This window comes from Erythrolamprus reginae, chromosome 1, assembly GCF_031021105.1.
Source record: "Erythrolamprus reginae isolate rEryReg1 chromosome 1, rEryReg1.hap1, whole genome shotgun sequence".
Classification (NCBI taxonomy): Eukaryota; Metazoa; Chordata; class Lepidosauria; order Squamata; family Dipsadidae; genus Erythrolamprus; species Erythrolamprus reginae.
This window is the reverse complement of record NC_091950.1, coordinates 42,719,707-42,863,885: the sequence shown is the minus strand read 5'-3', so window position 1 is coordinate 42,863,885 and position 144,179 is coordinate 42,719,707. Positions and strand designations below refer to the sequence as shown.

The 144,179-nt window shown below is 40.3% G+C and overlaps 2 protein-coding genes across 2 annotated transcripts; one reads left to right on the top strand and one right to left on the bottom strand.

Moving 5' to 3' along the window:
• Nucleotides 1–30,847: 30,847 nt before the first annotated feature.
• Nucleotides 30,848–37,871, top strand: GPHB5 (glycoprotein hormone subunit beta 5). Its single transcript, XM_070733268.1, has 3 exons — nucleotides 30,848–30,856; nucleotides 32,993–33,199; nucleotides 36,051–37,871. Exons 2-3 carry the CDS (start codon nucleotides 32,996–32,998, stop codon nucleotides 36,237–36,239), a joined length of 393 nt encoding a protein of 130 aa, XP_070589369.1. The 5' UTR covers nucleotides 30,848–30,856; nucleotides 32,993–32,995; the 3' UTR covers nucleotides 36,240–37,871.
• A 10,100-nt stretch (nucleotides 37,872–47,971) lies between these two features.
• Nucleotides 47,972–124,320, bottom strand: RHOJ (ras homolog family member J). Its single transcript, XM_070750765.1, has 5 exons — nucleotides 123,615–124,320; nucleotides 52,577–52,635; nucleotides 51,776–51,940; nucleotides 50,723–50,818; nucleotides 47,972–50,129 (listed from the first exon to the last, which is right to left on the bottom strand). Exons 1-5 carry the CDS (start codon nucleotides 123,784–123,786, stop codon nucleotides 49,983–49,985), a joined length of 639 nt encoding a protein of 212 aa, XP_070606866.1. The 5' UTR covers nucleotides 123,787–124,320; the 3' UTR covers nucleotides 47,972–49,982.
• Between the last annotated feature and the right edge of the window lie 19,859 nt (nucleotides 124,321–144,179).

The following is a 144,179-nucleotide window of genomic DNA, read 5'->3' as shown; positions in this document are numbered from 1 at the left end:
CAATGCTGATCTGGGATCGTAATAAAGATGGTAAGTCTTGATTCCTGGGAATCCCATGGGCAGGTGAGGGGCCTAGGTGCTCTCTCAACTTGCTTCTTTTCTTGCAGATGTGTCATTACCAAACTAAGTAATATCATCAGTGCTGGTTCTGAAACGTTTGACACCCCTATGTGATATCAATAAAGGGGAATACAGTGATCCCCCGCTCGTTGCGAGGGTTCCGTTCCAGGACCCCCCGCAACGAGCGGGTTTTCGCGAAGTAGCGCTGCGGAAGTAAAAACACCATCTGCGCATGTGCAGATGGTGTTTTAAACTTCCGCAGCGCTAGCGAGGAGCCGAAGATTGGGGGGCGGGGCGGCTGTTTTAAAACGTCGCCGCCGACATGGGGGGCTCGCTAGCACCCCCCCGAACCCCCAACCCGGGTTTGGGGGGGTGCTAGCAAGCCCCCCATGTCGGCGGGGATGTTTTAAAACACCCGCGCGGCTTTCCAATGAGTCCCAAAGACAAACGCGGAAGTTTGCCGTTTGTCTTCGGGACTCATTGGAAAGCTCCGATCGTTTTAAAACAGTTGCGCCGTTCTCCGCTGACTCCTGGCGAACTTCCCCGCTTTAGGAGTCAGCGGAGAACGGCGCGCCTGCTTGGCTTCGCTCGCCGCTGCAGCCAACGCGCGCTACGATCTTCCGGGCCAGCCAGGCTCAGTCACGGAAGGCAGCCGCTTGGCCCGGGATGCTGGGCCGAGAGGAGCCGGGCTTGATCCGCTGAGCCTGGCTGGCCCGGAAGATCGTAGCGCGCGTTGGGTGCAGCGGCGAGCGAAGCCAAGCCGGCAGCAATGTCGCCGCCGCTGCAGCCAACGCGCGCTACGATCTTCCCGGCCAGCCAGGCTCAGCGGATCAAGCCCGGCTCCTCTCGGCCCAGCATCCCGGGCCAAGCGGCTGCCTTCCGTGACTGAGCCTGGCTGGCCCGGAAGATCGTAGCGCGCGTTGGCTGCAGCGGCGGCGACATTGCTGCCGGCTTGGCTTCGCTCGCCGCTGTACCCAACGCGCGCTACGATCTTCCGGGCCAGCCAGGCTCAGTGACGGAAGGCAGCCGCTTGGCCCGGGATGCTGGGCCGAAAGGAGCCGGGCTTGAAGATCGCAGCGCGCGTTGGCTGCGGTGGCGAGGGCTTGCGATGGAGGGTGGAGGAAGCGGCCATGGGAGGGCGAGCTGCCTCAGGGAGGAGGATCGGGCGGGACCAGGTGGGGGCTGGAATTTCTCCGCTGGGAAGAAGCGGCCAGGGCGAAGGGCGTCGCGGGTGCTGGGGAGGGCTTCTCGCCCTCCTGCCAGCAAGAGGGAGCGAACGGCGTGGGCAGGCGAAGGGCGGGCGAGCGGTAGCGAGGAGTTTGCGTGGGCGGTGGGGAAACTCCTCGCTGATGCCAGCAAGAGGGGGAAGACCCAGGGAAGCCGCCCAGCAGCTGATCTCCCGGTTGCCATCTACGCATGCGTGCCCATAGGAAAAAAAGGGCACGCATGCGTAGATGGTATTTTGACTTCCGGGTTGAAAAATCGCGAATTACCCTGTTCGCAATGGTCGGGGACGCAATAACCGGGGGATCACTGTATCTCTTATTTGTTTGTTTGTTTGTTTGTTTGATTGATTTTTAAGCCGCCCAACTCTTTCCAGACTCTGGGCGGCGTACAACCCCTAAACTGCAAATTGTGCAGAATGCAGCCGTGCAAGCAGTCATGGGCTTGCCCAGATATGTACATATCTCTCCAACACTCCGCAGACTGCATTGGCTGTCAATTGGTTTTCGGATGCAATTCAAAGTGTTGGTTATGACCTCTAAAGCCCTACATGGCCTCGGGCCAGAATACCTATGGGATTGCCTCCCGCTGCACGAATCCCAGCGACCAGTCAGGTACCACAGAGTTGGCCTTCTCCAGGTCCTGTCAACTAGACAATGTCGGTTGGCGGGTCCTAGGGGAAGAGCCTCCTCTGTGGAGGCCATGGTTCTCTGGAATCAGCTCCTCCCAGAAATTCGTACTGCCCCCACCCTCCTTGCCTTCCGCCAGGCTTGGGGCTGTTAGATTCTTGCCCCCTGGTCGATGAATGTGGTGAGAGAAAGTTGATTGAATGGGAATGACTGCTTTTTATGGCTTGGGTTTTTTATATTTTATATTTTATTAAAATGTTAAAATGTTATACAGTGGTACATCTACTAAAGAACTTAATTCGTTCCGTGACCAGGTTCTTAAGTAGAAGCAATTTTTCCAACAGGAATCAATGTAAAAGCAAATAATGCATGCAAACCTATTAGGAAAAAAATAAAAGCTCAGAATTTGGGTGAGGAGGAGGAAGAAGAGGAGAAGGACTGTCGCTGTCGAAGGAAGAAGATGAGGTGAGGGAAATAAAAATAATCCAAAACTTTAAGGCTTAAAAAAAAGAGGGATTCTGAGGCAGTGAGGAGGAGCACGCACCTTCCATACACCCGATGCGAGGCTGCCTCCCATACACTGCTTCCCATACACTGGCTGCTGCTACCTGCTGCTACCTGCTGCCTCTTCCTTCCCATGATGAAGGGCTACCCTCTCCACTCGCTCGCTCGCTTTGTAGCCGGCACCTTTCCTTCGCTGTGGTGACTCCTCGGCTGCCCAGAGTGAAGGGAGCGATTTTTTTCTCTAGGCGCTGGCAGAGGTTTATTCCCTCTTCAAGCACCCAGAGAAAGGAAAATGCTTTGTTCGCTCTGGACTGCTAAAGCCTCCTTAAGCGCCACTGAAAGGCTCCTCTGGCAGCCCAGATGGCCAGGATTAAAGGGGGAATGGCAGGAAACTGGCCGGGCCTTCGTGCTGCTCTCAAATTTCCTGGGAAATTTTTCCGGGCTTGAGTTCTTAAGTAGAAAATGGTTCTTAAGTAGAGAAAAAAAATCTTGGAACACCTGGTTCTTATCTAGAAAAGTTCTTAAGTAGAGCCGTTCTTAAGTAGAGGTACCACTGTACATTGTTTTATGATATGCTGTAAGCTGTCCCAAATCCTCGGAGAGGGGCAGCATAAACATCCAATGAATGAACGAACGAACGAATGAATGAATAAATGAATAAATGAATGAATGAACGTAAAACCATTCTTCTTGGCCAGAGCTGGATTACGCTGCTCAGTGGCCCCAGGCCTGCCAGTGAAGGCAGATCTTCATGGCTTTTCTGAAGGCTTGGAGGATGGGAACACTCTGGTCCTCCGAGGACAGTTGGTTCCAGAGAGCAGGAGCTGCCACAGAGAAGGCCCTCCCACGTGGTCCCACCAACCAACGTTGTCTAGTTCAGTGTTTCCCAACCTTGGCAACTTGAAGATATCTGGACTTCAACTCCCAGAATTCCCCAGCCAGCATTTGCTGGCTGGGGAATTCTGGGAGCTGAAGTCCAAATATCTTCAAGTTGCCAAGGTTGGGAAACACTGGTCTAGTTGACAGGACCCAAGTAGGCTGACCCCGTGGGCCTTAATCTGCCACTGGGAGGTATGTGGCAGAAGACGGTCCCATAAATAGTCAAGCCCTAAGCCATGTAGGCTTCATAGGTGATAATCTTAAATTGTGTCCGGAGACCGATTGGAAGCCAGCACAGCTCGCGGAGTGTTGGTGTGATGTGGGCTTACCGAGGCACACCCCCAACAGCTTGCGCAGCTGCATTCTGGATTAATTGTAGTCTCCGAACGCTTTTAAAGGGTAGACTCATGTAGAGTGTGTTGCAGTAATTGAGTCGGGAGGTGATAAGAGCAATGATGATATCACCTAGTTTTGGTAATGAAACATCTGCAAGAAAACAAATAAGCTCAGAAAGAGCACCAAGGACCACTCATTTCAACCCTATTCTCTTTTATTGGTACATGGATACGTTCAGGCGATTTTCAGAAGTGATTTGCTGTAGCTATCTTCTTAACGTGGAGGGGAAACTCATTGGGGCAATTAGCTTTGGTGCCTAAATAGATAAAGCAAGAATTCAAGATTCCCATTCTGGGTCCAATTCCTTAATCCCCAGATCGGATCTTTAATTTTAGTGACATTAACTTTTTGGAATTGTATTGTGTTGGTTGATGGCATCGGCACAAGAGGGCAGCAAAAGCTTAATTGTTACTTTGTAAAACTCTTGAGGTCCATTGCACTTTTTAAAAAATAGAAATCTATGAAAATATATGGAAGGCAGTGGAAGTAATGCATATGTATGAATGAATGGATGAAAGAATGAATGATTATCATTATTTAAATAAAAGAAAAGTTACCTGGAATTATGTGAGGTTGAGAGTATTTCTGCAAGAGGGCTGGTAATATTTGCTAGTTATGAACTAATGAAGTTGTAATCTAAATTATAAGCTTCTTTCTTAAATGTTGGCCCCCATTTGCTGGACTTCTGGGGAGGAAATAGTGAAGATTGCTGCATTGAATGCAGATCTAACTACTATGGCAGAATGATGAGCCAATAGGTAGAGCAATTCTGTAATTTTCCAGAAAAGGAGAAGACTTGAGATCACTCACATTTGCTCAAGCTGCTGCAGAAGAGACGAGAGAATGTCATCTTCACTCAAACCACAGTTGGGGCATTTATGGGCACAGGATTTTCATAATTCTTTTTTCTAATCAGTTTTATGAATTGTCAAAGTTTTTCCTTGACTTTAGAATACGTCTTTTATTTATTTATTTATTTATTTATTAGATTTGTATGCCGCCCCTCTCCACAGACTTGGGGTGGCTCACAACAATAATAACAGTATACAATAAACAAATCTAATATTTAAAAAGTATCTAAAAACCCATTAATTTAAAACCATTCAACGCAAGCATACCATACATAAAACTACGCCTGGGGAAAATGTCTCAATTCCCCCATGCCTGATGGCAGAGGTGAATTTTAAGAAGTTTGCGAAAGGCAAGGAGGGTGGGGGCAATCCTAATCTCCGGGGGGGAGCTGCTTCCAGAGGGTTGGGGCCGCCACAGAGAAGGCTCTTCCCCTGGGTCCCGCCAAATGACATTTAGTGACCATTCAAAGTTACAACAGCACTGAAAAATTGACTTATGACTGTTTTTCATACTTCTGACCATTGCTACATTTCCATGGTCATGTAATCAAAATTCAGAAGTTTGGCAAATGACTCATTTATGACCATTACAGTGTCTTGGGATCATGTAATCACTATATGTGTTGTATGGTTTTAATTGCTGGGGTTTTATATATCTTTTTCTTTTAATATTAGATTTATTCACTGTTATATTGTTTTTTATTATTGTTGTGAGCCGCCCCGAGTCTTCGGAGAGGGGCGGCATACAAATCTAATAAATAATAATAATAATAATAATAATAATTATTATTATTATTATTATTATTATTATTATTATTATTATTATTATTGTCAGTACAACACAGCAAAGGAGATCACTATGCTGGATTTCGTATTTCATCACCAGTCAGGCTCTTCCCAAGCACCTAGGACTGCGTGATGTAGCGGCGAATTATGTTTGCCGATCCCTGTAAAGCGACCTTTTGCAATTGACAGATGGAGATTTTGTCAATTCCAATGGTTTTCAAATGTCCCCTGAGATCCTTTGGCACTGCACCCAGCGTGCCAAGTACCAGTGGGACCACTTTCACGGGCTTATGCCAGAGTTGTTGCAGCTCGATTTTTGATCTTCGTATTTCACTAATTTCTCTAGCTGCTTCTCCTCAATTCTGCTGTCTCTTGGGATTGCGATGTCGATGATCCATACTTTCTTTTTCTCCACGATCACAATGTCTGGTGTGTTATGCTTCAGAATTCGGTCATTCTGAAGTCTGAAGTCCCACAGTAGTTTTGCTTGCTCATTTTCGACCACTTTTTCGGGCTTATGATCCCACCAGTTCTTTGCCACTGGTAAATGGTAGTTCCGGCACAAGTTCCAGTGGATCATCTGTGCCACAGCATCATGTCTATGCTTGTAGTCAGTCTGTGCAATCTTTTTGCAGCAGCTGAGTATGTGACCGATTGTTTCATTTGTTTCTTTACAGAGTCTGCACTATTATTATGTCAGTACAACACAGCAAACGAGATCACTATGCTGGATTTCGTATTTCATCACCAGTCGGGCGCTTCCCAAGCACCTAGGACTGCGTGATGTAGTGGCGAATTATGTTTGCTGATCCCAGTAAAGCGGCCTTTTGCAATTGACAGATGGAGATTTTGTCAATTCCGATGGTTTTCAAATGTCCGCTGAGATCTTTTGGCACTGCGCCCAGCGTGCCAAGTACCACTGGGACCACTTTCACTGGCTTATGCCAGAGTCGTTGCAGCTCGATTTTTAGATCTTCGTATTTCACTAAATTCTCTCGTTGCTTCTCCTCAATTCTGCTGTCTCCTGGGATTGCGATGTCGATGATCCATACTATTACTTCAGCCAGGGTGGGGCAGCAGGTGGAGTGCTGTACTGTGGTCCACTGAAGCTGACAGTAGATCTGTAGGTCAGCGGATCAAATCTCATCACCGGCTCAAGGTTGACTCAGCCTTCCATCCTTCCGAGGTGGGTAACATGAGGACCCGGATGGGGGGGTGGGGTAATATGCTGGCTCTGTTAAAAAGTGCTATTGCTAACATGTTGTAAGCTGCCCTGAGTCTAAGGAGAAGAGCGGCATAAAAATTAAATGAATGAATGAATGAATGGTTATCCAGTATCATCTTAAAAACTTCCAATGTTGAATCATTCACAGTTTCTGGAGGCAAGTTATTCCACTGATCAATTGTTCTGTCAGGAAAGTTCTAAGGAGAACTTTCTTCCTCTCTTTTTCTCTTTCTCTTTGTCTCTCTCTTCATCCCTCCCTCTCTTTCTCTTTTCTCTCTCTCTCCCCCTACTTCCCTGCCTCTTGCTCTCTCTCTCTCTCTCTTCCTCCCACTCTCCCTTTCTCTCTCTCTCTCCCCCCTCCATCTTTCTTTTTTTCCTTCCTTCCTTCCTTTCTCTTCCTTCCTCTTTTCTCTCTCTTTTTCCCTCTCTCCCTCTCTCTTTCTCTTTCCCTCTTTCCCTCCCCTTCTCTCTCTCTCTCTTTCTTTCTCTCTTCTTCTCTCTCTCTTTTTTTTCTCTCTGTGGAGCTGGTCAGAATGCAACAGCTGGCCAAGCACCTGGATCAGCTCCCTCCAGAGATTAGAACTGCCCCTACCCTCCTTGCCTTTCGTAAACTCCTCAAAACCCACCTCTGTCATCAAGCGTGGGGGAACTGAGACATCTCCCCCTGCCTATGTAGTTTTAGTGCATGATATGACTATGTATGTTTTTTATATTGGGGTTTCTTGTTTTTAGATTTTTTAAATGTACAATTGCTATTTTAGATTTTAAATTATTAGATTTGTCAATACATATTGTTTTTTATCATTGCTGTGAGCCGCCCCGAGTCTGCGGAGAGGGGCGGCATACAAATCTAATTAATAATAATAATAATAATAATAATAATAATAATAATAATAATAATAATAATAATGGATTTCCTCCCAATGGGAGCTGCAGGGACGGGGGCTCTCTGCACCTCAAAAACTGGGATTTTTGAGATGTTATATTTCAATCTTCATATTGCCTCTTCTTCAGAGTAAAGATTAAGTCTGATCTTTAAAAAGTGTACCTATCAGTAGTCCACATGAGAGTTGCAGCTCCAGAGGCTTTGGTGCCCCCGCCAAGGAGAGAGAGCAGCTGCAGGGGGAGCTTCTCCCGGCACCTCCCCACCACAGACTCTGCAAGGCGGGCGGCAGATCAGGCATCGCCGGTTGCAGCTGTCGGGCAGAGAGAAAAGGCGCTCAGCTCTACTCCTGGGGTAGGAGAGGCGAGGAACAGTTACAAAGTTGGAGACTGTTGGAAGGGGGCGGGAGGGAAGAGCACCTTTTGTGGCTGTGAGTGTATGTGTGTCTGAGAGAGAGAGAGAGAGAAAGAGAATCGGGACATTTTGGAAATGCTGTGGGATGCGGGACAAATTATTAAAAAGTGGGACAGTCCTGCCAAAAGCGGGACATCTGGTCACCTTATGCTAGTGCACAGTCAGGAGAACATATTAGGAGGGTTTGAATGGAAAGAGAGAAAATAGTAGGTTTTGTCATGTTTATTTCATTTATTGTATCTATATAGCAACCCATCCCACAACTCCCGTTAAGATTGAGTTGGAGTTTGATGTGGCCTAAATTTTGAATGACCTTGTCATGGAAAATCAAATTGATATATTCAATAAAGAATATCCAATATTTAAATATTTTCCCTACTTCTTCCCAATTGCTGAGGGCATTTAGTCTCTCACTAAAATTGACTTTGCTCAGAACAGATGGCTTAGAGATGGAGCTTTGCCTGCAGGTCAGGGCCGCCATCAGGAATTTTGGGGCCCCATACAGCCTAAGTGTCTGGGGGGCCCCCTCCCCGCCATTTTAAAACTACTTTATTTTGCGACATACCAATTATATATTAAATTTACCTTTCACCAAAAAAAAAATTAAACCCTGCCACTACAAAAAGGTACACTTGATTGACAGGTTAATAATATGAGTCATTTTGTTAAATCTTTTGGTCAAGTATGTTTATTACTATAGTGCAAATATGACATCATAAAGGAAAGCACCGTGAACTGTAAACATATACAAATATTCACTAGACAACACAACATATAACAAATGACACTCTTGCAAAGTAAAAGGTAGTAATGGCAGGTGCTTTTTGTTCTCCATACATATTTAAGCATGATGCCAGCAAATTCATGAGAGTTTAGGGATAACCCACTGTATTTTAATTCATTAATTAATTATTATTTAGCATATAGCAATAGCTTTGGGGATGGTGTGATTATCCACTGACTGAGCTACTTTGTTAGGCAGGTATATGTATACACATTTATCACATGAATACAAATGCAAAACTTGACTACTTCCCAATTAGATCATTTTCGTTGAACAAATAAAGTCATCAGCTTTTAATTAAAATCAATATGCCTCTGTCTTCTATTTTACACAAAGATTTCCACAAGCAAATTGCAAAAAAACAGTAACAAGGCAACAAAACACCCAATCAGTAAGAGGAACATTCTTGGAAGTATTTAAAACTGGGTCACATATTCCAGCTATATATGATACATTAAAAAAAAATCCTTTTATAAAATACGGCAACCACATTATCAGAGTTGCCAGCCAGAGGGTATGGAATCTACGGAGAGGGGCGGCATACAAATCTAATAAATAAATAAATACATTTCCTTTAAATAGCTTGTTCCTTTCATCAGTTACACCTTGCTACAATATTTCAACAACGAACAGTCTAGCATCATAATTTACTAGCAATACTTTACATTGCCATATTACATGACATAATGCACTACGCACCAGAACCAACTACGTCTAGTATTTTACATTGATTATTTATACCACTTTCAGTACTATTAAATAACAGCATAAACCCTATGTTGACGACTCGGCTACCTGACCAAATTCATTGTAATTACACACCAAGAGAACATTGGCATGCAAAAAAAGAGGAGAGAAAACCCCTCAAGTTTAATCACCCATGTCTAGGCAAGACTTGAAAGCCTGAAACACCGGTGCTCCCGGTCTAATGCGGCACAGCAGTGACACTGAGTAAGGCTCTTGAAGCTATTTATCTGCCTGTACTCAAGAAGTACTCGTGAAAGCTACAACCGGGCAGGCATCATGGAGCAGCCTTTTGACACCCGCTAGTTGATGCTCTCCCCCTATAATATGGCATTGCAAAGGGCGCCCGCTCCAACTTTTAAGGAGCTCAAGGAAGGAAAGAAGGGAAGGAGGGAGGGAGGGAGAGAGGGAAAGAAGGAAGGAAGGGAAGGAGGGGGAGAGAAGGAAGAAAGGAAGAAGGGAGGGAGGGAAAGAAGGGAGGGAGGAGGGAGGGAAGGAGGGAGGGAGAGGGGAAAAAAGGAAGGGAGGGAGAGAAGTAAGGAGGGAGGGAGGGAAAGAAGGAAGGAGGGAGGGAGGGAGAGGGAAAAAAGGAAGGAGGGAGGGAGAGAGAAGTAAGGAGGGAAGGAGGGAAAGAAGGGAGGGAGGGAGAGGAAAAGAAAGAAGGAAGGAAGGAAAGGAGGGAGAGGGAAGGAAGGAAGAAGGGAGGGAGGGAAAGAAGGGAGGGAGGAGGGAGGGAGAAGGAAGGAAGGAAGGAAGAAGGGAGGGAGAGAGGGAAAGAAGGGTGGGGGGAGGGAGGGAGGGAGAGGGGAAAAAGGAAGGAGGGAGGGAGAGAGAAGTAAGGAGGGAGGGAGGGAAAGAAGGAAGGGATGGAGGGAGGGAGGGAAGGAGGGAGGGAGAGAGAAGGAAGGAAGGAGGGAAGGAAGGAGCCTCCCTTTCTTTCTTTCTCTCTCCCTTCCTTCCTCTCTTTTTTTCTCTCTCTGCAACTTTTCCACTCCTTCCCCTTCTAGCTACTGCGAGGTTGGCAGCCCTGAAACTGCTACCTTTCGGCTTCGGCCTCCTTGCAAAAGAAACGTCCCGTGCCGCCTGCCCATCCCCGCACATGTTTTCAGCCTCAGAAAATTGGTGGCCGTCACCCTCGTCCTCCCACTGCCCCTCCCCCCCATTTCCTTCCCTCACTGAAAATGAAATCTGGGGGAAGGGGGGGGGAGAGGCAAGCTACGAGAGACCGACCATTGTAGAAAGTTCCCTCGAGCCACCCAAACGGAGCAACAGAGCGCAAGCACAGGGCAGGCGGGGGCGGGGGAAGAGAGCTCGAGGCAATGAAGGGGGACAGCTTCAAGACTTTTGAGAACAGCCGAGGCTGAGGTGGGAGGGGGGCGAGGTTGAGCAAAGGCCAAAGAGGAGCCAGGTTTCCTCAGACTGGCCATCCATCCCCTTCCCTCCCCCGCCTTGAGAGGGTGGGAGGAAACGCAGGCAGACCAAAAGCCAAAGGAGAAAAACAATTGCCCTTTCCTGGTTACCTCAGGAAAACATACCGGTACCGGTCTTCTTCAATCGCTGGGCCCCTCTCATGGCCGGGCCCCTGACGCCACTACCGGTAGTACTGCCCTATCGGTGGCCCTGCTGCAGGTAGAATGCCAAACATCCCCTATTAAATTAACCTTAAATAGTGGACAATGTGGAAGATCCTGTAATACTGCTATTGGTCAGAATATTGGACATTCCCATATAAAGGGTGGTATTAATTTATTTATTAGATTTGTATGCCGCCCCTCTACGAAGACATAAAGCAGTCATGCTTTATGTAAGTAGTGTTAATAAATGGGAAATATGCATGAATCATTTCCCCCTTCCTATTAGACTGCACCATCAATAGATTACATTGATTGATTGATTGATTCATTTGTTTGTTGATTGATTGATTGATTGATTGTTAGAGTTGAAAGGGACCATGAAGGCCATAAAGTTCAACCCCCTGCCCAAGCAGGAACCCTATAGTACACCAGTCAAGTGGCAGTTCAATCTTCTCTTAAAAATGTCCAGAGTGTTAGAGTTCACAACATCCGCTGGTAGGTTGTTCCATTGGTTGATCACTCTGACCGTCAGGAAGTTCCTCCTTATCTCCATGTTGAATCTCTTCTTGGTCAGCTTCCAGCTGTTGTTCCTCGTCCGACCCTCTGGTGCCCTGAAGAATAAAGTGATACCCTCCTCTCTGTGACATCCCCTCGTATACTTGTAGACTGCTATCATGTCCGCTCTGGCCCTCCTTTTCTCTAAGCTATTCATGCCCAGTTCCCTCAGTCTCTCTTCGTAAGTCTTGGTTTCCAATCCCTTAATCATTTTGGTTGCTCTTTTTTGCACCTTCTCCAGAGTTTCAATGTCTCTTTTGAAGTGTGGTGACCAGAACTGAATACAGTACTCCAGGTGTGATCGGACCAGGGCGTAGTAGAGTGGTATTAAGACTTCCCTGGTCTATATATCTCCCTGTTGCCATTTCCATACCTGAATTTCTGTGGCCTAGAGGTGGTCGCTCTAAAATAGTCTCTGAAATCTGGTCTTAACATTTGGTTTTCAAGAACCATCCATACAAATAATGTTGACTGCAGAATGACCTCATAAAGACATCATTGTCCTCAGCACAGCCTTTGGAGAAAACTGCCAAATATCTGATTTCTTGCCTTTGGCTATTGGGATTGCATGTGCACATGTATTACTGAATTGTTTTGTCTCCATGCTGAAACCTAATGAAATCAGATGGATGTGATGAAGCTGAATGCAGTTTAATTGTGCATTATTAAAACAGAGCCTATATGGCTGAATTACAGGGGGGAAATGTCATGAGAAGTGCAGTCAGTTCACTGATACCATGAATTTGCTACTTGGTTAAACACAAAGACATGGGTGAGTTGTGCAAGTCAGTTATGGTTTAAGGACAGATAGTCCCTTTCCTCAAGATTATTATACGCAATACGTTCTTTGTGTTTCTGTGCTAATCTGTGAACTAATAATTGATTTGGGCATCTGAGTTCCATATTTCTTCGCTCAAACAAACTTGGATGTTTATTTGGAATTCTCAGAAATCAGGATTAAGCCCTTCACCTCAGCTCACCAAGCAGCCAACTTAATAAGATTTGAACACTTCGGCATGAGATTGCAAAAGGAAATTTTCTGCAGAATGAAGAAAAGAGAGAACTACTTTACCCCAGTTCTTGGAGAAAATGGCATGTGATTGAATACTGTGTCTATATTTCTGCTTTTTAATTCTTTGTTTGAAATAGTGTTTACTAAATTTAATAAATGTATTGCTGGAGAAACAGGGTCTTTATAAAAATGTATGTATTAATTGGGTTACTTCCAAAGTTCCCCTGCTATTTCATAGGCTTACAAAAGTACAGGCTACATGTAGACCAGTTAGCTTCCTCACTTCCATACGGTCTGTTGCACTGGTCACCTTTTATCTTTATATTTTACCTCTTACTGATTTTATAGTAACTTCTTTTATGATTGTGAACCACCCCCACCACCACACACAAAGAGTCACTGAGAATCAGGTGGTATACAAGTTTAATAATAATAATAATAATAATAATAATAATAATAATAATAATAATAATAATAAATAATAATAATAAGAAAAGAGAAGAGAAAAGTGGATAAAGAAAAGACCTGGTCATGGCTTACAAGTGGAACAGTCAAAAAGGAGACAGAAGGACTAATACTGGCGGCACAAGAACAGGCCATTAGAACAAATGCTGCCAAAGCCAGAATTGAAAAATCAACAGACGATCCAAAGTGCAGACTCTGTAAAGAAACAGATGAAACAATCGATCACATACTCAGCTGCTGCAAAAAGATCGCACAGACTGACTACAAGCATAGACATGATGCTGTGGCACAGATGATCCACTGGAACTTGTGCCGGAACTACCATTTACCAGTGGCAAAGAACTGGTGGGATCATAAGCCCGAAAAAGTGGTCGAAAATGAGCAAGCAAAACTACTGTGGGACTTCCGACTTCAGACTGACCGAATTCTGAAACACAATACACCAGACATCCTGATTGTGGAGAAAAAGAAAGAATGGATCATCAACATCGCAATCCCAGGAGACAGCAGAATTGAGGAGAAGCAGCTAGAGAAATTAGTGAAATACGAAGATCTAAAAATCGAGCTGCAATGACTCTGGCATAAGCACGTGAAAGTGGTCCCAGTGGTACTTGGCACGCTGGGCGCAGTACCAAAGGATCTCAGTGGACATTTGAAAACCATCGGAATTGACAAAATCTCCATGTGTCAATTGCAAAAGGCTGCTTTACTGGGATCGGCAAACATAATTCGCCGTTACATCATGCAGTCCTAGGTGCTTGGGAAGCGCCCGACTGGTGATGAAATACGAAATCCAGCATAGTGATCTCGTTTGCTGTGTTGTACTGACATAATAATAATAATAATAATAATAATAATAATAATAATAATAACAACAACAACAACAATAACAATAACAACAACCAGGCCCTTGGGAAGAACTTCATAGGTAAATAAAAATGTCAAATGAAGTCTAACCATTTTGGCCTACTATGATAAACAATAGCAATAGCACTTAGACTTATATATTGCTTCATAATATTTTACAGCCCTCTCTAAGCAGTTTACAGAATTAGCATATTGCTGGGATGCTGGCTTCAGAAGAATGGAAGGCTAAGTAAACCTTGAGCTGGTCAAGATTAAACACCTGACAGTAGCCAGAGTTATCCTGCAATGCTGCAGTCTGCATTCTAACTACTGTGCCACTACTTTTAATAATAATAATTAATTCCATGGTACACTAGACTAGAAGAAAATCACAAAGTATCAAGATCTGAAAATCAAAATTGAAACATTATAGCATAAACTGGCTATAGTGGTTCCAGTGGATACATTGGGTGCCATACAAAAAATCTTGGACATAGTTTAGGAAATCTGCATGTTGTCAAAATTTCTATCTATCAATTATAAAAGGCCAGACTGCTTGAATGTACACTTTTACACACTATACACTTTGTGATATCTTAGGTTTTTAGGAAGAACTCGATGTGAATGAAGGCCAAAATCAGCTAAATTGGCATTGGTGACTTCTTATTGCTGTAATCAGATTATAATAATAGTTCTGGTCTGGAGTATTGTAGGAAATTAAAATACAGTGATGCCTCGTCTTACAAATGCCTCATCATATAAACTTTTCGAGATACAAACCTGGGATTTAAGATTTTTTTGCCTCTTCTTACAAACCATTTTTACCTTACAAACCCAGCGCCGCCGCTGGGATTCCTCGCTTCTGGACTTCCGTTGCCCGCATGTTTTTGCGCTGCTGGGATTCCCCTTAGGCTCCCCTCCATGGGAAACCCCACCTCTGGACTTCCGTGTTTTTGTGATGCTGCAGGGGTATCCCAGCAGGGGAATCCCAGCAGTGCAAAAACGGGCATTTTGCTGGCAACAGAAATAAGGAGGTGGGGTTTCCCAGGGAGGGGAACCTCAGTGAAATCGCAGCATCGCAAAAACACAGAGGTCCGGAGGTGGGGTTTCAAGGACTTTGGTGTTTTTGCGATGCTGCGATTTCACTGATACTCTCTTCACTGGGAAACCCCACCTCTGGACTTCTGTTGCCAGTGAAGCACTCGTTTTTGCGATGCTGGGATTCTCCTGCTGGGATTTCCCTGCAGCATCGCAAAAACACAGAGGTCCGGAGGTGGGGTTTCGAGGACTTTGGTGTTTTTGCGATGCTGCAATTTCACTGATGCTCTCTTCACTGAGAAACCCCACCTCTGGACTTCCGTTGCCAGTGAAGCACTCGTTTTTGCGATGCTGGGATTCTCCTGCTAGGATTTCCCTGAAGCATTGCAAAAACACAGAAGTTCGGAAGTGGGGTTTCCCATGGAGGGGAGCCTCAGGGGAATACCAGCAGCACAAAAATGGGCGCTTTGGCTGGCAAAAGGGGTGAATTTTGGGCTTGCACACATTAATCGCTTTTCCATTGATTTCTATGGGAAACATTGTTTCATCTTACAAACTTTTCACCTTAAGAACCTCGTCCCGGAACCAATTAAGTTTGTAAGACAAGGTATCACTGGTAGTTGTTTTTGCTCAGCGTCTTACAGAGTTTGCTATTTTGACTACACCCAGGGTTGCTGAATTGTTTTTAAAGAAAAATGACATATATAAATTTAAGATGAATTTAACCAATTCTTGTCATTATATATTCTTACATTAATAAGATTTTTCATCACATATTAGACTTACCCAATACAATTTTTCCACAGATGGAGGTATTCAACATGGAAGATTGAAAAATTTGCATTCCCTCTTAAACATATTTTTTCTCTCTCTCTGTCTTTCCATACATACATGCACATACAAATCTTTATAATCCAAATTTTCATAGTTTTAAATAAATGGAAATTTATGGATAATTTTAAAAAAATCAATTTGGAACCAGAGAAACTGATATACGGGTAAGTTCTTTATGTATGTGTGTTTACACAGAAGAAATGGGTGAACAATACAAAAAGGTTTGTTGCCAATTCAGTATTTCATAGTGCCACATAGTGGTTTGAACAGAACTTTCTAGTTCTGTAATCGAAAATGCCCCCGCGGAGCTCCATTTTTACTAGCGGAGGACTGCAGAAGTCCATTGCTACTGAAAACAGAGCAAAATTCTGCACGCAGCCCTCCCAAGCTTCATTTTTGCTGGCAGAGGACCGGGATGGGCTGTTAGCCGGAATGCTTGTGAGTGCTTGCGAGGCCAGCTCGATTTTGCTTCTGCACCTGTGGAGATAGCAAAATGGAAATAGCAAAATCGTGCATGGAGCTGCAGGTGTGTCTGTGTTTCGGTGGGGTTTTTTGCTTCCGTGCATGCCAAAATACGGGTGCACCTGCGGCTCTGTGTGCGATGTTGCTATCTCCACAGGTGCAGAAGCAAAATCCCGCTGGCCCCGCAAGCACTCATTGGCAAGCCCAATTTAGCGTTACAGCTGGAGCCCACCTCTGCAGAGGACCATAGTCTGGTGCTTTGCTGTTTCTATGGCGGCCTCGTGGGCCAGATCTAAGAATCCCGTGGGCTGAATCTAGTACACCGGCCTTGAGTCTGACATTCCTGATTTAGATTGTGTGACAATGGGATTCTATGATGGAAATGCAAAGGCTCAGATCATGATCAACTATGAGGATGCTGTGATGGCCACAATGATGAGGTCCTGTCATAAATACTATTTGTTTAGTGCTATTTGTACTTTTGAAAAGTCACTGGATGGTATTAAGCAAGGACCATCTGTAGTCCTATTAAAAAAAATACCCTCATTTTTTTTAAAAAAACATTCTTATTCAAGTGAATGAGCTGGGGTAGCACAGCAGGTAGACTGCTGTACTGCAGGCCACTGAAGCTGACTGTAGATCTACAGGTCAGAGGTTCAAATCTCATCATTGGCTCAAGGTTGACTCAGCCTTCCATTCTTCCGAGGTAGGTAAAATGAGGACCCAGATTGTGGGGGCAATAGCCTAGCTCTGTTAAAAAGTGCTATTGCTAACATGTTGTAAGCCGCCCTGAGTCTAAGGAGAAGGGCGGCATAAAAATTGAATAAATAAATAAATAAATAAATAAATAAATTTTGCCCTAAATGAGAATTTTGGTGGAGAATATAAGGTAGCTGGAAGGTAATTATGCCACTATCTCTGTAATAGGCCACCTACTAGTTTTTCTCATCATTCCTATTTTTATTAATATTGTTCTTCATTGCTTATTTGACCCCTATGACAATCATTAAGTGTTGTACCACATGGTTCTTGACAAATGTATATTTTATTTTATGTACGCTGAGAGCATATGCACCAAGACAAATTCCTTGTGTGTCCAATCACACTTGGCCAATAAAAATTCAATTCAATTCTATTCTATTTTATTCTATTCTATTCTACAGAAGATTTGATGCATTCAAAAAAGTCAGCAATGAACCAGAGGTATTCATCGCAGCACTTGATGGAACACTATTCAAATTGCTATTGTGAATGGAAAGCAAAATATATATGTTTGGCTTAATTGCCAGGGAAAACAGAAATTCCTAGGTAAGCCATTAAAAGGGTTCTCTTGTGATGGGAGCTAAATTTGTTACTAGGGCAAGAAATCCAACCTCATTTGTATCATGCCTGGAAAACTTAGGCAGGGTGTGGGTGAGTTGCTGCAAGAGGTGGTTATTTTCATGTAAAGATAAGCTGTATTTTAAAGCCGACCCTTGCCCCTCCCATGATTTCAAGTGAAAATTCTTTTTAACCATTTCCTGAAAAGAGTTGAAATAGTTTTACAGCAAGTATAGAGCTGGTTTTGCTGAGGGGTGCATCCCTACCATTGGCACTACTGCAGGGGTAGGTTCCACTTAACTTCCCTACTGGTTCGCATTGTGACACGCTCTCCTGTCACATCACACAGAACAACCAGAAATGACCTTCTGCATATACGCAGAGTGGTTCAGGAGTGTGGTCCGCCTGTCATTGTGGCCAGTTTGGCAAGTGGTGGTAAATTGTCCACTACCAGTTCTAAACAACTGGTCTCAACCAACAGCCATCCACCACTGGATTAACCTTTAAAAGCCTTTGAAAATAGATAGGTAGGTAGGTAGGTAGGTAGATAGATACATAGATAGATACAGTAGATAGATAGATAGATAGATACAGTAGATAGATAGATAGATAGATAGATAGATAGATAGATACAGTAGATAGATACAGTAGATAGATAGATAGATAGATAGATAGATAGATAGATAGATAGATAGATAGATACAGTAGATAGATAGATAGATAGATAGATAGATAGATAGATAGATAGATAGATAGATAGATACAGTAGATGGATAGATACAGTAGATAGATAGATAGATAGATAGATAGATAGATAGATAGATAGATAGATAGATAGAGTAGATAGATACGATAGATAGATAGATAGATAGATAGATACAGTAGATGGATAGATACAGTAGATAGATAGATAGATAGATAGATAGATAGACAGATAGATAGATACAGTAGATGGATAGATACAGTAGATAGATAAGATAGATAGATAGATAGATAGATAGATAGATAGATAGACAGATAGATAGATACAGTAGATGGATAGATACAGTAGATAGATAAGATAGATAGACAGATAGATAGATAGATAGATAGATACAGTAGATGGATAGATACAGTAGATAGATAGATAGATAGATAGATAGATAGATAGATAGACAGACAGACAGATAGATACAGTAGATGGATAGATACAGTAGATAGATAGGATAGATAGATCGATCGATAGATAGATAGATAGATAGATAGATAGATAGATAGATAGATAGATACAGTAGATGGATAGATACAGTAGATAGATAGATAGATAGATAGATAGATAGATAGATAGATAGATAGATAGATAGATAGACAGACAGATAGATAGATAGATAGATAGATAGATAGATAGAATTAATTAATTACTGGTAACATGCTGCAAAGTATCAATGTCCAGGAACATTTATTTTTTATCAGAACAGAAGAGAAGAGTTGGAAGGGACCTTGGAGGTTTTCTAGTTCAACCTCTGCAGAAGCAGGAGGCCTTATACCACTCTGGACAATTGGCAGTCCAATCTCTTATTAAAAACCTCCATTGATAGAGCACCCACAACTTCTGAAGGCAAGCTAGTTCCACTAATTAATTGTTCTCCCTGTCAGGAAATTTCTCCTTAGTTATTTTGGTTGCTTGCTTCTCTCTTTGTTCGGTTTCCATCAGTAAAGGGCTACCAAAATTTTTACTACCACACTGTGGGCATGGCTTGTACAGGATGCCCTGCATTTTCTTTCAACATCTTTCAGTGCTCTGGGTGGAGCTCCATTTTCGCTACCCCACTTTGTTCCACCACCCCCATCCGGGCAGCAGCCCAAACCTGGTTTCCATCCATTGCTTCTTGCCTTGCCTTCTGGTGCTTTGGAAAATAACTTGACCCCCTCTTCTTTGTCATAGCCCCTCAACTATTGGAACACTGCTATCATGTCACCTGTAGTCCTTTTCATTTGACTAGACATACCCAATTCCTCCAACTGTTCTTCGTATGTTTCATATTAGCCCTCTGATCATCTTTGTTGCTGTTCTCTGATGTCTTTCTGGAGCCTCAAGTGTCATTATTTTATTTATTTATCAGATTAAAGAGACTGGCTGCCTTACTCACAGAGTGAAAACAAAAACCATATTAAAATATTGTATCTCACTAAAGGAGGCATTTAAAACAAGGATAGAATAAAGAGTTAAAATTAAATGGGTGGGGAGTTGTTAACCAACTCCAAGGTTGCAAACCCCATGTAAGTTGGAAGAGTCAGCTCTTGAAACACTTCTGAAAGATCATTACTTGCATCAACTGACTCATTCCTTTGGCTTTCTCAAAGCAGATGCCATCCAGGACCTCTCATGTGAAAACGTTCTCACCTAACCACCAGCCCAGAAAAAGAGTAATGGAAAAATGATTATATATTTCTTATACATAAATGACTGCTGAGTGTCTTAATTGATTGCTAGCAAAATAAAAAATCCACAGTTGGATGCTGCTGGGAAACATAATGTGATGTTAAGTCACATTACGTGAAACCCAGCGTCGAAGTCACAAGACTCCATTGTATTCCATTGTATTCTTGAATTAGTTAGGCTCACCTTTTAAGCACCATTTACAGATTGGGTATCACAGTTTAAGAATGTTTTGAGCCACTGGTGCATTTGCGGAAAAGAAGAACCACAGAGTTGAAGATTCTAGAAATTAAGTCCTAGAAGGAATTATTCAAACCACTTCTTCATTTATTCTGGAATAGACAAGATTATGGGGAGATAATGGCAACAATCATATTTGAAAAACTGCTGAATAGAACAGTGTTTCCCAACCTTGGCCACTTGGAGATATCTGGACTTCAACTCCCAGAATTCCCCAGCCAGCATTCGCTGGCTGGGGAATTCTGGGAGTTGAAGTCCAAATATCTTCAAGTTGCCAAGGTTGAGAAACACTGGAATAGAAGATAGAATTAAAGTGTTCTCATTTGATCCAGAGGACAGGATTAAGGCCCATGCCTGGACATTTCATAGAATCAAGAATCAACTTTTGGAAGAAAGGACCTAAAGTAAGTATTGTTCGACAGAAAAATAATTTACTTTCATATGGATTGGCCTCAGTTTTTCCTTAAGTTAAGGCAGTGTTTCTCAATTATTTTCTATTACGCCCCCGCCCCCAGGAAGAAATAAACATTTTGTGCCCCCCTCCAACTCTCTGCCGGGACAATTGTTTGCAATATTCAGCATATTTTCTCTGAAAACCTCAAGTGGCTTATCAACATGATTGGGGTATAATGTGACGCCTTAATTTATTTGGCTTCATGCAACATTTTTAGACACAGTAAACATACCAATCTTTCCTCATCTCCCACAGTAGTCACAGTGAAGCCAAGCACTTCATACGCTTTGTCATGTTTCATTATCTTAGCTTTCGGGAGACTTACTTTTTCTCATTATCTTCGTCTCTCCTCCTTTCTTTTCATCCCTGTTAAATACTTATCCATGGTGTCTCTTAAGGGTTTGTGATATGCACTTCATATCTCCTACTCTGTGCTGTGTGCTATTGTCCGGTGCAAAAAAACCCAAAAACCCTTAGTCCCTGTGGCAAAAAAAGCATGCTCCCTAGAGTCACATGCCTCCCCTGGCATCGCTCTGTGCCTCCCCAGGGAGGCCCACCCCATTATTTAAGAAACACTGCCTTAAGGAAAGGGGAGAAACATTTTGGGGAGTCAAGAACCTATCCTCTATAAACTACTCAAGGTCAGGGCAAATATGGGCATGGTGTTAGAACAAAAATTAAACCTGATGTACCCTAATTTGATTTACCATAAACATAAACCAAATCAAAATTAATTTGCAGACATCTTTAAAGCATGAAATGCTCCCTGTAGTCAGTTACAGCCCCCTCCCTTAAATTACCCTTTTGAAAACTCTTGAATTGTGCCAGAACTGTTCTTATCAGATCTTGATCTGCAATTAATTCAAACATAAACAGTTCACTGAGAAAATAGAAAATGCACAATGGATCCATTGTGTAATTGAACTTGTTTTCCCCTTTTCAATCAATCAGTTCTGAATTGAATAAGGCTTGTGTCTCTTTACAGAAAGTGTAATGGTATTATCCAAAGCTATATTTTTGACTTATCTTTATTGGCATAAAAAGTTATCATGTGCCATCTTTTGATATAATTGCACAGCAGAAAAGAATTTGTTTCTCCTCGTTTGGAAAGGGAGCAGTAAAGTGAAATTCGTTAAAAGGTCTACTCCAAAGAGGCTAGTCCAGCTCCTGTAAGATAACGTTAAAACATTCCCTCCTGGCTAAATTGTTTTATCTATGACCCAGGAACCTTTACAAAAGGAACATATAATAATGAACATCAGAGTTGGAAGGGATCTTGGAGGTCTTCTAGTCCAACCCCTTTCTCAAGCAGAAGACCCTATATTATTTCAGACAAATGGCTGTCCAGTCTCTTCTTAAAAGCCTCCAGTGATGCAGCACTGTTAGCATATAACATGGAAAAGGGGGATGGAATGTTGAGAGAGAGCCAATTTGCATATAGGTATGTAAATCAGTTTTTGGCAGTTGGAAGATAGAATTCTGAGATTCGTATGCTGACTGTTGGTGAATCTGCATCATAGAGAGCAGATGATGAGAGAGGGAGGGGCGGGGTCTGATGGTCACGGCAGCAGGAGCCTTTTCTCTTCCTTGGAATGGCTCTGAATCCCCACCGACTGGGGGTTCTGGACCTTTTGGACCAGACCGGATCCTTCCTAAAGGGATGGTGATACATGGGATGCTTCCAGTTGTCTGGTAGGGGCTGGCATGCCCCACTAGGTGAACTGACCTGGTCTCGCACCGGCTGTGGTGTGAAGCCGGCCAGGCAGCCATGCCTGAGCTGACACAGCCATGGAGACAACGCAATGCTGGGATGGATAGATGATTGGTAACATCTGGAATGTGCTGGAGGTGTTACTTACAGAGAAAGAAGAGATCTAAACATGTGCTGGTGAGTTGATGGTTCAAAGAGATTTTTGGATTTTTTTTTCCTGCTCAACCTGATCTCAATGGAGTGTAAACAGCCTAAAATGGAGACTAGAAGCAGCTGTCCTTGCATAGAGGCAAAGTGTGATGGCTCTTGAAAGCAGCAATTGCCCAAGATTGGACTTCTAGGATTCTTAATCATTTTTAAATTTGTTTTTTTGAATTGGAACCCCTTAAATTTTCACTGTGCAAACTATTATTTTATTTTATTTTCTCTCATCTACACATATGAAACAGGAAGAGGGAGTGGGATTAAAAAAATATCAGAAGATTTTAATTAACTTGTTATTTAGTGCCATCTAGTGGTCAGAGGAAATATAGCAGCCAATATATGTATATGGCTTGGAAGCATTTGATTGGTTTTTACATTGGTTGTCTTTTTATTTATGAAAAGGGGGGTTGTCAGCTGTGGCCTGGAAGGAAGAAACTATTCAAGATGGAACTGATCTAATTGTTTGAAAACATATTGGATAATGCAATCTGAAAGAAGGTTTGAGACATTTTAAGAACATTGACATTGAAAACTCAGAAAACTACAGAAGATACTAGTACTTCAAAGAAGAGGAAAGAACTGAGTTTTTCCCTATAAAGCTATAAATTATAAAAGGAATTGACTATGAAACTAAATGAATTGGAATTCTTAATGATTTAATTTTATTGGAGTTATTTACTGAAAAGAAAATTAGAGATAAAAAAAGTTAAAATGGAATGATGGAATAAGGAGAGGAAATTGAAATGGTTAAGAATAGTTATGAATAAGAAAATTGAAAAAGGTCATGATTATGATTACAGTATTATGGATGAGAAATTTGAAAATGGCTGTGATTATAATTATGATTATTTCAGATGATTGCCACTTTTGATAGTTTCTATTGATTATTTGAACTATAAATTGATTATTTGAATTATAAATTCATTATGTGATTTGCATTGATAAATAATAGGAGAAAAGGGAAAAGGATTATTAAAGAGGTATAATATGGGATAATAATTAGCATTGATTATGTTGGGTATGACAGTAAAAATGGATGGAGTAGGGAAAAGCTGAATCTAGTAGATAGGGGAAGATTAGTACAATGAGTTCGATAGTGGAAGGTATATAGAATGGGGAAAATACATAGATTAGGGAAAATATAGATTAGGGAACATTATCGCACTGCAATTGGCAGTGAAAGCAATTAGAATAGGGAAGATTATTGCACTGCTATGACAGTGACACATAGAATAGGGAAGACAATTACACTGGGCTTGGCAGTGGAATTTATAGATTAGGGAAGATTATTACACTAAGAATGACAGTAGAAGATATATAGATTAGGGAAAATTATCAATCTTTTTTTGAAAAATAATTCAATAATATGATATATAATAATTATGATTTGTTAAAGCAGAAATGATATATTGGTGTAATGAAGAAATGAAAGGAATGAAACGAATGGGAAATACATTTTTAAAATTTTTAAAACAACTCTTCCTCCTATGTATATTGATATTGTTATAATTAGTTTAATATTTGATATGAATATACAGTAACAAATCTAATAATTTAAAAAAACTAAAAACCCTTATTTGAAAATAGAACATACACACAAACATACCATGCATAAAATATATAGGCCAGGGGAGATGTCTCAATTCCCCCATGCCTAATGGCAGAGGTGGGTCTTAAGAAGTTTACGAAAGGCAAGGAGGGTGGGGGCAATCCTAATCTCGGGGCCACCACAGAGAAGGCTCTTCCCCTGGGTCCTGCCAAACGACATTGTTTAGTTGACGGGACCAAAAGAAAGCCAACTCTGTGGGACCTAACTGGTCGCTGGGATTTGTGTGGCAGAAGGCGGTCCCGGAGATATTCTAGTAAGAATATAAGAATATAAGAAATGGATTGTAGCACGACGGCATAGTTTTGGTAGAGAAACAGCAAATAGTCAGGAGAAATTGAGATAGCTAAAGGCACTTTGAATTCAAATCAGGGTGAAGGAGAATATCTGAAATCCGGATGATAGGATTTGAAAAGGAGGTAGCACAGGATGAATGATATGTACTACAGTATAATGAATTGGATAAATAATTAGGAAATTTGCATTAAGAATTTGACATTTGGTATTATATTGTATTGTGTTCTAATTTGAGGTATGCAAATTTGAATCTCTGTAAAGTGTGGAAAAACAATAAAAAAATTATCCCTCCCAAAAAATCATAGAGAGCAGATGTATAGAGAAATATAGTTATACTCTCAAATTGTTTATTTGTGTAAATATGAAACCAGTTCAATGAGAAAAGAAGAAATAAAAGCATAGGTTTTATATTGCAGCCATTGTAGTTGTACCCAATATACATTGAAGCACAGTTCTGCTATGAAGAATCTCTGCTGTACGAAGTGAAGAAGATAAATTAAAACCATAAATCACATGGAAATCCAACAAGCACCCACAACCTTTGACCCCTCTGTGCTACCCCATCACCCTGCACACGTGTGAGTGACCCCCTGCACTCCCCCACCCCCACACATTTATTTATTTATTATTTGAATTTGTATGCCGCCCCTCTCCGAAGACTCGGGGCGGCTCACAACAAGTGTAAAACAAATCATAAATAATTCAATTAATTAAAATATTTAAAGATTTAAAAAACCCCATATACTAACAGACACACACACAGGCATACCATGTATAAATTAAATGTGCCCAGGGGGAGATGTTTAGTTTCCCCATGCCTGACGGCAAAGGTGGGTTTTGAGGAGTTTACGGAAGGCAGGAAGAGTAGGGGCAGTTCTGATCTCCGGGGGGAGTTGGTTCCAGAGAGTCGGTGCCGCCACAGAGAAGACTCTCCCCCTGGGGCCCGCCAACCGACATTGTTTAGTTGACGGGACCCGGAGGAGGCCCACTCTGTGGGACCTAATCGGTCGCTGGGATTCGTGCGGCAGAAGGCGGTCTCGGAGATATTCTGGTCCGATGCCATGAAGGGCTTTAAAGGTCATAACCAACACTTTGAATTGTGACCGGAAACTGATCGGCAGCCAATGCAGACTGCGGAGTGATGGTGAAACATGGGCATACCTGGGTAAGCCCATGACTGCTCTCGCAGCTGCATTCTGCACGATCTGAAGTTTCCGAACACTTTTCAAAGGTAGCCCCATGTAGAGAGCATTACAGTAGTCGAACCTCGAGGTGATGAGGGCATGAGTGACTGTGAGCAATGAGTCCCGGTCCAGGTAGGGCCGCAACTGGTGCACCAGGCGAACCTGGGCAAACGCCCCCCTCGCCACAGCTGAAAGATGGTTCTCTAATGTGAGCTGTGGATCGAGGAGGACGCCCAAGTTGCGGACCCTCTCTGAGGGGGTCAGTAATTCCCCCCCCAGGGTAATGGACGGACAGATGGGATTGTCCTTGGGAGGCAGAACCCACAGCCACTCCGTCTTATCCGGGTTGAGTTTGAGTCTGTTGACACCCATCCAGGCCCCAACAGCCTCCAGGCACCGGCACATCACTTCCACCGCTTCGTTGACTGGGCATGGGGTGGAGATGTAAAGCTGGGTATCATCGGCATATTGATGATACTTCACCCCATGTCCTTGGATGATCTCACCCAGCGGTTTCATGTAGATGTTAAATAGCAAGGGGGAGAGGACTGACCCCTGAGGCACTCCACAAGGGAGAGACCTCGGAGCCGACCTCTGACCCCCCACTAACACCGACTGCGACCAGCCAGAGAGGTAGGAGGAGAACCACTGAAGCACAGTGCCTCCCACCCCCAACCCCTCCAACCGGTGCAGAAGGATACCATGGTCGATGGTATCGAAAGCCGCTGAGAGATCGAGGAGCACCAGGACAGAGGATAAACCCCTGTCCCGGGCCCGCCAGAGATCATCCATCAACGCGACCAAAGCGGTTTCCGTGCTGTAACCGGGCCTGAAACCCGACTGCTGGGGACCTAGATAATCGGCTTCTTCCAAGGACCGCTGGAGCTGGAGTGCCACCACCTTCTCAACAACCTTCCCCATAAAGGGAAGGTTGGAGACTGGACGATAGTTGTTAAGTACGGCTGGGTCCAGGGAAGGCTTCTTGAGGAGGGGGCGCACAAGCGCTTCTTTATAGAGTGTTGGAAAAACTCCCCTCACCAAGGAAGCGTTGGTGATCTCCTGGGCCCAGCTCCGTGTCACCTCCCTGCTGGCCGAGACCAACCAGGAGGGACACGGATCCAGTAGACAGGTGGCGGAACTCACAGCTCCAATGGCCTTGTCCACTTCATCAGGTGTCACCAGATCAAACTCTTCCCAGACAGGTGGACAAGTACGTGCCCCAGTCACCTCGACATGCACATGTGATGCTCTCACCCCCTGCATATGCATGCACAAACCCTGCATATGCTCACCCCAGCACATGTATGGCAAAGATCCAAAAATCAGCTGGCGCATAGGAGGCGCACACACATGCATGGTGGAGCTAAGCTTGGGTGACACATACCTTCAGAGAGGGTGCTGCATGTCACCTCTAGCACGCATGCCATAGGATCACCATCACGGTCTGTTATATTGAGCCATGATAGCTCAGTGGTTAGAAAGCAGTACTGCAGGCTACTTCTGCTGATCACTGGCTGCCAGCAGTTTGGCAGTTAAGGTCTCATTGCCTCCAGGTTGACTCAGTCTTCCATCCTTCCAAGATTGGTAAAATGAGGACCCAGATTGTTGGGGGCAATATGCTTACTCTCTGTAAACCGCTTAGAGAGGGCTGTAAAGCACTGTGAAGCAGTATGTAAGTCTAAATGCTATTGCTCTGCTATATAATTTTGATTTTCTTGCTTTTTATTTAATTGGATGATTCTGAGTTCCCAAAGGTCATTATACCTCTGATTCAACTCTTCCCCAATTTATATTTTCTTAGTTATTCTTTTGGAAAGAGAGCTGTTGAGAGTAATGTTCCACCTATTAGTGGAGGTGGTAGAAAATATTCCCACCTTCAGATTTTAGCTTGTTTACTGTCTTTCAGTTTAACTGTAAGCTGTATTGATTTTTTTTTCCAAATAAAGGGGATACACATCTCAGTAATAAGCTGATCTGATGTTATGTATGCAAAAGACAATTAGGAAAATTGTGGCTTTCCTATCATTATCAGCTTAGAAGGATAAGAAAACTGGGAACAATTTTTTTCTTGAATGAGATACATTAAGTCTCACAAGCATCACCATTTCCATTCAGCATAGCAGTTTCCAGGGCAACATTTATATACAACAGAATTTAAAAGGGGGAAGGAAGATCAAGCAGGTATGTGTGTATGTGTGTAAAATAATGTACATTAAATCATTTCTTTTTATGATAAGCCAGATAAACTGGCAGTATTACCATATTAGAAACATAGAAGACTGACGGCAGAAAAAGACCTCATGGTCCATCTAGTCTGCCCTTATACTACTTCCTGTATTTTATCTTAGGATGGATCTATGTTTATCCCAGGTATATTTAAATTCAGTTACTGTGGATTTACCAACCACGTCTGTTGGAAGTTTGTTCCAAGCAAATACTACTCTTTCAGTAAAATAATATCCTCTCACGTTGCTTCTGATCTTTCCCCCAACTAACTTCAGATTGTGCCCCCTTGTTCTTGTGTTCACTTTCCTATTGAAATCACTTCCCTCCTGAACCTTATTTAACCCTTTAACATATTTAAATATTTCGATCATGTCCCTCCTTTCCCTTCTGTCCTCCAGACTATACAGATTGAGTTCATTAAGTCTTTCCTGATTTATGTTTAAAACTTTCCACCATTTTTGTAGCCCGTCTTTGGACCTGTTCAATTTTATCAATATCTTTTTGTAGGTGAGGTCTCCAGAAATATTTTGCCCAATAGTATGGCAAGTTTAGGATCTCTACAATATGTTCCTTCTAGTAAACCTGTAAACCTTTTGGATGGATATGCAACCATGGGAGAGAACTATAGGGAGTTTGCCTTATTTGGGTCTTGATTTGGAGGAGCCCCATAATTTTGCATAGTAAGCATTATTTATTTATTTTTATTGTTACTTCCTTAGTGCAAGGACAGACTTCCCTTTGCTGGCTGGAAATTGTGTTTAACATCCTTGGTCAGGACGGGGGCTGAAAATCTGTAATTTTCTATGTAAAGCATATGGGCACGGTGGAATGGGAAAGGATTTCTTTGTCTTCTGGTATTGGGGAATGGGAATGCTTTTCCCATTCCTAAAGGATATTTATCCCTCTCATGCCATCCCATACATTGATTAAAGCAACTCTCTTCGACTAGAGGTAAAGTTTTAAATCTATTGTTTCATGGACCGCCTTCTGCCGCACAAATCCCAGCGACCGGTTAGGTCCCACAGAGTTGGCCTTCTCCGGGTCCCATCGACTAAAAATGTCATTTGGCGGGACCCAGGAGAAGAGCCTTCTCTGTGGCGGCCCCGACCCTCTGGAATCAGCTCCCCTCGGAGATTAGAACTGCCCCCACCCTCCTTGCCTTTTGTAAAGTTCTTAAGACCCATCTTTGCCGTCAGGCATGGGGGAATTGACACATCTCCCCCGGGCCTATACAGATTATACATGGAATGTTTGTGTGTGTGTTTGCTTTTAATAATGGGGTTTTTAGTGTTTTTTTAAATTATTAGATTTGTTCTTACATTGTTCTTGTTATTGTTGTGAGCCGCCCCGAGTCTGCGGAGAGGGGCGGCATACAAATCTAATAAATAAATAAATAAATAAATAAACAAACAAACAAACAAACAAACAAACAATAAATAAATCTCTCTTGGGTTTATTCATCTTATATGCTATTTTTTATGTGTTTATTCAGTCATTACACTACAGTATTCAGAATCTTTGGATTAGGCTGAGTTTTTAAAAAAAATAATGCTTGAATGCTTGGTGAGGGTTTCCAGAGCTGCACACATATACACAAACATACAGAGTTAATGCCTTTGAATAATCGCTAGACAAAAATCAAAACAAGAAAGTAATCTAAAACCCATATATAGTAAAGTAAAAAAAATTCCAAGAGCATTCAAATTAGTCCAGGATTTTCTTGGTGTATCCTTTTTTGGGAGGGGAGGGTCTAACGGACTTAGCTCTCCCCCCCTCCGCATAATAACTGAGAGACTGACTTCACACAATTCAGAATTGCAAGTCTTTGAAAATATCAGAAAGGTGGGAGCAGGGGGGGGAGAATCCAGTGGGCTTTCCTTAGTAAGATTCTGCAGCCCCACCAAGGTGTTCCTTTTGTTTCAATCAAGCGATGCTAGAGAACAAACAATACTCCTGAAGTTAATAAGCATTGAAAAAGAACACCTCATTTTCTAACCCAACACCTTTGATGCTGCTCGTTCATGTAAGGATCTGCCTTCATTGTGATTTGATTGACATGGCTCTTGCCTATAAATCTGAGCAATCAAGCAGGCTATGTGGCATCTGGTAAGGAGAGGTGCAGAGAGAAAAACCCTGCAAGAAGTTACAGTTTCAGGTCTCCTAACTTTTGGAAACAACCATCTCCAAGCACCAAGTACGACAGCGTGAGAAAACAGGGCTGATCATCAAGCTAGGTAAGAGATATTGCTACCTTTTGCTGGGTGCAAGTCACTCCTTCAGTGTTTTTTTGGAGATAAATAAGTCAAGACAAAGAGCAAGTCAATTAAGGTCCCAAAATATTAGTAATAATATACTATGTTTTATTTAAATATTATGTTTGTGAATCCAGAGTATGGTACCATGGTCCTTCGAGACTGAAGGATGCCAATGCAATGCCTGTTTGTGAACTAATGACTCAATTGCTAGATATAAGATATGCACATATTCACAGAGAGCTGTTTGACACAGTAATTGAGGTAATGGACTAAGAGGAGGGACATCCAAGAGCTATCTCTCCCTCAGGCATAGAAGCCAGCTGGTGGTGACCTTTGGCCAGTCAAACACAAATTGAGAGTGACAAACTGACTTTTGAACAACACTCTCCATTATTACACTGTTTAGAACTAGGGAAATTCTGTACAAAAACAACTGGATCCTGCAACCAAATAGGATAAAAGCTAAAGAATATCACTACCACCAAAGAAGAGTACATATGTTAAGGATCTGGTTTATAATTTTCATAGAAAGGTTAAAGGCCGTTCAACATTGGCTTTGAATTGTGTCACACTGAAACTCTTTGAAATGAGTAAAAACTCAAGGTTCATAAAAATAAGGATTGGCTATTTTATGGTTCAAATTTTTAAGAAGGAAGAATGTCAAGAGAACAAAAGTCCTTTAGAGGGTCCAAATATTGTTTTCTGGAATCCTGTTTTACACCATCTCATTCAGGTTTCATTCTAGTCCTGTGATGATTTTCTACCTTTGAAAAGTGTTCGGAAACTTCAGGTCATGCAGAATGCAGCTGCGAGAGCAATCATGGGCTTTCCCAAATATGCCCATGTTACACCAACACTCTGCAGTCTGCACTGGTTGCTGATTAATTTCCGGTCACAATTCAAAGTGTTGGTTATGACCTATAAAGCCCTTCATGGCACCAGACCAGACTATCTCAGGGACCGCCTTCTGCTGCACGAATCCCAGCGACCAGTTAGGTCCCACAGAGTGGGTCTTCTCCGGGTCCCGTCAACTAAACAATGTTGCTTGGTGGGACCCAGGGGAAGAGTCTTCTCTGTGGTGGCCCCAACCCTCTGGAACCAACTCCCCCCAGAGATTAGAATTGCTCCCACCCTCCTTGCCTTTTGTAAGCTTCTTAAAACCCACCTCTGCCGCCAGGCATGGGGGAATTGAGATACTCTTTCCCCCTAGGCCTTTACAATTTTATGCATGGTATGTCTGTATGTATTTTGGTTTTACAATAGGGGTTTTTAACTGTTTATATTGGATTGTCATATGCTGTTTACTACTGCTGTTAGCCGCCCCGAGTCTACGGAGAGGGGCAGCAGACAAATCCAATCCAATAAAATCAAAAATCAAATAAAATAAAATCTATTATGTTTTCCCTGGCTGTTGCTCCTTCTATCTTTCTAAATTGATGGTTTCATCTCAGTAAGATTTATTGATTGATTGTGTGTCATCAAATCTTTTTGACTCCATAGATAGAAAATACATAGATCTCCACGACAATCTATCCCTAACCTAGTCTTCTAGGACTCCCAAGGGTGCACACACATTGCTATAACTAACACCCATCTTAATAATAGCAATAGCACTTAGACTTATATACTACTTCATAATGCTTTACAGCATTCTCTAAGAGATTTTCAGAGTCAGCATATTAACTCCTGGCAGTGGGCAGAGTCAGCCTGTAATACTACATTCTAACCACTGCTCAGCTTTGGCTGTGCTAGTACTTGCAGTGCTTGTAATAAACAAAATAATAAATCAATTATATTGACTAATCAATGAGATTGGTCCATGTAACTGATTCATTATTTGTTTATTTTGAGTACCCATACTCTTTAACTAATCCCTAAGGAAGTTTGAGATGATTCTGTGTTTAAGTGATATTCGTTTAAATAATGCCTGACTCCAAATGGTCCTAGGAGCTTTGTGTCTAAAAAGCCAGTACAATAAAAAGAAAAATATAGATGTTGTTCTGCCGGCATGTTTCAACTGCCCGTAATTATAGGGTAATTAGTCCAGGAAGACACACACCACACGATGAAAGGAAAACCCAAAAGTTTTTATAAACAGAAAAACAGAAACAGCTCCCTTTTTAAATGTCAAAGGGATTTTCTGGTACACACAAGGCACAGGTTAAATGCAATCCAATTGCTCACCCAATAACTGGGAAATTGAGTCCAACTCTAAAGTCCAGAGAGTTCACACACAATCTTGAACAGCACAAAACCCACTATCTTGACGAAACAATGAATCAGATAAACTGCCATGAGGCTAACACACCAGGCTGCACTTTTATCTGTAGCACTAATTACAGCAGCCCCACCCAACCACAGGTGGCCTCATTTTCTCTTGTAATAATCCTTCAGTTGTTGTCTCCTATGCATCACTCTACGCATGCGTGGATGTGTCATTAATTCTTGTTCAGAATCCAAGGATGATACAGATGATTGATCTCCTCCTGGGCTGTCTGCCAAACTCCCCTCTTCCCTGTCGCTCACGCTTCCTTGGTCAGAGGAGGCTTCGTCGGCAGATTCCATCGGGAGCAAAACAGGCCTGCGGCATATGGATGTCTCCCCCACATCCACCTGCACATTCCTTGGGGCAGGAGCTTGGCCAGAGCTAACCACAACAGATGTACAGGAAAAAAAAGAATCTAAGAAATAACAATCTTATAAACTTCTCTTCATCCCTCCCTCAGTTCTCTGTTTTACACCATCTCATTTCAGGTTTCAAAATCCATGCAATTGCGTGCATCTCACCAACAAATTCTCTACAATGCCAGAAACAGGATGCAATTTTTATCGAAGACTATGATGTAATATCTGTGAAAAAAATCCCAGCTCAATTCTTCACCTGATTTTTTTTTTTTGCTGCTTATTTTAGAGCATGAAATGCCAAAGGATGATCCAAACCATCTTATCTCTCTGGATTCTGGTCAGCTGCATCACTCCACTCAAGCCTTCCAACACAAACTTGCAGACATTCATTGGCTGTGCTGTGCGAGAGTTCACTTTCCTAGCCAAGAAGCCTGGATGCAAGGGGCTGCGCATCACCACAGATGCATGCTGGGGCCGCTGTGAGACATGGGAGGTGAGACCAGTGGCCCATGGTTCATTGTATAGATTTTGCTCTCTTGTCCAGGTTACTAGTGGTCATGTTTTCAAGGGGCAGGGGTACATTTTAGTGGCAAAGGAGATGATCTCAGTGAAGGAGATCCCAGGTCCTGCACAGGTTGGCATCATATGACAAAGATGGAGAATGGGAGTAGTCAGCTCCCAGCTCACATGCTGCAGTAGGTCTGTTTGGCAATCCTAAGTATGTATCTGCCCAGTACTAGGTCCATTTACTAAGGCGAATGCATCTAAGATTGCGACTACTGTATCATGAAAAATCAAATCTATGCCAAATATTTCTGCTGAGTTTTCAGGGATTGAGAAATGTGGTCATGGAAGGTTCAGCCAGCATGTCTCATTGATATTCTACAATTCAACTGGTACTGAAAAATCATGGCTGAAAGGAAATAGTCTACAGAGAGGGGCGGCATACAAATCTAATAAATAAATAAATAAATGAATGAATGAATGAATGAATGATTAAATAAATAAATAAATAAATAAATAAATAAATGAATGAATGAATGAATGAATGATTAAATAAATAATAAATAAATAAATAAATAAATAAATAAATAAATAAATAAATAAATAAATAGGTCTGATCCACCATATAAACAAGACTTGGAGTTCTGCTCCAGGGGCTGTTTGTGGCTTTTTTGGTGCATAATTCAATGACCTTAGAATAGAATAGAATAGAATAGAATTTTATTGGCCAAGTGTGATTGGACACAAGGAATTTGTGCATATGCTCTTAGCGTACATAAAATAAAATATACATTTGTCAAGAATCATGTGGTACAACACTTAATGGTTGTCAAAGGGGTCAAATAAGCAACGAAGAAGCAATCTTAATAAAAATCTTAGGATATAAGCAACAAGTTACAGTCATACAGTCAACATGGGAAGAAATGGGTGATAGGAATGCTGAGAAAAACTAGTAGAATAGAAGTGCAGATTTAGTAGAAAGTCTGACAGTGCTGAGGGAATTATTTGTTTAGTAGAGTGATGGCGTTCAGAAAAAAACCTGTTCTTGTGTCTAGTTGTCTTGGTGTGCAGTGCTCTGTAGCGACGTTTTGAGGGTAGGAGTTGAAACAATTTGTGTCCAGGATGTGAAGGGTCAGATATAAGACAAATTCCTTGTGTGTCCAATCACACTTGACCCATAAAATTCTATTCTATTCTATTCTATTCTACTCTACTCTACTCTACTCTACTCTACTCTACTCTACTCTACTCTACTCTACTCTACTCTACTCTACTCTACTCTATTCCCAGAGCACTGAAATGAGGTCCTGTCCGTAATGACAATTAATTGCTTAAAAATTATATATGGCAGGCTCCCGGACACCCCACTCCCCTCATTTGTTAAGCTTTAGTGTTGTATGTCAAAGCATTTCTGCAGTTTGTGTAATGTTTTAATGACATAATTCGGAAAGCTTCTTATGACTTAAAACACTTAATGGGAAACTGTCCTTTATTGTTCCATTGAAAGAAATTTCCCTGGAGATTAAACTAGAGCCCCTGATTTATAAATGATATATTTCATTCCATACCTTAATAATATGTCTATTTCCAACTTTAAATTGCCTCAGAACTATGGCTATTGTACTGCTGGGACTATGGCAAGTAAAGGATCTAAATTAAAATATTGATAACTTTAGATGAGGAAGATTAGTAGCTCAGAGTTGAACTGGGAATCCTTGGTACTCTCTGAATTTGATTGTTTCGTTGCGGTTGTCAACAATCTAGACAACATCACAAGTGTTACTAGGGAGCTGTGTTTGATTTCATTTGATATACTAGTGGTTTCTGTGTCAGTGTTGATGGAACTGGTGGTCTTAGAGGTTCCCTCATTAGGTTGTTTGCTGTTAGCTTGTTTGTCTGAGATAGTCGTTTGGGGGTATTTCTTACTAGATTGTTAGGTTATTTTGGAATTATGTTAAAACATAATATTTAGCTTTTCAGCCTTTAAAACGTGGATAAAGTAATCATTCAACAGATATATATTAATACTAGACCAACAATCAAGAAGCTTTCAGCAAAGGCCGTCTAACTATAGTTAGCCAGATGTATTACTAACTCAAAGCCTGGTATTTGAAAGCATAACATTTCAGACAATAGATTAACTTATTTAAAACTAAAAAAAACCTATTTTTAAAATTTTATTATTGGATTTATATGCCGCCCCTCTCCGAAAACTCGGGGCGGCTAACAGCAATCATAAACAGTATACAATAATAATCCAATACTAAAAGCGAATTAAAAACCCCTTAATATAAAAAACCAAACATACATACAAACATACCATGCATACAATTGTAAAGGCCTAGGGGGAAAGGGAATCTTAATTCCCCCATGCCTGGCGGCAGAGGTGGGTTTTAAGTAGCTTACGAAAGGCAAGGAGGGTGGAGGCAATTCTAATCTCTGGGGGGAGTTGGTTCCAGAGGGCTGGGGCCGCCACAGAGAAGGCTCTTCTCCTGGGTCCCGCCAAGCGGCATTGTTTAGTTGACGGGACCTGGAGAAGACCCACTCTGTGGGACCTAACTGGTCGCTGGGATTCGTGTGGAAGAAGGCGGTCCCTGAGGTAATCTGGTCCGGTATTTGAGGCAGCCCAGCATCTTATTCTGTAATGACACTTAGTACCATGGATGAGCACCTGCTTTTCAAGGAGAAGCTCCTAAATTCAGTCCTTGTCATCTCCAGTTAAATAATTGAGTAGCAAATAACAAGAGAGATTCTAGTTCGATACATTGGAGAGTCACTAATTTAGATCAGATAATCTGTCAGAATGCTAATTTTTTTGTTTTTTCCTCCTCTATAAATAGAAACCTGTCCTGGATCCCCCCTATATTGAAGCCCACCACCAAGTCTGTACGTACAACGAGACCAAACTGATGACGGTGAACCTGCTAAATTGTGCTGCCAATGTTGATCCCCTCTTCACATACCCCAAAGCCATCCGCTGTGACTGCAGTGTGTGTCTTACCACAACCACAGAATGTGAGACTATCTGAATACGTCAACTGATCAAGAACGTTTTCTGTGTCAGATTCTCTCCAGGTGAAGACTACAATAAGACAATAGATCCTAGTGATGCACATCAGGAAGGTGTAGCTACCCAATTCTGAAGCTTTTCTTCTGTTTTCCAGCTTTGAATAGACCAGATTAAGTTGCAATTTCCATTCCATTTCTTTTCAGCATAGTTATACAGTTAACGTCTTTTCAGTTGTTGTCAATTTTGTGCAGATTAGCATTTCTTTTGGGATCATTTCTTCAGAAATTTGCATAAATCCCAAATTGCATTTTCTATTTGCTTCCTGATATTATCCCTGTTCTGTCGAGCTCTCTGGTAGAATCCTCCCAAAAATGCACAGATACAATTTCAGACACACAGACGTTTGAAAATTCAAAACAATGTTCTTTATACTGAAAAATGCAAATAAACGAAGCCCTCTTTTTGTATAGCAAAGAGCACTTGTCTCCAAACAAATTGGTAATTTGTACAAGTCTCTTATCAGTTCTGTGATACTTAGCTTGCAGCTGTGAGGCAATTCACAGTCCTTATTCTTTCACAAAGTGAAACACACTTTGCTCTGGTTTAGTTTCAAAGCGGGGGAAAAATCAGCACACAAAGATCAAAGTCAGCAAAGCAGGCACGAAACACAACGATCAGATAATCCTCCACAACAGCCAAACCCACAGGCTGCTATTTATAGCAGCCTCACTAATTACCACAGCCCCACCCAACCACAGGTGGCCTCATTTTCTTTGATAATAATCTCTCAGTTGTTGTTGCCTATGCATCGCTCTCCGCATGCGTGGCTGTATCATTAACTCTTGTTCTGAATCCAAGGAGGAGCTAGATAATTGATCTCCTTCTGAGCTGTCTGCCACGCTCTCCTCCTCCCCTTCACTCATGTCTTCTTGGTCAGAGGAGCCTTCATCAGCAGACTCCACCTGGGGCAAAACAGGCCTGCAGCATGTGGATGTCTCCCCCACATCCACAGTCCTTGGGGCAGGAGCTGGGCCAGAGCCAACCACAACAATCCCCAGGGTGTTCTGAAAGCAATATAAATATGGCCCAAGCTTGTATTTGCACTTTTAACATTTTCAGAGGACCAGGTAGAACCCTTTAAATACGAGGGTCGCCCAGAAATTAATGCACCACATTTTTTTTCTCAGCCTCCAGTAATAGTACGAATGTAAAACTTTAGATATACATCAGGAATGCATGTATAAATTTTTGCGTTTCTTCAGACAGATAGCGTAGCTGCAGCAGTGTTTCAAAATGGCGTCTGTAAGTGATGTACGTTACAGACAGCATGTCATTACATTTCACACAGCGGAGAAAGAAACTGTTGGGAACCTTCACAAACGTTTGTGTACAGTTTATGGAAAATCTGCAGTCAACAGAAGTACGGTTAGTCGCTGGGCATAAAGGGTGAGGCCATTAGAAGATGGCTTGGCAGAATTCCAAGATTTGCAGACCAGAACAAGGAGCATTCACGCCCTTGTGTCTCGCTGAAGGAAGGCCATAGAATGGGATGGAGATTACGTGGAAAAATAGGAAGTGTAGAAGAAACATCATTCTTTCTTGTGTGCAAGTTTCATTGTGTTCAATAAATAATTGTTGAAGGAAAAAAAATGTGGTGCATTGCTTTCTGGGCGACCCTCGTATATACTAAAGGAGTGTTCACACACTATATTTGATTCACAAGCTGCATATGTTTAGCCTATTCACAGCTAGGTTTGTCCAACATTCTTAATTTGACTACTGAACTAATTCATTTTGGGTATTTGTGCGATATACTGATACATTTATTATATTGCACAATTTACCTTATAAGATAAACAAAAATAGCAATAGCACTTAGACATATATACTGCTTCACAGTGCTTTACAGCCCTCTCTAAGCAGTTTACAGAGTCAGTATATTGCCTCCAACAATTTGGCTCCTCCTTTTACAGACCTTTGAAGGATAGAAGGCTGAGTCAACCTTGAGGCGATGAGACCTGAGCTACCAAACTGCCAGCAGCTGGGGATCAGCAGAAGTAGTCCACAGTACTGCATTCTAACCACTGCACCACCAAAGCTCTTAAAAAGCATTTGTATATCAGTAGGCACAAAACTGTAACTATAATTTAATTATTTAGACTTAGCATGTCGTGCAAATGCAAGACCCTTGAACATCAACTGACTTGAAAAGGCATGTCATGTACTTACATAGAAGACTGATGGCAGAAAAAGATCTCCTGATCCATCTAGTCTGCCCTTATACTATTTTTTGTATTTTATCTTAGGATGGATATATGTTTATCCCAGGCATGTTTAAATTCAGTTACTGTGGATTTACCAACCACGTCTGCTGGAAGTTTGTTCTAAGGATCTACTACTCTTTCAGTAAAATAATATTTTCTCATGTTGCTTTTGATCTTTCCCCCAACTAACTTCAGATTGTGTCCCCTTGTTCTTGTGTTCACTTTCCTATTAAAAACACTTCCCTCCTGGACCTTATTTAACCCTTTAATATATTTAAAAGTTTCGATCATTTCCCCCCTTTTCCTTCTGTCCTCCAGACTATACAGATTGAGTTCATTAATTCTTTCCTGATACGTTTTATGCTTAAGACCTTCCACCATTTTTGTAGCCTGTCTTTGGACCCGTTCAATTTTGTTAATATCTTTTTGTAGGTGAAATCTCCAGAAGTGAACACAGTATTCCAAATGTGGTTTCACCAGCGCTCTATATAGCGGGATCACAATTTCCTTCTTCCTGCTTGTTATACCTCTATCTATGCAGCCAAGCATCCTACTTGCTTTTCCAACCGCCCAACCACACTGCTCACCCATTTTGAGACTGTCAGAAATCACTACCCCTAAATCCTTCTCTTCTGAAGTTTTTGCTAACACAGAACTGCCAATACAATATTCAGATTGAGGATTCCTTTTCCCCAAGTGCATTATTTTACATTTTTACACTTACACTTACTTATGTGGCCTGCTTGCTAGAGTTATAATTAAGCTAATCTGATATGCAAGATAAAGGAACATGTAAAAGAGATACAAGATAATTGTGTGTGCTCTATCATCCCCCTCCCCCATTTACATTTAAATGAACTATTCACTAACTATGGATCTGCATACCAGAACAATTTTCAGATACAAAATATGAAATATATTTTTTCCTACCAAAAATGTTTTTTCACTGAAAGAACCGGTACAGGACATTGAATCTTTTGCAATGCTGAAACATTAATCATTATTCTTAATTAACAAGGGGGAAGTGGGAGGGATTCAGGTTCATGAAAACTACTGCAGCTCTTTTGCAGAGAAAGAGCTCCTACATTGTTCATTTAGGCTTGGATGAATAGGATTGTGACTCTGGAAAAGTATTCATTAAACCGAAAGGTAGTTGGTTATATATAATTCACCAACCAAAAACCTTACTTCTGAAAACTAAATAAAAATTCAAGGGGTTTTATTGCCAAGAATTTATTCAATAATGGAAGAAGAGAGAATAAAATGCAATTAGAACAATTAAGATAATATACAATTTGAAATAGGTTAAAAAGAAAGAACGGGGAGAACAGAGTTAAAAAAATAACTATCTGTGAGCGAGCATCTATTCTTGGGCACTTGTTCCTTCATACAATTGTGCAACATCGTGTATGAAGTTAGTACCTACCCCCTCCTAGAGGAATAAAATATTTTATGAAATATTAAAAAGACAGAATATTATAGAATATAACATCCCGGGCTGGATGGTCAAGGAATATAAATCTTTCCATCCCCCACCATCCAGTCAGAGCCTGTTGTGGTTGGCTCTGGCCCAGCTCCTTCCCCAGGGAATGGGGAGGTGGATGCAGGGGAAACTTCAACATGTCACAGGCCTGTGTTACTGCCGACAGAATCAGTTCAGAGTTTAGTTTCCTCAGACGAAGAAGAAGATGGGAGTGACTTGGCAGAGGAGGGCTTGGCACACAGCCCAAGCAATCACTCTCCCATATCTTTTCCTGATTCAGATGATGATGTTTTGGACCCACGCAAGCGCAGAATTATGCATAGAAGAGACCAAGTAAGAACATATTACAGGAAATAAGTGAGGCTCCAGTAATTAGGGCTGTTGCTATAAATAGCAGCATGTGAGTTTGGCCATTGTGGAAGAATATCTGAACGGAGTTCATCAGGAAACTTGTGTTTTGCTGGACTCCTGTATTCTCAGCAATCAGATCTCTGTTAGTGGAGGCTTCCTTAAGCAGCCTTCTTCTGCTGATATTTGATCCTAGATAAATTTACATTGAAATGTACAGTCCCTTAGCGTCTAAGCCAGGGGTGTCAAACTTGCAGGCCACAGGCCGCATGCGTCACATGCTGGCTTTGCCCCCGCCTAGTTTAGTGAAGAAAAAAGTCCTGATACATCATGTGATGCTGCCGTGATGATACAAGTTTGACACTCCTGGTCTAAGCTGTTCATAGGTTTAAAGATTAAAATCGAGTTAGCAATTGCACCTGGATAGTAGTTGTCAACTAGTACAGGTCTTTTAACATGAAACTACTGTATTTTTGCAATCAGTTGCGGACCTATTTGGACAGGGAGTCTCTTCTCACAGTCACTCATGCCCTCATCACCTCAAGGATTGACTACTGCAATGCCCTCTACATAGGGCTACCTTTAAAGAACGTTCGGACTACAGTTGGTGCAAAATGCGGCCGGGCGAACAATTGCAGGTCTTTCTAGGCACATACACATCTCGCAATCATTGGTTGCCAATTATTTATATATTTATTTATTCGGGTTTTTTAATGCCGCCATTCTGCTTAGGGCAGCTTACAACATGTTAGCAATAGCACCTTTTAAAAACAGAGCCAACCTATTGCCCCCACAATCTTGGTCCTCATTTTACCCACCTCGGAAGGATGGAATGGGTCTCCGGTTGCAATTTAAAGTGTTGGTTATCACCTTTAAAGCCCCATGGCTTCTCCAGCTGGCTGGAGAATTCTGGGAGTTGAAGTCCACAAGTCTTAAAGTTGCTAAGTTTGAAGTCCTCTGACATTCTAGGATCAAGCTCTCTAGCTCACATTGGCTTTAGTCCACTCAGTTGAGCAGACTTTGCATCTGATTCACTTGACTATCTCTTTGGTAAAGACATCATCATAATTTAGTTCCATCATCATTTTGTATAATACAAGGCTGAGACATTTTGCCAACAGAGAAACTGGAGATCTTTTGAGTTACATCTCTTAAAAGCCATCTTGCCTGATGTCTGTTGTAACAAGTTTTGCTGTTCCTTTTACACCTGTTGTTTTTAGCAGAAGATCCTCTCCCAGGAAAATGATCTGTCAGAATGCAATCACAAGTTGGCAAGTAGAGTCCTTGTGCATTCCATTCAGCTGTTCAGCCTTTGCTTTTCAAGTTAAAATTTTGCAGAATATTTCAGTATGACAACGCACTTTGTGATCTCCTTAAAGGGGGGGGGGGGATGTTAAGGACTGACTTCATCTGTTTTTTTTAAAATAAATATAATTTTTTATTGATTTTTAAAGGATTTTACAAAAAACAAAACAGAAAACATGTGTACCATCACCATACAGAAAAAAAAACCTTCACCAGGGAAGAATCAATTTTGTGTCCTTCATTTGCTTTGTCTCTGGGTTACATTGTTCATTCTTTATAGAGTGATTGAATTTTATTTCTTACATTTGCATCGCTTACTGATGTTGTTAATATATAATTTTTAACCATCTCCCACCGCCTCATTGTTGCTGCTAATTTCCCTTCATTATAATTATGTAGTCTAATTTCCATAATTTCATAGTGAATGTGATCCACCATATATTTGCACCAATTTTTTATCGTCCATTTATTGTCGTCTTTCCACCCAAGCACTGGGCACTTTCTATCGCTGCAATTTTGATTTCTTCATATTCTTTTACCTCACTATTTTTTATCAATAATGCTGCTTCCTTAGTTATTTTCCAATTACCATTTGTAATTTTGTTCACTTCCATTTGTATTTGTTTCCAATTATTTTTAACTTTATTACATTCCCAAAACATATGCATAAATACTCCTTTTTCCTTGCACCCATGCCAACAATTTCCTTTCTTCGTTGTTTGAAAACGTGCTAATTGTACTGGTGTATAATACCATTTATGTAATATTTTTCTTCTCATCTCTCTTATTCTTGTGTTTTTAATTTTTTTAATATTTTCAATTATTCCCTCCATATCCCATTCATCAATTTCTAATTCGTCCTGCCAATATCTCGTCAATCCTTTTACTACTTGTGCTTCCACTTGTAATAATTCTCTCTATATATTACCTGTTTGTGCTTTTATATTCTTGCACTTATCCCTTAGTATCTTTTCTAAATTTGTTTCTTGTCTCATAAATATTTCTTTGTTTTCCCTTTTACTTAAATATGTACTTATCGCATTGGTTTGTAACCAGTTTTGTTGTCCCAGGCACCTCTCTATTTTATTTCTATTAATTCTTCCGTCCCTTTCATATAACTGTTCTATTCTCTGTATACCTTTCCTCCTTAGTTCCCATATTATCTTTGTGAGGTTACTTTCTTTCTTTGTATTTATCACATGCAGCATTGCTAATTTAGAGTTTGTCATTTTCAATTTATCTTGCCATTTCATCCAACTCTCTATTATCGCTTTAGTAGGATCAAATAGTCTATTTATTTCTACCTTATTCCATTTCCTAAATAATAATTCCTGATACTTAATACCATTAATTTCTTTCTCTAATTCTACCCATGGTTTTTCCTCTAATAATTGTAATTCCATTAGCCTATCAATATGATATGCGTCCCTATAATACTCCAAGTTTGGATTTCCCCAACCTCCCTCGTCCTCCGTTGCTATCAGCTGACTGACTGACTGACTTCATCTGTACATGCACTTTGTGCAGGATTTCAGAGGCTAATCTTAAATCTAATCTCAGTGTACATTACGAGATCTTCTTTTATTTTATTATTTTATTTTATTTATTGATCTTTCCATGCTAGTTCAGGTCCTCCGAGCTTCTTCTATAAACATTCAAAAGCAAATGGTTAAATTAGTTACCATTTAAAATAAGATTTAAATCAATATATTGATAGTGAAGCTTTGAACTTTAAAGGGGAGAGAAATTCACAATGCCATTAAAAGAACTTTCTACTCTAAATCCTTAAACAGGCTAATGAGTTTTCTGGAAGGAGTTAGGCTTACTGAAGTTGTTGATGTTGTCTCACTTGCAGTAACATTCAAAAAAGGCTGGATTTCATGTTGTTTATGATTTTATAGATTAAGAGGAGCAAAGCTGAGCCAAGAAACAGAACGAAAACACAGTCTTGTTAGTACAGTAGTTCTGCAGAATATTAAGCAGATAATTTTCTCACCACATGGTAGCTGAGATGGCAGGAACTGAATGTACTATATACCTTAGCTATGGTCCTTCCTCCGTTAGACAGTGACATGATTGGTAGCAGCTTCAGGGTTGAGGAAACCTCATTATGGGACCTCTTAGGACCCCTTAGATCAGGGGTGTCAAACACAAGACCTACGGGCCAGATGTGGACCACAATGTGGTCAGATGCAGACTTTGGATACCTTCAGTAGTGGGTTGCTCTCGGTACTGCTGGGATTGGGATTCCAATAGTAGAAATGGAGATGCTCACGCATCTCCATGCCCCCAACATGTGCATGCATGCGCCCATGCGATATTTGCCTTATGCACATGCACCAGAAGCAAAATCTCATGGAAGGATGCTCCGGCGACCAAATTTTCACCCATTTTGGCGTTATTTTGCTTCCGCATATGTGCGTAAGCAAAAATATTGGCAGCATTTGCCAAAATCTCACTCTCACATGCACCCTCATGCAATATTTGGCTTCTGGTGCATGTGCAGAAGCTGAATCTCAGGCAAGGGCATGCACGCCTGCCCACCGGATGTGTGTGCCCGCACCAGTTTCCAGGAGCGTTCTTGTAGCGGCAAAAGGTAGGAACCCCCGCCCAGGACACATTCTGTAAATTAGCTCATTTGAGGTACATTGATTCAAACACTGTTGTTCCACATTATACTATTTTGCCCAACTGAAGGTTGCAAAGTATCAAACGGACACAAGAGTTTTAGTGGTTTAAAGATAATATATGCAGCTAAGGATCAAACTGTTGAGCCCTGATGTTCTCTAAGCTTAGTTGTTTTCCTGCAAACATTTCATTACCAAGCTGAAGAGTCTTCTTTTCTCTGCATGAGCCTAGAAAAACACATGTGCATGACTGGTGTTATCTCTGTGGTAGTATTTCTAAAATCTTCCATTTGTTAAAAATGGAAATCAAGAGAGGGGAAAACAGCTATTTGGACAAAATCTGAAAGCTGTGTGAATGGATACTGATGAGTACTGATGCAAGTGAGAAACATGACTACCAATGGATCATCATACTCTTTTAATGACCCCCATAATCCCTTGCAGGGTGGAGTCTGGGCAACTGAATGGAGCTGGGTTTTTACTGGCCAGATGCCCTTCCTGTCCCCAATGCAGAGTTATATTCAGCTGGTTTATCTATCTATCTATCTATCTATCTATCTATCTATCTATCTATCTATCTATCTATCTATCTATCTATCTATCTATCTATCTATCTACTGTATCTATCCATCTACTGTATCTATCTATCTATCTATCTATCTATCTATCTATCTATCTATCTATCTATCTATCTATCTATCTATCTATCTACTGTATCTATCCATCTACTGTATCTATCTATCTATCTATCTATCTATCTATCTATCTATCTATCTATCTATCTATCTATCTATCTATCTATCTACTGTATCTATCCATCTACTCTATCTATCTATCTATCTATCTATCTATCTATCTATCTATCTATCTATCTATCTATCTATCTATCTATCTATCTATCTATCTATCTATTTATCTATTTATTGGATTTGTATGCCGCCCCTCTCCGGAGACTCAGGGCGGCTAACAGCAATAATGAGACAGCATATAATAATAATAATTCAATACTAAAAACATATTCAGCTGGTTGAGAGAATGTTGACGAAATGGAATGATTGTTTTTTATGGCTTTGGAATTTTTAGATTTTGAATTAATTAATTGGATCCAAGATATTGTATATTGTTTATTATATGTTGTGAGCCGCTCCGAGTCCTTGGAGAGGGGCATCATGGAAATCCAATAAATAAGTAAATAAATAATAAATATTCCTCAACCAGCACCAGAGAATCAGACCCGGAGGCTTCTCCATTCATGCTGTCACCCTTATTTTTTCAGGCCAGGTGAGGGAAGGGAGGGCGAAGCCAGAGAATGGTGGGATGGGAGAGACAGCAGGGGGCCCAAAGAGCCACATGTGACTCCAGATCTGTGGGTTGTCGTCTGTTGTCTTAGATAATTATAACACCCCTACCCAAGATCTCCAACAGCATTTAACTGTTTAATAATGCACCCCCACAAAGCAACATTAATCCAAAACATGGTTTTGACAAGGATTATATTAATGCAAGAAAGTTCTTGCTATTACTTACCGGACTTATGTATCCAATGCTATGCCAAGGGCTTCACAGTACCACCTCCAGCAGACAAGATGCTATAAACATTTCCTGGCATGCAAGAAAAAGGAAGCTATGGAAAACAATTGGACATGACTCATTCAGGCCATCAAATCTTATGATTCAGATTCATTTTGGCATATCACATCATGCTTCCAAAGAAATGGTCCAGGCATGGTGCACTGTCACATCTCCCTACACTTGGAATACCATGACTGGGAGGCATCTCTAGTTAGGATGGTGCATTGATTGGACCATGTGATGGACATGTAGGTACAGGGGAAGGACTTTCTTTTGGGTGGGGAAAACCTGGAAGCTTTCAGATTCAGGTTTTCCCAGATATGCCAATATGTCATATCTAATAAAACGGAATTTTGAGGAATGACTAGCCTCAGACTCTTCTTTCATTGGGGGGGGGGGGGGTGTTACTTGGAACCCTGACATTAACCTAAATCTCCTTTAAAACTCCAACCAGCTGCCCGAACCCTGACATTTGACTTATGACCACAATTAAGCCCAAGATTTATGTTGCTAAGCAAGTGTTGTGGCCCGTTTGCATCCTGCGCATCTAGCAATGGATCCAGAGGACCCAGAGGCAGTAGTGTCATAGTACAAGTGGCCTGTGTTCCTGGTACCCAAGCCTGAGAGCAAAGAGGATGTGGTGTCAGAGTCTGAAGAGTAACCAGGGCCTTCTGCACCTCCTGAGATGAGTGACTCGGGAGAAGAGAAGGAGCCTCTTCTTGATGCTAGGACTCGCAGGAGGCAAAAGTAGTTACTCAGAAGGAGGCTTACTCATCACTAGCACTGCTCGGGCTATTTAAGGCAGAGACACGCGATGCTTCGGTGTAGAGGACAACACTGCTTCATTACAGACTCTTGCTGCATCTTTTGTCTCTTGGCATGTGATTTTAAAAGAACCACATTATTGTCTGCATTAATTAGCTCTGGGCTTCCAGCCAGCCTCTGTAAGTCTATGATAAGGAACTCTGTTACAATCCAATAATTACTGTTTTGCTTTACCTATTCTTGGAACTCTGACCAGCTGCTAAGACATTATTAGATTAGATTAGATTTATTAGATTTATATGCTGCCCCTCTCCGCAAACTCAGGGCGGCTCACAACAAGGTAAAAACAATACACAATAACAAATCCAATACCCACCAATCCAATTACAATGTTAAGCTAAAAAATTCATAAAAAACAACCCCAGAATATTAAAAAACAAGTACACAATCAATCTAACACCAGAACAACATGGGCAAGGGGGAGATGTTTCAGTTCCCCCATGCCTGACGGCAGAAGTGGGTTTTAAGGAGTTTGCGAAAGGCAAGGAGGGTGGCGGCAATCCTAATCTCAGGGGGGAGCTGGTTCCAGAGGGTCGGAGCCGCCACAGAGGAGGCTCTTCCCCTGGGTCCCGCCAGATGACATTGTTTAGTTGACGGGACCCGGAGAAGGCCAACTCTGTGGGACCGAACCGGTCGCTGGGATTCGTGCGGCAGAAGGCAGTCCCGGAGATATTCTGGTCCGGTGCCATGAAGGGTTTTATAGGTCATTAGCAGCGTGGTGAAGATTTTATTAGATTTTACTTGCTTTTAGAAGAGACACCAAACTGCTTTAATTAGTAGTAAATGTTTAGTATCAAATCTAGTGGTGTGCATATTATTTTGGGGGATTCGGTGCTGGGCAGAACAGTAACACCGTTGTTAAGTGAATTTTGCCCCATTTTACAACTTTCCCCCCCCACAGTTAAGTGAATCAGGCTTCCCTATTGATGTTGCTTGTTAGAAGGTCACAAAAGGTGACAAAATGACCCCAGGATATTGCATCTGTCATAAATATGAATCAGTTGCCAAGCATCTGAATATTAATCCATATGACCACGGGAATGCCACAACAGTTCTAAATGTGAAAAATAGTCATATGTCACTTTTTCAGTGATAGTGTAACTTTGAACAGTCAATAATTGAACTGTTGTAAGTTGAGGGCTATTTGTGTAGCAAATTTGCCAAAATCTGCCAAAGATCAAGACTCATGTGGTGAACAACCTTGTTATATATTGTAGGACTCATGCCTACCATGGGAGTTTCATTCAAACGATCTTCACTAAATTAACTAAAAAGTCTCTATTATTCATAAACACACATACACATTAAAAACACAGAGACATGAATATATATTTAAAATGTTTCTTTTAAGAATCATGTATCAATGGTATAAATTGTAGAAAACTTTTTGCAAAGAAGGCACTTACAACAATAAATGCCTTTTGGTTACAATAGGTACTTTCTTGTGGTTTCCTGGCTGGGTGACAATTGGAATGACAACCATAATCACAAGTAGCTTCTAAGTTATACGTTTATAGCTAAATAAGCCTGATGGAAAGAACAGAAGTTGTGATTGCTTTCAGTTATGTAGCATCTAAACTAATGAAGCTAGCCAAGCCTCGCCCCTCTGTGCAAAGGGGAATCAATTCCAAAAACCACCAGAGGAGGACATAGATTGAAATCATTTTGCATTTGCATAGATTTATGCCAACTGGATTGAATGAAGAGAGGCAGAATTGGCAAAAGCAATAGGAGAAAGGGGTGGAGCGACCGAAAAAGAGAGTAGATGAAGCCATTTTGTATATGTTTCATCCCCAAACTGAAGCTTCTAATGTACTGCCTTCTAAAAATCCTTCATTTAGTAAGCATTTTGGTAGTTTCAACTATTTTTTCCAGGTCGGGGGAAAGAGGTAAGAATGATAGTTTGAATTTGTGTGTCTGTTTTGTGTGAACACACATCTCTGTGCAGAAGATGTATGTATCTGATTTTCTCAGGATGTTTTTGTATTTTTTGTATCTCAAGCTGCCTTTTGATCTTGATTGTGCAAATTTAGCATCTTTAGTAAATGACCCCACTTGTTCTAACCTCTCTGGGCTCAGAAGTTCAACAGTTACAGGCTTACTTAGTACTTGGATGGAAGACACCAAAGAATAATACCAGAGCTATAGATTATCCTAAAAGTAAAAAAAATATATAAAAAATAAAAGCATTCCAGAAGAAAACAACAGCCAATTGCTTTCTTGTCATTGTCAAGAAAATTAGTAATTAGGACATGGATTTGAGCTGAGACCATCTACACAAGGGGTCCCCAAACTTGGCAACTTTAAGACTTGTGGTCTTCAACTCCCAGAAATCTCCAGCTAGCTGGCCGGAGAATTCTGGAAGTTGAAGTCCACAAGTCTTAAATGTTTGAATAATAATAACAACGATAAATTCTAAGAAAAGAAGGCTAGATTCGCAGGCATGACAAATGTACATTTCCCCCCTGCATTTTCTGACTTCTCAAATCCAGACCATTACTATTCTGAAACAATTTTGAAAAATACACAATGTGAGAGCTTCAGATTTCATTTAAGAAGAGGAGAATTCTCACATGTCCAATGGCAACATGACAATGCAACCTGAGATTATTTATTTGGCTTCATTTATAAAAGGAAGTCAAGAATAGTACATTAATGACATTGTATTCTATGCCATCTCTCTCTGTACATTCAGTTTAGAAAGATTGAATTGACATGGATCTTCTACATGAGTCAACATGGTCAACTCCTAATATATATATATATAAATGCCATTTTGTGTGTTTTAAGTTTAATCATTATTGCATATTCATACTGGGAACAAATATCTGCTGCAAATTCCACATGGGTGTCAGGAAGGGCATCCAGCTAGCAAATGCTCAGCTCATCCAGCCACCCTGACTCTATCTTGGATTAAGGGACTACAGGGTCATAAAAAAAGGTGGTTTACTAAATTCTTCCTGTGATTTGCTAATGATAAAGCTGGTTCTTTTTGGCTCTGGTATAAGAGTAGGATCCTTAAATCTTTTTTTCCTTCCAGGTGCATCAGGGATTCTGACTATATCAAGAATTTCTAAAGTTTTTTCTGTGTATCTGCTGGCTAAGCAGAGAGAAGTTATTACAACATGAACTTGTATTTACAGATGCATAGTCATTACAAAAACAAAACAGAACAAAACAAGCAAGGCATGAAAAGTCTACAAAGTTGCATTTGAGAGGAATCACAGATTAGGAAGAATCACTTTATAAAGTAGGGTGTATTTCTTTTTCTGGTCACATCCCTCTGTGCAGGATTGGAATATTAACTGGCAACACTGGTCCACTTTGAACTCCAGGCATCATAGAACTGAACAGCAGCTGCAACACTTGGCAGAAAGTTTCTTCTTCCTCTTGGGACTGAAGATTGTGAGGATTGCTTCATCAAAGACAGTTTTCAGGCCTTTCTGGGTCAAAGCTGAGCACTCCAAGTAGCACTGGGCTCCAATCTTGAATGAAAGAGGAAGAATGCTGACAATGAGAAGTTAAAGCAGAAGAAGAGATCTTGCTGGATCATACCAAAGGCCCATTTAGTTCAGCATCTTGTACCAAATGCCTCTGGGAACCCAGGAGCAAACCAGGAAGATGTCAGCCCCTTTTGTTCCTAATTACCATCAAGAACCAAGTCTAAAATAATGGAAACATGACTGGGGCTATACACATAATGAAATCGGTAGAAGCCAAAGCTAAAAGTAGGCAGGTTTTTTGAAACTTCTCTCCTGACGTATTGAGATAACAACAATCCAAATTCCAATGTCTAGAAATTCTAGGGTTTATTTCTAAAGGCTACCAGTTTTGGGAAGGTTTTCTTAAGGGCCAGCATACCAAAGACTTTAGATGCTGAAAATAAATTATACTATACAATGAAAATCAAGATCCACAAGGACTGTTAAATATATCTAGTTTTTCATGTTTCTTAGAGGTCAATGACACTTGAATGAAATCTATGGTGTGCTTAGCCCTGAGAAAAAGAGAAAGGCCTTTGGCTTAATTCTGTTGATATCAATTTAGCTGCTATTGCTGTGTTGAAGGAAAACAGTACCTCTTTAGCCAATTTGATGCCATGTTCATAAGTCAGGGGCTTCTCTTTCATGTATATTAACCGAGCCAAAGTTTTGGGGTCATCTCGAAGGTCGATCTAGAAATATATAGACAAACACAAAACTTAGGTAGCCTTAGATCCTTGTCTCTAATTCTCAAAACAATAAACTTCACCAGCAAAATGCTCACAGCTATTGAGCAACTCATAGGTGAGATGTTACTTCTTCCATACTGGTTTCCAAAGTCATTTTCAATACCTCTGAAATTACAGTGTGTTGTGGTTAGCTCTGTCCCAGCTCCTGCCCCAAAGACTGTGGATGTGGGGGAGACATCCACATGCTGCAGCCCTGTTTTGCCCTCGGTGGAATCTGCTGATGAAGGCTCCTCTGACCAAGAAGACATGAGTGACAGGGAGGAGGAGAGTGTGGCAGACAGCTCAGAAGGAGATCAATTATCTAGCTCCTCCTTGGATTCGGAACAAGAGTGAATGATACAGCCACGCATGCGGAGAGCGATGCATAGGCAACAACAACTGAGAGATTATTATCAAAGAAAATGAGGCCACCTGTGGTTGGGTGGGGCTGTAGTAATTAGTGAGGCTGCTATAAATAGCAGCCTGTGGGTTTGGCCATTGTGGAGGATTATCTGATCGTTGTGTTTCACCACTGCTTTACTGACTTTGACCTTTTGTGTGCTGATTTTTCCCCGCTTTGAAACTAAACCAGAGCAAAGTGTGTTTCACTTTGTGACAGAAGAAGGACTGTGAATTGCCTCACAGCTGCAAACTAGGTATCACAGAACTGATAAGGGACTTGTACAAATTACCAGTTTGTTTGGAGACCAGTGCTCTTTGCTATACCAAAAGAGGGCTTAGTTTAAGTGAATTTTCATTATAAAGAACATTGTTTTGAATTTTCAAATGTGTGTGTATCTGAAATTTGTACCTGTGAGTTTTTGGGAGGAGTGTACCAGAGAGCCCGACAGAACACAGTGCAACAAAATAAGAACAACCATCCAACCCCCTTCATTTCTGGAGGTTTATGGATCCTTTTACCTGTGTTCCTATCAGAACATAAGGCACATGTGGCATGCAGACTTTCAATTCTGGAACCCATTCCTCTTGGACATTGTGATAGGAAGCAGTGTTTACCACAGAGAAACAGATCAAAAACACATCTGTATTGGGATAGGAGAGAGGTCTCAGTTGATTGTAGTCCTCCTGTCAGAGCAAACAAGTACACAAGATAAGACCAAGAATTGCTATTTGGTCTTAGTTGTGGGGAATTCAAAAATGTGAAAGGAAAAGGTAGAAAGACTTTAGAACCTTTGAAGATGCTCCAAGTTTCCACAAGTTGTTCAAGAATATTACTATTAGGTGGATCATAGCTTTAGAAACAGTCTCTTAAATTAACCAGAAGGTGGTGCTAGTTGCCAGTGTAAACCACAAGATTGGCTTTCACATTTTCAAGTTGCTACTATTGTATTCTGAAAGGCAAACACTGAAATCAATTTTCAGAGGTCAGAAACAAAGCTATCAGGATAAAGGAAGGCAATCCACATCATCAAGATGGTTGTTCTTAATGATATAAGAGGATGGCCTCATCAAAGTTTTATGCCAAGAGAAACCTGTAACATCTCTGAGATGCAGAAAACTGGATTTGCTCCAATTATTCATCATATCTGACACTGTAAGTTTAGGGTGGCAATTATGTGATGGTTTTTGTAGAATTGCATATATTTCTATCTTTACAGAAAGTCTATTTTGGAATGTCATAAGGAAAGAAAAACAGCTTTGTTACTCATGACTGAAGAGTTATCGCCTGAAAGCAATAAAATAAACTGGAGATGTATTTACCTGTCCTGCTGTGTCGTAAAGCCCAAGCAAATGTTGCCTGCCTCCAACTGTCACAGTAACTGTAAAAGAAGGAGATGTAGAAGAGAAAATACGTGTTATTTATAGAATGTATATGTTGCATGACTCCCAATGACTCCATGACGTCTCTCTTGCAGGGCTGACCAGCTGGACGGAGCCATTCAGATCTTGAGAGGAACTTTGTTTCTCAGTTAGAGAGAAATCAGAGCTCCAGAGAAGGTACATTTCTACTGTCCCAATACTGTGTTTTGCTGAAAATATGACCCGGTCTTATATTTCTTTGAACCCTGAAATAAGCGCTTGGCTTTATTGCCATGCATTCAAAAGCCCGATTGGACTTATTATCCAGGGATGTCTTGTCTTGGGGAAAACAGGGTAGTTAGCATTGAATTGAAAGGGATAATAATAATAAGGGATAATAATAATAATAATAATAATAATAATAATAATAATAATAGTATGGATCGAGTCAAAAAGACGGCTGTGAAAGTGTTTACTGACCCCTCGCATCCTGGACATAAACTGTTTCAACTCCTACCCTCAAAACATCGCTACAGACAACTAGACACAAGAACAGTTTTTCCCCAAATGCCATCACTCTGCTAAACAAATAATTCCCTCAACACTGTCAAACTATCACCCACTTCCTCCCACTTATGACTGTATGACTGTAACTTGTTGCTTGCATCCTTAAGATTTTTATTAATATTGATTGTTTTCTCATTGTTTATTTTACCCCTATGACAATCATTAAGTGTTGTACCACATGATTCTTGACAAAGGGATATTTTCTTTTATGTACACTGAGAGCATATGCACCAAAGACAAATTCCTTGTGGAATTCACCCTGGGCCAATAAAGAATTCTATTCTATTCTATTCTATTCTATTCTATTCTATTCTATTCTGTTCTGTTCTGTTCCGTTCCGTTCCATTCCATTCTATTCTGTTGATGGTTTTTCCACCTTCTTTTTTTAAATTTCTGATCCATTTACAAGCTATAGATTTTCCTAAACTGATTTCTTGACTTGAATTTGGCTAGATAAGCAAAACACTTGAAAATCATATCTGATGTTGCTTATGAACATAAGTATTTTATTCACAACATAGCTGTAGAGATCATGAATCTTTATGAATCTATCAGATTATCATTACAGGGATCCTACAGAGATTTAACTGGGATGGTTATTAGTGTATTACAGTAGTTGTCCAACATAATTGAAACATATAATGTTGGGGAAAGCCATACATAGAGCTATATAGAGTACCATTGTTGCTGTGATTCTTTGGGCATGTCCCCCAAACATTGAAGATATGCACACTTGAATGGCTGACTGTTTTTAAAATTAAGTATATATATATATATTCTTTTTATATAATGGGGTTTTTAGATTTTTTAATGTAAAATTGTTATTTTAGACTTTGATATTAGATTTGTCATTGTATATTGTTTTTATCACTGTTGTGAGCCGTCCCGAGTCTACGGAGATGGACGGCATACAAATCTAATAAATAAATAAATAAATAAATAAATAAATGAATAAATAAATAAATAAATACTTAAGCAAGGTTATATAGAAAGCAAGATTAAAAAGAAGAAAGAAAGATTCTTTCTAATGTCTTACAGTTTTGATGAGATATGATTGATAGTCCAAAAGCAAAGCTCTTATGTTATAGATTTACATCTTCCCATATGTACTGCTTGAAATATTCTGGTGTGGGTTCTGTCCTTCCTCTAAAGCAGGGCGGTATGATTTTAACTGCATCAAGAACAATGTTGATTGTTGAGTGACATGCCATGTGGAATTGTGCTTTGCTTGCATTATTAACGGTTTTATAATTGTAGCTTATATAATTACTTTGAAATAATATATTTAACAATTTCCAATTTGTGTCACCTTTCAAAGTACTTGGCTGTAACTTTTAGAGGTCTTTGAGAGGCTCACCCAAATTTCTTGGAGGAGGGGCAGTTGCATGCAGCTCTAAGCTGTTTTATACCTACTGTCAGGGACTACATTAAGGCAAAGAGAAGCAAAGGCTAATGTTTTGATTAATGTATTGATTTTAATACTCTCACAGTTAATTTCAGAAGTCGGTGGAGATGCTGCTCATAAGCAAGACCCTGTGTAAGAGCTTGGTTTGAATAAATGTATCAAATTACAGTGATACCTCTACCTAAGAACGCCTCTACTTATGAACATTTCTAGGTAAGAACAGGGTGTTCAAGATGGTTTTTGACTCTTCTTGAGAAGCATTTTCCACTTGCATACTCGAGCAGGGAGAAGCCTCCATGTGGCCTCTCCAGGAATCTCCTGGGATTAAACAGGGCCGGAAAAGGCGGGACAAAATTTCTGTGAGGCCTCTCTAGGAATCTCCTGTGATGAAACAGGGCCTCCACCCTCCCTGTGGTTTCTCCAATCACACACATTATTTGCTTTTACATTGATTCCTATGGGAAAAATTGCTTCTTCTTACAAATGTTTCTACTTAAGAGCCTGGTCACGGAACGAATTAAGTTCATAAGTAGAGGTACCATTGTAGTTTTGTTTCTTCCTGGTTTCAATAGCTGATTTAAATGGCCTTGACTGATATTTATTGTAACTGTGATACACACTTTAAAGCAGTGAGCTGGCTTCAGAGATGGGAGCTATTGTTTGTTTTGTTTAACTAGAGTGTACTACATGGAGATGTCATTATGAATCAAGGGGAACAGGGCACAGATAAGCCCTTAGATACAAAGCTTGTGAACAAAAGGCTCAAGGGTCAGGTCCTTATTACTCAACCACTCACACATCATTTCTTGTTTTCCTTATTTCTGTCAACAATAGGTGGGAAATAATCCCTGTTTTGGATATTGGTAGGAAATGAGGCCGTTACTTTAGACCAGCTCGGACTATTTGTTCATTAATGCCTGCAATTTTTATTCTGATTTGGAATAGTAAAGGCTCTTCCCTAGAGCTGAGCTGCAATGCTATTTTCTACCCATCCTTGAGTTAGCAGAAGAAAACAGTATCTTGGGACCTTATTTATTCATCACATCACATTGGGTGGTTTACAATAAATCCTGCCTCTATTTCTGTTCCTATTCACTGCGCTCCTTGGACCTCCTTCCTAAGCTTATGACTTTACATGCTCTGAGGATATCCAAGGACAGAATGAGAAGGAGAAGAAAATTACAATTTTAACAGTGGTACGGCTTAAGAATGACTTATATCTACCTTAGTCATGGACTGAGGATGAAAGAGGCAGCATCATGGGGATACGGAAGAGATGAGTGTTGCCAAAGCTTGTTTGTAAAAGAGCCTTTTCACATCTGTGACTGATTAGCAGCAACCCAGCTGTTGTTATGGTGATATGAAGCCTAGGGTTACATTATCAGAACATGGGCTGAATGGTACCATAAATGGTTAATGTGGATGTTCTTTAGTTGCATCATCTATTTTTGATTGAGTAGTAAGGACAGAATTTGGCCAGGTACTTTACCACTGTCCCATAGGAATTAACTGGGAATCAGATACTTTTGCTCAATTGCAGCAAATCAATCAAAAACTTAACAGCCAGATCTATCTTTCTGCTAAGAATTGGGCTTTATGTCAATCATAAACTACAGTGGCAAACAGATCAACCGCTCGGCAGGATTTCCACAGGAAAAGTTCCTGAAGCTGGGAGACAACCTGAGAGCTTTGCTATTTAGTTGTCCATCTTGGGAACCAATATCCCATCAATAGTAAATTATGCCCTTCTGCTGGCAAACAAACAAATCAGATTTCAAACATGCAACCATTTCCAGCAGAAGCAACCCCAAATTTGCTGCTCCATCCATCTTACTTTAAAATTCATCAAAACAACCAAGAGGAAGAGAGAGGTAGAGATTGTGTGCTTCAGAATCCCCCCCCCCCCTCATCTAATGTAGATCTCTGGAAGTCTGGCTGAAATTGATAGAGAAGGAAACAACTCCCTCTCTGTAAAGAAAATAAAAAGGTTTAAGATGTCAAACTCTATTCACCTATCTCTGCCAAGACCAACCAATAGGTTTTTTAAAATCTCTTTTGCCATTTTACTGTCCTCATGTTTACAAAATGATGGCTTGTGTAAATGATATTTTCTCTCCCCCCTCCCCCTTCCTTTCAGTGCACACCTTTCATAGCTATGTACTGTATATCATCATCTTTGAACGATCCCATAATCTCTTGCGGGAGTCTGGGCAACTGAAAAGAACTGAGTGTTTATTAGCCAGATGCCCTTCCTGTCATCAATGACCCTAACCCTAACCCTTGTCACGCTGAGTATTGACAACCCCAGAGACATTCTAAGTCAATCAGAGTTATGCAGTAATTAAATAGTTAACAGTGTGTGTATTGTATTAGCTCCACCCATTATGATGTAAAATCCTGCCACATCATACATGCATCATTTCCTCCTTGTTCAGATCCTCCATATTCCTTTGTCTCTTTTTCTTTGTTAGCTGCAATGATGTAGCATGCATCTAAGATGCCTCCAATAGGCATTAGTTATATTTTGTTATTTTTGTAATAAAAGTAACTTTGTTTGAAAGCTGATTCTCTACTTTAATCCATTGACTCTCAGATATGATTCATTACGGTCCACGCGGGCTATAATTTATCTCTAAATCTGTCAACCCTAACCCTAACCCTAACCTTAACCCTAACCCTAACCTTAACCCTAACCCTAACCTTAACCTTAACCCTAACCCTAACCCTAACCTTAACCTCAACCCTAACCCTAACTCTAACCCTAATTATATATTAGGGAATGAGATATATTCTCATTGTGCCCTGAGAGAGAAATAACTGTCTCTACCTAGGATCGAACTCACAGCCTCCTGATTGTGAGGCGACAGCTCCATTTCTAGGCCACTTCACCACTCTTCTTAGCTAAGTACAAAGATAGTAAAAAAAACCCTCTACTTCTGAGTTTATTTATCACAGAAACATCCTTAACCTTCATCCTGTAGTCTACATTTGTCACTCCTTCCTCTCTAAAATAAATCTTTCCTTTAATTATCCAGTACATGGTCCTTATTTATCCATTCTTGACTTCCCAAAGCAAAATTATCTGCCATTTCACTAATCCATATTTTTGATTTCCCATTTTTACTTTCATAATAAGCTCTTCTAGGTTTATTTTATTTTATTTTATTTTAGTTTAGTTTAGTCTTGGATTTATATGCCGCCCGTCTCCGAAAACTCTGGGCGGCTAACAACAATCATAAACAATGTACAATAAAATCCAATACTAAAAGCAAATTAAAACCCCTTAATATATAAAAACCAAACATACATACAAGCATACCATATATACTTTCATTTAACAATGAAGTGTCATCTGCCTATCACATCATAGTTTGTTAGTGTTTCTGTCAGATGGAATTGAGCCGAAGCTATCCAGACGTGGCTAAAATTTTACTGTCTGCTATAATTCTATACTAAAGTCATTTTAAGATAGACTGGGGTGTCCCATGTGTGTTTGTGTGTATTTCTTTGAGTTCGAAGAAGACATGCTCTTGTGCAGTTTATCTATGGAAACAAAGGTGGTTTTTGCAGTCCCAATCTGGAAGTGTAGAATCTAACACAATGAGGTTCTGGAAGTCCATTGTTATAATAATAAGTGGATGTTATTCTTCGTACTACTCTGGTTTTGGTAGTGCCTGTCTTCCAAGCCTTTGTAGCAATGGACTTGCCCGTGAGTTCTGTCAGCAGCTGCAGCTTCTAGTTCTTTTGTCCAGATGTCACAGCAGCATATGGTTTCCTTCACAGCATCTTTGCTTAACTTGCGTGGATGACCTCATGTTCACAGTCACTAGTGCATTTATTTATTTTATTTATTTTGTCAAGTACGTATTGGTAGGATACAAAGATACAACAGTTTCAGTTTCTATGGCTGGGATACATTTGTTAATTAGGGCTGGTTTCCAGATGTCTGGTAGGTGGGAGATATCATCCCGCCTGTTCATATTTTGGGGATGTTTTTCTATCTCGATGGCTTCCATGATTATTCTCGTCATTTCGACATGGGACCTCGTCGAAATGTCGCCAGAAATGTCTAAATCCTACACGGGAAGAAACCCGAATATACCAAGACCGTCATACCTGTATCCGTGAAAATCTATGAAAACATATATTGATAGAGAGAGTATAGGGCCACATAGTGCTTTCCTTTTTCTTTTTAATTTTTTAAATTAATTTTTTATACATACACAAACAAAATGGCAAACAAAACAAAGAAACCCCCCATAAAACATACATTTGGGAAATTTGCATTCCTTGCTCATTTAGAATTTTCAATCGGAGAATCTTCCATTTTCCCCCCTTTTCTTTTTTTGTTAACGTACTGCTTTGCATTTATACATTTTTGGATATTTATCCTTGAATTTTATTTATTAATTTCTTAGATTATCTTTCTATGTAATTTCTTTTCTTTTGTCCTTTCTTGCCTCTAGCCAATTATAAAAAAAATTCCCATATCTTTCTCATATTCCCATATCTTTCCCATATTCTGAGTATTTTTTCCCCTCTAGCTTTTTTGACAGCATGTCCATCTCTGCACAATCCATCACCTTTCTAATTATCATCCCTTCTTTTGGTATTCTATTGGATTTCCACTGTTGAGCATGGTCACGTTGTGCTTTTCAATGTTGTCTTCTGTGAAGTCTATTTGTGTTATGTTATGGTTGGCTCTGGGCCAGCTCCTGCTCCGAGGACTGTGGATGTTGGTTTGGGAGAATCCTCAAGTTCTTAGAGACTGGTTTTACTGCCAACAGCTTCGGACAGTGAAGATTCTGTGTCAAGGGCAAACTCTGGGATTGAAGCAGGATCAGACGGTGAGGTAGATGCAGGCAGCCCATTAGCTAATGACCTCATTAGTGGGTCATCAGACTCAGAGGAAGAGAGATTAATAGATGCTCGCAGGTGCAGGTTTATGACGAGAAGGGAACAACTGTGCAAATATCATAGACGATAAGGGAGGACATCTGTGGCTGGGGCAATTAGGCTAATGGGGCTGCTGATAAATTGCCAGCATCGCTGAGAGCATGCATGGGAGATTATCCATTTGGATAAGGACATCGTGCTTGAACTTTGTTCCTGATTATTCACCGACTCTTGGGGAGATTTCACAGTTAAGTAAAAACTTGTGGAGTGACTAAAAGAGTTTTTGGCTGTGATGTTTTTCACAGCTGCCCCTATCTGCTTTGGTTTGGTTTGTTCTCACAGCTGGCAAAGTCTGTTATCTGTGTTTGAGCTCATTTGCTCAGTTTAAAGTGCGTGTGCATGGTATTTTTCTTTGATAAACTGTTCTGCATCAGTGTGTGTGTGTTTGAATTTACATTCCTGACTTCACTGGGACTCATAACGTGAGCCCGGCATAACAGTGTTAAGTCGCTGTGACTGTCACATGCTAGAGGAATTGAGAGGCATAGGGTGGTTGGCCTCCTGGCAGAAGACACAGTTTTGCCAACAAATGGTGACGGGGTGTGGGGAAAGCACATGTGAAATTTCTCCAATTGTTTAATGTGGCATTGGTACAGAATACAGCACATACATTTGTATAGGTGGAAAGGGATAAGCACAGCTCTCTGACTTTCAATTTTTTTTTGAGATATGGATATTGTGTTGATTGAGCACTCTAGTATAGAGCTGACACACAACCACTCAGGATTTCCTGAGAGGAAAGCAGAACTATGTAATGCATTCATTTATTCCAGTAGGTAGAGATGTTTTTCAGCAGAACCTTATGATTCCTACTCTGTGCATCTTGTCACTCTATGATTTCCCTTTCCAAAAGAACATAAATCTATTTGCTGCTTCCTGTAATGAACTGTCATATGAAAACTTGGTCTGAGTGCAGTAATGTCACTGTTGTAATGATGAAGTTTGGTGACTGTGGGTGCTGTTTTTATTTCATGCCTTCATGCCTGGGTGAATATAGAAACATAGAAGACTGATGGCAGAAAAAGACCTCATGGTCCATTTAGTCTGCCCTTATACTATTTTTTGTATTTTATCTTACAATGGATATATCTTTATCCCAGGCATGTTTAAATTCAGTTACTGTGGATTTACCAACCACGTCTGCTGGAAGTTTGTTCCAAGGATCTGCTACTCTTTCAGTAAAATAATATTTTCTCATGTTGCTTTTGATCTTTCCCCCAACTAACTTCAGGTTGTGTCCCCTTGTCCAGAAATCTGTCGATGTTGCAGGATTTGATAAGGGTTTTCTTTTTGTGATTTGTTTCTTCCCTTGATACTCACTACTACTACTAGTCACTACTACTATTAGCCTGATGTTGTAGGATAAGCAATGTTTAACGGACCTTTTCTAATTACCTCCATCATGTGAAGGTGGGCAGTACTATCCCAAAAATGGTTGCTCAGGCACTCTGGATGCTGCTGGATGCTTTTGATGCCAAGGGTGCAGAGACAAACACTGGTCCAAAGGCCACCCATGTATCTGATTGTGATTACAACTACCTATCATAGTTCCCTCTAAGCTGAGCAGGTGAGCAATCGCTCACTTAAAAATCATCATCAACTCAGAGTTTTCCAAACCTGCCCAGAAGCCGAGAGGGAAATTTTATTATTATTTCTGTGTCGCCCAGTCCTGAAGGGACTGCCGCTCAGACACTATACTTTTCCGCCCACCCCAAAAAAAATTTAGAGAGAACACTGCTACCTATAGTCATCTTCACTGTTGCTTCATCATTTAAGAACATAAGAAGAGCCATGCTGAATCAGACCAAAGCCCATCGAGTCCAGCATTCTGTGTCACACAGTGGCCCACCAATTGTCCTTGTGGATCTTGAGCAGAAAGAGAAGGCAAGACCCTCCCTTTCCCCTGACCCCCAACAAATGGTACTCAAGGGAATCCTGCCTGCCTCAACCAACATAGAGGCGGCTAATGGATATCCGTTTCAATAACCACCGATACACTTGGCATCCATGAATCTGTCTAATCCTGCCTTGAAGCTATCAAGGCTGACAGTTGTCACGACCTCTTCTGGAAGTGAATTGCTCTTTGCAATATAAAAAGAGTGCTTAGTTTATTTTGAATATTGTGATAAAGAACATTGTTTTGAATTTTCAAACGTGTGTGTGCCTGAAATTTGTACCCTTGAATTTTCGGGAGGCTCCTACCAGAGAGCCCGGCAGAACAAAAATAGAGAAGATATATGAAAGGAAGAAATGATATATGAGATAAGGAGAGACAATTGGACAGGGGACTAAAGGCACACTAGTGCACTTATGTACACCCCTTGTTATAACTACTTGGTGCTGCAGGTAAAAACTGAGTGCCAAGTGGAGATCAAAGCTGAATGATCCAGAGCTTCAAACCTACTATTTGTGGCCATCTTGACTTTCTTGATCACAATGTGTGAATACCTCTGAAGAGTGAAGGGATACCTAAATCTTTACTACCACACTGTGGGCGTGGCTTATGCATTTTCTTTCAACATCTTTCAGTGCAAATTGGGTGCTCTGGGGTGGACCTCCATTTTTGCTATCTCACTGCGTTCCCCTCGGTCCAGGCAGTAGCCAACCCCTGCCTCTGAAGCAATTGATTGTCCTTCTATCAATGGGAGATTACAGCTGTGTGTGATGCAGCATAATCTATGGCTCCTTCTTCGTTCCTTTCCCTTTCTCAGGTTTGATCCTGACTGACATTGGATTGTTAACATAACTCTCACATTAGTTCCAATCCCTCATGTAATTCCTAGTATTCTGATAATGTATTATATTACAATAAGTCAATCAGATGTAAGATAATATGCATCCTTACATCACTTTTTTTCCCTTCTATCCCACCCCCTTTCTCCAATTTCATTTCGTACAGTAACTTCTTACCAAAAGATAAAATTTCCCAAGAAGACTAATCTGATATTCTGGCATACTCATTAGCTTTAGTGTGTTCTGTGTTCTGGCATTAGTTTCATAACCAAAGGCTATGCTGTAGTCAGCAAAGTTAATCTGCTTATGTTATCATATAGTCTTCCTTTAGCTAATTTTATATTTTTCTTTCTGATCCTTCTCTGCCTTAAAAAAATCTATTTCTTCATTGTCATTTCATTGCCTTATATCACTTTATTCAACCTTGTAAGATTGTGAGTATAACTTTGGTTTGCTGAGGAATACGTGCAATAGTTTCATACTCTGCATATTCTCTACTGTTTTTTCATTTTTCTTTAGCCCAGTGGTTCTCAACCTGGGACTCGGGACTCCTTTGAGGGTCGAATGACCATTTCACAGGGGTCGCCTAAGACCATGGGAAAATACAAGTTTCCCACGGTGTTAGGAATTAAAGTTTCTATTCTGGCGCCTTGGAAAATATTTTTAAATTCTGACCAATCAGGTGTTTACAGTGGGGGTGTCCCTCTGACCTTCCTGCCAATCAACTTAAAGCTCTGTTGTGCGAACTGGCACTAGATTTATGGTTGAGGGTCACCACAGCATGAGGAGCTGTATTAAGGGGTTGCGGCATTAGAAAGGTTGAGAACCACTGCTAGCTTGTGCTTCTGTTAAGACTTCTACTGTGGTTATTCTTGATTATAATAAAATCTCAATTCTATGGACTGGACGGAGGGAGTGTCTATTAAAATATGAATGTTAGATTTGAATATAAGTTATGAATTCGAATTCATGCAGCTTCATGACAGCTATGTAAACTTGATAGAATATATGCATGAATTTCATAAAATGTATAAACACTAATTCATCAAACAATTGGCTTCACTGTTTTGCAAAATATCTATATTCAGATTTTATTTGTTGCATTCTTAAATCTGTTGATTGTGCCATAATTTTTCTGGTCTTAAAAATCTCTCAGATTGTCTTGTTATTTGTTCACATTTCTTGATAGTCAACCTGAATGTCTCACCATTTGAGATCTAAACATTTGAATATTTCAGTGTGTTCATGCAGTTGTTTTCAGGTTTAATTGTGAAATTCCTTCTCTTAGGTGAGATGGTACCAGTCAGAATACCACACGAACTATTGGAACTCAACTAAAGGATATCATCATAAAATCTTGAAAGGCTAATAGAGGTTTTTCTCTCCCTCTCTTTAAAATCAAAGAAAGTCAAGCAGAGTAATCTTACTTTTTTTCTTCACCCTCTTCCACCTTTGGGGGCTAAATTCATGTTTTCTCAACAATTGTCCCATAACTCCTCCAAGACTATTTCTCTAGTCCTCTATGCAGTGAAGGGCTACCAATTTTTTTACTACCACACAGTGGGCGTGGCTTATGCAGGACACCCTGCATTTTCTTTCAACATCTTTCAGTGCAAATTGGGTGCTCTGGGGTGGAGCTCCATTTTCGCTACCCCACTACGTTTTCCCCATCCAGGTAGTAGCCCATCCCTGCCTCTATGTGTGATTTGCTTATGCACCTGCCCTTAACCTCATTGTGGATTACTCTTACATCATTTATCTATGAAGATATTCTCCTTCTGCCAAATTTACTTTCATTTTTTATTTATTTGTATCTCACCTTTATTATTTCACAAATAATTCAGGGCAGCAGACATATCCAACACCCCTTCCACTTCTTATTTTCCCCACAACAACACCCTATGACAGTGATGGTGAACCTATGGCATGGGTGCCACAGGTGGCACGCGGAGCCATATCTGAGGGCACAAAAGCCGTTGCCCTAGCTTAGCTCAGCCCACACGTGTGAGTTGGCCAACTGATTTTTGGCTCATACAGAGGATCTGTGGGGGCATTTTTGGCTTCCGGTGGCCTCTGGGGGGATGTGGGAGGGTATTTTTGCCCTACCCAGACTCCAGAGAAGCCTCTGTAGCCTGGAGAAGGTGAAAAACAGGCCTATCAGGCCCACCAGAAGTTGGGAAAGGGGCTGTTTCTGGCCTCCAGAGGGCCTCTGAGGAACAGGGGAGGCAATTTTCATCCTCCCCAGGCATTGAATGATCGGCATGGGCACTCGTGCAAGTGTGATAGTGTGTGCACACACGCTTTTGGCACTCGAGGGTAAAAAGGGTTGCCATCACTGCTCTATGAGATGGGTTTGGCTGATCCAAAGTGACTGGCCTGAAGTCTCCCAACTAACTTTCACAGCTAAGGACGGATGTGAACTCATGGTCTCCTGCTTTCTAGCCTAGTGCTTTAACCTCTAGACCAGTGTTTCCCAACCTTGGCAACTTGAAGATATCTGGACTTCAACTCCCAGAATTCCCCAGCCGGCATTTGCTGGCTGGGGAATTCTGGGAGTTGAAGTCCAAATATCTTCAAGTTGCCACAGCTGGGAAACACTGCTCTAGACCAAACTGTCTCTTAAGGTCACTGGACTTTACTGGATTTAACTCTCCCACGTAGTTCCCTGGGAGGAACTCGGTTCGTATCTCTTTTGAAACTAATATCAATAATTATTTATTTACTCATTTAAGCTGCTTAGAAGACTGCCAATGTATATCAATCAGCAGTTGCAAATTGTTTACACTTGTTATTTGAATCACTGGACTTGAAAATGATTATACTTTGGTTTGTATTGATCAAATCCACAAAATGTGATCAAAGCATTGCAGGAAGATAATAGTTTGCCTTACAATTTCAGATAACTATGTTGGGAGTTCCAGCAAGGTGGAGAAGTTGTAATAAAGCCAATGAAACAAGTCAATAGTGTGGGAGGGAGATCAATGAGTTTGATATCTCTGCCTCTTATTAAAACGGTCTGGCAGTAAATCTAGTTACCAACAAAGAGACATGCACGGCCAAGAGCCAATATAAACAGGTTCTAATAAAGATGCCCGTGACTTTGTGATAGGCAGCTAATGAGCCACCTGTCCCCAGGGAAAGGATTCTTCCTAACTTTAATCAGCTGGAGGTTGACAAGCTGGTAATAGGAATACCAGGTACAATGAGTCTGTTCTTTACATGATGGAAAAGGTGGAGGGAGTAAGATAAACAGAACAGCCCTCTGACATCTTCTTGCGCAAGGTAGAAGAATAATCTTGATTTGTTAAATGCCTGGAACAATGCTGATTGACAGAGTTAGATGTATAGTTCCTAGATCCCTGCAAAAAGCTGCCTTTGATTATGTTTTAGCAGCTGTTTCACTCCATTCCAGCAGGCAAATGCTTACACAGGCCTCACCCGGGAAGGGGAGTGTTTATTATTTTAATCTGTCAACTTTAGAGATTTTTTCCCCTCTTTGCTTTCCCCAACAGTCCAGAGGAGAGAACAATTCCACTCTTCTGAAAGAGAAAGGCGTATACAGTACATGAGCCAAGATGATGGTCCAGGTGAGTTTTCATCTTCTGCCAGCAACAAAGAAATATGTCCTTTTTTTATTGAAAAGGGTTATTTTTCTGTTCTGATGCAGAGTATGCTTTTAACTCAGCAGAAACCAATGCGGAGGGCATAGTTTTCCATGTAGCAGGTTACAGGTTTATTTCTTAGCAGCTGCAAATAAACTGCAAATAAGCCTGGAAGGACTTTAAGTAAGAGCGAGACCTAGCATTTCCAGTTTAGTTTTGCAGGAAGAGAGCATCGCTTAAGGTTCCTCATTTAAGGAAAGTCTAATGATTTCAAAAACAACAATAGCAATGACAACCGTATCCCTGGCTCAAAGCTTGGATAATAAAGTTAATCACGAGAACTGCTTTTCTGTGCCACTTTGTATTGCGAACGTCTCATGCAAAAATTGCCTGGCTTTTTGTCAGAATGATGAAAGTAATATTGCAACATCATGCCACAAGTTCTGTACCTTTTGCATATGCCCATTATTGTGTAGTGGGCTCCAGTAGGCAAGAAGCAGACCAGCACAGCTACAAGAGCATTTATTGACTCAAAGCTGGAACTGAGAAACTGCAGGCAATTCCCTGTAATTTATATTCTGGGCCCACAGGACCAGGGATGGGTTGCTACGGGTGCAGTAGGCAACTGCGCACCGGTAGCGGCCACCAGATTGCGCAATTTGCACATGACCACTCTAGTGCCAGTCCTTTGGGTGCCACCATGTGTTTTCTTTAATTTTTTGAATTTTGTGCGTTGTGTGCATGCGCAGAAGCAAAAAATCACTGAAATCTCTCTCACGTGCATGTCCCCTCATGAGATTTTGGCATGTTTTTGCTTCCTGTGCATGCACACGTGCGCATGCACATATGGAGGCACACGTGCAAGCAATAAGACTCAAGGTGCGTGTACAGCGCACTGGTATCAGCAGGTAAGAGGAATCTGCTCCTGCACAGGACCTTAACCAATCATTATACTTGAAAAAGCCCGCCCAAATATGAATGTTCTAAATTTCCCTCCAAAGCAGTTGGAGTTAACAGGTCATCTAAAGGCTAGTTTCACTTTAGCAGGGCTTAACACAACTATAAATATTCCATACATAACACCCATGATATCATGACACTTATAGGAAAGGGCTGAGACTTGCCACAATGCCTGCTGATGTCACTCTGACTGCAGAAAAAACAATTGCTGCCAACCTGCCTTCCATTGAGGACCTGTATACTGCAAGAATCAAAAAGAGGGCTGCGGAAATATTTACTGACCCCCCCACATCCTGGAAATAAACTGTTTCAACTACTATCCTCAAAACTTTACTATAGAGCACTGCACACCAAGACAACTAGACACAAGAACAGTTTTTTCCCCTGAATGCCATCACTCTACTAAATAAATAATTCTCTCAACACTGTCAAACTTTTTACTAAGTCTGCATTTCTGTTTCTACTAGTTTTTTCTCATCATTCCTATCACCCATTTCCTCCCACTTAGGACTGTATGACAGTAACTTGTTGCTTGTATCCTAAGATTTTTATTAATATTGTTTCTTCGCTGTTTATTTTACACCTATGACAATCATTAAGTGTTGTATCACATGATTCTTGACAAATCGATATTTTCTTTTAGGTACACTGAGAGCATATGCACCAAAGACAAATTCCTTGTATGTCCAATCACATTTGGCCAATAAAGAATTCTATTCTATTCTATTCTATTCTATTTCTCGTTTCTCGTTTATTAGATTTGTATGCCGCCCCTCTCCGTAGACTCAGGGCGGCTCACAACAATAACAAGAACAATGTAAAAAACAAATCTAATAATTTAAAAAACACTAAAAACCCCATTATTAAAAGCAAACACACACACAAACATTCCATGTATAAACTGTATAGTCTCTCTTCGTAAGTCTTGGTTTCCAATCCCTTAATAATCTTTGTTGCTCTTTTTTGCACCTTCTCCAGAGTTTCAATGTCTCTTTTGAAGTGTGGTGACCAGAACTGAATACAGTACTCCAGGTGTGGTCGGACCAGGGCGTAGTAGAGTGGTATTAAGACTTCCCTGGTCTTGGAGTGTATTCCCCTGTTGATGCAGCTTAGGATTGTGTTGGCTTTTTTTGATTAGTTCCACATCCATTGTTTTTTGTCATGCCCTCTGGTGCATTGGAAAATAAATTGATCCTTCTCCTTTCTGGCAGCGTCTGAAAGACTGGAACACTGCTAAAATGTCCCCTCTATTCCTTCTTTCCTCTAGAACAGTGATAATAATAATAATAATAATAATAATAATAATAATAATAATAATAATAATTTATTAGATTTGTACGCCCCTCTTCGAAGACTGAAACTAAAGCCCACTATTATTTAAAAACAGTTAATACTACTCAATCATACCACACATAAATCTTACTAGTCAACACAGGAATGCATCAATTACCCCATGCCTGGCGACATAAGTAAGTCTTCATAGTCTTGCAGAAGGCGAGGAGGGTGGGGGCAGTTCAAATCTCTGGAGGGAGTTGATTCCAGAGGGCCGATGGCAAACCTTTTTTTCCTCAGGTCCTGAAAGACTGTGGGCGTATGCTATCTTGCATGTGCAAGTGCCCACACCCATAATTCAATGCCTCTGGAGGATGAAAACAGCTTCCCCCACCTCCTGGATGTCCTCTGGAGACCAGAAACAGCCTGTTTCCCAACTTCTGGTGGGCCCAGTAGGCTTGTGTTTAACCCTCCACAGGCTCCAAAAGCTTCCCTGGAGCTGCGGGAGGGTAGCTCTCTGGAAGCCAAAAACGCCTCCCAGAGCTCCTGTGCAAGCCAAAAGTCAGCTGGCAGGCACACACATGTACATTGGAGCTAAGCTAGGGCAACGGCTCAGGTGCCAGCAGATATGGCTCCATGTGCCACCTGCTCTAGAATATCATGCATACTAGTAACCAGAATACTAGCTGGTCAGCGCGCATGCATGCAACAGAAACCCGGAAGAGGAATAGGTGACACCATGCATACTAGGCGACATGGCTCCGGGTGCCACTTCGGTTTTGACTTGGCAGTCTTTTCAATCTAAATCCTTCTAAGCTGTATTGACTCTTCAAAAGAAATCTTATATTATTTTTTTGGTTTTTAACCCTCTGCACATGTGCAAAGCCTTCTGCGCATCTTCAGAGATTGAAGAAGCTCACATGGTGGTGGTGCCAACTTCAGAACTGATAGAAAAGATAAGTAGATTTCACAGCTGGCGGTAAGCAATATGTCATAGAAACATAGAAGACTGACGGCAGAAAAAGACCTCATGATCCATCTAGTCTGCCCTTATACTATTTTTTGTATTTTATCTTAGGATGGATATATGTTTATCCCAGGCATGTTTAAATTTCTGTTACTGTGGATTTACCAACCACGTCTGTTGAAAGTTTGTTCCAAGGATCTACTACTCTTTCAGTAAAATAATATTTTCTCATGTTGCTTTTGATCTTTTCCCCAACTAACTTCAGATTGTGTCCCCTGGTTCTTGTGTTCACTTTCCTATTAAAAACACTTCCCTCCTGAACTTTATTTAACCCTTTGACATATTTAAATGTTTCGATCATGTCCCCCCTTTTCCTTCTGTCTTCCAGACTATACAGATTGAGTTCATTAAGTCTTTCCTGATATGTTTTATGCTTAAGACCTTCCACCATTCTTGTAGCCCGTCTTTGGACCCGTTCAATTTTGTCAAATGAAAAGAGGAGTCAGAAACTGTAAACAAAAAAAATTAAAAGCATAGAATAAAAAAGAAAGAAGTCAGAGCTAAGATTGGTTTATACTATATTTCTCATACCTTTTCATGTAGGCTTTTACTACTTCTTTACACTACTTTATATACTGTCTTTTATTCTTTAAAATTCACCTTTCTCTTTTTTTGAGGATCTCATCTGCCCCATCCATTACTTTCTTGATACTTCTTCTTAATTCTTCATTTTTGTTTCAGAATTTTGTTTTGCAATGTAAGCCCCATTTTATTAAGATAGAGAGATGTAAGATTATATTTTCAGTCTTGGCCAGATTATATGCCGCTGCATCATTTTTAGCTACCTGAAAGGACAGTATCAGTACTAATGAGTTTGATCCATTTTAACTGCTATAAGCAATTAAAGCTAGATTTTTCTACAAGCATGTTCTATGCTAGCTAGGATTGTTTACTATAGACTACCTTGCAAGGGAATATATTGTTTCATTCCATAATTAAGAGATGCGTGTGGTAGAATCACATCTATGTGCATGTCCAGTCAACGAAGCAGTGGAAGTGATGTGCCGGTGCCTGGAGGCTGTTGGGGCCTGGATGGGTGTCAACAAACTCAAACTCAACCCAGACAAGACAGAGTGGCTGTGGGTCTTGCCTCCCAAGGACAATTCCATCTGTCCGTCCATTACCCTGGGGGGGGGAACTATTGACCCCCTCAGAGAGGGTCCGCAACTTGGGCGTCCTCCTCGATCCACAGCTGACATTGGAACATCATCTTTTGGCTGTGGCGAGGGGGGCGTTTGCCCAGGTTCGCCTGGTGCACCAATTGCGGCCCTATCTGGACAGGGAGTCACTGCTCACAGTCACTGATGCCCTCATCACCTCGAGGTTCAATTACTGCAACGCTCTCTACATGGGGCTACCTTTGAAAAGTGTTCGGAAACTTCAGATCATGCAGAACGCAGCCATGAGAGCCATCGTGGGGCTTCCTAGATTCGCCCAAGTTTCTGCAACACTCCGCAGCCTGCACTGGCTGCCGATCGGTTTCCGGTCACAATTCAAAGTGTTGGTAATGACCTTTAAAGCCCTACATTGCATTGGGCCAGAATACATCCGTAACCGCCTTCTACCGCACGAATCCCAGCGGTCGATAAGGTCCCACAGAGTTGGCCTTCTCCGGGTCCCATCGACCAAACAATGTCGTTTGGCGGGTCCCAGGGGAAGAGCCTTCTCTGTGGCGGCCCCGGCCCTCTGGAACCAACTCCCTTCAGAGATTAGAACGGCCCCCACCCTCCTTGTCTTTCGCAAATTACTTAAGACCCACCTTTGTTGCCAGGTATGGGGGAGTTAAGTTATCCTTTCCCCCTAGGCTACTACAATTTATGCATGGTATGTTTGTGTGTATGTTTGGTTTTTTTAATAATAAGGGTTTTTTAGTTGTTTTTATTAATTGGATTGTTCATGTTGTTTTACCACTGTTATTAGCCGCCCTGAGTCTGCAGAGAGGGGCGGCATACAAATCCAATAAATAATAATAATAATAATAATAATAATAATAATAATAATAATAATAATATTTAGATACTATATATGATGATTAGAGAATCCAAAAATAATTAACTGGATTTTTTATATCCTTAAATATAAAGCATTTACCCCCCTTTACCAAAATTTAGCATTGATCATTTCCCACGTGTCAATACTCAGGATGTACACAGTTTATGTATGTATGTGTATCCATGTGCATATATTTGTGTGTGTATCAGTATAAATGAGTATGCTCTGTCAAATAGTTATTTTAAAGAAATTAATCCATAGATAAATGGTACCTGCTTAGAGGTGAGCTGTTTGCACATAAATAACTCTGCTGACAGTAATTATTATAGCTTGTATTCATCTTCATATAAATATTAGCCTACATAAGTGGCCACCTTAGGTTCTTACAATTGCAAGCCCGACAACAAAAATTACTTCATTTTAAAAATATTTATTCTTAAGTTGATTTTGAAACCTTTTCAGTTGAAAAATGAATCACAAATGCTTTAAACAAGCACTTCAGCAAACAAACCAGGAACAGCACAGGACTTTGGGAAAGGATTCAGTTTTAAGAGTTACAGCAACCCAACTCTTGATTTTTCATTCTGAAATATGTCTAAATCCATCCATCCATCCATCCATCCATCCATCCATCCATCCATCCATCCCTGATTAAGTTATGCCTTATCTTAATTATTCTGATGCATAATTTAAGTAACACATATTAGAATTGTTGGCACAGAAAATGGAGAATAAAATAATAAATAATGTTCTTAATGTTGAAAGAAAGCTCTGACTTTTGTTTTTAATCTTCTATTGTTGTAAGAGTTTCAAGAATTCAGATATTTCTGTAGGACTGTTGAGATATCTTTTATGATGAAAGCTACCTTTAAGTTTTTGGGAGGTCCAGAAATCCAGACGTTGGTTTGGTTAGTCCCCTTGGGGCAAATGTTGTAGAATAAAAGCCCGTGGCCATCCTTGGAGATTCTGGCTCTGTTTACTTTCCTATATTCAGTCTCTACATTCAGTCATGGTTCTCCTTAAAACCATTGCTAGAGAAATAGATCCTATTGTACTACAAAACAAGAGAGAAGGAACAGGAATGGCAATACTTCCATAATTCTTTTTAACTCTCTCCCAACAGTGGCCAGAGGAAGCCTCTGTAGTCCCCCCCCCCACATTGTACTAAGGTAGAATGTGGTATTTTTGTGTTTCCTCTATTGCCACTTTGGGTTTCCTCTATTGCCAACCCTCGGCAGCCTGCATATAGTCTTCTTTGGGTCACATCACCCAGAGGGAAGAGGAAGGAGACTTAGAATGGAGGATTTGGGAGAGAATTGTTTAGGATTTATTTTTCTTTGCAACCCCAAGCAGGATCTGGCCCATTTTCAAACTCACTATTTTGTTTGCTGGCATCTATAAACAATGATCTATTAACAAAATTAGCAAGCAGGAGGATCTACTGAGGACATTCTGTGCAAAAGCCCCTCCAAATATAAAATGAATGCTGGCTGAAATTTACAGTTAATCTTCCTGTTGCTTTTTGAGGACTCTACAATCTGTGGATTATCTCAGTATGTGAAACATGCAGCTCCCCTGCATGCAACTTTGCATGGCTGCCTTTGCCATCCTAATACAGTGTTGGTCCACACTTGTGGACACAGGTCCAATGGTTACTAAACAATCAGGTTTATGTTTATTTTCAGAACTCTATGGGACAAATTGTCTGTCTCTCTTCCTGCTTTTGGCACAGTTCCAGACAGCTTTGTTAGCAGGAAAGTGCGTTGTTCCTTCAATCCATTTGCCTTCTCTTAGTCATGGTCAGGGAGCTTTAAAACGGATCTGCACAAAATATAGTCTTCATGAGGTCATAGTAGTATCTGTAGCCATGGATATGGTTTCACATCTTCTTTGCCAAGAAAAATCAGTTTCCACATGCTAAATAAACCAAATTAAATGCATTGGTTTTGATGGATTTACTAGCCACTGGATCTATAAGTAGAATGTTGGCCCTGCAGAATTCTGAAGCTTTCCAGTCCTTTGAAAACATTCCAAAGCTGCCTTTCATTTCATAAAAAAAAAAAGAATATGGAAAGATTGGAAGAAGTTATGATGTTTCTTAATTGTTCAGACCATTTTATGTTTGCTCAAAAGCCTATTCCCTGTTCAGTGAGTAAAGAAGATAAGATGTAGTCTTAATATTTTTGTGATGCTTATTATCATTAGTGTGTGCAACCCAACCTAACTACAGAATACCTTATTCCACCAGACTTGAAATACTGCAATTAGACAGTTTACAACTACATTGCCTCCAACCTGATCTAACTGTAGTTCATAAAATCATATACCAAAATGTCCTTCCTGTTTCCTTCCTACCTTCAACTGCAGCAATACATGAGCATGTAATAGATTCAAACTAAATGTAAACCACTCTAAACTCGACCACAGAAAATATGACTTCAGCAATAGAGTGATCAATGCCTGGAATGCATTACCTGACTCAATGGTTTCTTCCCCAAACCCCAAAAACTTTAACCTTAGATTGTCTACAGTTGACCTCTCCCTGTTTCTAGGAGGTCTGTAAGGGAAGGGCATAAGCACGCCATTCTGCCTACCATCCCTGTCCTACTGTCCTATTATTCTTTTGTATTACCACTTTTTACTTATGTTATGTTTATACAAACTACAATCCTATATATGTTTGACAAATAAATAAATAAAAATTAAAAAAATAGATTATTGCCCACTGTTTCCTAACTTTGTATAGATTGCAATTCCCAGATTTCCTTAGCCAACATAGCTATTGTAAGAATTCTAGGAACTGAAGTAAGTCAACACTTTTTGAAGTTGCTCAAAGTTGGAAAACTAGTATAACCTGATAGGAAGTACATTTAAAAACCATTCCTAGCTCCAAGGATTACAATCTTTTACATACTTGTTTGTTATATTTAAACCTGTCTTTCCAAGTATAAACTATGAAGTTTCCACGGGGAATGCTCTTCATTTGATCCCCTCAATCATAACAGGTTGAAGTTCATTGGGCTGAGAGATACAATTTGTGAGTTCCCATAATGAAGAAAGGACTTCAGCCTGATTCTCTCCCTGATAATTCAGCATCTAACCAGTTCACTACACAGGCTCTCTTACTTATGAAAATCCATTATAAATCAATATTGTCATGTGCTGCATTGAGGTTTTATGGTTATGATAAAACAGCTGGCTCATGTTCTTTAGTGCACAAACAGCTTTTTAAATATATTGTAAGATACCACTGTCTTGCCAAGAATAACTTAGGAAATCAATGCATGAATTTATTTGACCTGAAGGATTAGTGAAAGATTTATCTCTCAAACTTTGGAGAGCTGAAGCAACTGGGAACATACTCTATTCTTTCATCTTGCACGCTTTACTTCTACAACTTGATCCAGTTTTATTTTGGGATATGCGAAAGATTGACAAAAGGGAGCCCTCACTTATATAGGGATGAGAACTTTGATAAAAAGAGGGATCTTGAGTCAGGGCAGGCAGCAAAATAAGAAAATAGTCCTTGTTACAAATGAGCTGAATTAGACTATACTTATATTTAACCTTTTTATCTCAGTCTATGAATAGATAATGTTTTGGGACAGGCAGGAATATAATCATGCCCAAAGCATTGGCTGACCCATATCTTATATTAAGTACTTGATGTAAAGCAACCTCTGGCAGTCTCAGTCATTGAGACTAATGTTGAGGAATGCTGGGACATTTAGTTATTACATCCTACAACATCTTGAATCTCCTTCGTAGACTTCAGCATTCAATACCATCATTCCAGATGCTCTTCTAATTAAGCTAAATCCGCTAACAGTACCTGAACACACCTGTAAGTGGATCATAAGCTTCCTAACAAAAAGGAAGCAACAGGTGAAACTAAGCAGAATCACACAAGATATCTGTACAATTAGCACAGGGGTCCCCCAAGGCTGTGTGCTCTCTCCGCTTCTCTCTATATACTGCATCTCTAACGATCCATCTGTTAAACTACTGAAGTTCACAGATGACACAAAATGATCAATCTCATTAGAGACAATGATGAATCTGCATACAGAAGGGAGGCTGAACAACTAGCCCTATGGTGCGACCAGAACAATCTGTAACTGAACACATTCAAAACCGTAGAAATGAGGGTAGACTTTAGGAGGAACCCTTCCACCCTTCCACCTCTTACAATACAAGACAACACACTATCAACAGTAGATACATTCAAATTTCTAGATTCTACCATGTTGCAAGATCTAAATGGACATTCAACATCAAAAATGTCATCAAAAAAGCACAACAAAGAATGTTCTTTCTGCACCAACTCAGAAAGCTCAAACTGCTCAAGGAGCTGCTGATACAGTCCTACAGAGGAATCATTGAGTCTGTCATCTGCACCTCTATAACTGTCTGGTTTGGTTCTGCAACCCAACAAGACCGACACAGACTTCAGAGGATAATCAGAACTGCAGAAAAAACAATTGCTACCAACCTGCCTTCCATTGAGGATCTGTATACTGCACGAGTCAAAAAGAGGACGGGGAAAATATTTACGGATCCCTCACATCCTGGACACAAATTGTTTCAACTCCCACCCTCAAAATGATGCTATAGAGCATTGCACACCAAGACAACTAGACACAAGCAGTTTTCCCTCCGAACTCCATCACCCTGCTAAAAAAATAATTCTCTCAACACTGTCAAACTATTTACTAATTCTGCACTACTATTAATCTTCTCATTGTTCCCATCACCCATCTCCTCCCACAAATGACTGTATGACTGTAACTTTGTGGCTTGTATCCTTATAATTTATATTGACTGCCTCCTAATATGAGCCAAGGTGGCACAGTGGGTAGAGTGCAGTACTGCAGGCCACTAAAGCTGACTGCTAGATCTGCAGGTCAGCAGTTCAAATCTCCGGCTCAAGGTTGACTCAGCCTTCCATCCTTCCGAGGTGGGTAAAATGAGGACCCGGATTGTGGTGACAATATGCTGGCTCTGTTAAAAACATGTTGTAAGCCGCCCTGAGTCTAAGGAGAAGGGCAGCATAAAAAAATTGAAAATAAAATAAAATAAAGATTTGATTGCTTCTTTGTACCCTATGATAATCATTAATGGTTATACCTTATGATTCTTGATGAAATATTTTTTTCTTTTATGTACACTGAGAGCATATGCTGTAAGCCTATAAAATCCAATAAATAAATAAATAAATAAATAAGCAAGCAAGCAAGCAAGCAAGCAAGCAAGCAAGCAAGCAAGCAAGCAAGCAAGCAAGCAAGCAAGCAAGCAAGCAAGCAAGCAAGCAAGCAAGCAAGCAAGCAAGCAAGCAAGCAAGCAAGCAAGCAAGCAAGCAAGCAAGCAAGCAAGCAAGCAAGCAAGCAAGCAAGCAAGCAAGCAGACAAATTCCTGTGTGTCCAGTCACACTTGATCAATAAAATTCTATTCTATTCTATTAAAATTGGAGGACTACAGGTTGTTACCTGTACCTTGCACCTGCAAAGGGCTAAACCTGGCAAGTTGGGAACTAGCAATGTCCAGCCAATACCATTATGTAAATGTACTGCAGCTGCCTCTGAAAATCATCAAAAGACCAGCCAAATATTTGGCAAGTCTAACAAAGCGCTGAGTAAGAAATTACATTTCAACAGAACTGTGTTTTACCCTTAGGTAAAACAGCCGAGTTCTGGTGTAAAGTCTGCTGTCCCCAAGAAGAGAAAATAATAATTCAGCCAAGATTGGGAGTCCCTTCTCCTTCCTGACTTCTTCCCCAATCAGAGGAAATTCAGAATTTTAAAAACTTCAAGGATAACTTGGGTTATTTTCATCATTTCCTCAGTGGCTTATTCCCCCCCCCCCCCCCACATTCTCAGTTATTCTCTTCCTTTTATTAGGTTTCCTTCTATGTAGTTAAGAATTCTCAGTGAAGCCAGGGCCTCCACACCTGCAGTAAAGGAACTACTCAGCCTTTAGCAGGCTAATACAGTGGTACCTCTACTTATGAACCGCTCTATTTATGAACTTTTCAAGATAAGAACTGGGTGTTCAAGATTTTTTGCCTCTTCTCAAGAGCCATTTTCCACTTACAAACCCGAGCCTCTGAAACGGTAAGCAGAAAAGGCAGAGAGAAGCCTCCATGGGGCCTCTCTAGGAATCTCCTGGGAGGAAACAGGGCCTCCACCCTCCCTGTGGTTTCCCCAGTCACATACATTATTTGCTTTTACATGGATGCTTTTACAAAAATTGCTTCTTCTTACCAACCTTTCTTTTTCTTTTTTTATAATAAACTTTATTGATTTTTCCATAAAAAAACACACAGACATCCAAACATTTAAACATGTAGTAAGGGTTACAATTACCCCTCTCTTCTTAGAAGTTAATTTTAAATACAGAAAAAGAATATATTCTTAGTTCATTAAATAAACATATTAATCTAGATGAAAAGAAGAATTTTGTTTATATATTCTAATAAACATGAAATTGAATTAATCAAAAGAAAAAAAATTCTAAAGTCATTTCAATATATTCATACATTTCTCATAACATTTAATTTTAATTTTAATTTTTATCTATCCACTTATAAACTATATTCCAAATAATATAAAAATCAGATTCTTCTTGGTCATTCAGCCTTCTTGTCATCATATCCATCTCTGCATAACCCAATTTTTTTTAACTATGTCTTCTTTTTTGGGGATACTTTCCCCCTTCCAATTTTGTGCGTAGACTATCCTGGCTGCTGTTAAAATATGTACAACTAAATAAAAAATATATTTTTTATATTTCTGCTTAGTTATGCCTAACAAATAAAATTCTGGGGTTTTTTCTATCTCTTGTAATGTAATCTATTTTAACATTTTTTTATCATTTTCCAATATGTCTTGACTTTGTTGCAGGTCCACCATTGATGATAGTAGGAACCTATTTCCTACCAACCTTTCTACTTAAACCTTTCTACATGGAACGAATTAAGTTCGTAAGTAGAGGTACCACTGTAATGCCAATGTCCTGGGAGTGAGGACATTTCAGTTACCAAAGTAACCCACATTCCAGGAAAATGTATTTATTTATTTATTCATTAAATTTATCGGCCACCCTTTTCCTTGCAGACGTAGGGCGGCTTACAAAAGTAAAAACATTTAATAAATTTAAATTTAATAAAAATTTAAAATACCCCAATAAATAAATAAGAACATGTAAAAAAGTTTAAACTCAATAAAACAACACACAATCATCCCTCATACATACTAGTGGCCAGAGCGGAAAACCATTGCTCAATGACCCCAGGCCTGCTGGCATAAATGTGTTTTAAGCACTTTTCGAAAGGCGACGAGAGTGGGGGGCGGTACGAATCTCTGGGGGGAATTGTTTCCAGAGGACCGGGGCTGCAACAGAGAAGGCTGTCCCCCCATAGTCCTGACAGTTGGCTTTGTTTGGCTGATGGGACCTGGAGGAGACCGACTCTGTGCGACCTAATCAGTTGCTGGGACATGTGAGGCAGATGGCGGTCCTGTAATTTAGAAAAATAATTTATCCTCTCCCCAACTGCACTGTTTACCACATTGCTTAAAAGTTGCCTGGGTTGAGAAAAATTGTTCTAGAGCAGGACTGTCAAACTTGTTTCCATTGAGGACCCCATCAGGGTTGTGTTTGACTTTAGGGGGCCAGGGTGGGTTTGGCCAGCTCGACATCACTGATGTTGGCACCTGTGGTGGCCCAAGCACTCTTGCAGCGAAAACCGGTTCCCAATATGTGTTTCAGATGTAACGGCCTCCTGCAACCCGCTGCCAGCGAAAATGGAGCTTGGGAGAGCCGCCAATGACCTACACAAGCTCTGTTTTTGGCTGTGTTGGCCTCTTGCAGCCCTCTGCCAGTGAAAACGGAGCTCGGGGAGATGCATACAGCCCCCCCAAGCTGTTTTTGCTGACAGAGGTACTGTAGGCTGGTCCTTCACTGTTTCCAGGGTGGCCCCGCGGGCCCAATCTAAGCATCCCATGGGCCACATCCGTCCCCTGGGCCTTCAGTTTGCTACCCCTGTTTTACAGTCTACAGTATGTTGGACGTCACTGACTGTTGAACTCTCCTTTTATAATATAACTTGCATGCTATAATGATTATAAAAGATCTTCCCCCAACATACATGTATCTGTGCATGTCTGGGTAAAGAGATGCTACAATAATGTGGGTGGCTGTAGCGGTTACAACTATAAAAGTCATCCTAAGAATCTTGAGAATAATTGAAAATGCAACTAATATACCAACATCATAATGTCTTTCTACAAATTCATTCTGCAGCCACACAATCAATGATATTGCACTTTCTGAACAACAGGCATAATTTGTTACGTTTTTATCTTATTACTCAGCCATATTTTTATTACTGGTTGATTTTTTTTCAAACCAAAAAAGTTCAAATGTTGAGAATCTGGAGAAGAGTTGAAAACTGTAATTACCAACATCGCAATGTTTTATCTACAAATGGATACTGCAACTACACAATGATATTGCATGGCTAGAAAAAAGAGCAGAACAGGACAACCAAATAGATCAGTGATTTGGAACAGTATTTCTCAGTCTCAGCAAATTTAAGATACTTGGACCTGAACGCTCAGAATTCCCCAGCAGTTGGGGGTTCAAGTTCATACATCTTAAAGCTGCTGAGGCTGGTGAAATTCCCCTATAAGGGAAGGGTTAACCATTTGAACCTTTTTTAGTTTGAAAAAGTCAGTAATAAAAATATTGGTGAGTAATAGGACATAACAAATCCTGCAGAGAGAGAATAGAGGTTTCCCCACCCTTCCACATAATTCCTTGCATGATTTTAACCAAGAAGTAGGAATGAAATCACTTTTTGTGTACTTATCAGTAATGAGTGTGCAGCGTGGGTTCAATGCCTGTGAATATTTTGCCAGGAAGCTAAAATATTATCTTTCCCAGAAAGAGACAGATCCATTACTTGGTCCTTCTGAATATTTTGATGAACTCAAAGAATAAATAGTGTCCAACAATAACAGTTTCTACCAGAAAGATGAAATCCAAAGCAAAATTCATAGAGCTTGACTAGATGGGAGTGTGGGCTTAATAATAAACTTTATGCTACATTGGGGCGGTGAGGGTGGGGACAAGGGGCTCCATTTGATTGCCTAGAGAAGTGAGAGCCACTCTATCACTGGAGTTCTCAAAGTGGAGACAGCCTTCTGTGGGAGATTTCTTGGTACTAAAAAAGGAAGTGCGCTTATTGGTCTCACAACCCTTTTGACTTCATTGTTCTTTGAGATGTGATAGAAAACAAGGGAATAAAACTTTTCTCTTTTTGGCATTTTGTGATACCTCTACCTAATAATGCCTCTAGCTAGGAATGTCTCTAGATAAGAACAGGGTGTTCAAGATTTTTTTGCCTCTTCTCAAGAACCATTTTCAACTTACAAACCAGAGCCTCTGAAACTGTAACCGGAAAAGGCAGGGAGAAGCCTCCATGGGGCCTCTCTAGGAATCTTGTGGGAGGAAACAGGGCCGGAAAAGTTGGGGAGAAGCCTCCGTGGGGCCTCTCTAGGAATCTCCTGGGAGGAAACAGGGCCTCCACCCTCCCCGTGATTTCCCCAATCGCACACATTATTTGTTTTTACATTGATTCCTATGGGGAAAATTACTTCTTCTTACAAACCTTTCTACTTAAGAACCTGGTCATGGAACGAATTAAGTTCATAAGTAGAGGTACCATGTATTTCCATAAAGGAGGCAAAACCCATCAACTCTTTTCTGATTAAAACAGATGCATTTTATTTCCATTCACGCTTCAGAATAATTCTTGGGTCATCACAACACATATTTAAATGCATGAATGTATTTGTGTTTGTGTGTGTTTGTGTAAATGGCACCCCTCTACTTCTAGCTTCCATCTGAAGCATCTGTTAATGGGGGACATCTTCTTTCCTGCTATTTTTAAAAAAAAAATAGAATTACACTGTTATGTCACCAAGCCTTTACAGAACACCACAGAAACAGCACACTCACACTGTGTGTGTGTGTGTGTGTGTGTGTGTGTGTCAGACGTCACGCAGGCTTAGAGGCATTGATGCACCAAAGGTCTCTTGTGTTATCTCTTGGCAAACTGATTGCAGTATGCAAAACAAACTAATCTGGCTTGCTACATCTTGACCGAAATGTCTGGTTTCTGTGGCACTGCAAGATAAATGGGGATGTCCATTTCTGACATGTTCTTCTTCTTTTGACTGCTGTTACCAAGTCTGGCTAAGAGAAAAGAGGATTTTTTTGGTGTGTATTCTCATCTTGCCAATAGAGATAACAAAGGAAACAGACTGTGGAGACCGATAGGCAGGGAGTAGAAGGAGGGGAAAAATGAATGTTTTCCACAATTCTATCATAATGGAAGAGAATTGTGACTAACGGTAGAAGAATGTGGAATATGGAAAAATAACTTGCAGTGAACACTATAGACACACAACACCACACTTCTACAGTATTTTTTCAACAAACCTACTGAAGACAAATGATTGATGTATCCCTTCCCATTTTTTTTGGCAGTGATCTCAGAACTCTAACATAGAACAGGCCAGATTAGTGTTGGTCCAAGTCACTTTTTCAGTGCTGTCACAACTTTGAATATCACTGTACAAATGGTTGTAAATATCTGTAATGAATTATTTTTAATCATGGAGTTAACAAAAGAACCATTAATTATTCTAACGTCTTTGAATATATCTAGCCTCCCTTTAAACTTGGTGGCCATCACTACATCTTATCATGGTGAATTCCATTGTGCTGAAATACAAAAGATATGAAATAGGAAGAGTAAAATTTGAAGCTACACAGACACATAGAGACACCTGAAATTGACAAAGTTTCCTTAGAGGAAAATGTGCCTTCTTCCTTCATTTCTACTATCCAGGCCTGTTTGTTGGGTTTACTCATATGTGATCTTGGAGGTTATGTGGGCTTGGAGAACAATTGACACCAAAGGTGATTTATATAAATATAAAACTAGTTGCAAGAATAAATATTGAATATTTTTCTTAAAGATCCACAATCCTGTGAGCCAGGTGTAGAAACAGCTCCACTGCTACCGTTCCCTCATTTTTAATTTCCTTTCAGCCGCAGCAAAAAGACAAGGAAACAGAGTTTAAGAACTGGGTTTGAAGCATCAATGATTCCTGACTGAAGAATCTTAAGCAGTTTGTATTTTGGAGGACACGCAAACCTGACAGCTTCCTTTCTTTCTAATGCACAGCTATATTCCTCTATCCTGCATTTAGCAACTATATTATGTGCTTGCAATGGCTTGTGGTTATCCAGTGTGGTAATGGAAAGGAAGTAGCCACAAACCACGTTTTTCTCTCCTGGGAATTGAAGTACACACATCACAAGGACTATTTAATCATCCCCCTTTCAAAAAGAATAATCTTAATTTTTTTTAAAATCACTCACGGTATTTGATCTGCTCACATAATTGAAATTAGAAAGTTAAGAAACTGCTGCCTCCTCCCATTCATATGATTTGACTGCTAAATGTAAGACTATCTATATGGGAGCTCAGAGCATTTGAAGAATTATGATGGTGGAAAATTTCATCCTAGTGTTCTCGTAAATGGATTGAATGAGATCTCTCTCTCTCTCTCTTGCCAGCTTGGTAAGCATATTCAGGAAGTAATATTTATGCATCTCAGGGAAAGATATCTCTAAGCCTGGTGCTCAGAAATCCTACCTGAACTACATGCTATCATCTTTCTTTCTTGGTATATTGAGAATCTCCTGATCAGGTAAAATGAATATACTGTATTTCATATTGTAATGTATAATTCCAAAATTTCAAGCCAATATGCAAACTGAACATATTTTAGAAGATACATCTAACATCTATTAGAAGAAACATCTATTAGAACAGTGATGGCGAACCTTTTTTTCCTCGGGTGCTGAAAGTGCGTGCGTGAATGCTATTGTGGATGCTCAAGTGCCCACACCCATAATTCAATGCCTGGGGAGGGCAAAAATGGCCTCCCCTGCCCTCTGGAGGCCCTCTGGAGGCTAGAAATGTCCCATTTCCAACTTCTGGTGGCCCCAATAGGCCTGTTTTTCACCCTCCTCAGGCTCCAAAGGCTTCCCTGGAGACTGGGGAGGACAAAACCACCCTCCCCTATCCACCTGAGGCCCTCTGGAAGCTGAATATATCCTCCAAGAACCACTGTGTGAGCCAAAAATCAGGGGGCCAGCAGACACATGCATGCTGCAGCTGAGCTAGGGCAACAGCTCGTGTGCCAGCAAATATGGCTCCGCGTGCCACCTGTGGCATATGTGCCATAGGTTCGCCATCACTGTATTAGAATATCATCTAGCATCATAGTAGAAGAAGTATCTAATGTCTATTAGAAGATACATCTAACATGTTTTTAAGAGGCTGATGTAACTTAAGATAGTGTTGGGCTGGATCCAGAATCTATTCCAAACTGATAATCCCATTGATAATCCTAGTCCATTTTTAATGTGCAAATCAGTACCTTATCTAAGAAGGACAAAACAGAACAGAGCAGAACCGAGCAGAACAGAGCAGAGCAGAGCAGAGCCGAGCAGAACAGAACAACAGAGTTGAAAGGGACCTTGGAGGTCTTCAAGTCCAACCCGCTGCTTAGGCAGGATACACTACACCACCTCAGACAAATGGTTATTCAATATCTTCTTTAAAACTTCCAGTGTTGGAGCATTCACAACTTCTGGAGGCAAGCTGTTCCAATGATCAATTGTTCTAACTGTCAGGAAATTTCTCCTTAGTTCTAAGTTGCTTCTCTCCTTGATTAGTTTCCACCCATTGCTTCTTGTCCTGCCCTCAGGTGCTTTGGAGAATTGTTTGACTCCCTCTTTGTGGCAACCCCTGAGATATTGGAACACTGCTCCCTTAGTGCCTCTTTTCATTAAACTAGACATACCCAGTTCCTGCAACCGTTCTTCATATGTGTTAGCCTCCAGTCCCCTAATCATCTTGGTTGCTCTTCTCTGCACATTTTCTAGAGTCTCAACATCCTTTTTACATTGTTGTGACCAAAATTGAATGCAGTATTCCAAATGTGGCCTTACCAAGGCATTATATAGTGGTATTAACCCTTCACATGATCTTGATTATATCCCTCTGTTTATACAGCCTAGAACTGTGTTGGCTTGGAATGAGTAGAAGAGATTTTGGTCCTATTTGACTTCCAATGGCTTTTCGAAAATAGAGGCTTCTCCTCTCTCGTGTTTGGATAATTGTTTTATGGTCAGATTTGCATTCTTAATTTGTTGTAATATTATTATTTTTGTCACTGTTATTTGCTTGGGTCAATATATATGACCTAAATATAATATATTAATAAATGATAAGTAAATAAGTGAAAAAAGTGCTCCCTTCTCCCACGATTACCTTCCCTCTTCCAAGAATGAATGACAACTCTCTTTATGTCATGAGGACCATGTTGCTAAAAATACCTCCAAGACTGTGATGTACTCTGACATTGAAATGGACTATATTCCCAAGTACTGTAAGCTAGATAATTTATCTGCTCAGGCTAGACTTTCCTATAAAACTGCACAGACTGTTGATGTTTCTGTTAATAGATTTCTCCTTGCCTGTTAAATTGTATGAAAATGTTCTTTCTTAGATGGTTCAAATCCTAACATCCCCAGGACAAACACTGTGAATTGAAAGAAGAAAGCAAATAAAACCCTAGGTTGCCTTTATATAGCTTCCGTATTTTGAATCCATCAAAATATTTGTAATACTGTAGTGAACTTGTGTAGCAGTGTCTAAAAGAATTAAACTGTGAACCATACAGTTCTTTGTTCAGATTTCATCTATCATATCATATTATGTGATTCTTGCAGCTATGCAGTCTCTGCATTAAGTTCTGCAAAACAGGAATAATGATAGCCTCTTTTAAGTATTTGAAGTGTATTAGACCTCAAAAATCATATGCGGGTAGAATAATTTTCTATTTGTAATAGATCCCCAAGTTCTGAGCAGAGACAATGAATGCTTTAATTAATGTAATATAATTCAATGTTGCTGCATCTTTCCATAATGTCCTTTTTTACTGACATAATACTATAGGGATATTCAATATGTTTTGAATATGGGAAATGGTACAAAATACAAAAGAGCAACATTATCATTATCATAATGATCGTGATCTTCTTCTTCTTCTTCTTCTTCTTCTTCTTCTTCTTCTCCTCCTCCTCCTCCTCCTCCTCTTCCTCCTCCTTCTTCTCCTTCTTCTCCTTCTTCTCCTTCTTCTCCTCCTCCTCCTTTTCTCCTCCTCCTCTTCCTGCTCCTCCTCCTTTTCTCCTCCTCCTTTTCTCCTCCTCCTTTTCTCCTCCTCCTCCTCTTCCTGCTCCTCCTCCTCCTTTTCTCCTCCTCCTCCTCCTTCTTCTTCATCACGTTACTCTTTCAAAGCAAACCAAATAGAGTGGACTCATTGGTGCCTTAAACTCCCATCAGAAATGTCTGGGAAACCAATGAGGACTGCACATCCTTTGCTTCTCCCTTTCTGCAGAAGAAATGTTAAACTATATATTTTTTGGGTGTAATCTCTCTATTTTTCAAGTAAAAAAGAGACAGTCTATAAGAGGAGCTGGCAACCATCTTCAACCTAGGGAGCAGAAGCCTTACTGCCACTATTTCTGGGGGATTTTGTTGCTTTGCCCATAATGAGACATCTGGTGAAACCATCACCAAAATGGTTACATGAAAAGATAATGACCACGTCCTTTTTCTTTCATGCCATGTGAATATATTTCCTTTTCGTACTCTGCCAATTCGGACCAGTTCAGGTGAACTGGTAATGGCAACCTGCAGGTGGGCTAGCCTACCTGCCCTGGTACTATGTCGTTCTATTTATTTTATTTATTTTTATTTTATTTATTTATTTTGTCCAATACACAATAATACACAATGAAGGAAATAGAGGACACCCTCGAGGAAATAGAATTAGAGAAAGAATAGAAGAGAGAGCATAGGATAAAATAATCAATGAGAGAATAGAAGAAAGATATAGGGATAGAAGAGAAGATGTAGGAGAGACAATAAGACAGGGGTCGGAAGGCACTCTAGTGCACTTATGCATGCCCCTTTAGGCTTATTTTGAAGCTGCACACATGCGTGCAAGCTACATGGAAGGCCATGTGCATGTCCAGCCTATACACCATAGGCTGCTGAAGCCTGGTCTACAACAATTTCTTACCTGTGTCAGTAGCATTTGCTCTGAATATAGTCAATGGGAAAAGTTTGTGTGATAATTCCATTATCAGAATGGAATGGAATGGAATGGAATGGAATGGAATAGAATAGAATAGAATAAACAGAGTTGGAAGGAACCTTGGAGATCTTTGGTCCAACCACCTGCTCAGGTAGGAAACGCTACACCATATCAGACAATCTGATTTTTTTTGGTGATACTACAGAAAGTGCGATAGAGTGCAGGTATCCACACCCATAATGAAATGCCCCCCATGCCCTGCCCCCATGCACATATGTGTGCAACCCCCATATTGCACTGCCCCATACATGCACATCAAACCTCTGTGTTCCCCCTTGCATGCATGCATGACCCCCCTGGCCCATTTTGGGTCTAGCAGGCCTCCCCAAAGCCTCTGGAAGTCAGAAATGGCCTATTTCCAGACTTCCAGTAGGCCCGTATTTCACCCTCCTTGGGCTTCAGAGACTTTCTTAGAGCCTGGAGTGGGAAAGAACTGCCTCCCCTGCTGCCCTGGACGCCCTCCGGAGGCCAGAAAGAGCCCCTCCCACTTCCTGGAGTCCCTCTGGAGACCAAAATGTCATCCCAGAGCTTCTGTGAGAGCCCTATAACTTACCTGGCATCCAAAATGGGCCACGTGGAAAATCCTGGGAGGGGAGGTGTGGGCAGGGCCAGCTGAAAATCATCTGGCCTGTGCATGTACATACACACTGGAGCTGAGCTGGGGCAATGGCTCATGTGCCCACAATATAACTGTACACCTGTAGCACGTATGCCATAGGTTTGCCATCGTGGACCTAGATACTCCATTATTGGCTGGCAGTTATGAGACCTACTATATATCTGGAGGACATCAGGTTTGGGAATGCCACTCTAAGAAATAGAGTTTCAGCCTTTGCTTGCTAATATCCTCCTTTTCCTGCTTTATTCATATGGTATGTTGTTGTCATCATTAGAAGTTAGCTCAGTATTCTGTTTTATATCATTCTTTTCTGAGCCAATCTTGGTTGACAAGAAATATTCTGCACATGAGTCAGACTTATTTCAGATATCAGCCCACCAGACTAAAATGAAATCATTCCTGGCCATCTTCCTGATTGCTGTATTATGTATAGATAAAGAGGCAAATGCTTGTGATATAATATCTAACTTACAAGAACTTTTTTGAACAGGGCTGAAAGTACGTAGTGATTCTATAGCTGTCTATTAACAGAAGGGTCTTCTGTATCGCAGTCAGAACTGGAGCATAAATAAAATGTAATGACAGAACTCAAATTTTTCAGTTACCAACTGCTAAGAACCAATGGAGGAAATGGGTGAAAGGAATGATGAGAAAAACTAGTAGAATAGAAGTGCAGATTTAGTAGAAAGTCTGACAGTGTTGAGGGAATTATTTGTTTTGTAGAGTGATGGCGTTCGGAAAAAAACTGTTCTTGTGTCTAGTTGTCTTGGTGTGCAGTGCTCTGTAGCGACGTTTTGAGGGTAGGAGTTGAAACAATTTGTGTCCAGGATGTGAGGGGTCAGTAAATATTTTCCCCGCCCTCTTTTTGACTCATGCAGTATACAGGTCCTCAATGGAAGGGAGGTTGGCAGCAATTGTTTTTTTATTTAATAAAAATGATTTGAGTTTTTTTAATTTGAAGAACAAAAGCTTAAATAAATTTAAAAAAATGATTAAATATCTTGCAGTCACAAATCATTTCACCTTTTTATATATAATAATTTGTCTCCTAAACTTCTTGCTATGGGCAGCAGGTCTCCAGTTATACTGCACATGTACTTTAGAAGGAATGATCAGGTAATCACAAATGGAATAAATGGAATAGCTATAGTGCTTTCCTTTATGTGTTTTAGTAGTTAAACATTGAGTTAATTGTGCCAGCAATTAAAAACCTTATTTAAGTTGCCAAATTTTATCATTTCCTCCATTATTGCAAAATTACCCAGATTGATTGATTTCCAAGACGGCTTTCAATCTTGTGTAGAAGTCCTAAATAAAGCTGACAGATTATTTCCATTTAGAGTGTATTGATTTTGGCCTAAGCCAGAGTTTCTTAACCTTAATAATATCTAAGATGTGTGGACTTTAATTCCCAGAATTCCCCAGCCAGTTGAAGTTCACCTAGATTAAAGTCACCAAGGTTGAGAAACTCTAATCTGGGCAATCTAAATAATTATTTAAATAAGGATATGATCTAACATTGACAATCTAAATTAAATAAATTTGTTAACTGAAATTAATTCTTCTAATTAACATATTTATTGATCATGGATATATGATACGATACTATGATATGATTTGATATGATATGAACATTGATTGTTACTGATTGTCCTGGGTCCTGTACTCTTTAACATCTTCATCAACGACCTGGACGAGGGAATAAAAGGGGAACTAATAAAATTTGCAGATGACACCAAGCTGGCGGGGGTAGCCAACACCCTTGAGGACAGGCTCAGAGTACAAGAAGACCTAGACAGACTATCACAGTGGGCCCATACCAACAAAATGAGGTTCAACACTGACAAATGCAGAGTCCTCCACCTCGGCAAAAAGAACCCTAGACATACATACAGCCTGGGAGATACCCCACTCAGCAGTAGTGACTGCGAAAGAGATCTTGGAGTCTTGGTGGACAATCAACTAAACATGAGTCAGCAATGTGCAGCAGCAGCCAAAAAAGCCAACTCAATCCTAAGCTGCATCAACAGAGGAATACGCTCCAAGACCAGGGAAGTACTAATACCACTCTACTATGCCCTGGTCAGACCCCACCTAGAGTACTGCATCCAATTTTGGTCACCTCACTACAAAAAAGACATCGAAACTCTGGAGAAGGTGCAAAAAAGAGCAACCAAAATGATTAGGGGACTCGAAACCAAGACTTACGAAGAGAGATTGAGAGAACTGGGCATGGACAGCCTAGAAAAAAGAAGGTCTAGAGGGGACATGATAGCAGTTTACAGATACTTGAGGGGTTGCCACGGTGAGGAGGGGGTCTCTTTATTCCCCAGGGCACCAGAGGGCCGGACGAGGAACAATGGTTGGAAGCTGACCAAGGAGAGGTTCAATCTGGAAATAAGGAAGAACTTCCTGACAGTCAGAGCGATCAACCAATGGAACTGCCTGCCAGGGGAGGTGGTGAACTCCCCAACTCTGGACACCTTCAAGAGGAGATTGGACTTCCATTTGGCTGGGGTGCTGTAGGGTTTCCTGCTCAGGCAGGGGGTTGGACTCGATGACCTAACGGTCCCTTTCAACTCTATTAATAAAATAAAATAAAATAAAAAATAAAATAAAATGTAATTCAGGACAGGGGGCCTGGCATGCTATAGAACAGGGGTCTCCAACCTTGGCAACTTTAAGACTTGTGGACTTCAACTCCCAGAGTTTCTCAGCCAGCTTTGCTGCCCTGTGGTCTTGTGGACACAACTTAGTGACTGAACACCAACAACAAATCAATCCAAGTATCACACATCTTACCCATTTTTCAATCCATGCTACTGATATTTTCATATAGGAACGATTGTAAAATTCAATTTTTGTTTGCCTCTATACATTAGTATAATAAGTAGGATCACCACTATTCATATTTATAGTGTACAAATATTGATAATATGCTCTGTAAAATAAGCATTTAATGGTTTATATTCCTGTTACTGCACAGGCACAGCAATAACTATTGATACTTCAGAAATTACAGCTGAACTCAATAACAGCTGAATCTTCCCATTAGCTATTGATGTTTACAGTGATTATTACCCTCAAGAAATAAGTCATAAAGCTGAATAGGCACACAAATAGGTTATTTGTGGAACTGCTTGTCTCCATTTGTTTCTTCTCATCCTATACGCTCTTGCAGTTTCTACTAGGAAATAATGCTATTTGAGGGGACCCAGGTGACATATTTTTGTGGTGTCGGCTCTATGGAATAATCTTTCCCCTCATGACAGTGGAACAGAACATAATGTTGCTAGTGTCTGGGCAAGATTTATTTAATTTGTACATATTTTAATCTTGGATTTTATATTTTATGTCATTTAGTATGCCTTTTTAAAAACTGAGATGCTTTTGACCTGAATAAGTAACCGCATTCTATAGGACTTATTCCAGGTATCTTCACATAGAGCAGGATATTTGAAAAGAGGCAGTGTCAATACCAGGCAGAATTAAGTAGACAGAATACATGCATTGCCATGACTCTACTGGTAGATTTGTTATCCAGATGTAATAAGGGAAAGAAAAACAGTACACTTTTGCAAGAACTAGGAAGAGCAAGACCCAACTCTGAGAATCAGCCCTCATTGTGTCTTCAGGAATGCTGATGAGTATGGAAATCAGAGGTGATACATCAGGAAATGTTTAAATGTGAGGAAAGCCTCATCAAGGGTAAATAAATTAATCATTTGATCAACAAAGTGATTACTGTATTTTTTGGAGTTTAAGATGCACCTTAGTTTTTTTGGGAGGAAACTAGGGGAAAATATCTGCCAATATTAATCTGGCTAGCATCCTTAGTCTGATCAGTGTCAGCACATTATTTTATCTCCTGGTCAGGGTTTTTAAAAAAACCTTATTTGGAGAGAGTAACAATGAAAGAGCTTGCAAGCCGGTAAGAGCTGGGAACATTGTTAGCACCTTGTTAGGGCTGGGAAAAAACATTTGGAGCAAATAGAATAATGAAAAAAAAAGTGCAATGACTTAGGGCTTGGAAAACATTCTTCACAGAGAGTAACAATGAAATGATTGCGCATGTGCCGAATTGCTTTCTAGGCATTTCACCTCTGGCTCCGAACAAAGATAAAATGTAAAGAGTTTTCTCCCTCTTAAAAAGACTATAAATCTTCCTTAGAAAAATATAGGAAGAAACAAGAATCTGTCGGCATCAAAGTGAGTTTGAAGATTTATGATTTCAAGCAAAGACGGAGGCGCTTTCGCTGTAACAAGGAAGTGATAAGTGAGTACAATAAATCTTAAAATGGCGGAGGGAGGGAAAGACCTCTCTAGTCTGGCTAACATTGAGCAGAAGTTAGATAAACTTCTGGAGATTTGTAGCGGGTTTGAAGAGAGATTCAACAAAGTTGAGAATAAAATGGAACAGATGGATTTAGAAGTTAAACAAATTAAAAAGGAAGGGGATTCTTCTGCTGGAAAGATACTGAAAGTTGAGAAACAAGTGATGGATTACGATGGAAAAATAAGACAAATAAATGACAGAATCGCAAATTTGGAGGACAGACAGAGAAGGAGGAATTTGCGTTTACGAGGGTTCAGAATGGATTTGCCCTCTGAATTTAAGTTAACAGAAGCTGTCTGTGCTTGGTTAAATAAACAGACAGGCGTGGAGGTCAGCGTGGAGGAGCTGTTACGGGTTCATTGGGCAGCCCCCAGGAGAGACGGCAGACAGAGAGATGTGATCATCGCTTTCCTTAGTGAAAAAAAAGCAGAGATGATTTATAAAACTTTGAAGACTTCTACGAGCCTTAAACAAGACGGAAATGAGATAAGGGTTCTGAGGGATCTTTCCTGGGAAACCCTGAGAGCGAGAGCTGTGTTGAAACCAATTGCAAGCCGGCTATATCAAAGTGGAACCAGATTTAGCTGGGGCTATCCAGTGGCCATCTTGGTGTTCCAGGACAATAAAATGTACAGAGCACGCTCATTGGAGGAGGGAAAGGCTTTGCTGGATCAACTGGGGATTAAGTTTGATGAAACTGGAGCACTAGCATATGAAGAAGAAGAGGCTTTTGACGGTCGGAGTACCCCTGATGAGGAGGAAAGACGAAGGGAAGAGCAGCTGAAGGAGTTAAGCGGGCAGGTGGAGGCCATCAGAAAGGAGCAGAGAAGAACACGGGCTCAGCGTGAGAAGAGAGCCAGAAAGTGATGGTGTTTGGTCCCTTGTCTTGTTGTGGGGGGGGGGGGAAGGAAAAGGAAAAGAATTATTACTATTACTATTACTATTATTGTTGTTATTATTATTATTATTTTTCTTGGAGATGCCTTGGGATTCCTGTATATCTGTCATTCAGTGGGGGAAGTCTAAGGGGGAGAAAAAGGGGGTTTAAGAATTTAAAATTAAAGAAGAAATTAAAGAAGGAATTATTTAAAGGAGAAAGGAGGGGGGGAGAAATTTTCTCTTTTATAAAATTAAAAAGGGTTGAAAGAGGAGCTAGTTTGAGTGGGAACGCAATCCAGAAAATGTGCCTCAGGTATGGGCAAGGTTTTTTCTTGTCTTCTCCCCTCTCAGTGGGGGGAGCACAGGGGGAGGCACGTTGGGGGGGGGTAATAGGGGTAAAGAAAAGGGAAAAATATAAACCAAGGGCAAAACAAGAGGGGAAAAGGGTGTTTTTGGTATATTATGACGGAGTGTAAGATAATGGTTTTAAATGTGAATGGTTTGGGATCGGATTTGAAACGTTTTAGGATATTAAGGATGGCTAAGCAATATAAGGTGGATATTATGATTTTGACAGAAACACATAAAAGAAGGGGAGGAAGGGATAACTTGATTAATGATAGAAATTGGAAATGGGTGTTTGAGTCAAGAGGAACGCAAAATAGTCGAGGCACAGCGATTCTGATTCATCAGAGGGTTAATTTTGAAGAGGTGGGAATTCAGAAAGACAGAGAAGGAAGGTGGATATTTGTTAAAGGGAAAATAAATCAAAAGAAGTTGACATTAGCAGCAATTTATGCCCCAAATGGGAAAACAAAACAATTTATAATAAATACTAAGAAGAAGTTAGACAATTTTAAGGAGGGCTCAACTTTTTTGGCAGGAGATTTTAATATGCAATTAACAAATGGGAATGCAAATAGCAGGATGTTACATTTAAATAGACTTAATATGGTGGATCTACATGCAGATATTTTAAACAGAGCTACATATTATTCAGCAAGATATCACACATTTAGCTGCATAGACTACATATTAATGAACAGGGGAGGTAATATACAAGTTAAAAAAGTAGACATTAAAAGTATATGGATATCAGATCATGCCCCACTATTGGCAGAATTGGAAATAGGTCAGGAACGAAATCAAAAAATTTGGAGATATAATGCAGTTGTAACTGCTAGGGAACAAGATAAAGAGAAATTGCAAACAGAGTTATCAGAATATTTTAGAATTAATGATGTGGGTGGTATTAAACAATCAATTGTATGGGATGCATGTAAGGCCTTCATGAGGGGACAATGCATATGTATGGAAGCAGATATTAGGAAGAGGTGGGGTAGAGAGAGGGAAAGGAAGATAAGGGAAATAGATTTGATACAAGAGCAGTTAAGAATGACGAAAAGTAGAGATTGGAATAGTTTACTGAAATTGAAAAAGAAACAGTTGATGGTGTATGATGAGATTAAATGGAATAAGATGAGAATGGCGATGCGACAAAAAATACAGAGTTGGGGGACAAGATCAATGCAGCAAATGGCGAGATATCTGAAGAAGAGGAAAGAAAAATCATGTATTTTAGCATTGAGGGACACCAGTGGAGTGGTTAGATATGGTAATGACCAGTTAGAGGAGATAATGAGGAAATATTATGAAGATTTGTATAAAGAGGAGCAAGTGAAGATAGAAGTCCTCAAGGTTGGGAAAATAGTAAGTGAAGAAGACAAACAAATTTTGAATGCAGAAATTACACAAGATGAAATTGCTAGAGTAATTAAAGGGTTAAAACAAGCCAAAGCACCGGGCCCAGATGGGTTTACAGGGGAATTTTATAAAACTTATGTGAATGTTTTGCTGCCGCATTTGGGGAAATTGTTTAATAATATATTGTCAAATCGTGATATCCCGCAGACATGGAAGCTTTCAGAAATTGTTACCATTCCGAAGATGGGTCGAGATTTAAGAGAGCCTGGGTCTTACCGTCCGATCAGTTTGGCAAATCAGGATTATAAAATATTTATGAAAATACTGGCAAATAGATTAGAAAATATTTTACCAAAAATAATTGAAGAGGATCAATATGGATTCGTGAAGGGAAGGAAAATAAGTGAACCAATTAGAAATGTAATGAATGTGATGCACCATGCTACCGCTACTAAAAGGAAATTGGGAATTTTGAAATTAGATGTTTATAAAGCGTTCGATAAAGTTAACCATAGTTATTTATATAAATTATGTAACAAATTAAATATGGGGGAAAAATTTTGTGAAACTATAAAAGAGATTTATAAAGGAAATGAAGCATATATAAGAGTGAATGGACAAAGAACGCAGAGTATTAAAATATTAAACGGCACCAAGCAGGGATGCCCTCTGTCTCCAAAATTATTCGTAATAGCAATAGAGATCTTAGCTAATAAGATAAGACAAGATAACACTTGGGCAGGATATAGAATAGGGAAATTAGAAATGAAAATAAATTTATTTGCAGATGATGCAATTATATTGACCCAGACCCCGATGGAGATGATTAAAGGTATAATAAATATTTTACAAGAGTTTAAGCAGGAATCGGGACTGTCGGTTAATATGGAAAAATCAGAGATTATGTGTTTAAATACAGATCCGAGAGAACAGATAGAAATTAGGAAAGAATCAGGGTTGAAATTAGGACTTAAAAAAATAAAATATTTGGGAATTTGGTTATTAAAAAACCCAGTGAAAATGGAAGAGATTAATTATAGAATAACATGGAGGAAAATGTTGAAACAGATGAGGAGCTGGAAAGATAAAAAGCTAAGGAGACTCTCTAAAATAAGAGCTTTAAAAATGATGATAGCTCCCAAGATGATGTACCTATTTCAGGTGCTGTCGGGGGGGTTATCGGTATGTAAGGTTAAAGAGTGGGACAAAAAATTAAATTATTGGATTGAAGAAGATAAGAGACCAAGAATAAGAAAAAAGTGGTTAATTGCGAATGAAAAAGAGGGGGGATGGGGTGTTCCATGTTTGGAGCTGTATAGGGAAGCTTTTCAAATGGAAAGGTTAATGGAGTTGCAATTAAGTGAAAATAAATGGGCGAAATTGGAAAAACAGATAAACGGGATGAATAATAGAGAATTAATTTTTAGGAAGTGGAATAGGAGAGATATAGGAAAATTAATAGGCCCAATGAAAGGGACTATGGAAATTTGGAAAAAATGGCAAGGGAAAATAGGATTATATAAATCTAAACTGTCATCGCTTTATGTAATAAATAGAGAAAACGAAATTAACTTAAACAGGGTTATAGGAGAGTTGAAGGGAAGAGGGATAACTAAGATAGAACAGTTATACGAGAAGGATGGCAGGCCAAGTAGAAATCGCATAGAATGGTGGTTAGGTAAGGGAAGGTGGCTACAAATAAATGCAATATGTAAATATCTAAATGAAAGGGAGAATAAAGAAGTATTATGGCGGGAGGAGACAGGGTTAGAGAAAATAATAAGAGAAAAAAGTGAGGGGATAAAGGCGCAAGCAACTAATATATACAAACTGCTAGTACAGTCAGATGGGGACACGATTGATGGATTGACTAAATGGTGGCAAAATGAGATATTAGTAGAGGTACAAGAAATGGAAAATATAGTAGAAGATATAAGGAAAATTAAAAATACAAGAATTAGGGAAATGAGAAGGAAAATATTACATAAGTGGTATTTTACTCCCGTTCAATTTGCACATTTTCAGCAGAATGTTAGGGGGAATTGTTGGCATGGTTGTCAAGATAAAGGAGTGTTTATGCATATGTTTTGGGAATGCCCGATAGTGCAGGAATTTTGGCAAAAAGTGAAAGAGGATATCAATGGAATGTTAAATATACAATGGACAATCACTAAGGAAATGGCAGTATTAGTAAAAAGCAATGCGATGGGAGAATTTAGAGAAATAAAAAAAGCAGCAATAGAAAGTGCTCAGGCAGTAATAGTTTTGGGTTGGAAGGATGCGACAAAATGGACAATGCAAAATTGGTATAGGTACATGGTGGATCATATTCAATTTGAAATTATGGAAAAAAGGATAAATTTGGATAATGAAACTGATTTGGGACAGCTGATTGGACGGTGGGACAAGGTAAGACGATATATGACGAGCAGAATCCGAGACCAAGCTACAAGAAATAAACTAGAATCACTCTATAATATGTAGACAGATATATTGCTCTTGGGTTAAGTGGATTAAAAAAGAAATACCCCCAATTTGGTGGTGGGGAATGTGTGTATGTCGGGGTGATGGGCACAATTCACATTTCACTATGCACTGTTTTATGTTGTGTGATTTTAAATTGTTAAAAATCAATAAATAAAATTATAAAAAAAAAAAAAAAGAGAGTAACAATGAAATAGCCTGCAAGGTAAGAGCTGGGAAGATCATTAGCATCTAATTAGGGCTGGAAAAAAGCTTGGGCAGGGGGGGAATCTACATTCAGAGTATAAGATGCACCCAAACTTTCAGCCTCTTTTAGGGAGGAAAAAGATACAGTATATACAGTATGTTCTATGGCCTGAAACTTAGAAGTTTTTGGTTCATAGTAGAACACAGAAGGAACAGTGTTAGTACATTGTCCCTTATTTGGTTGTATGATTCAGATTTCCATAACCTGACTACCAATCTCTAATGCATCATCCTTGCAGTCTGATTATTTTACTTCACTTATTATCTGGTGTTTGTTTTTTTACTTGAACCTTAACTGGCAATCTCTTTAGGCAGATAACAGCATCACGTGCTGCCGTACAATGTTATGGATGCCAAAATATAATCTAAAAAATTAAATCCCTTCCCTTCTTAGAATCTAAATTCCAATTGTTTCTTCTACAGTTTAGATTCTTGTGCTCAGCCTTTATTAATTGGACTTTTATTAATTGGACTTTTATGCCGCCCCTCTCCAAGGACTCGGGGTGGCTCACAACATACAATAAAACAATATAAAACATCTTAATCCAATTAATTACTTTCAATTGAAAAAAAACCCCAAACCATAAAAAACAGTTGTTTCATTCAACCCACTTTCTCTAAACTCATTCATTGGCCAGGGGGCAAGGATCTAATGGCCCCAAGCCTGGGGGCATAAATGAGTCTTAAGACTCTTACGGAAGGTGAGGAGGGTGGGGGCAGTGTGAATAACATGGAGGAGCTGATTCCAGATGGCCGAGGCCCCCACCAAGAAGGCTCTTCCCCTAGGGCCCGCCAACTGACATTGTCTAGTTGACAGGACCTGGAGAAGCCAACTCTGTGGGACCTGACCGGTCTCTGGGATTCATGGGGCAGCAGGCAGTCCCTTTGATGTGGCAACTCATTTAAAACATCAAGTTTGAGTTTTTGTAACCCTAACATCCCGACGCAAATTGCTTTAATACGCCAGCGAATTCATCTCAGGATACTTCCCTGCAACTTCCCTGTAATCAAGAAACTTTTGAAGAGTGCTATGATTTCTGTCTCCTTACAACATAGCCAGCCATGCGGATTTTGAGCATTCATATAGAATTCTGGCATATTCCCTACCTTAGATTGAGTCTGTGCCTGGACAATCAATATGACTGTAATTAGCAATAATCTTTGGGTTAGTCTTTTCGTATTATTACTGAAGTCTTTTAGAGAACCCTCGTGAAGGAACACAGTTGGCCAGGAACCAGTTTTATTGGCTCTGCAGAGTCACGTAAAATGCAATGCGCTTACGTTGGTGCTGAACTTTACAGAATGTTCTTTTTGCTGGAGCCAAGTAAAAGGCCCTTTAGAAAATGGCTCTGTTGTGTTCGGGTTTTTCACACTTGGTACAAACACCAGTATTGTCCTTGCTACACAAAGCCTGCTTGGATGTGAAGAACTGCAGTGTACATTAGAAGTTCATTGGATTGCCATCTGACTATTCTTTATTATCAGATTTCACATTAGGTAACAGGGACTTAGTTCAGTGACACTTACGTGCTGGAAAATACACAGAAAAGTACATTTAATGCAAATTTATCACACTATGAACCATAATGCAAACTTTCTTCTGTAATCTACACTTTCCTGGATTTTCTAATACAGATTTTAAATGGTGGCTTAGATTGTATGCAATGCAGAAAAGTATACAGAAACACCTATATGTGAGTGAAAAATAATGCATGAGTCACTATAGAGGTGACCTTAGAATTCCAGAGCCTAAATGTCAGAGTTGAATGAATCTGTCCATTTTGCTTTCTACAACATGTCTATTTTTTCCTTTCCCCCTTTTCCCATAAATTTATGAGTAGGAGGGAGAAAACTCCATTAAAAAGTCACACAATTTCTCTATGTGTGTAGGGCTTTTATTTATTAGATTTGTATGCTTTCCAGAGTTGTGTTTGAAGACAGCTGATCATACAGTTTTGAGTAAATAAATACAGTGTGCAAGTAAACAAAATACGACATTGATTTCTATTTTTTTACAGTTTTTTGGTAATATTATTTGCACAGCATTAATGTACACACATTTTGTGTAATGTTTCTCATACTGCAGCCCTAAATAAGCAGCCCATTTTATTGTAGAAGCCAATTCCCCCCCACCTCTTTGGGATTGTAGCCAGCAGGACTATTGGCAGTGGTGACTTTACTTTGAGAATCAGTCTCAAAGCTCCTGGAAGGCTCCAGAAACACTTTATATAAGAGAAAACCTCCAGGTTTAATTACTGGATTAGAACAGAGGAGTCAAGTCTGGACCACAGGATAAAAGGTCACTTCCTAAATAAATCCCATAACTCCCCAGGTTTCCTTACATCCCCATTGATGAACACAATGGCTTTCAGATGAAGGCCTTGCAGGAGACCCATGAAATCCCTGAAGCATCTTTGTAAGACTGCTGGCATTTTATTCTTTGTACAGTGAGGAGGAAGACGCCCCCAGTGAAGTTCCCGTAAAAAGATGCAATAGCTTCTTTTGAAGAGTGGCAACAAATGCTACCTTCAGGCTTCACCTGAGGAGAAAATGGCTCTCTATTGCAGTAAAAACCCTGAAGCAGTGCAAAACAGCAGGTTTTCTTGTGCCTAAAACAAGCACCTTCTGTCGGGCTCCAAAAACCAAGACAGACACATGAAATTACTTCTAAGTCATTTCCTTTGTAGACAGAAATCTTGTCAACCTAAAGCAACTACTTGCATCATTAAAGATGAACTCTGAGAAGTTCTAGAGAGGAGTATCTTGACCCCCTTTTTTTTGCCCAGACTGTCTAAACTTTGCTGTCTTTTGATCTTCTTGAAGATCCCCTCCTGGGAATCCAGACTATATTCTATATTCCCCTCCTGGGAATCCAGACTATATTCTACCACACCTTCCCCAGTGTAATGAATACTACAAAAAGTATGGTAATGAAATGCTGAGATGGGTAAACTGACTGTTTTGATTAGAGAAAAGGCAATATCTACATTTATTGGTGATTTATCTTTCTGGATTTCCCTATAAATTCCTTCATAGGTACAGATACAGCCCTTATCTGTTGTGAATCCAAAGTAAGAAAATTGTCCAAGTCACTTTTCTGAGTTAATACCCACAGTATCCAACTAGTTCTTCTGGTTTATTATTGTGTAAGCTTTTAATTATTAACATCTCAATATCATTTGCTGGTCTTACATAACATCTTTCCAATATCATCCTTATCTCCTATCAGTTTCAAATCCATATACAAAACAGTGATGGGCTTCTACAGGTAAGGCCAGGTACGCAGAACCGGTAGAAAATTTTTGATTTTAGAAGAGCTGTGCATGTGTATGTGTGTGTGTATACACACAGTTTATATTGTAGATAATGTATATTTTTGTGTGCCTGTGTGTAATATGTATACATACATATGACATATATACATATATTTTGGATGTTCAGTAATAATAAATAGGGAAATTGTATCTCTTTGAGGCGAGGAGAGGCCAGTGATATCAAGTTGGCCACCTTTAAGCCAGTCACATGTCCTTTAAGCCACCCCCTAGTCACATGATTGTCAAGCCACTCCTACCTGGTCACATGGCTGGTAAGCCACACCTACAAGATAAGCCACGCCCACAGTGTGGTAGTAAAATTTTTTGCAGCCCTTCACTTTGATTTTCAACTATATCCTATCCCTTTAGACCCATTTTTATTGTATCAGACAGTTAAAAAAATAAGTTCTGAGTACATTGTTGCCATGTATTCTTAAATTCTTCAAGAGTTAAAATATTTTTATGCATTCTGTATAACTGGGAATTCTCCTTTAATTAAAATCTTTAATTATTTCTGGTTGTCTTTAGTGAAATCTTCCAAGATCTCCTCTTATGTTTTTCTCTCATCTAGAACATTTCCCAGGAAGAAATTTCTTACACTTAAACTCAGATCTTCATACATTTTAATAATATTTTAAATAAACAATAAATTTTACAACTTTTTCAAAGTCTTGTTTGCAGTCAAACTGGCTCCTTGGTTTGATTAAAATCTTTCCAGAATCAATATTCTAATTGCACTTTCACTGCTTATTTACAATTTTTTAAAAAATGTTTTTCTTAAGTTTTAAAATTATATAAATCTTCTTTTGCTATGGATTGGAAGAAAGTCAACCAGTGTAATAAAACGTGTCCTTTTGGAAGTTCTTAATACCAGAAAAAGCTATTTTTAAGCCATTTCCAAAAACATTGCTTGAGAGAGGAAGTGGGCAAACCTAGTGTCTTTGTGAAAATTACGGCTTGGACAAATCTGTCTTTCCTGACATCCAGACATTAAAACTTTTAAATAAAGTTATATGAAAAAATGATAACAAGGCATAATCTGGAAAGGAGGAGAGAAGATGAGAAAGCTGCCATGAATATATATTGTTGAAATTATATTTAATTCTCCCACTTACCCATTTAAGTTGATTTGAAAAGTAATACTGTATTTCATTCCACAGCTACAAATTTTGGAAATAAAGGTATAGATAAATCTCCCTACTTCCCTCCCCCTACTCCAGAGGTCTTCAAGCATGGCAACTTTAAGATTTGTGGTCTTCAGCTCCCAGAATTCTCCAGCTGGTTGGAGAATTATGGGACTTGAAGTCCACAAACCTTAAAGTTGCCATGTTTGGGGCCCCTTGCCCTACTCCATGCAGTCTTGCGTTGTTTTGTACATGCACTCTGCTCCGTTCTGACTAAACGCAGTACTGAAGCATGCTAGGCAAAGTGCGGTCATAATATGGCCATACAGTTTCTCTAATGAAAGCACTTCTACTAGGCCAGGGGTAGGCAAAGTTGGCTCTTCTATGACTTGTGGACTTCAATTCCCAGAATTCCTGAGCTAGTATGATTGGCTCAGGAATTCTGGGAGTTGAAGTCCATAAGTCATAGAAGAGCCAACTTTGCCTGCCCCTGTACTAGGCAATAGGCACTGCATTGTTGGTGAAAAATGCTGTTGCTCCTGGAAGTTACTTTCCCATCATTTACTTATAAAAGTGACAATTATATGCAGTTTTTATATTGACCCATTGAAGCAGAATCAAGGTTGTCCCATGTAATCTTGCTTCTTGAAGAAAAGGTCAAGATGGTGCCTGTTAGACACCAAAAAAACAAGAAAAACATGCTGAATTATTTCAGAGCAGTTTCATTATTGTTCCTCACCTACAGAAGGGAATCTTGCCAAGCTACTTGCATCATTAAAGATATGTTCCGAGAAGTCCCAGGAAAGAATAGTCTTGATCCTTTTCCTCCCACCCAAACTAGAGACTTCACAGTCTCTTGCTCCTCTGGAAAGCTGCCCTGGAGTTTAGACTCCATTCCACCACATTATCTCTCCCATTATTGACATCAGCTGAATCTTCCTTACATACAGACTGGAGACAGGACCACATCCTCCACTTCATTGTCTCTTAAAAATCACATGCCAGGCCTTTGGTATGGACAGTTCTGGCTCCCAGCATCTTATTTTGAGATAGCTACATCACCCTGATAAATAACAGTGATGACCTTTTATAGAACTTTATTCATTGGAATCAGATCACCCTCCCCCCAAAAAGCTTTTGCGGATAAAAATTAATAAGCTAGAAATCCTATCATCTCTCTCTCTCTCTCTCTCTCTCTCTCTCTCTCTCTCTCTCTCTCTCTCTCTATCTCTCTATCTATCATCTATCTCTCTATCTCTCTATCTCTCTATCTCTCTATCTCTCTATCTCTCTATCTCTCTATCTATCTATCTCTATCTCTATCTCTCTATCTCTCTATCTCTCTATCTCTCTATCTCTCTATCTCTCTATCTCTCTATCTCTCTATCTCTCTATCTCTCTATCTCTCTATCTCTCTATCTCTCTATCTCTCTATCTCTCTATCTCTCTATCTCTCTATCTCTCTATCTCTCTCTCTCTCTCTCTCTCTATCTCTCTATCTCTCTATCTCTCTATCTCTCTATCTCTCTCTCTATCTATCTATCTATCTATCTATCTATCTATCTATCTATCTATCTATCTATCTATCTATCTATTGGATTTATATGCCATCCGTCTCCGAGGACTCGGGGCAGCTTACAACATATCGAAGAAACAATGCACAATATAAATATCTAAAATCCAATTAATTTAACTAATTACAGTACTCTAAAAACCCTAGTAACATTAAAAACCACTCATTCCCATTTGAACAACAGACATACATCACACTCATTGGCCAGGGGGTTAGAATCTAGCGGCCCCAAGCCTGACGGCATAGATGAATCTTTAGACTCTTACAGAAGGTGAGAAGGGTGAGGACAGTATGAATCTTTGGGGGGAGCTGATTCAAGAGGGCCGGTGCCCCCATAGAGAAAGCTCTTCCCCTAGGCCCCGCCAAGCAACATTGTCTAGCTGATGGGACCTGGAGAAGGCTGATTCTGTGGGACCTAACCGGTTGCTGGGACTCATGTGGCAGGAGACGGTTCTGCAAGACGGTCCTACATGTCCGATGCCATGTAGGTCTTTATAGGTCTTTCTAAATCTTACCACTTTTTTTGAAAATCCAGGTAATTGCACCAAGTATTTGTGGTTGAAGTCGGAATTAGCCTGAATAAGTAGTTGTGAAGCACAAGGAGGGTAGCAACTTTCAGATTTAACTTATATGCTTCAAAATTTACTAGGTTAGCTATTGTGAGAAGCGAGATTTTGCACCAAATGGCTTTTGGACAGGATTCAGGAGTTTTATGTTCTTTTGCTCAGTGTGCAGTACAGCACTTAATAACTAGAGTAATAACTATTCTGGAAAAGCGATGCTTAAAACATCATTTTCTACTCTATCTTCTCTTATGCAGGAACTTCCGCTCCCAGCATGACCACGAATCAACACAATAATTGTTGAGAATTCTGGGAATTGTCCTTACAGTTGAAGGATAGAATTTAAAGAATAGTTCCCATTAACTCCATAAAACAGCTGCATCTTACGTTCAAAGATGTACTCCAGCCTGGAAAAAAAGATTGGCTGCTTTTAATGAATAGCAAAACAGTGCTATGCTTGCACTTGGGTGAAGTCCAAAGCACTTCTTCAGAATTATTTTAAAGCATGCACAACTAAAAATAGCATCCAAGCTCAGCTCCCTAGTTGCTGTTGATAATGCATCATAGCCCTCCTATTCTTTAATTCCACAAGTTGGGGTTTTATAGATGTATTGACATGGCAACATTCAGAATTTCCAGCCACAACAAGTCTTAATTGGCCAAGTGTTTTGGAACCTAATAGTCCTAGTCCCTAGAGTTTTATGGTAATGCTGTGTACCCAGGAAAGAGCCCTAAAACAAGATGGATTGATGACATCAGCAAGTATTGCGGGCTCCATTGGCAAAGATTCAGGGCCATATTGGTTGGAAACATGCAGAAGAGATCTTCATTCTGCAGCGGATAGACAGTGAATCAAGTAATAATGATGCCGATGTTGTATACTCAAGAAACAACATATTCTGCTTGAAATGAATCTTACTAGTTCTCTATCCTGCCACCAGGCAAGACAAAATATGCCACTCATCAATCATACATGCCATCCCATGAACTACAGGATTTCAACCTTAATCTTTTTCTATCCTAATATAATGATTTTCACAAAGACTAATAACTAGTGGTGTCCTTAGTGTCTCTTGAAAATATGAGCATGATGTTTCTTTTTCTTCTTGATGAATTAATTCTTCGGTATCATAAATCTTATCACTTCAGTGTTCTTAGAGGTTAACAGCATTTTCCAGAGAAATGCCTTGTGGAAATTATCCGCATTCTTTATTTTTGCATTTGTCTCGCCTTACTTAATTATGATAAACCATTTGCCAGGGCTTTAAGAATCTGATTTAGAGTTTACTGTACAGGTTTATTTTGTTCAGTTTTGACTTCATAAACAACTGGTGGTTCAATTGCTTAGCCTATTGGGAGAAGTGGTGGTAGTATACTATTTTTATTCATGTATACCATCACAAATGGATCAATAATTTGCAACAAAAACATCTATACTTAAATAAATAGTCGAAACTTAAAATAGCAGTTAATATTAAAAACATTTAACTCATTCAAAAGCAGCAGTACATGAAATATATGATTCCAGCTAAGGTTGCAACTGACATACCAGCTCAAATTGGACAAAAACCTTCTTGTGAATCCAGAAGGACTACAGTCTATCTCATACCAACCATCCCTTGTTGCATCCACACACTGGATCAAGTCACTGGTACCATCTCCAGTGCTGACCAGTAGGATATCATCAGCGTATTGTTGATACCAAATCATCAGACAATCTCTCCCAGTTTCTTCATGAAGATGCTTAACAGATGGAGAAAAATCACAGGAATTTATGGTACCTTACAAAGGAGAAATTGCTTGGCTGTTTATGCTCCCCCATCATCACTTATTAGAACCAATTATTGAAAAAGGAGAAGAACCACTGCAATTAAATACTCAAGCTCCCCAAGTACAGTACATGGTGTTTAAGCAAGGAGTTGTAAGAAGAAGTTCAATCAATCAATCAATCAATTGCACTTGATGATGCTAGTATCTTTTAAGTTTTTGATACTCACTATTTTACTTCTACATCTCCTGCAAATGTGTTAGGTAGTGATTTTTTATCATTCTGTGCAAGGATTGGAAATCCTTGGAAAAAATAAAATAAAATAAAATACTGCACATCTGGAGGACACCAAATTGGGGAATGTTGTACTCAGTGCAGTTATAATGAATGGCTAATGTACCAAAAGAATAGTTTAATAATGAAGATTAATGGGATGAAATTAAAGGGAAAAAATGCCCAGATTGTTCAAAATTGGAGAGGGGCAGCATACAAATCTAAATCTAAATAATAATAATAATAATAATAATAATAATAATAATAATAATAATAACAATAACAATAACAACAACAACAACAACAACAACAATAATCATCATCATCGTCATCATCATCCCTGGAAGCCACGGATAATTTAAGGGTATCAAATAAAGCCTACTGTCATGAATGGGTTATTCCTGTTAGCGGCACTTGCAGAAAATAGTATTACAAAGGTCCGTTTACGTAGAATGACCCAAAGCAAAAACTCACTTGCTTGTCTCACTCAGTATCACATCATTTGTGACTTATTATCCAATAACACCCAACACCAATAGTTCATGATTGAATTGATTACAAGCCATATAATCTTTTTTTAAAGTTGACATGTATGGGAAAGCTTCAGCCTTGTCTAACAGATTTTTGCCTTGTTTAGCATTCTGATAACCTGTCAGTTTATAAGATGAATATTTTTTTGAAAGGAAGGAGGAAAGTGAAATTATCTTCTTGTAAATGTTTTATGCAGAAACAAATCCAGAAGGCTTATGGAGGTGTAATCTACTGAGGTTGATCTATGGAAAAAGGGAAGAAGCTATTTGCCCATCATGCATTTCTGGTTGTTTTCTGCCCTGCATGGCATCCCCAGTCTGTCTCTCTCTCTTGGTCTCTGTCTCTTTGTTTCTATCTCTCTATCTTTTTCTGTCTCTGTATTTTTCTCTTCTCTGTCTCTCTCTGTCTCTCTCTTTCGGGGGTGGATTGAGTGGTCATTCGGAATATAAAGGAGGTGATCAGGGTGTTTTCCAAAGCACCAGAAGGCCAGACAAGGAATAATGGATGGAAGCTGACCAAAGAGAGATTCAACCTGGAAATAAGGAGGAACTTTCTGATAGTGAGAGCGATCAACCAGTGGAACAGCTTGCCTGCAGAGGTTGTGAGAGCTCCAACACTTGAGACTTTCAAAGGGAGACTGGAATGCCATTTTCCTGAAATGGTGTAGGGACTCCTGCTTGAGTAGGGGGTTGGACTAGATGATCTTCCCTTCACTCCTCCACTCAAAATAGAATACCCTACAAGACTAGACTTTCAATCCTGGGCCTAGAAAGTTTAGAACTAAGACGCCTTAAACAAGATCTAAGGATTGCCCACAAGATCATATGCTGCAACGTCCTGCCTGTCGGAGACTACTTTAGCTTCAACCACAACAACACAAGAGCATACAACAGATTTAAACTTAATATTAAATGCTCCAAACTTGACTGTAAAAAAATTTGACTTCAGTAACCGAGTTGTCGAAGCATGGAACTCATTACCGGACTCCATAGTGTCATCCCCAAACCCCCAACACTTTACCCTTAGATTACCTACGGTTGTCCTATCCAGATTCCTAAGAGGTCAGTAAGGGGCAAGTACAAGTGCACTAGAGTGCCTTCCGTCCCCTGTCCTATTGCTCTCCTATATCTCCTATACCTTTCTTCTATTCCTATATCTCTTCTTCTATTCTTTCATTGATATGTTCTATTACTATATCTTCTTTTCTATTATTTCTTAGATATATTTTACTATGAGTATCTCCTCTATAACCTTCATCATGCATTTTACTATGTGGATATAGATATATACCCACTAAAACCCTCATTGTGTATTGGACTAACTAACTAACTAACTAACTAACTAACTAACTAACTAACTAACTAACTAACTAACCAACCAACCAACCAACCAACCAACCAACCAACCAACCAACCAACCAACCAACCAACCAACCAACCAACCAACCAACCAACCAACCAACCAACCAACCAACCAACCAATCAATCTACAAGGTCCCTTCCAATTCTAATAATAGGAATGGCTAACCAGGAAACAACTCTTTTGCCTACTTGCTGCTTGTTTTTCTTCCAATTTTCTTCTTTGACAGGAAAAATACTTTCTTTCACAGGCAAAAACTTGTTTTTAGCAATCTCATGTACACTATCTTTTTTTTTTTGGTTCAAATTCAAGGAATATTAATAAAAGTGTTGCTCCCAGTTCTGGAAACCTGGAGTTTGTTTCCTAAACTTAAGCCCTTTTTGCTTTCCTAGTAATTTCCCCTGCTGGGAGATCCTATGGACACTTGCATGCTTTTATAAACACCCACATAAGTAACAAGGGCGATTTCAGTGTCAAAATAATTTTCCGGGTGATATTTTTATTGCATTCCTTAAAGGACAAACATTTCTAAGGCTTTATTAATACCCACAGATTGTCTGGCCTTGTGATCCAGCTGCTGCTTTCCAAGCAAGACAAGCCCATCATTCTAAAAGTTTGTTCCATGACCGCTGTATTGGCTTGTCAGAGATATTAAAAAAAACAACTACCACCACATGATCTTTCCGTCTTTTGAATAGTTGAGTTCGAAGGAAACCTCAGATTAAATAGAAACATAGAAACATAGAAGTTTGATGGCAGAAAAAGACCTCATGGTCCATCTAGTCTGCCTTTATACTATTTTCTGTATTTTATCTTAGGATGGATATATGTTTATCCCAGGCATGTTTAATCAGTTACTGTGGATTTATCTACCATGTCTGCTGGAAGTTTGTTCCAAGGATCTACTACTCTTTCAGTAAAATAATATTTTCTCATGTTGCTTTTGATCTTTCCCCCAACTAACTTCAGATTGTGTCCCCTTGTTCTTGTGTTCATTTCCTATTAAAATCACTTCCCTCCTGGACCTTATTTAACCCTTTAACATATTTAAATGTTTCGATCATGTCCCCCCTTTTCCTTCTGTCCTCCAGACTATACAGATTGAGTTCATGAAGTCTTTCCTGATACGTTTTATGCTTAAGACCTTCCACCATTCTTGTAGCCCGTCTTTGGAACCGTTCAATTTTGTCAAATGATTTCAACTATTTTTCTATGGCACCCTGGCAGCATTGTTAACTTTCTCCATCCTGCTAGTCTTTTATCCCAGATGGAATGGATGCTTAAACTATTTTACCCAGATGTTAAATTCATGTAGTGGGTATTTTAAAACTCTTTGCAATTGAAAGAGCAGGTGTAACTGTCTGTGGTCTCAAATACTGATCCAGCCTTATTCTCTTTTTCAATTTTGATACTTCTTTTTAAAAATGTAGCATAAATAGTTTTAGTATATTGATCTGTTTTTCATCACTTTTTAAATTAAAAATGTGTCTTGCTTGATCATAGCAGGATGGTTATGCACCTTGGCACCTATCTAGTTTCAGGTAGAAACTTGAAGAATTAGATTCTTTTTTTCAGTGTGTGATTCTAGTAAAAAAAAATCATTTATTTGAATGAAAAGTACAGAATAGGGTTCTAGAATTTTGTCCCCTCACATTTGTGGTTTCCCTCTTTTCCTGAGATTTGAAGCCTTTTCATTAACCTCTAAGTGACAGAAAATGTTTCTTGTTAACATCTCACCTTCCCACACACTAAAACTCTTTTGGGTGTTACTTTGGTGTCTCAAACTTTCCAAATCACTCTTTATATAGTTAGGAAAGATGCAATTATATCTTCAGAAATGTCTACAGTTTTTAAACTAATGGTATGGGTATTAGATATTAACATGACCCTTTCCTGCTCTCTGTAAAGCTTCTATTTTAAAATAAATCACAATATGGTTCTTCATGCAGAGTTGAAACTTGTTGAGATAAAAGAGAGTGGAAATTATCTGAGCTGATTGCCATTACCAGATGTAAACCTAAGTACTATTTGTATCAAACTATATATTTTAGCACATAGTGACAACTGCTGAGCACAATATAGAAGAGCAAAGCATGTTTTCACTTAGTTTCTTATACCATGTTCTGTCGGGCTCTCTGGTAGACTCCTCCCAAAAATTCATAGGTACAAATTTCAGACACACACACGTTTGAAAATTCAAAACAATGTTCTTTATAATGAATATTCACTTAGCCTAAGCCCTCTTTTGGTATAGCAAAGAGCACTGGTCTCCAAACCAACTAGTAATTTGTACAAGTCCCTTATCTGTTCTGTGATACGTAGCTTGCAGCTGTGAGGCAATTCACAGTCCTTCTTTCACAAAGTGAAACACACTTTGCTCTGCTTTAGTTTCAAAGCGGGGAAAAATCAGCACACAAAAGGTGAAACGCAGCAAAGCAGGCACGAAACACAACGATCAGATAATCCTCCTCAATGGCCAAACCCACAGGCTGCTCTTTATAGCAGCCTCACTAATTACCACAGCCCCACCCAACCACAGGTGGCCTCATTTTCTTTGATAATAATCTCTCAGTTGTTGCCTATGCATCGCTCTCCGCATGCGTGGCTGTATCATTAACTCTTGTTCTGAATCCAAGGAGGAGAGAGATAATTGATCTCCTTCTGAGCTGTCTGCCCCACTTTCCTCCTCCCTGTCACTCATGTTTTCTTGGTCAGAGGAGCCTTCATCATCAGATTCCACCGGGGGGGGGGGCAAAACAGGCCTGCAGCATGTGGATGTCTCCCCCACATCCACAGTCCTTGGGGCAGGAGCTGGGCCAGAGCTAACCACAACATACCAGGATTTGTATATGTTTTTCAAATGTGCGTCCTAGATTATAGATTAACAGAGTTGGCAGGGACCTTGCCCAGGCAGGAGACCTTAAACAATTTCTGACAAATGGCAGTTCAGTCTCTTCTTGAAACTCTCCAGTGACAACCTCCGAAGGCAAGCTGTTCCATTGGTTGATTGTTCTCACTGTCAGAAAATTTCTCTTTATTTTCAGGTTGAATCTCTCCTTGTTCAGTTTCCATTCCTTATTGTTTGTTTTGCCATTGGGTGCCTTGGAAAATAGTGTGACCTCCTTCCCCTCTGTGGCAACCCCACAAATATTGGAATGCTGCTATCATGTCTCCCATGGCCCTTCATGCCTAGTTCCTGTAATCGTTCATCTTGTTTTAGTTTCGAGTCCCCCAATTATCCTGGTTGCTCTTCTCTACACCTTTTCTAGAGTCTCAACATCTTTTTCTTATAGTGCGGCGACCAAAACTGGATGCAGTACTCTAGGTATGGTTTACTAAGGCTTTATTGAGTGGTATTAATATCTCACTTGATTGTATCCCTCCGTTAATGCAATTTAGGACTGCATTGGATTTTTTGGCTGCTGCTGCACATATTTATTTATTTATTTATTTGATTGATTGATTAATTAATTGGATTTGTATGCCGCCCCTCTCTGCAGACTCGGGGCGGCTAACAACAGTAATAAAACAGCATATAATAATAATCCAATACTAAAAACAGTTAAAAACCCATTATTATAAAAACCAAACATACATACAGATATACCATGCATAAAATTGTAAAGGCCTAGGGGGAAAGAGTATCTCAATTCCCCCATGCCTGGCGGCAGAGGTGGGTTTTAAGCAGCTTACTAAAGGCAAGGAGGGTGGGGGCAATTCTAATCTCTGGGGGTAGTTGGTTCCAGAGGGCCGGGGCCACCACAGAGAAGGCCCTTCCCCTGGGTCCCGCCAAGCAACATTGTTTAGTTGACGGGACCTGGAGAAGACCCATTCTATATGGGACCTAACTGGTCGCTGGGATTTGTGCAGCAGAAGGCGGTCCCTGAGATAATCTGGTCCGGTGCCATGAAGGGCTTTATAGGTCATAACCAACACTTTGAATTGTGACCGGAAACTGATCGGCAGCCAATGCAGACTGCGGAGTGTTGGTGTAGCATGGGCATATTTGGGAATTACCTGGTTGTCCATCTTTAATAAGTGCATTTTATATATACTTTCTTTAGCACGGATTTTTTGGAAAACACGTTCATTTATTATTATTAATAATACACCCTTTTACCCATTTTAATATATTCACTTTAGGTTTTTTTTTAAAAAAAGTGAACTCTGGTCACAAAACCTCCTGTTTAATACAGGAATCCAAATTAAATTGTCTCTAAAAGGTGGATTCTCAACCTCTGTATGAACACTTCAAGTGAAAAAGAGGCTATAACCTTTCTAAAAAACCCCCTCTCTTACCACCGGGAAGTATTTTGTTCATGCATTTCTGTAAATTAAATCTTTTATTGCATGTCTTGCACTTGGGAATAATAAAAAAAGGTCCTGACCTTCTGTGTGTCATTTGTTTCAGGCATTTGGAAATTGCTTTTGTGCTTCCCACAATCTTCTTATCTTTTAAAGCTAACCATTTTCAGTTCTTTCAATCACTCCTCATAATTTTTAGTGTCATTATTGCCTGTCTTTTAAGATGCTAATTTATCTTAATCCTTTTTAAGTTTGGTGCGCAGGACTGGCTACAAACGTGAGATGGAATCTGACAAGCGTGAAATAAAGTAAAATGATATTAAATCATATTATTATTGGTGGATCCTAAAATCATATTTGCTTTTTACACAGCCATACCACATTATTGACTCTTATTCAGTTTGTTAACAACTATAATTACAAACTGTTTTTCACAAATACTACTACAACCAAATGACAAAGAGATAAGCTACACATATGTTAACAACTGGTTCATTGGAAATGTGAGTAAGAACATAAGAATGTAAGAAGAGCCATGCTGAATCAGGCCAAAGCCCACCGAGTCCAGCATTCTGTGTCACACAGTGGCCCACCAATTGTACATGGAGATCTTGAGCAAAAAGAGAAGGCAAAACCCTCCCTTTCCCCTGACCCCCAACAAAACTTTTGCCAGGCCCATCCTCGAATACAGCTCATCTGTTTGGAACCCATATTGCATCTCAGACATTAACACCCTTGAAAATGTCCAAAGATACTTCACCAGAAAAGCCCTTCACTCCTCCACTCGAAATAGAATACCCTATGAGACTAGACTTTCAATCCTGGGCATAGAAAGTTTAGAACTAAGACGCCTTAAACAAGATCTAAGTATTGCCTTCAAGATCATATGCTGCAACGTCCTGCCTGTCAGCGACTACTTCAGCTTCAACCACAACAACATAAGAGCACACAACAGATTTAAACTTAATATTAACTGCTCCAAACTTGACTGTAAAAAATATGACTTCAGTAACCGAGTTGTCGAAGCGTGGAACTTATTACCGGACTCCATAGTGTCATCCCTAAACCCCCAACACTTTACCCTTAGATTATCTATGGTTGACCTACCCAGATTCCTAAGAGGTCAGTAAGGGGTGAGTACAAATGCACTAGAGTGCCTTCTGTCCCCTGTCCTATTGCTTTCCTATATCTCCTATACCTTTCTTCTATTCCTATATCTCTTCTATTCTTTCATTGATATATTCTATTACTATACAGTGATCCCTCGAGTTTCGCGATCTCGAGTTTCGCGAAACGCCATATCGCGAGTTTTCAACCCGGAAGTAAACTCCACCATCTGCGCATGCGTGCCCTTCCACGCATGCGTAGATGGTGGAGTTTCCCCGCCGGGCAGAGGCTTCCCTGGGTCTTCCCCCTCTTGCCCTGGTAAGACAGCATCGGCGCGAGCAACGGCGTGGGCGGGCGGGCGGCACGCGCGCGGGAAACCCCACCTCCGCCTCCCAGCTGGGAAGCGGAGCCAGCAACAGCGTGGGCGGGCGGGCGGTGCGCGCGAGCCTGGGGACACCCTAACTCTGCTTCCCAGCGCGCGCGCGTTGCTGGGGAAAGCGCGCGCGCTTGGGGACTCCCTAGGTCCGCTCCCCAGCTGGGGAGGGAGTCCCCACCGCGCGCGCGTTGCTGGGGAAAGCGCGCGCGCTTGGGGACTCCCTAGGTCCGCTCCCCAGCTGGGGAGGGAGTCCCCACCCCGCGCGCGTTGCTGGGGAATGCGCGCGCGCTTGGGGACTCCCTAGGTCCGCTCCCCAGCTGGGGAGGGAGTCCCCACCCCGCGCGCGTTGCTGGGGAATGCGCGCGCGCTTGGGGACTCCCTAGGTCCGCTCCCCAGCTGGGGAGGGAGTCCCCACCCCGCGCGCGTTGCTGGGGAAAGCGCGCGCGCTTGGGGACTCCCTAGGTCCGCTCCCCAGCTGGGGAGGGAGTCCCCACCCCGCGCGCGTTGCTGGGGAATGCGCGCGCGCTTGGGGACTCCCTAGGTCCGCTCCCCAGCTGGGGAGGGAGTCCCCACCCCGCGCGCGTTGCTGGGGAATGCGCGCGCGCTTGGGGACTCCCTAGGTCCGCTCCCCAGCTGGGGAGGGAGTCCCCACCGCGCGCGCGTTGCTGGGGAATGCGCGCGCGCTTGGGGACTCCCTAGGTCCGCTCCCCAGCTGGGGAGGGAGTCCCCACCCCGTGCGCGTTGCTGCGGAATGCGCGCGCGCTTGGGGACTCCCTAGGTCCGCTCCCCAGCTGGGGAGGGAGTCCCCACCCCGCGCGCGTTGCTGGGGAAAGCGCGCGCGCTTGGGGACTCCCTAGGTCCGCTCCCCAGCTGGGGAGCGGACCTAGGGAGTCCCCAAGCGCGCGCGCTTTCCCCAGCAACGCGCCACCCCAGGCGCGAGCAACGGGGTGGGCGGGCGAAGGGCGGCCGGCAGTGGAAGCAAAAACACCATCTGCGCACGCGCAGATGGTGTTTTTACTTCCGCACCGCTACTTCGCGAAAAATCGATCTTCGCGAGGGGTCCTGGAACGGAACCCTCGCGATGATCGAGGGATCACTGTATATTCTTTTCTATTATTTCTTAGATATATTTTACTATGAGTATCTCCTCTATAACCTTCATCATGTATTTTACTATGTGTGTGTGTGTGTGTGTGTATGTGTGTGTGTGTGTGTGTGTGTGTGTGTGTGTATATATATATATATATATATATATATATATATATATATATATATATATATATATGTTAAATGTTTTTAGCTGGAATTTTTTAAAATTAAGGGAGACTAGGATGGTCCCATTTCGGCCTTGTTCTGGCCTCATCAGCTAGTCACACCCTTTCCTTTACTGGGATTCGATCTGGTGAACTCTGCCTTGTTACAGCTATCAGATCAGAACCCTTCCAGCTCTGTACCAGGGAGGGGGTATATGTTTTTTTATGTCGGATCACCCTGGTATATTTTAAGGAACGTCACAGCTCCTTTTTTGCCTCTAGGCCCAACCCAGGACCACTACAAGGCAGTTAATATATTTTATAGCCGACATCTATATTCTGTATGTGTTAAATGTTTTTAGCTGGAATTTTTTAAAATTAAGGGAGACTAGGATGGTCCCATTTCGGCCTTGTTCTGGCCTCATCAGCTAGCCACACCCTTTCCTTTACTGGGATTCGATTTGGTGAACTATATATATATATATATATATATATATATATATATATATATACTGGTGATTCGATCTGGTGAACTATATATATATGTGTGTGTGTGTGTGTGTGTGTATAAGTGTGTATATATATAAGGCCGAAATAGATCTATCCTAGTCTCCCTTAATTTTCAAATTCAGCTTAAACATGTGACATATATATATATATATATATATATATATATATATATATATATATGGTCCAAGCTTCATGCTGTTGTAAATATATATATATATATATATATACCCCCACTAAATCCCTCATTGTGTATTGGACAAAATAAATAAATAAAAAATAAATGGTACTCAAGGGAATCCTGCCTGCCTCATCCAACATAGAGGCAGCACATGGACATCCGTTTCAATAACCACATGCCTTCCTTGCTTTCATGTGGCTCCAAACACACAGCAAATCTTCCCAGGCAATTGTGATGAATAGAGCAGGTGAGGCGTGACAATCATCTGGGCTTCATGAGTGTGAAACAAAACCAGACAGTGAGAAAGATAGGACAGGCTAGTGCCACGGTGGGTGGGTGGGCCCAGTCGGTAGTCGGAATTACCAGTTCACCTGAACCAATCTGAACCAGCAGCAGCGCACCTCTTAAACCATCTATTCCCATCCTATGGTTGTACATTTGATCTTTGTTTTTTGAATGAAGGACTACACAATTGTCTTCATTGAATGTCTATCATTTTGTCTATTTTATTACCTTTGAATTCCATTTTTGCCTTCTATAGGCATTAACTTTGTTATGTATTATTTTGTTACCTGCAGATTTGATGTTTTGCATTGCCTCTTTATCCTACTTATGAATGTTTGAGAGTACCCAGACCAGGACTGCTCTGTTTGATACTCAAATGCAGGTATTAAATATATACATAAGAATACAGGCAACATGTTTGATGTCACATTCTACCGGTACTGGCCGGTACAAGGAAAGTTGATTCTTTCTACCAGTACAAGGAAAGTTGATGCTTAATCCCATTGTTAATCTTGTGAAAAAGCAGAATGTCACATATAGCAATAGCAATAACATTTAGATTTATATACTGCTTCACAGTGCTTTACAGCCCTCTCTACGCAGTTTACAGAGAGTAAGCCTATTGTCCCCAACAATCTGGGTCCTCATTTTACCAACCTTGCAAGGATGGAAAGCTGAGTCAATCCTGAGCCTACTGAGATTCGATCTGCCAAATTGCTGGCAGCCGGTGATCAGCAGAAGTAGCTTACAGTACTGCACTCTAACCACCGCAACACCGAAGCTCTTATGTTGGGTCTAGACTTGCAATAATGTAGATGCTGACTCATTCTGGTGAATGTAAGAACTGGACTAAAACTATTAATCAAAACTGCTAAGATTTTCCCTACACATGACCATTTCATGCTCTGAAAAGGTCATATGTAGAAGGGCCCTACTGATCTTGGGTATATATCTACGCTCAACTGAGTGTTAAAGCTGCAGAATAGATACATGTCTACAATATCAATTATGACTTTGAATTGATGTAACTACACCAACAGTCAACATTCCATGATATTGTCCCCAGAGTTAATAATTTTACAGATTACAGTACAGTGGAACCCCGACATAAGAGCTGCTCGACTTAAGAGCTACTCGAGATAAGAGCTGGGAGAGGAGAGACATTTTTTTATTTTATTTTATTTATTACTTGGATTTGTATGCCGCCCCTCTCCGCGATACGAGCCGAGAAGAGCCGGGCTGGCTTACTTTCCTTCCTTCCCGCGCTGATGCAGAGCCACTCGAACAAAGCGTCGCACCCCTCTGATGCTTTCGGCGGCTTCCAAAGCGACGCTGGGCTCTTTTGCCGCCAAAAGCGTCAGGGGGGCGTGACGCTTTGTTCGAGTGGCTCTGCATCAGCGCGGGAAGGAAGGAAAGTAAGCCAGCCCGGCTCTTCTCGGCTCGTATCCCGGCACTTGGTGAGTGGAGAGGCAGTCGCCTCCCCTGCCGCTCCACTCTGGGGGTCCTTGGCTTCTGCTGGGGGTGGGGGGATCCGAACGCTGTTTTGAATTTCACATTCCGAGTGGCCCAAACGCCAAAGGCGAACTTCTGCACCTCAGGAGTTAGCTCGCAAACGGCGCGGCTGTTTTAAAACATCGCTGCCGGCCTGGGGGGGAGAGGGAAAGGGGGGAGAGGGGGGAGAGAAAGAGAGAGGGAGAGAGAGAAAGAGAGAGGGAAAGGGGGGGAGAGGGGGGAGATAAAGAGAGAGGGATAGAAAGAGAGAGAGAGTGAGAGATGCTCAGTGAGCCTTTCTTTGAAGTTGCCTTTCTTTCTTTCTTTCTTTCTTTCTTTCTCTCTCTCTTTCTTTTTCTCTCTTGCTCTCTTGCTCTTTCATTCTTTTTTCTTTCTCTTTCTTTCTTTCTCTTTCTTTCTTTCTTTCTCTTTCTTTCTTTCTCTTGCTTTCTTTCTTTCTCTTGCTTTCTCTCCTTCCTTCCCTCCTTCCATTTCTTTCATTCTCCCTCTCTATTTTTATTTCTCTTTCATTTTCTTTCTTTCTCTCTTGCTTTCTTTCTTTCTTGCTCTTTTTCTTTCTCTCTTTTACCTTCCCTTCCTCTATTTCTTGCTTTCCTTTTCCTTCCTCCCTTCTTTCCTCCCTCTACAGGATTGGGTGGCAGTGAAGTTACTCTCCCCTTTCATAAGTTTCCTTGCTTCCTTCCTCTGTTCCTGTCCCTTCACCCTTTCTTTCTTCCTTTCTTTCTTTCCTTCCTTCCTTTCCTCCCTCCATTTCTTGCTTTCCTTTTCCTTCCTCCCTTCTTTCCTCCCTCTACAGGATTGGGTGGCAGTGAAGTTGAATAAATAACTACAGTTTAATGAATAAAAATAAAAGTTTGCCATGTTGATTGTTTTGGGTAAAAAGAGGAAGGGAAGGAAAGCTCTCAGCTTATCATCTTATTAATAAGTAAAGTTACATTTATTCTTGCAATGTCTTTTTGCATAATTTAGACTAACTTTGTGAGTTTTTTGAGGGCTGGAACCAATTAAAATTATTTACATTAATTCCTATGGGGAAAAGTCGTTCGAGATAAGAGCTGCTCGACTTAAGAGCGCAGGTCCGGAACGAATTAAACTCGTATCTCGAGGTACCACTGTATTTCTATGAGATATGTAGTTCCCACCAGGGACATAATTCATCTAAACTACAGTATATTACGAATTTAAAAATCAAGCTGCAAACTGGAAAATGTAATTGTGTCATTCTTTCTGGACTATGGAATCAAAAGATGGTAATTCTTGTGAACTTGGAGTGAAATGAACCAAGAAGAAACTGCCAATTTATAATTTTTAACCTGCATAAAAGAAGCACAGCTAGTAATGCTTCCATATGGTTGGCCAAGTTCCATTTATCATCATTATCCCTTGGTGGCATTATAAATTTGGCTTTTACAGGTACATGTTACCTTTTCCTTCATGATAATAGCAATTCTTTGATGCACCTGCTAATTTTACAGGGACATTTATAAAGAACATTTGGCTTAAAGAAACCACAACTCTTTTTTTGGCTGGTTTTAGAAGGTTGTGTTACGTTCTTCATCCTTTTTTGAGCGAGCGAAAGGCTCAGTGGTAACAGGGAAATATTGATACAATCTTGGTTTGTATTTAATTTTCTACTTTAACTCTCCCCCTCCCCCCCCAATGGACCTGTGATGCTGGACTTTATTGGTTAAAGTTGTTAAAATAACTTGCTAAAATAACAAGAGCTGGGGTGGCGAGAGTAGTTAGAGTGTGGCACTGCAGGCCACTTCAGCTAATTGCTAGCTATAGTTCAGCAGTTCGAATCTCACCACCGACTCAACCTTCCATCCTTCCAAGATGGGTAAAATGAGGACCCGGATTGTTGGGGGCAATATGCTGATTCTGTAAATCGCCTAGGGCTGAAAAAGCAATATGAAGCGGTATAGAAGTCTAAATGCTATTGCTATTGCTATAATGCTAAAAGATTTTTACATTGTTTTATCCCATGGGTGTCAAACTCTGGCCCATTGGGTGCTTAGATCTAGCATGCAGGGTTGCCCTGAAAACAGCGAAAAACTGGCCCGTGGTGCCTCTGCCAGTGAAAGCAGAGGTTGAGAGGGCTGTGGGTGGCCCTCCTGAGCTTCTTTCTGCTGGCAGAAGTTGCAGGGGGCTATTGCATCTGAAAAGGGAGTATGCGAGGGCTGCGGGCAGCCCCCCAAAGCTCCATTTTCACTGGAAGACGGTTGTAGGAGGTCATCACAGCCAAAAATGGAATCCAGTAGTTGGTAGAGTGCTGGGCCACCACACAAGTGATGTCAAGCTGGCCACCCCCACCCCAAAGTTCATTGGCCCTCAATGAAATCAAGTTTGACACCCCTGCTGTATCTGGACTGAGGGATTACCCAGTTTGCTTAGATTACTCTTTTAAATTTAATGATAGTAATGAGATTAGAATATAATATATAATATATAATATATAATATATAATACTGTATATAATATATAATACTGTATATAATATATAATACTGTATATAATATATAATACTGTATATAATATATAATATATAATATAGAATATATAATATAGAATATAGAATATAGAATATAGAATATAGAATATAGAATATAGAATATAGAATATAGAATATAGAATATAGAATATAGAATATAGAATATAGAATATAGAATATAGAATATAGAATATAGAATATAGAACAGAACAGAATAGAATAGAATCCCTTATTGGCTAACTGTGATTGGACACACAAAGAATTTGTCTTTAATGCATATGCTCTTAGTGTACATAAAAAAAAGATACATTTGTCAAGAATCATGAAGTACAACACTTAATGATTGTCATAGAGGTCAAAGTGGGAGGAGATGGGTGATAGGAATGATGAGAAGACTAATAATAATAGTAATGTAGCCTTAATGAATAGTTTGACAGTGGTGAGGGAATTATTTGTTTAGCAGAGTGATGGCATTTGGGGAAAAAAACTCTTCTTGTGTCTAGTTGTCTATAATGTTGTTTTGAGGGTAGGAGTTGAAACAATTTATGTCCAGTAAATACAAGGGGTTTTGGTTATATTGATCTTTGTAAATAATGTGAGCAGCTGAAGAATTATTTATCCTTTTAAGCAAGTCTAATTTCTAACCACAATTGCTAATAATGATCTTTGTATTCCATTCTTCCTTATTTATTAATTCGTCTTCTATGCCACCCAATCCCAAAGGACTCAGGAAACTTCAAGAAGGTAAGGAACCATCAAGAAGCTCAGGAAAGTGTTATTTCTTTCTTCCTAAACTCTCTCCCAACAAATTTGGGAAGTAGATTAGGCTAAGACAACCTGATCGAAATTCTATATTATGAGAGGCTATGGTTTGATTAACCATGGTTTATTAATTAAGAACTAATTGATTTGATTTGTAGCATACATTTAGGCATAAAACCTTTGTCTACAAGAATGACTGAATTCTGACAATTCACTCAATTTAATTTAAGTTCTATCTGTAAACTATAGTCCAATAATTTAAGAAAATATCCAATTTTCTACCCCAGTTTTATTCCTTTATCTTACAGAACAACTGCCATCTATTAAAAATGTAATCCAGAGAAAAATCAAGGTTAATGAGATTACACTTCAAATCAGATTTTGTTCAAATCGCATCAGGACGTTAGTTCCCAGCTGCCTTTGAAAACTATAGTTCCCACTTGCTCCACCTGGTATTTTTATTCTATTTCTTTACTATTTGTGGAAAATGATTCATACCCTGGAAATCAGATCTTTTGTCCAAACTAAGTTTTCAGGGGAAATCAGAACTACCTTGTCCAGTCTTTGCATTATGTAGATTCCTGATGTTTTATACTGGATTGGAATCAAGAGCATTCCAGTTAGGTTATAAGCAGTGATGGCCTGCCAAAATGTTTGCTGCCACACTATGGGTGTGGTTTATTTTGTGGGAGTGGCTCACTAGCCATGTGACCAGGTGGGAGTGGTTTGGCAATCATGTGACGGGGTGGCTTAAAGGTGTTGTGACTGAGTGGGAGTGGCTTCCTGATCAAAATAAGTTTTCAAGTAGGTGTTTGGACTCTTTTTCAGTTGATTAAGTCACATTATTTGAATAGCCACAAAAAGGACAAATGATAGACAGCATTATCTGTTGAGGATCACAGTAACATTTTAAGGTTTTGTACTGAACCCACAAGATAACAGATTAGGCAAGTAGTTCAATTTTCTTGAATTGCTATAAAAGTTCAGTTCTAGATAATGATTAAAATGATTAAAGCATTTATGGGTAAAAATATAATATTTAATTATTTCCTATTTTAAAAGTAATTAAGGATCATACTAAAGTACTAGGGAAAGAAAGACAATAAAAATTACTAAGTATTCAATAAATAGTGTATAAACTTACTACCCCCACTGTACCATGGTGGGAGCAGCCCATGACTAGTTGTAAATGTTATTAGCATGCAATGTGAACTCTGGAATAGAATTCAACTCCCTGATAGCGAGGGGTGAATTTCCTGCCTTATAGGGGGAAAATACTTTGAAAACTTCCTCTGTTTCAAGGGTTGTTTAAAACTTAAAGGGGGAAACTGAGCAGCAGACAATCACAGTTGTAGGTTACCCTACTACTTCAGCTTCAACGGCAATAACACAAGAGCACGCAACAGATTCAAACTTAATACGAACCGCTCCAAACTTGACTGTAAAAAATATGATTTCAACAATCGAGTTATCGAAGCGTGGAACTCATTACCGGACTCAATTGTGTCAACCCCTAACCCCCAACATTTCTCCCTTAGACTCTCCACGATTGACCTCTCCAGGTTCCTAAGAGGCCAGTAAGGGGCGTACATAAGTGCACTGGTGTGCCTTTCGTCCCCTGTCCAATTGTCTTTCCTTTCTCTCACTTTTCATATATATTCTCTTCCTTTCATATATCCTCTCCTCTAAGTTCACTTCTACCCTCATATATATTACCACATGTCTATTTTTCTTCCTATGTATTTGTGTATTGGACAAATGAATAAATAAAATAAAAATAAATATGAAGAAATAATAGGGAATTTTCTATTTCACTCCGCACACCAAGCTCTAGTTTTGCATGCATCCATATTAATTAGATATACACAAAGATCATGCAAAATGACACCATGCTTTTAATCTTCATTTTGGATGAAACAAATAGCCATGTTTCCTTTAGAAAGCGACGGCAACATTATGGCTGAGTACATTTGTTTTTATGGCCTATGTGTCTTTATGTGTGCTTTATAATATACCATGATCCCTGATACTAAGTGAATGAGAAATATAAATAAGCAAATAAATAAAATGATTTCATGATGCCTGAAGCCAGATGATCTTAGGGAGAAGGCATTGGTGTAGGCCTGGCATACTGGCTCTGAACCAGGCAGGACACAAACGAACTTTTAAACCATACAGAACACTAATTAGTGTGGTGAGGAGAGAGATTATGTGAGTGAATGAGAGACACACAGACGGGGGGAAAAAAACCTTTCCATCACCATGACAACCATCCTCTTGAGCTAGGCTGGACTTCTTACCTTGGACAACCCTAGGCTGGAATCATCTCTTCAAAGAGTAAAAGAGGAAAAAAATAATATTCATATAAAAGTTTAGAGCCAGCCAACACCATTAGTAGAGAGGTGTGATTAAAATGATCTCTGTTTCCAAATGTTCTATCTGCCACAAAATAAGTAGTTCGTAGAATACAATTCTTCATTGGCCAAGTGTGACTGGACACATAAGGAATTTGTCTTTGGTGCATATGCTCTCAGTGTACATAAAAGAAAATATACATTTGTCAAGAATCTTAAAGTACAACACTTCATGATTAGGGTCAAATAAGCAATGAGGAAACAATCAATATTAATAAAAAATTTAAGGATACAAGCAACAAGTTACAGCCATACTGTCATAAGTGGGAAGAAATGGGTGATAGAAATGGAGAAAAAACTAGTAATAATAATAATAATAATAATAATAATAATAATAATAACAACAACAACAACAACAACAACAACAACAACAACAACAATTTATTAGATTTGTATGTCGCCCCTCTCCGAAGACTCGGGGCGGCATACAAGTAGTAATAGTAGTGCAGACTTAGTAAATAGTTCGACAGTGTTGAGGGAATTATTTGTTTAGCAGAGTGATGGCATTTGGGAAAGGGATGGTAAAGTCCTGGTCTGTTCATTCGTTACATGTAGAGCTTAGAAACATAGAAACATAGAAGACTGACGGCAGAAAAAGACCTCATGGTCCATCTAGTCTGCCCTTGTACTATTTCCTGTATTTTATCTTACAATGGATATATGTTTATCCCAGGCATGTTTAAATTCAGTTACTGTGGATTTACCAACCACGTCTGCTGGAAGTTTGTTCCAAGGGTCTACTACTCTTTCAGTAAAATAATATTTTCTCATTTTGCTTTTGATCTTTCCCCCAACTAACTTCAGATTGTGTCCTCTTGTTCTTGTGTTCACTTTCCTATTAAAAACACTTCCCTCCTGGACCTTATTTAACCCTTTAACATATTTAAATGTTTCGATCATGTCCCCCCTTTCCCTTCTGTCCTCCAGACTACACAGATTGAGTTCATTAAGTCTTTCCTGATATGTTTTATGCTTAAGACCTTCCACCATTCTTGTAGCCCGTCTTTGGACCTTTGTAACTTCTTTGTAGAGGGGAGCTTTCACAATTATTACACCCCTTAGAAATCCTACTTCTCTGGCTACTATCACTGTGTAAGGCGTACTTAGCTTTGGTAGGGTCTGTGAATGTAAATGTATATGCATATTCATGGGGAGGGAGCAGGTTAGCATTCAAACGCTTCTGGGACATAGAAGAAAGAGGGATGGATTCTTCTTACCTGCATAGTGGTCAAACACGGTTGGTACGTATTCTTCTGGAAACGCATCATTGGCGTAACTCATCAGCAGGCAGGTCTTCCCAACTGCTCCGTCACCAATCACCACACACTTGAGCATCTTCTTCAGGCTGCTATCCGAGTAGTTGGGCTCTTCTTCTTTTTTGCCACTCATGGTTATTCCTGCTGTTCTTGTTTTTCCTTCCAGCTTTTGCAAGCACACCCGAAAGAGCACAGATCCCAAAGAAGAATTTCAGTCGTTGATAGCAGGCTTCTTCTTGAATGAGTTGTTGTTGTTGTTATTGTTGTTGCTGCATGGCAGACAATCATGAAATCATAACTTTAGTTTGTACACTTGATCTTTCCAAGCCGCAAATGAACCATGTGAGGAAATAAATAGACAACCGACACGCGTGTCGTTAGTAGTTCAAGTCAGGAAATCTTCATCTTGCATAGAGAGACTGTGGTATTTCGCACGGCTTAAAAATAGCAGCAATCGGAGGAGCTCAATGTCTGTTCCTCTGGTCTGGTTTGGCCTGAAAAATCAGGGAATCGTGCTAAATCCATTCCATTTTCCCATCGCATTTCCAAAGAGAAAGTGGAAACTGGAACAAATTCATGGAGGGAATTCTCTCTCTCTTCTCTCCGTATGTCTCTTGTTCTTTTTATTTCGTGCAGTCCCTATATTTTCTCCAGTTTGCTCGATGTCAGGAAATCATGGGTTTCCTGCTGAATTCCATATTAGGATCAGTGGGGCTCGTGAAGGGCTGCAAACAATAGAAGCTCTGTGTGTGTTTATACTTTACAGGAACTCTGCCAGGATGTGGAAGAAAAAAAACACACTAGAGGTCTCACTGCAGACTGCAGTTCACAAGCTTCCTGCTCCAAAAGATCCATCTGGACATCATCGTCACCCTTCTTTCAATATCGCCCACACATAAAATCATCTTTGGTGAGATTGATATTATGTTGAGCTACCCCTAGATTGACCTCTGGAGAGTGATTGGCAGCACCTGGGAGAAAATAAGAACAGTTGCCATCATTTCTGTTTTAAAAACTCCTCTAGTGAACTCTTAGTATTTCCACTACTCACACAGATTTTCTCAAACTTCACTGTGAATTTATCTGCTTCTCAGTTGGCCACAAAAACTTATCTCTGCTTTTTCTTCTCTTCCTACCAAGAATGCTGAATGGCTGTATTTATATTTTTTGTTCAATTACAGACACGATTATGAAGAAAATGCTCAGCAGTCCCCTCACTGTGTAGGCAAATAGGTTACACTTTATCAGCTATTGTGTACTATTATTATTATTATTATTATTATTATTATTATTATTATTATTATTATTATTATGTCAGTACAACACAGCAAACGAGATCACTATGCTGGATTTCATATTTCATCACTAGTCGGGCGCTTCCCAAGCACCTAGGACTGTGTGATGTAGCGGCAACTTATGTTTGCCGATCCCAGTAAAGCCGCCTTTTGCAATTGACAGATGGAGAGTTTGTCAATTCCGATGGTTTTCAAATGTCCGCTGAGATCCTTTGGCACTGCGCCCACTGTGCCAAGTACCACTGGGATCACTTTCACTGGCTTATGCCTTGTTGTTGTTGTTGTTGTTGTTGTTATTATTATTATTATTATTATTATTATTATTATTATTATTATTATTTGGATTTGTATGCCTCCCCTCTCTGAGGCCCTCAGGGCAGCTCACAACATATCAGAACAACATAACAATACATCTAAAAATCCAATTAATATGTTTATGTTCTACAATTCTGCTGTTAAGAACCAAATCTCAAGTAGTATAATATGAATGTAGTATAGTTATATATATATATATATATATATATATATATATATATATATATATATATATATATATATATATTTGTTTTCGTAAATTTTCACGGGTATATGTATGTAGATTGTTCTGAGTTCGGGTTTTGCCCTGTGTAATATTTTGCATGTTTAAGCGACGTTTCGGTGAAATCACATTCACCATCATCAGGCTGAAGTTTACAAGCTTCATGCTGTTGTTCCAAGCACGAAGCTTGGAAACTTCAGCAACATATAGCCCCTCCCTGGTACAAAGCTGAAGGGATCAGATCCTGTGGTCCAGAGGCTAGGATAGATCTATTTCGGCCTTATTTTGGCCTCATCAGCTAGCCATAAACCACAGCTCCTTTTTTGCCTCTCGGCAAAAGGTTACAAAGCAAAGGCTGCAAGTTCAAGAGGGTATGGCTAGCTGATGAGGCCAAAATAAGGCTGAAATAGATCTATCCTAGTCTTCCTTAATTTTCAAATTCAGCCAAAACATGTGACACATACAGAAGATAGTTTGTCGGCTATTAATAAATTAACTGCCTTGGAAATGGCCCTGGGTTGGGCCGAGAGGCAAAAACGGAGCTGTGATGTTCCTTCAATATACCAGGGTGATTCGACACAAAAATATGTAACCATTCCCTGGTATAGAGCTGAAGGGATTGGATACAGTAGCCTAGAGGTTAATTCTCTGCCTTACAAGCAAAGGTTGCAGGTTCAAGTCCCAGTGAGGGTATGGCTAGCTGATGAGGCCAAAGTAAGGCCGAAATAGATCTATCCTAGTCTTCCTTAATTTTTAAATTCAGCCAAAACATGTGATACACACACACACATATATATGTATATGTGTGTGTGTGTATCACATGTACCACTACATATATATATTCGAAATGTCAACAGGAATCTCTGAAACTTACACGGGAAGAAACCCGAATATACCAAGACCTTCATACCTGTATCTATGAAAATCTATGAAAACAAATATGTGTTTTTGTAGATTTTCACGGATATAGGTATGAAGGTCTTGGCATATTCAGGTTTCTTCCCATGTAAGTTTCAGAGATTCAAAGATTTCTGGTGACGTTTCCACGAGGTCCCACTCGTCATCTTCAGGCTGGTGCTTTTCGCCTTGTGCTAGGGTGAACACAGCGTGACCTGAGCTGCCTTCCCTCTATAAATGTGGGTGGGTGGGTATGGAGAGCTGGTTCAGCAGCTGCAAGCTGTGTTGAAACTTCCTGGTGAGTTAGTGGGGTAACACCTGGGGTCATTGATGTAATTGATGTATGCTGATTAGTTGATGTTTGTGGATTGGGGGTGACATTTGGAGCTTGCAGTCTACTTAGCTGTTTAGTAATGTGTGTCTGGGTTGTAACATCCTGGGTTTTGGTTTGGTTGCAAGTTTGTGGTCTGGTCAAGTGTTTATGGTGTTTGTCAGTTTGCTTTGTGTGCATGTCAGAGGGGGGTGCAGCAATTGGGAGCGCTGCTGTGGTTTGGCTTCTGAGTGGTGGTTGTATTTGGTCTGTAGGGTGCGTGTGGGTTTGGGTCTGGTGGGGGTGATTGGTAGGGGGTGTCCTGTGTTGTTATGGGTCTGGTTTCAGTCATGTAAACTGACTGAAATCAGACCCATAACAACACAGGATCCAGTCATGCAAACTGAAACCAGACCCATAACACTCCACACCTACCCACCAGTATTTATAGAGGGAAGGCAGCTCAGGTCATGATGTATTTGCTCTAGCACAAGGCCAAAAACACCAGCCTGAAGATGACGAGTGGGACCTCGTCGAAACATCGCCAGGAATCTCTGAAACTTACATGTGTGTGTTTGTTTGTTTGTTTGGATTTCTATGCCGCCCTGCTCTGCAGACTCGGGGTGGCTTACAGCAATAAAATACAATACAACATGGCAAGTGAAACCCAACCTAAAAACTAATAATTAAAACCCCAATGATACAAAGAACATTCATTCAACAACAGTCACACCATCACATCTACGACTGGAGCAAGATGTTAAGCTCAATGGCCCCAAGCCTGCCGACAGAGGTAAGTTTTTAAAACCTTGCAAAAGGCCAGGAGGGTGAGGGGCAGTACGGATTTCTAGAGGGAGTTGGTTCCAGAGGGCCGGGGCCACTACAGAGAAGGCTCTTCCCCTAGGCCCCAACAGCCGGCATTGCTTAGCTGATGGGACCTGGAGAAAGCCAACTCTGTGGGACCTAACTGGCCACTGGGATACGTGAGGCAGAAGATGGTCCCGTAGGTATGACATTTTAATTGTTTGTTCTTATCCATTTCAGGTTAAACTTCCTTTGGAATTATCTACCTGTTGCCCTATTTTAGCAACACTCTGCTTAGAAAGTAAGAGTTGAGATGTCTTACTTATGTGGAGAAAGATACAAAACTGAGGGAATAAATTAAACTGTGTCTAAACTTTAACCTCTACCCAGAGAACATCTCCAATCTGGAGCTGTCAGTGTGTTGCGCATACAACTCTCAAAATTGTATGGCAGACTAGCTCTCCATTCCCCTAGACAGAAATTTGTAAAGCTTTTTGAAGTTATTCCAATAAAGATAAATCTTCAGCATATGATCACAATTGAGACCAAACATTTCTGTTGCTAAAGAAAGTGAGTTGCACCATGGTTGTTAAGTGAATCTGGCTTCCCCAATTGACCTTGTCGCAAGCCAGGTGTGAAGATCACACAAATGGCAGTCACATGACCCAAGGTCTCTGCAAAAATCACATGCTAGTTGTCAAACATTTGAATTTCATCATGTGACCTTGGGGATGCTGCAACAGTTTTAAGTGTGAGTAACCAGCTGTGAGTAACTTTTTTCAGTGCAGTTGTCACTTCATGCAATCACTGAACAAATGTTTGTAAGCAGAGGTGGGTTCCTGCCGGTTCGGAGCAGTTCTATAAAACTGGCCTATATGACCCATGTTATAACCTACATGGCATCGGACCAGATTACTTACAGGACCGTCTTCTGCCTCATATATCCTGTTGGGCAAAGTTACAGAGCTTATAACCTGTTGGACAGAGAGAGTTCTGCGCACATGGAAGTTAACCCACCAAGTAGCCACAGTTAACCACTATACCTAGTTGAAGTCTTCAATGAAACACAGCAGCAGGCTTTCTTGTTGTTGTGATTCCGCCTGAGGCTCCTCAGGGACCGGCTGGATCTCTGCCGGATCCATGCCCAGAGGAGGAGGACAGTGACCAGGAGGGGAAGGACCAGGCAGACGGGGGAGAGGAACGTCAGGAAGAGGAGGAGGGAGAGCAGCCTGATACCCTAGGGCGGGGCTCTCCCCAGCTAGTAGCCTGGATTCATTGGATGAAGACGCACAGGCTATAATAGACATGAGGCAGCGACGTGCAGCTCAAAGACGGGGCCAATTAGAAAGGTATTTCCATCCCTGAATTGGCAACAGCTGGGTTTAGGTGTGGTTCTCCTCAGCAGGGTTGAAAAGGCAGGCCCACCCTTACAGTCTTGTGGAGAGTTATCAACTGGGAGTCCTGTGACCTTGCTTCGATTCTTGGCGTCTCTGATCTTGGCTTGTGGCCTAGAAGTCTGGAAGACTTGGGGGAGGCATGGGTTTTATTATCTCCAGCGTTGTTTTTGCCAGCAAGAATCCTGTTTTATTGCCTGGCCTTCGTGAAACCTCTGTGAAGCTTCATAGTGTTCCTGTCTGTAAGAACAGTTTTTGTTACCTGTGTTTGCTTTGAAATATATAAACTGCCTTTGCTTTTTACCAGTGTGTCTAATACTCTTTTTGGTTGGTGTTGGTGTCTGGGGGGACCCAGACAGACCACTTGTAAAAATATATTTTACTTCTCTTTTATCAAACTGCTTCTCTAAATAAACTGTCATACAATACTATCATATAACACTAACCACTAAACTACAAACCACATTAAACTAAAAACCACTCTATAACAAACCACTTTTTACTACGACAAACCACCCACGGTAACACACTATTCTCTGTAGCAAACCACACCCATTCAAGGGTGTTCCTCTTTATATAGGATACAGCCAATCAGGTTGCAGCACAATTAGCAAACCCATGATTATGGTTTACATCAGCCTCTCCCATGGTTACAAACCATTTACTTGCATTCTGATATTACCTTCAGAAATGAACTTATTTCTGACATACCCCAGCAGCCAGTCAGGTCCCACAGATTTGACCTTCTCCATGTCCTGTCAGTTAGACAATGTCACCTGGTGGGACCTAGGGGAAGAGCCTTTTCTGTGAGGGCCCCGGCCCTCTGGAATCAATTCTCTCCAGAGATTCATACTGCCACCACCTACCCCGCCTTCCACAAGAGTTTAAAGACCTATCTCTGTTGGCAGGCTTGGGGCCATTTAAGTCTATCATCTTGCCCTGGTTGGTGAATGAACGTAAACCATTTAATTGCATTGTAGTTGCATTACTCGCAATGGTAGGTTGATTGAATGTGAGTGATTGACTTTTTAAAGAAATTGAGGTTTTAGTATGTTTTAATTGTAGATTTCTATATATTATGTATTCACATTTGTAGTGAGCTGCCCTGATTCTTAGAAATAGGGCCGCATAGAAATCTTAAAAAAATAAATAATCAAATAAAGAAACAATTAAATAAATTAAATAAATTAAATAAATTAAATAAATTAAATAAATTAAATAAATTAAATAAATTAAATAAATTAAATAAATTAAATAAATTAAATAAATTAAATAAATTAAATAAATTAAATTTCCCTCACTTGCCAAACCGACAGTGATGGCTGGCTGGATACATCTGTGCCACTATGTTGTTTTTTGCTTCTGTGAATGTGCAGCTGGTTTTTGCTTCTGCACATGCAGAGCAGCTGGTTTTTTTGCATTGCGCATATAAGGTCCCACAGAGTTGGCCTTCTGCGGGTCCCGTTGACTAAACAATGTCATTTGGCAGGCCCCAGGGGAAGACCCTTCTCTGTGGCGGCCCCGGCCCTCTGGAACTAGCTCCCCCCGGAGATTAGAACTGCCCCCACCCTTCCTGTCTTTCGTAAACTACTTAAGACTTACTTATACTGCCAGGCATGGGGGAGTTGAGACACCTTTCCCCCAGGCTTTTTTATACTTTGTTTTATGTTTGGTATGAATGTGTTGTTTTGGTTTTTTAAATAATGATAGGGTTTTATATGCTTTTTAATATTAGATTTGTTCCACTGCTATATTGTTTTTATTGCTGTTGTGAGCCGCCCCGAATCTTCGGAGAGGGGCGGCATACAAATCTAATAAATAAATAAATAATAAATAAATATGTGTGCAGGTGGCGTCTGAGGAAGCAAGACGGCAGCAAGGTAAGCCAGTACCCACCCCTGTTTGTAAGTCAAGAACTATCTGTATGGTGCTTTTTCGCTTATCTAAAGGAATTTCCGGATGCAGTTTTACACCCTCCTTTTTTGTAGCCTTCTGACCAATTGGTGACTGTATTGGACACTTTCCATTGCATGAGATAGCAGTTTACTCCTAAAAGTTGTGATATCATCACAGGAGGCGAAGTACAGTGGAAAACATCCCGCAAAAATTTCAATTGATTGGTGGGAGAGGGGAGTTTTTTGTCACATCTGGTTAGGCTCTCAGTTTTGCTGAGATGCTTGCCTTGTAAATGTGAAAATGTTTGTTTTCAGTGTACAGTAGTATGAAGTTAAGTAACTTCTTTTATTAAGCAGCAAAAAAGTGAAAAGAAAAGTGATCAGAGGGGCAATTCCCCAGTTTATCATTTGAGTCGAGAAACAGACTTACTTCATCTGATGTCTGCACAGTAAATTAATTTACAGGACCTACACTCACCAGTTGAGTTCTTCATACACTTGAGACTTTCAATGGGAGATTGGACTGCCTTTTGTCCAAAGAGGTGTAGGGTCTCCTGCTTGGGCAAGGGGTTGGACTAGATGATCCACAAGGTCCCTTCCAACTATAATAATAATTAAAAAAAAATCGGTAGGATATCTCATAAATTAACTTTTATGGATGCATGTAAAGTGAAATAAAGAAAGACTAGGGATGGCCTGAAGCAGTATTCCAGTACTTGAGGGGCTGCTACAAAGAAGAGAGGATCAAATTATTCTCCAAAGCACTGGAGAATAATTTGCACAAAGCCCTTTGTGCAAATAGGAAATCAATGTAAATAAGTAGATGTAGAATTGCTTAAGGATTTTTTGTAATTTGTGGGAAAACTTTGAAATAAAGAAATTTATTATTTTTTAAAAAAGAAATGTCAGCAAGAAAAAACCAAGCTTAGAGAGCAGCAAGGATCCTAGTGTTGTTGTTATTATTATTGTTGTTGTTGTTGTTGTTGTTGTTGTTATTATTAATTTATTATTATTAGATTTCTATGCCACCCTTCTCGACAGACTCAGGGTGGCTTACAAGGATTATTATTATTATTATTAATAATAATAATAATAATAATAATAATTTATTAGATTTGTATGCCGCCCCTCTCCGTAGACTCGGGGCGGCTCACAACAGTGATAAAAACAATACATGGTAACAAATCTAATAATTAAAATCTAAAATAACAATTTTACATTAAAACGTCTTTAAAAAAAACCCCAATAGATAAAATACATACACAAAAATACAAAGTACAAAAAGTGCGTAAGAAATTTAATATTAAAATATTCTAAAAAACACAATTTCCTAAAAATACTATCCACATTCATTCTATTAATTTAACAATTTATGACATCACCCCCTACCAGCAAATATGGGTCTTAAGGGCCTTGCAAAAGGCCAGGAGGGTGGGGGTGGTATGAATCTCTGGAGGGAATAGATTCCAAAGGGCCGGAGTGGCCACCGAGAAGGCTCTTCCCCTACGCCCTGCCAAACAGCATTGCCTAGCTGACAGGACCTGGAGAAGGTCAACTCTGTGGGACCTGACCGGTCAATGGGATAATAATAATAATAATAATAATAATAATAATAATAATAATAATAATAATAATAATAATAAAATTAGATGTGTATGCCTCCCCTCTCTAAAGACTCGGGGTGGTTCACAACATAACAGCAATATAATATAAATACAAATCTAATGTTAAAAAATTAAAAAAACTAACTTAAGATACATTGTTATAAAAAACTTATCTACTACACAGTCATACACACTCAGTACGACTGAACATAAACATAATAAAGGTCAGTGAAAAAGGAGGGGGGAGATTAATCCGCCCCACGCCTAGCGGCAAAGGTGACTCTTCAACATTTTATGGAAGGCGAGGAGGGTAGGGGCCGTTCAAATCTCCGGGGAGAGTTAATTCCAGAGGGCCGGGGCCACCACAGAGAAGGCTCTTCCCCTGGGTCCCGCCAGACAGCATTGTTTTGTCGACGGGACCTGGAGAAGGCCAGGGACCTGTGGGATACATGAGGCAGAAGACGGTCCCATAGGTAATCTGGTCCTAAACCATGTAAGGCTTTATAGGTCATAACCAACATTTTGAATTGCGTTCAGAGACCAATCGGCAACCAATGCAACTCATGAAGTGATGGTTATAAGGAAAGCAATCCCTTATAACACCCAATGCACACAGTCCTTGCAGCCATACAATTTAGAATCCCTTCATAGAGTGGAATAACAGTGTCATTTTGCAACTCATCTGATTTATCCTCATCTTTAAACTATGTTGTTTTCTCCCAAAGGCAAATGTGTTGCATAATGTGAATTGCAAAATGATTACTTCCTAATTTGAGTGGGGACTGAACTGACACAAAACCAGTGGGGAGGCTAGAGAACCTGCCTTATTAATGTGCAGTTATTTCTGAATTATACTGACCATGAACTGTGTCAGGTTACTTGATCACAAAATACAGCTGTTGCCCCTTTAGCAGAGCAGAATCCTCCCTTCCAGCTGCTTTGTTCATAGCTTCACAGTTTTAATTTTAGTTTTTCCATGGCAGATGTGATGACATATTCGGATCTCTGAGTAGCACAGAGTAATTATGGGAATATCCATGTTCTTGGATTCCCACCAGTTCTCTCAATTCCACGCTAGCTTAAGACTTATTTCCTTTTTTAAATTCCATTTGATATGCCGCAATGAGATGGATGGCAAGCAAATTTAATAAATAACTAAAAAATAAAAAAATATCCACCCCCCCCCCTTTTAAATTTGGTCATCCTTGTTATCCAGCTCCCGGAGCCAACCACAACAGTTACCAGTAGGACTTATGTCAAGGTCCCCACCACTGCTTTCAGACTGATAAAGTAATTTGGCATCATAGGACTTTAAAACTGGGCCTGTTGGCTACGATTATATGTTCTTCTCCACTCTGTGGAAAAGTCAAGACAGAAGGATATTGCAAAATCTCCATTCCCACCCCACTCTGGAGCCAGCCAGAGATGGTATTTGCCGATTCTCTGAACTACTCAAACCTTCCGCTACCGGCTCTCCAGAACCTGTCAGAACCTGCTGGGTTTTACCCCTGGGCTATACCATGCTTTAGATTCATTTCCAAGGTGAATATAGTTCTTGTCTGCAACACCTTAAGAAGCCAGGTTTATTTCTGAGATGATAGTGCACAACAGTTTTCAATGATTTCAATTAACTAACAGAAATCTAGATAGATATCCAAGGGGTATAGATTTTGAGAAGGAGCATCATCAAAAGAAAGAAATGGGAAATGAATTTTATGATGTTATAAGGTGTTAGAAACATAGAAACATAGAAGATTGATGGCAGAAAAAGACCTCATGGTCCATCTAGTCTGCCCTTATACTATTTCTTGTATTTTATCTTAGGATGGATTTCTGTTTATCCCAGGCATGTTTAAAGTCAGTTACTGTGGATTTATCAACCATGCCTGCTGGAAGTTTGTTCCAAGCATCTTTCAGTAAAATAATATTTTCTCATGTTGCTTTTGATCTTTCTCCCAACTAACTTCAGGTTGTGTCCCATTGTTCTTGTGTTCACTTTCCTATTAAAAACATTTCTCTCCTGAACCTTATTTAACCCTTTAACACATTTAAATGTTTCGATCATGTCCTCCCTTTTCCTTCTGTCCTCCAGACTATACAGATTGAGTTCATTAAGTCTTTCCTGACACATTTTATGCTTAAGACCTTCCACCATTATTGTAGCCCGTCTTTGGACCCGTTCAATTTTATCAATATCTTTTTGTAGGTGAGTTCTCCAGAACGGAACACAGTATTCCAAATGTGGTCTCACCAGCGCTCTATACAGCGGGATCACAATCTCCCTCTTCCTGCTTGTTATACCTCTAGCTATGCAGCCAAGCATCCTACTTGCTTTTCCTACCGCCCAACCACACTGCTCACCCATTTTGAGACTGTCAGAAATCACTACCCCTAAATCCTTCTCTTCTGAGGTTTTTGCTAACACAGAACTGCCAATACAATACTCAGATTGAGGATTCCTTTTCCCCAAGTGCATTATTTTATATTTGGAAACATTAAACTGCAGTTTCCATTGCTTTGACCATTTATCTAGTAAAGCTAAATCATTTACCATATTACAGACCCCTCCAGGAATATCAACCCTATTGCACACTTTAGAGTCATCGGCAAATAGGCAAACCTTCCCCTATGTCACTCACAAACATATTCTTTCACGTTACTTCTAATCTTTTCCCCAACTAACCTCAGATTGTGGCCCCTTGTTCTTGTGTTCACTTTCCTATTAAAAACAGTTCTCTCCTGAACCTTATATAACCCTTTAACATATTTAAATATTCCGATCATGTTCTCCCTTTCCCTTCTGTCCTCCAGATTATACAGATTGAGTTCATTAAGCCTTTCCTGATAAGTTTTATGTTTAAGTTTTATGCATGTTATATGATGTTATGCAGAGGTGGGCTGCTGTATGGATGGGGGGGTATGCCATGGGGTAGCGAAAATGAAGCTCCACCCCAGAGCACCCAATTTACACTGAAATATGTTGAAAGAAAATGCAAGGCATCCTGCATAAACCACAGTGTGGTAGTAAAAATTTTGGTAGATATTCACTGATGTTATGGTGTTTTACACCCCCCCCCAAACACGTAAACATGGAGTCTTAGGGCCCTTAGCAAAATTTGGAGATGAAGCAAAATGTGACAGATTGTGGGCTTATTTATAGTCACTTTATTGGGAACTAGAATCATGCCAAAGGTATAATTAGCACAAGCAGAGCTTGATAGTGGTTCACTTACCTGGAAGTCGAAAGTTACATGAGAACTGCCTTCTTGTATCGACTTAGACATTGACTTTTTCTCTGACGATGAATATGAGTGATACCTTGTGTTTATGAAATTGTTTATAAAAGGTAAAAATTTCAGAGGACTTCTACTCTCAAAGTGATTTGCCTATTTTTTTCAAAATTATTCTGAATATTTATTTATTATTAGAATTGGAAGGGATGTTGCAGTTCATCTAGACAACCCCCTGCTCAAGCAGGAGATCCTACATCAACCCAGACAAATGGCAGTCCAATCTCCTCTTGAAAGTCTCCAGTGTTGGCGCATTCACAACCTCCGCAGGCAAGCGCTTGATCGCTCCCACTGTCAGAAAGTTCCTCCTTATTTCCAGGTTGAATCTCTCTTTGGCCCATTATTCCTTGTCTGGCCTTCTGGTGCTTTGGAAAACAGCCTGATCCCCTCCTCTCTGTGGCTGCCCCTCAAGTATTGGAAGACTGCTATCATGTCTCCCCTGGTCCTTCTCTTATCCATGCTCAATTCCTGCAACCTCCCTTTGTACTGTCCCCTTATCATCCTGGTTGCTGTCTTCTGCACTTTCTCTAGCGTTTCAATGTCTTTTTTGTAGTGTGGTGATCATAACTGAATGCAGTACTCTAGGTGTGGTCTAACTAGGGCTTTATAGAGTGGTATTAGTACCTCCCTAGTCCTAGAATGTATCATCTGTTGATGCAACTTAGTATTGTATTGGCCTTTTTGGCCACTGCTGCACATTGCTGGCTCATATTTAGTTGGTTGTCCACCAAGTCTCCAAGATCTATCTCATAGTCACTGCTATAGAGTGTGGTTTCACCCAGTTTGTATGTATGTCTTGGATTTTTCTTACCTAGGTGTAGGATTTTACTTTGCTGTTCCTCTACTTCCCTCCTCCACTTTTTGAACAACAAAGTTATCAGCAAGGCTGGTTAGGAATCTGTTTGATTTTTCACTTGGTGCAGAGTTGGTTTTCCAGTTGATGTCTAGATAATTAAAGTCTCCCATTATTACTGCATTGTGTTTCCTACATATGTATATTCGCTGGTTGGTAAAAAGTCGTGTTTTTCATCCCACCAGGTTTCTATTATTCCAACTATGTTGTGTTCACCTTCTTGAATTAATATTTCTAATTGATCCTGCTTGTTCCCCAGGCTTTGTGCATTTGTATAAGGGCATTTGAATTCTTCTGTGTCTTCTGATTGGTGTTTGTGTTTGTTTTCTTTCACATCTCTCTTTAATTCATTATTTGTCTTGCTTACTAAGGGTCCTTGCTTGGAGATTGGTCCTGGAGCTCCTATAGTATGGTCACCAAGGTGTAACCTGTCCCTTGCTAAAAGCCCGTCTTGGAGTCTGTTCTACCGGGCTCTCTGGTAGGAGCCTCCCGAAAATTCAAGGGTACAAATGTCGCACACACACACGTTTGAAAATTCAAAACAATGTTCTTTATCACAAAATTCAAAATAAACCAAGAACTCTTTTTGTATTGCAAAGAGCACTTGTCCCAAAACAACTGGGTAGTCTGTACAATTTCCCTTAAGCAGTCATTAAGTACTTAGCTACCAGCTGTGAAGAAACCTCACACCCCTTCTTCTTCCAACGAAGTGAGACACACACACACGCACACACACGTTGCTCTGCTTTGGTTTCAAAGGTGTGAAAAATCAACAAACAAAGTCCAGAAAACAGCAACACATGATTCCTGAAGAACTGTGATCAGATACTTTTCCACAATGGCCAAACCCACACACTGCTATTTATAGCAGCAGCCCTAATTACTGGAGCCCCACCCAAACACAGGTGGCCTTTGTTATCTCCTGTAATATGTCTTTACTTGGTCTCTTCTACGCATAATTCTGTGCTTGCGTGGGTCCAAGACGTCTTCATCCGAATCAATGGAAGATAATGGAGATTGACTGCCAAGCCCCCCTCTTCCAAGACTCCCACCTTCTTCTTCATCCGAGGAAACTAAACTCTGAACTGACTCTGTCGGCAATAACACAGGCCTATGACATGTTGAAGTTTCCCCTGCATCCACCTCCACATTCCCTGGGGCAGGAGCTGGGCCAGAGCCAACCACAACAGAGTCCATAATCCAGGAATCCAAAAGGGTTTTTTTGGCGACATCAACCTTTTAACCAGTGGTTCACTTGTGGGATTTTTTGTTCTCTTGCTGCGTATTGTACTCTCAATGTTAATATAGACAAGAAAACTACATGTGCACCTATGTCTTTGATTTTGTTGCCCAGCTGGTCATAGTCCCTCATTATTGTTTTCAAGTCCTTTCCTGTATTATTTGTCCCTGTATTGTTGGTACATGGAATACTAGTAGGGGGTAATAATCAGTGGGTTTTATTATCTTGGTTAGTTTCTCTGTTCAAATTTGAAATCAATTTTTTTTTCTCGTGAAAGGAAGAGCCCCCCCCCCTTTTTGCTTTATCCAACTTATCTGCTGAAATAATATTTGCTTAACATTGTGTTCATCTGAGCACCTTTAAACCATGCAAGTCCTTTCATGGAAATGATTTTTTTCTCTTCCCCCTCTTGTGGTCAGAGAGGTGGCTGCAGAACAGAACATCCTAAGAAAACTCTAGAATCTTTAAAGGCTATTTTACCCGGGTGGTGTGGTGGGCGGTGGTGGTGGAAATCAATCTATTCCAAATCACAAGGCATACATTATTCAGGATTTCATATCTGTAAATAAGTGGATATGTGAAAGAAGTGTTATGTACACAGTCTGCCTCTATTGATAATGTTTGGCTTTCAACCAAACCAAAGCAAAGAAATTGAAGTCTAAGCTATGGGAACTTAAAAAAACAACAACAACCGGGAGCTGAAATCTGAATTTTGTTTATAGTTCTAATGTGCAACATGGTATACATTCAGAGCAGTGCTATCAGTGCTATTTATTCGGTGAGGGGTGGCATACAAAACTAATAAATAATAATAATAATAATAATAATAATAATAATAATAATAATGCTGTTTAAAAATAATTGCAAAGAGCTAATGGTTTCATAATGTGCATGAATCTGATCTTGGTAGATTCCACAAGTCAAGACAAATCTGGATGTTTGTGCTCTTGAGAGAACATCAAACATTAGAGAGGCTTCTTAAGGGAAATTTTGAATGAAAAGTGGGTTAGAAGCCTTATAAATAAATACCACAAATCAAAATGCAGCCTTCAGTTGTTACCATTTTCTGTATAAGGAAAATTCTGAACAATCCCGGAGCTTCATGTTTTGAAACTAATGAAACCAAGGGAGGGGAGGTGGAGAAATTTTTTACAGGTTGCAGGGAGAAACCTATAATGGTTTCTCATAGCATTATTTGTGCCTTTGCTGAAATCCCTGTCTTGACCAAAGAATTGGAAAAGAATATATCTTAGAAGAAGGAGCATAGTTATTGCACATTGTATTTCCGATGGTTTCTGGTATACATTTCTTTTTATATTATTTCTCTTATATTCTGTTATGTTTAGTCCTTCTTTCTTTTTACGAATATTAAAACCCTTGCTTTCTTCCAACTTCACCAAAATTGACTGAAGAGCATGGCACCATTTCCACCAATACATTCTTCCAGTTTATTTTCAAGATTCACCCTTAGTAACTTCTTGGATCTAAATTTCAGTCCAGGGAGATCCATCAATGATGGTGATAGTCACAGTGCTTCTAGCCAAAGGGCATTCCAGTCAGTATCTCTATTGTAATAGCTGGGTTTGCAGCTCACATGCCTGTCACACTGTCAATCCTATCATCTCACCACAGAATCAATGCAGCTTGATCTTGATGCTCAACAATTGGTCAAACATCATTTACAAGCCTTTCAGTTTCTCCACAAAAAGATGCCATCTACGACTACATCTTCTAACCTCCCTCCTATTCTCCTATTTCCTACTCTCACCGACCTTTCTTCAATCACCTACTAACCCAACAACTTCCACAAACAATTGATAAGTCATACTGGATAACTTAGAAACATAGAAACATAGAAACATAGAAGTCTGATGGCAGAAAAAGACCTCCTGGTCCATCTAGTCTGCCCTTATACTATTTTCTGTATTTTATCTTAGGTTGGATATATGTTTATCCCAGGCATGTTTAAATTCAGTTACTGTGGATTTATCTACCACGTCTGCTGGAAGTTTGTTCCAAGGATCTACTACTCTTTCAGTAAAATAATATTTTCTCATGTTGCTTTTGATCTTTCCCCCAACTAACTTCAGATTGTGTCCCCTTTGTGTCTCTTTTGTTTATATAGCTGTTCTCAACTTGATTCTTTAGGCCATGGGTTTCAAACTTAAGTTCTGAGGTCTGGATGCGGCCCATGAGGTGCTTAGATCCCGGGGGCTGCCCGGAAACAGTGAAAAAGTGGCCTGAGGTGCCTCTGCCAGCGAAAATGGAGCTAGGTGGGCCATGAACTCCATTTTCGCTGGCAGAGGGTTGCAGGAGGCCATCCTAGCCAAAACAGAGCTTGGGAAACTGTTTTTGCTGGTAGAGTGCTTGGGCCACCACAGGCTCCACTGACACGAGTGACATCTTGCTGGCCATGCCAAACCTGAACCCCCGTGGTCAAACACAGCCTTGATACAGCCTTCAATGAAATCGAGTTTGACACTCTTGCATCAGGCCTTCTTCTCAAGTATATCTGTGGCATTTGTCTAGAGCTGTGAGTCTATAACAGTGGTTCAGTTATGCTTCAGTTATAACAGTGAATGGAAATCTAAACACACTTTAAGCAAAAAAAAGGTTAGGCTTACCAAATATGACATGATATTTGAGGCCTTTCCATTAAAGTCCTTAATGACATCATTAAGAATTCAAATATTGTTTGCTGCTTACCAAGTGAGAAAGTTTAGGTTTTATTTTTGGGGACAATAAGTAGTGGTCTATTAAGAAATTCTATTGATTCTTTTTAAACCAAGCTTTACTTTTTCAAAGTATGAAAACATGGAAACTCTATTTGATTCTTGATATTTATTTATTGATCATCTTATTTTTGTCATGGGATGTTCTGTCGAGCTCTCTGGTAGAATCCTCCCGAAAATTTCACAGATACAAATTTCAGACACACACATGTTTGAAAATTCAAAGCAATGTTCTTTATACCGAAAATTCAAATAAACCAAGCACTCTTTTTGTATAGCAAAGAGCACTCGTCTCCAAACAAACTGGTAATTTGTACAAGTCCCTTATCAGTTCTGAGATACTTAGCTTGCAGCTGTCAGGCAATTCACAGTCCTTCTTCTTTCACAAAGTGAAACACACTTTGCTCTGGTTTAGTTTCAAAGCGGGGAAAAATCAGCACACAAAGGTCGAAGTCAGCAAGGCAGGCACGAAACACAACAATCAGATAACCCTCCACAATGGCCAAACCCACAGGCTTCTATTTATAGCAGCCTCACTAATTACCACAGCCCCACCCAACCACAGGTGGCCTCATTTTCTTTGATAATAATATCTCAGTTGTTGCTGCCTATGCATCGCTCTCTGCATGCGTGGCTGTATCATTAACTCTTGTTCCGAATCCAAGGAGGAGCTAGATAATTGATCTCCTTCTGAGCTGTCTGCCACACTCTCCTCCTCCCTGTCACTCATGTCTTCTTGGTCAGAGGAGCCTTCATCATCAGATTCCACCGGGAGCAAAACAGGCCTGCGGCATGTGGATGTCTCCCCCACATCCACAGTCCTTGGGGCAGGAGCTGGGCCAGAGCTAACCACAACATGGGATAAATTTGGTTTAACCACAGATAGAAATACTGTTGCTGCTGAATGTAGCTTCAAAAAGGTCCAATTTGGTTGTATCTCTGTCAAATTCTGTCTTTATTTTGTAAATTGATGAATTTATTGGATAAAATTTTGAGATATTTCATTTTTTAAATTTGGAGCTAGACAAGGGCATTTATGAATAGCCTGTTTCTCGGTGCCTCTCACAGCACAAAACCTCTTTACCATTTTATGTTTTCCCTAGATTACAAATGAAGAAATTGTGAGGGAGTAGGTCCCTCAAGACTTTTTAAGATTCAGGAAATGGGGGAAATCAGGGAGGCTTTAGAGTAATGAAAAAGCATGTAAGAGAGAACTCTACTACAAACCTTAACTGCAAAAGGGGACTGAAATCATACCTAAGAGAAATCCCCAAAAGCGCTGAGTATAAGATACTATTGTAGTGTACAAAAAGTATCAAGAATTTAGCAGCCACACACACATGTTATTCATCTTTAAATTACAGTGACATTTGTTGCAATGCTTCTAGGTAAATAATGTGTATTTATTTCTAGCACGTGCAATGAGTTTAACAAAGTATATGTTTATTTCTATATAGAAATTTTTACCATTTAAATGTTTTGCCTGGTTATATTCATTGCAATTTCTACTACACAGCCTTGAGCAGATAATAGTGTTTGCACACATACATATCCATGTGCAAATAATAAGCAAACTTTTCGGCTTCCTGAGTGGAAAGTCCATCCCTGGGTTCCCAGATAGGCTACACCCTTCCCTTTCCTTCTCTTCCCTTCTGAAATATGTTGGCAAATAAATTAAAGCATTGTTAAAAGTTTGCTCTTTAGCTTAGAGTGGTTTCCACAGTTATTTGCAAAGATTAATAATAATAATAATAAAAATCTCCGGCTTCAAGCCAATAGTGCAAAAAAATACAATAGCCTATGAAAAATTGGTCAGGAGGAGTCAAAAAATGCAATCTCCCTGACCTATTTTTAAATTAAAAGGTATTTATAATTGCTCTTTGTGGTTGGAAAGGGTGAAACAATCTATGCCACGTTGTCCTTTTTAGGAGTCAGGGTGAATCTTTATATTGAATAGACAATATAAAGTGTCACATCCGAGTGGATGTGACCTGTCACAAAACAGCCATTTGCTTGAAGGCAAACTACCGTAACCCCACATAATACTTTTTTCCAGGCATCTATGACTCTGATTAGCTTCAGATTGGAGAATCAAGATTTGAGGAGGGCATGATTCAATTTCAGTCTGTGATGTGAGATACGAAGACAAACACATTTGATTTTGATATTTGATTTAAAAATGCCTTTAGGGTATAATGAGGAGGGGTCATGATGCTCCCAGTTGCTTCAGAATGGGATGAAAATGCTAGGGATGATAGCTCTTTTTGGAGGGCATTAGCCCTGCCAGGTTTCAGCTAAATATCTTTAAGGATTTCACTATACCAAATTGTTCCTCCCATGCTTCTTTTAAGGCAGAGGTAGAGTTGAGGAAAGGACAGCACAGCAGCCTCCGCATTATTTAGTGCAAATTGGGTTGGTTGAACTGACCCAGAAACTCCAGTGTATAATATAAAAATGTCAAAACCTGTTTTGCAAAATAAAGTTTTCCTCTTTCACTTGCTTTTCTGGGATGCCAAGTCTTAGTAGGGAACTGAATGTCCTTCACTTTTTAAGGTAGCTCTGTTGCTTCTGGTAACTGAATTTTATGAGTGCCGAGTGAGTTGGCCACAGAATGGCTTCTTCAGAGAAGGACTCCTGTTCTATCAAGCTCTCTGGTAGAATCCTCCCAAAAATGCACAGATACAATTTCAGACACACACACGTTTGACAATTCAAAACAATGTTCTTTATAATGAAAATTCACTTAAACCAAGCCCTCTTTTGGTATAGCAGAGAGCACTCGTCTCCAAACAAACTGGTAATTTGTACAAGTCCCTTATCAGATCTGTGATACTTAGCTTGCAGCTGTGAGGCAATTCACAGTCCTTCTTCTTTCACAAAGTGAAACACACTTTGCTCTGGTTTGGTTTCAAAGCGGGGGAAAATCAGCACACAAAAGGTCAAAGTCAGTAAAACAGTCACGGAAACACAACGATCAGATAATCCTCCACAATGGCCAAACCCACAGGCTGCTTTTATAGCAGCCTCACTAATTACCACAGCCCCACCCAACCACAGGTGGCCTCCTTTTCTTTGATAATAATCTCTCAGTTGTTGTTGCCTATGCATTGCTCTCCGCATGTGTGGCTGTATCATTAACTCTTGTTCCGAATCCAAGGAGGAGCTAGATAATTGATATCCTTCTGAGCTGTCTGCCCCACTCTCCTCCTCCCTGTCACTCATGTCTTCTTGGTCAGAGGAGCCTTCATCAGCAGATTCCACCGGGGGGGGGGGGGACAGGCCTGCAGCATGTGGATGTCTCCCCCACATCCACAGTCCTTGGGGCAGGAGCTGGGCCAGAGCTAACCACAACAACTCCCCACCATTACTTTTGGTGGAATATCAGCTTGGACAAAGCCCCAGGTTGCTTGATTGATTACCACTTTAAAAGCCTTTAATGGTTTGGGATAAGGTTACTTAATGGATCATCTCTTCCCAGTTGTTTTTATCTATTCTATTGCATCCAGCAGAATGGGCTCACCCCATCAGTTAAGGAATGTTGACTGCCAGGCTCAGAAGGTATGTATGTGTACATATGTATATATACCTTCCTTTTCATTATCAGCAAAAATATGTTACACACACACACACACACACACTGCTCAAAAAAATAAAGTGAACACTCAAATAACACA

Excerpts from the sequence above, each read along its gene's own strand:
- GPHB5 (XM_070733268.1), top strand. The coding sequence starts at position 32,996 with ATGAAATGCCAAAGGATGATCCAAACCATCTTATCTCTCTGGATTCTG. Across the intron at positions 33,200-36,050 it reads GCCGCTGTGAGACATGGGAG|AAACCTGTCCTGGATCCCCC; the intron begins GTGAGACCAGTG and ends CTCTATAAATAG.
- RHOJ (XM_070750765.1), bottom strand. The coding sequence starts at position 123,786 with ATGAGTGGCAAAAAAGAAGAAGAGCCCAACTACTCGGATAGCAGCCTG. Across the intron at positions 51,941-52,576 it reads TTTACGACACAGCAGGACAG|GAGGACTACAATCAACTGAG; the intron begins GTAAATACATCT and ends TTGCTCTGACAG. Across the intron at positions 50,819-51,775 it reads ATGTTCTGATAGGAACACAG|ATCGACCTTCGAGATGACCC; the intron begins GTAAAAGGATCC and ends ATATATTTCTAG.